Here is a 117,771-nt window from a genome sequence, read left to right on the forward strand (position 1 = left end):
TGATATTCTTTATTTTGTGAGTCAATCTTTTATTTTGCTACAAGGTGACCTCAGGGGCCCACGGGTTTCCCAGGCTGCAGTCTTTACACAAGCAGATCCCCAGGGTTTTCTCCTGCGGAGCTGCTGGGTGGATTCGAACCACCAACCTTCCGATTAGCAGCCGAGCACTTAACCGTTGTGCCACCAGGGCTCCTCATCACATGAAAAAAAAAATACTTTGACATCTAAACTAGTGCTTGACCCAACACCTGGACACCATGTCCTAACCAAGTGGTCACATAGAATTAACCATCAAAAAAGCAAATAAAGCGTTCCCTTTGGCTTGTGGCTACCCCATATGTTCCATGTGCCCCTCTGGGACCAAGACCGTCCTAAAGCTGACCTCGTCCTTCCCTCCCTGGTTAGGGGCTGTGTCATGAAGAATTCTACTCACCCAAAGAGAGGTCTCGCCTTGCCCTCAGCTACTGGACAGTGACCTCTGGGCTTCCGGAATGTTCTGTCTGGTGGGAGCATCTTTGTTGGCCTGGGGGCCTTGGCCCCCGGACAGTCTAAGGGTGAGATTTATGATGGCGGCTTTGGGTCACAAAGTATCGGTTCTGAGCCCCGAGAGGGGCTGGAGACTAAGGTCAGCCCCATGGGCAGTGTGAGATGGGGCCCCACAGAGACTCTGGACACCAGGGCTCAGGGTTGCATTCCTGGTTGGTGATACTCCATGCACGTGGTCACACATCGGACTGGCAGCTGGGAACCCTACTCACGGCTCCACGGGGAGAGGACATCAGACTCGGCCCCACGCGTCTCTCCCCTGAATAGATTTTAGTCTGTGTCTGTGATGGTTAGGGATTTCGGGTGGTGCAAATGTGCTCGGCTGCTAACAGAAAGGAGCCCTCGTGGTGCAATGGTTAAGAGTTCCAGGTGCTAACCAAAAGGTCAGCAGTTCGAGTCCACCAGCTGCTCCTTGGAAACCCTATGGGGCAGCTCTACTCTGTCCTATAAGGTCGCTATGAGTCAGAATCAACTCCACGGCAATGGTTTTTTTTTATGGATATTAAGTGAAAGGTTAGTGATTTGAACCCACCCGGAGGTGCCACGGAAGAAAGCCTTGACGATACGTTTCCGTAAAGATTATAGTCAAGAAAGCCCTATGGAGCTCAGCTCTATGACACACGGGGTCGCCATGAGTCAGAATTGAGTCCACAGCAACGGATTTGGTGTTTGAGGATTTTTGTTTGTCTGTTAGCAACATCTAGACCAATAGATAAAGCCCTCTTGGTGTAGTGGTTAAGAGTTCAGCTGTTACCAAAATGTCAACGGTTCAAATCCACCAGCTACTCCTTGGAGACTCCTTGGGGCAATTCCACTCTGTCCTAAAGGGTGGCTGAGTTGGAATCGACTCGGTGGCTGTGGGTTTTTACGGGTGGCGCAACAGTTAAGCACTCAGCTGTTAACCAAAGGTCCGCAGTCCAAACCCACCCAGCGGCTCCGTAGGAGAAAGACTTGGTGATCTGCTCCTGTAAAGATCACAGCCTAGGAAATCCTCTGGGGCAGTTCTACTGGGTCACCATGGGGTCGCCATGAATCGAAAACCTACTCCAAGGCACCCAACAAGAACACATACCTCCCTCGTCCCCCTACCCAGCACAGCCAACACCAAACTACCAAGTGGCTTAACAGCAGGTCACAAAGCTGCAGGAGGCTCCCCTGTTGGTCTCTGGTTTAAACAGCTCCATCTAGAAGCCCCTCTCGGATTGAGGAGGACTTCCTGCCTCCCCTGATGGTAGCTATGGTCAAGGCCGTTTCTACGAGCTTTGTTGGAGAAGAAGAATGTTCTGGGTGGCTGGGGAGGAAGGAAATTGTTCAGGAAGCCAGGGGTTCAAGGTTAGATTGGAGCAAACCTTGTCCACTTGAAGATGTGGGTCTCTGCCAGGCTTCCTGACAGTTCTAGGGGTTTTCCAGGCTCCTTCCTCTCTGCCCCTTCCTATCTGCCCCAGGAGGAAGAGTTAGCCCAGGAGTGTTGTAGCAGAAAAAACATCACAAAGTTTAGCAAAGTGAAAGGGAAGTTTTATTCTGCATATATTCAGAAAGGCAAAAGTGCGAAGCGGACGAGCATGTTGCTAAGAGCCATGCCTGCCCGAGTCTGAGGAAATATTACACAATAAACAAGAACGGGAAAACGGACAAGCACGCTGCCACAGCCATGTCTGTCCGAGTCCAGAGAATATTACAGTCATCGGTGTATATTAACACTACAAAACGGGCAAAACCATTGAAAGTTTCACTGTCACACAGATTGGCTAGAAACTGTGATCTTACGTTCTGAATTGTCCCTCTCAACAATCGCTGGTACGGGTGTCAGTAAGGACAGTCAGGAGGGTCTTCACTGGTCCAACAAATTCCTATTTGCTAAATGTTAATAGAAAAAGATAAGACTGGAAAGTCTCCTGTGTTCTGGCTTAAATGAAAAGAAAAAAAAAGGTTCCCTAAAAGATGGTTTCTAAGATTATCTTAGCTATTGTTTTTTTTTTTTTTTTTTTTTTATTGTCTTTATACCTCAGGGCCCAGTGGATGTGTCCTTGTGAGTCCCTGAGTCCTGCTCCAGCTGGGTCACATTCTCTATGCTCAAGGACAGGGGATAATGACTCCAATATTATTTCCTAAATCAGTAGGGAGAGATCATTTGTGCGACCTCCTGTCTTCATTCTGCTTATTTCTGCTGTAACAGAAATACCATAAGCAGATGGCTTTAAAGAAGAGAAATTTATTCTGTCACAGTTCACGAGGCTGGAAGTCTGAATTCGGGGCAGGCTCTAGGGAAGTTTCTCTCTCTGTCGGCACTAGGGGAAGGTCCCTCTCTCCTTTCAGCTTCCGTTCCTGGGTTCCTTGGCGGGTGATCTCCACGTGGCATCCATCTTCCCCATCGGTGCTGGCTTATCTCTGTGCCCGATCTGTTCTGTCTAAAACTGAGAAGCGATTAGGTTTCAGGCACACCGTATATTGCTATGACCTCATTAACATAACAGAGAAAACCCTATTCCCAAATGGGATGAGGATGACTTCCTCAGGTACATATGTAGTTGTGTTCCCTCAAGTAGATTCCAACCTATAATTACCGTCGAGGACAGAGTAGAATTGCCCCATAGGGTTTCCTAGGCTGTAATCTTCTGGGAGCAGATCGACAGGTCTTTGTTCTTCAGAGCCTCGACTGGGTTCAAACCTCCAACCTTTCGGCTAGTAAGCAAATGCTTAACTGATGTGTAACCAGGGTTCCAACCACAGGTATCCCAAAACCAAACCAAAACCACAGCCATCGAGTCAATTCCGACTCATAGCGACCCTATAGGACAGAGTAGAACTGCTCCATAGAGTTTCCAGGGAGCACCTGGTGGATTCGAACTGCCGATCTCTTGGTTAGCAGCCATAGCACTTAACCACTACACCGTTAGGGTTTCCTCCACAGGTATAGGGGTGAGGATTTACAACACATATTTTGGGGGACACAATTCCATCCGTAACACCTCTCCTTAATTCCCCTTACATGTTACCCCTGAGCTTTCCTGGTGCCTGAAACCCCATCTCCAGAGATCCTGCCTTCGGGCTGAGACTTGTCCACTATAAGCAAACGCCTCTGAATAGCCCGAAGGCTGCCCTGCCATCCACCACAACCACCCCCCTGCCCCAAGGGGGCCGGAGTGGAAGGCAGAACCTGGGTGCGGTCGGGGGAGGGAATAGGTACCAGTGTCAGGGGCACAGGCGGGGTGAGAGGGAAAAGAAGACCTGAAAAGTACCAAAGGCAGCTTCTCCTACTTTGAAATTTGCCGTGGAATAGCCCAGAAAGGAATAAACATTCTAAGAGTTAAAAAATAACATTTTTTGTGCACAGTTATCCATCAGCAACTAGTAGGAACAAGACGATCCGAATAAAATTGTGAAATACAAACATTGTATTCATAGGCTTCCCACTTTCTGTTCCCCTTCCCACCTCGCATGTCTCCCTCCCCTCTGACTTTCAACGTCTACTAAATACTGACTTCCTAAACCCTGGTGTGTAGTGGTTAAGTGTTATGGCTGTTAACCAAGAGGTTGGCAGTTTGGATCCACCAGGTGCTCCTCAGAAACACTGTGGGGCAGTTCTACTCTGTCCTATAGGGTCACTATGAGTCAGAATCCTCTCAACTACAACAGGTTTGGGTTTTTTGGTTTTTTTCCTTTATTTAGGGGAGTCATTATCACTTTAGTATGAATTAGAGACAATCCTTTCAGAGTATTATGTACTTTATTCTCAGGCATAAGTGTTAACATAAGGTTCGTTCCCTGCTAAAGAAATTTAAGCCCATGGGGAGGAGATGTTAGAGAGAATTTTTGGTTGAAGACATTCCCAGTTGGAATAACCCCATAGAAAGACTTACTGCTGAGATGTCCGTCTAGATCAGGGACCTAGGGGACCTGTTCTCTCCACCTGTTCATTTAATCTTTGCAGATTTAATGCTACCCTGATTATTACAGGGACACCCCGTGACTGTACATGTGGTCCTAGGGCCCAGCCTGCCTCAGCCCCACTCAAGAGCAAAGTTTCCCTCCTCAGCCCCTCCAGACCCAAACCACCACCTTCCACAGTCGTAAATGTTGTGTGAGAAGTTATCGAACCCATAAAACACAACCAGAGTTCTTCCTCAAGGGCTCATCTTTTGATTGAAACGGCTGTTTTTAAGCAGAGTTCAGAGTTGCCATCCATGGGGAGGGGGGTTGGAGGTGAGTCTCTGGGCCCCTCCCCTCTCCCCAGAACACAGCATTTTTCTCTGTTCTGGACACCCAGGGCGTTAGCCATGGAAACAAGGAACTGGAAGCTGGGCCTTGCTGGTGTAAGACTATGGGGGAGACGGAGACGCTGGGGGGACCAGAAAATGAAAGAAGGGCGCCTGCACAGGGCATCTCGGACTTTGGAGGGCGAGGAAGCTCTATGGTTGGCCGCAGAAGTGCAGCAGAGCCCTGAAAGTTCAGGAAATGGTGTCCGTGGGTGGATTCCAGGACAAATGGGTCACCCCAACTCACAGGCGTTACACCCCAGCTGGCGAGGTTCTCTGTCGCCCCCATCTCCCACCTCCCTCCCTCTCTGTACTTCCCCCTTCCCTCCCTCCCTCTGTCCCTCTCCTCTCTTTGTCCCCTCCCCCTCCCTCCTTCCCTTCCTCTTCCCGATCCTTTCTCTTCCCCATCTCCCCTTCCCTTCCTCTCACTCCGTCCGTCCTTTATCCTTCTCTCCCTCTCTCCCTTCATCTTCCGCCTTCCCCTATGTCCCTCCCCCACTCTCTCCATATCTGTCCCCCCATATTTCTGCCTCCCTCTCCCTCCCACCTCCCCATCTCTCCCCTCCCTCCCTGTCCCCCTCCCTATACCATCTCCCCCATCTCTCCCCTCCCGCATCTCTGTACTGCCCTCCTCCCTCCCCTCCCACTCCACCCCTCCATCCCTCTCTCCCCCAGAAGGCAGTCAGGCGGAGGATCCCAGAATGAGCCAGCTTCCCGCAGGAGCCCAAACCACCTCCTCCAGGTGTTAAAACTGTGAGCAGATCTGCCGGACCGTTGGCCCTGCCCGGCTCTGGGTGCCTCTCCCCCACACTGGGGACCCTTGCATCCCTCTAGGGGAGCCCTTCACCACCTGCCTTCCTGGGGTCCTCAGAACCCTGGGCCTCTGTGGGTGCTTAGCGGGTTCAAATGAAGAAGCAGGAAGTGGGTTAGCCCACAGGATGGAAACGCTGACTCACTGTCCAGTGTCTCAACGGCTATCTTCTAAGTTCACTCTCCACCCCCTGCCCCTGAAGTCAGGACTCCCAAACCCTGCCTGAAGGGCCTGCCTTTCCCCTGTCACCTGCCCAGCTCAGCCTGGATGAGCCCTCGGCCCCTCCCTCCCCTGAGCACCTGGACCCCCTTTTATGAGGAGGAAAACAAGAGCCAAAAGGGAAAAAAAACAAGGGAGACGTTGGGTCAGGAGAACAGAAAAAGCCCAACAACCCAGGGCAAAGGAAGTCGTGTGGTTGGGAAGGCCAGAAAGCCTGTTCACCGTTAGTGTTTCTTGCTGTCCTTTTGTACCAAAAATGTTCCCTTATTCTAAAACTCTTGCTCCCAGGTGTCCAAAGGGTAAGTCAATACAATCACTTCAATGCTTGGATTTTAAGCAATATTTTCAAACCAAGCGCATTAACTGCACCACCTAGGGGCTGGAAGAAGACGCTAAACCCCCTCCCCAAAATCACATATACCTGCAACAGTAGTGTTTTCATAAATTACATCACAAATCTACTCTGGATTACACTCCTTCTAGATCTTCTGTGAATCTACCAAATGGATAAGATTTCGTGTGATTACTAAGGGGTTTGTTTGTTTGTTTTAATTGTTTTATAGAGAAATAATTGGCATGCAATTAATTGCACATGGTTAATATTTTTGGAAACCCTGGTGGGTTAATATTTTACTCCCATAAAGTACTCCGTCAACCAAACCAATGAATGCTGCTATCTGACCAGGAGAGAGGCACTCACTCTGTTCAATGAAAAGAGAACAAAATCAATTGGACTTTCCCATACGTGACATGAAATTGGACGATGTGACTCTCAGTGAAAGCGGGAAGGTTAAACCCCTTATTTTTTAATAGCAACCAGGGTGAGCACGTGGGGAAAGATAATAAAAGCCAAACTACCCTCAACCCAGAAAACCTCCCTACAAAACAGAAGAGAAAGAAAAAAAAAAGGTTTTATGATTGAATCAACACGAAGCCAGACTCTGATGCATTGCGGGCAATCCACTACAGAGACGGCGAAGACAGAGGGAAATCTCACCCTTCGTACAGCTGGGTGGACCCGAACTCACGGCCGCCCCACTTGTGTCAGAGGAGAACTACACTCCACAGGGTTTTCAGTGTTTGACTTTTCAGAAGCAGATCACCACGGCTTTTTTCCAAGACAACTCTGGGTGAACCCGAACCTCCAACCTTTCAGTTACCAGCTGAGCAATTAGCCGGTTGCACCACCTAGGGGCTGGAACAAGACCCTAAACCCCCTCCCCAAAATCACCTGGCCACATATACCTGCAACAGCAGTGTTTTCATAAATTACATCACAAATCTATTCCGGATTACACTCCTTCTAAATCGACTCGACGGCAGTGGGTTTTTGTTTTTAGATCCTTTATGAATGTACCAGTTGGATAAGATTTCGTGTCATTCCTAAGGGGTTTGGTTTTTTAATAGCTTTACAGAGAGCTAACTGGTATGTAATTCATTGTACAATTTGACTTCTGTATAGGGTCCTTATGAGTCGAAATTGACTCGACGGCAATGGGTTTTTTTTTTTATTATACCCCTGTGAAGGAACCCTAGTGGCACACTGGTTGAAGCGCTCGGCTGCCAAGCAAAAGGTTGGCAATTCGAACCCACCAGCCACCCCTCGGGAGAGAGATGTAGCAATCTGCCTCCTGTAAAACCATTCCCACAAGACGAATGTACCCATTGCCCCAAAAGTTTCCTCCTCCTCGTCAGCCCTTTGCAGTCTCCCCCAAGCCTCCCTGACCCATCTCCCATTCCCGGACAACCACTTCTCATTTTTAAAGACGAGTCCATGTATCAAAAATCGTATGTACCACATTCCCAATCGACAAAAGGATCCTTTTCTTTGTGTGTAGTTAAACCAAAACACAAACCCACTGTCATCCAGTCGGTGACCCCGAAGCTGTACTCTTTCTGGAAGCAGACCGCCTCATCTTTCTCCCACAGAGCGGATGGTGGATTCAAACCGCTGACCTTTTGGCTAGCAGCCGAGCACTTAAGTACTGTGTCACCAGGGCTCCTCTTTTCGCAGTTGCATGAGTTATTTTCTTTTGCTCCCCATGTGGTGAAACTACTCAGAAGATACAGAGATTTTTTTCTCTGTACAATGACTAAGAATTCTGCTGATAACGTTGCAGGACTTTTTCCGTTTTTGACACAAATCATGCAATGTTTCTAGGTATCCTTTTTTTTTTTTTTTTCTTAAAGTACGCTTTATTTTTTAGAACAGTTGTAAGTTTACAGAGAAACTGAGTAGAAAGTACAGAGTGTTCTCATATACTCACTCTCCCCCTGGACTCGGTTTCTCCCATTAGTAACATCTTACATTCCTGGGCTACATTTGTTACAGTGAACGAACACTGATACATTGGTACCATGAGCTAGACCCCACAGCTTGCAGGAGGGTTCGTTCTTCCGCCAGGTTTTTTGTTTTTAACTTCGAAGGTAAAAGTTCTCACTTGCAAGAAAGTGATCACATGACGGTTGAACAATGCAATGAACGTAATTAAACCACCGAACTGCACCTACAACTATTGTAGAAATGGCAAATATTCTGTTAAACCTGTATAAAACTGAAAAACCAAACCCACTGCCATCGAGCTGCATCCGACTCACAGCGACCCTGTAGGACAGAGGAGAACTGCTCCATAAGGTTTCCAAGGCTGTAAATTTCTACCAAGCAGATTGCCACATCTGTCTCCCACAGAGCTGCTGGAGGTTTTGAACCACCAGCCTTTGGGTTAGCAGTCGATAGCTTTAACGGCTGTGCCTCCAGGGTTCCTCTGTTACCTATATTCTGTTAACCTATATGCCGGATACAGCGCTGGAGGTGCTCAGTCGTCTATGCCAAGAAATCTGGAAGACAGCTACCTGGCCAGCCGACTGGAAGAGGTCCATATTTGTACCCATTCCAAAGAAAGGCGACCTAACGGAATGCAGAAATTATTTGAACAGTATCGTTAATATCACACGCACGTAAATTTTGCTGAAGATCATTCAAAAATGGCTGCAGCAGTATATCGACTGCCAGAAATTCAGAAGAGGATGTGGAATGAGGCATATCATTGCTGATGTTAAATGGATAGTACATGAAAGCAGAGAATACCAGAAAGATGTTTACCTCTGTTTTATTGGCTATGCAAAGGCATTCGACTGTGTGGATAACACTGAGAAGAATAGAAATTCCAGAACACTTAATTGTGCTTATGTAGAACCTGTACACAAAGCGTCAGTCATTCAAACAGAACAAGAGGATACTGTGTGGTTTTAAATCAGGAAAGACGTCCATCAGGGTTGTATCCAAAAAGCTGGACTATATGAAGAAGAACTGGGCATGAGGATTGGAGGAAGACTCATTAACAACCTGCGTTATGCAGATGACACAGCCTTGCTTGCTGAAAGTGAAGAGGACTTGAAGCACTTACTGATGAAGATCAAAGACCACAGCCTTCAGTATGGATTACACCTCAATGTAAAGAAAACAAAAATCCTCACAACTGGACCAATGAGCAACATCATGATAAACGGAGAAAAGATTGAAGTTGTGGAGGATTTTATTTTACTTGGATCCACAATCAACAGCCATGGAAGCAGCAGTCAAGAAATCAAAAGATGCGTTTCATAGGGCAAATCTGCTGCAAAGAACCTCTTTAAAGTGCTGAAGAGCAAAGATGTCACCCTGAAGACTAAGGTGCACCTGACCTGAGCCGTGGTATTTTCAATCGCATCATATGCATGTGAAAGCTGGACAGTGAATAAGTAAGACCGAAGAAGAGTTGACGCCTTTGAATTGTGGTGTTGGCGAAGAATATTGAATATACCGTGGACTGCCAAAAGAACAAATTTGTCTTGGAAGAAGTGCGGCCAGAATGCTCCTTAGAGGCAAGAATGGCGAGACTGCGTCTTACACACTTTGGATATGTTGTCAGGAGGAATCAGTCCCCGGAGAAGGACATCATGCTTGGCAGAGTACAGGGTCAGCGGAAAAGAGGAAGACCATCAACAAGGTGGATTGACGCAGTGGCTGCGACAATGAGCTCAAGCATAACAACAATTGTAAGGATGGCTCAGGACCGGGCAGTGTTTCGTTCTGCTGTGCACGGGGTCGCTATGAGTCGGAACTGACTTCCTGGCACTTAACAACAACAATATACCTTCCCATCAATCAATCAAAAATTTATTATCACAAATAACACAGCAAGACATGCCATTCATTTGCATGGGGTCTCGGGCATCGATAACTCATCTTTTAAACAGTCTCCATCATAAAGTCTTGCACTTTTTCCATTCTTTTTAGAAAGCAGATCAAAACACATTTAAAGCTGGCAGATTTAAATTTTATTAAACATTTTTCTTCTCTGTCATTCTTGGAGCCTCTGTAATTTTCTATGTCATCATTTTTTCTAATAATGTCACAAGTATCGTGAATTCCCAAAATATCACATTCATGACTGTCCTTTACAAAAAAAAAACCCAAAAACTGAAAGTCTCAACACTTTTGCTATCAACAGATAACACGGGTCGCTTTTTCAACTATCTGCAAACAGTGATACAAGAAAATCAGATCTCCAAGTCGACTGTCTTTTATACCAGGAAATTTAACGAGGTTGTGGGGAGCATTGGGAAAACCTGATGGCGCAGTGGTTAAAGGTCAGCAGTTCTAATCCACCAGGCACTCCTTGGAAACTCTATGGGGCAGTTCTACTTTGTCTTATAGGGTCGCCATGAGTTGGAATTGACCCTACAGCAATAGATTTGGTTTGGTTTAGGGAGCATTGGAACCCAATGGTGCTTTCTTTACAACCCCTCTATTGTCTCAACGCTTCCCTCACTTTTTCAAGATAAAGACTTAGCCTGTCCCAAAGGCTTTCTGTCCCTCTCCTTGTTGTTGGGTGCCATCGAGTCAATTCCAACTCATGGCGACCCCATGTGTTACAGAGTAAAACCGTGCCCCATGACGTTTTCTTGGCTGTAATCTTTTCCGGAGCAGATCTCTAGGCCTTTCTTTGGTAGCACCACTGGGTGCGTTCAAACCACCGACCTTTAAGTGAGGAGTCGAGCACAAACTGCTTGGCCACCCAGCCTCCCTGTCCCTCCTACTGCATCCAGCTAATTCATCAGCAAGTTTGTCAGAGAGGACCCTTCTGATGCCCACCACCAGTACCAACTCTGCCCAGCTGCCATCTTCTCTAGCTTAGCCAGCAATGATCGGTGTCAACTGTTCGTCCTCCCGTTTTTGCCTTTCTATGATCCTCCCACCAGGTGATTTTTTGAAGGGTAAAGTCAGGCCGGAAGTATTGGCGGCTCAGCGGTGGCATCCCCGCCTTCCACTCGGGAGACCCGGGCTGGATTCCCCACCAACGGACCCCATGCGCAGCCACCACCCGTCTGTCCGTGGAAAGTTGTACGCTGCTAGGATGTTGGGCAGGTTTCAACGGAGCTTCCAGACTAAGACGGACTAGTACTTTCTAGGGGACTGGGCGGAGCAATGGTTTGCACTCAACTACTAATCAAAACTTGGGTGGTTCAAACCACCCAGCAGCGCCAAGGAAAAAAGTCCTCTTACTGTGTACAACACGCAGGCCTGGTGGTGCAGTGGTTAAGAACTCCACTGCTAACCAAAAGGTTGGCAGTTCAAATACACCAGCCGCTCCTTGGAAACCTGGTGGGGTAGTTCTACTCTGTCCTATAGGGTTGCCATGAGTTGGAATCGACTCCATGGCAATGTTTTTTTGTTTGACTCTACCCAGAGGCACCTTGGAAGAAAGGCCTGGTGATCTACATCCAAAAAATCAGCCATTGAAAACCGTATAGAGCACGGTCCTACTCTCACACACATAGGGACACCATGAGTTGGGGTCAAGTCAAAGGCAACTGGTTTTCTGGTTGGTCTGAAGGTCTGTCTCCCCAACCCCAGGGGTCTCCCTACTTAGGATACTGTCTTGCATCCCAGCCATGACTAACTTCCCCTTCCTGGTCAAAGCAAAGAGGAAACTCCAGCGTCTCCGGTCCCCTAGAACGCCCTCCACCATATTGTTCTGGGTGTTGGAGAAAAAGGTTCACATAACTCAGCACTGTAGTTGTTGTTGTAGTTGCTGTTGGTTGGTCCCCGGCACCCCACACATAACAGAATGAAACGCTGCCCGGTCCTCCACCATCCCATGATTGGACTGTTGTGATCACAAGAAATTCTCTGGCTGATTTTCAGAAGTCAGTCACCACACCTTTCTTCCTAGTCTTAGTCTGGATGCTCCGTGGAAACCTGTTCAGCATCACAGTAACATACAAGTCTCCGCAGGCAGATGGGTGGTGACCGCATGAGGGGCAGTGGCTGGGAACTGAACTCGGGTCTCCCTCATGGGAGGTGAGAATTCTACCACGGAAGCATCACTGCCCCTCCGTGGGAGGAGAAACCCAGTGAGATGGTTGTCACCAGTGTGGAGAGACTTGGAATGTAATGACCCAGTTTTGATGTGGAACTATTTCCTGGGCTCTCCTGCTGGTCCCCTCTGTCCATGGGGAAACAGAACAACATGCTTTCCCTGAAAACCAAAAAAAAAAAAGAAAACACACATTGCCTTAGACTCAATTCCCACACATAGCAACTCTACAGGACAGAATAGAGCTGCCGTATAGGGTTTCCAAGGAGCGGCTGGTGAATTCAAACTGCCGACCTTTTGGTTAGCAGCCATAGCTCTCAACCACGACGCCACCAGGCTTTCCTCGCCCTGAAAAGGACCCTTTAAATTAAGGGTTTGTGAGCTCATCTTCAAAGTGAGCTGCGTCCCAGCTCGGATGAACCTGGAGAACCCGGACCAGAACCAGGCACCACCTCTAGGTGAGCCTAGATGGATAATGCGGTTGGTTGCTAAACGGAAAGTTGGAGGTTTGAGTCCACCCAAAAGGTCAGCGGTTTGAATCCACCAGCTGCTTCTTGGAATCCTATGGGGCAGTTCTACTCTGTTTTGTAGGCTGGCTATGAGTCAGAGCTGACTTGATGGCAATTGTTTTGGTGGGTTTTTTTTTTTTTTGTATGTGGTACAAACAGTTACTGTCCTTACCTGATCACCAAAAGGCTGGAGGTTTGAGTTCAACCAGCAGAGCCTAGGAAGAAAGATCTGACAACCTACTTCCAAAAAAATCTACCACTGAAAATCCTATGGAGCACAGTTCTACTCGGACACACGTGGGGTGGCCACGAGTGGGATCGACTAGATGGCAACCAGATTTGGTTTAGAGAGTAGGTGGGAGAGTGACAGAGACATCCTGCTGCTTAAAGAGGAAGTTGAGGATTTCGCCAGAAGATAGAGGAGCGACCAGCCGGAGAGGGACAGCTCGTGGGTGAAAACACTTCCTGTGAGCTGAGATGATAACGCTGTCTGGGCCACATGTGGAGAAGGAAGAGGCACTTGATAAAATTATGTTTCTGCAAGTGCTGACCCAGGGCAGGATGCTTTCAGAAAGGAGAAGACATTTTCAGTAAGACAATTTCCATTGCTCAGCCCCCACCAGTCAGCTGGACAGCGCCCTGGAGCAACACCAGTCCCTGGAGGTAAAGCGCCGCAGAAGTAGCCCCCAAGTAAGTCACGCTTCTAGGGATTGTGTTGTTGTGAGCTGTCATTGCGCTGGACCCCGGACTCAAGGCGACCCCATGCTTAACAGAACGAAACGCTGCCCAGCCCTTCACCAACCCCGTGATGGGTTATGGACCTGACCATTGTGGGTTTTCATTGGCTGAGTAGCTGACATAGATTGCCAGGCCTTTCTTCCTAGTCCCTCTCAGTCTGGAAACTCTGCTGAAACCTGTTCAGCGTCACGGCAACAGGCAAGCCTCCATGGACAGACAGGTGGTGGCTGTGCCTGACGTATATCGGCCGGGAATGGAACCCGGGTCTCCCGCGTGGGAGCTGAGAGTCCTACCGCGGTGGCCCGATTCCATTGTGGCCGTAACAAAGTAATGGAGGAAAAAACCGTGGCAGCTTCATCTGTTGCAGGAAGGAAGGGGAGCAAAAGGGTGGGCCTTTAACCGAAAAGCTGCAGTAGGGTCAGGGAAGAGAACAGAGGGGCTTTGGAGGGATCTGTGTCTCGTAGGTTTGTAGACTGAGAAGCCAATGTGGCGGGAGCAAGCGATGTTGAGCTGGGGGTCTGTCTCACCTTACCCACTCACCTGTGTCTGAAATATTTTTAAAGTTTGTCCTGTCTGCTTAGGCAAATGCTTTCAAAATACGAGCCCAGAGTCCTCAGGTGGGAAAAAAAAGCAGAGGGTCAAACCAGAAGGGGCAGTGAACGTCCCCCGGCAGCCAACTTCTGCTCAAGTGCTGCTGTTTGACACCTGTCCAGTGTATCTACCTTCTGCTCGTGTTGTGTTTTGCACCTGCCCAGGTGTATCCACCTGCTGTCAGGTGTTACCTTTTGCACCTGCCCAGCCCCTTCCTGTCCCTCCCTAGAGGGTTCAAGATAGGGCAGAGTGGCCATTCTCAGATGCCCCTCTGAGGTCTTGTTAAAAAGGGCAGATTGTGCTCCTGTAGGTCTGGGGTGAGGGACACACTGGTTTCCCACCAGCTCCCAGGTGAGGGCCTGGCAAGGTGGCACAGGAGACTGAAGATGGCTTAACTGGGGCAGGAGCGAGGAAGACAGAAAGATCTCCTGAGGAAACAGTCCCAGGGCAGGTGTTGGCCAGGGGCTGGGATGGAGCAGAACTTAACCTTACGGAACTCTGTCCTGAGCAGGGACCACCAAGTCTCCAGCCAGCAGGGTTGGGCAAGTCCTCAAAATAGCACCTGATTCTGATTGGCAGCTCAGGTGATTGCACCTGTGACCTCGAAGAGTTTAGCAGGAAGGCGAAGGTGAGCGCTAGGTCAAAGGCAAGGGGCACTGGCTCAGTGGTAGATTTCTCACCTTTCATGTAGGAGATCTACCCAGTGAATCACAGAAGACCTGATGATATGCTTCCAAAAAGATTACAGCCTAGAAAACCCTATGGGGTACTTCTATTTTATCATATGGGGGCACGAGTCGAAATCAACTCAACAACTTCCAGCAACAATGTGTTATATGTTACTTCCTCTACCCTCCACCCTCCATCTTGTCTCTATCCTCAGTCTTGTATCCACCCTCCATCTTGTCCCCACCATCCTTCTTAGATCCACCCTCCATCTTGTACCTACCCTCCATCCTCCCTTTTGTCTCCACCATCCATCTTGTATTCAAAATCCATCTTGTCTCCACCCTCCATCTTGTATTCAACATCCACCTTGTCTCCACTCTTCATCTTGTCTCCACCCTCCATCTTGTATTCAACATCCATCTTGTCTCCATCCTCCATCTTGTATCCACCCTCCATTTTGTCTCCACCCTCCGTCCTGTATCCTTTCTCCATCTTGTATCCACTCTCCACCCTGTATCCACCCTCCCTTTGTCTCCACCCTCCATCTTGTATTCACCCTCCATATTGTATCCACCTCCATCTGGTATCCATCCACCATCTTCTATTCATCCTCCATCTTGTATCCACCCACCATCTTGTACGCATACACCATGTTGTATCCAATCACCATCTTACATCTACCCTCCATCTTGCATCCACCCACCATCTTTTATCCACTCACCATCTTCTATCCATCTTCCATCTTGTCTCCACCCTCTATCTTGTCTCCACCCTCTATCTTGTCTCCACCCTCCATCTTGTCTCCATTCTCCATCTTGTCTGTACCCGCCATCTTTTCCCCACCATACTTCTTAGATCCACCCTCCATCTTGTACCTACCTTCCATCCTCCCTTTTGTCTCCACCCTCCAACTTGTCTCCATCCACCATCTTTTCTCCACCCTCCATATTGTATCCACTCTCCATCTTGTCTCTACCCTCCATATTGTTTTCATACTGCAGCTCACTGGGATGGAAAAATTCTATCCCACTACAAAATTACTGGAATCCCTGGGTGGTGACAAGATTAATGTGCTCAGGTGCTAACCAAAATGTTAGAAGTTCAAATCTACCCAGAGGTTCCTTGGAAGAAAATCCTGCTGAACTAAAAGATAAGCCACTGACAACCCTATGAAGCACAGTTCTACTCCGACGCACTTGGGGTTGCCATGAGTCAGAGATGGCTCTACCAGTTTTGTTTTATTTTGATGTTTGTACTCAATTTGGGATTTAAGAAAAGTAGTCTTTGTGCAAAGGGGCAGTGGTGGCTCAATGGTAGAATCCTCAACTTCCATGCCAGAGATGCAGGTTCGATTCCCGGCCAATGCACCTCATGTACGGCCCCCACCTGTCTGTCCATGGAAGCTTGTGTGTTGACGTGATGCTGAGCAGGTTTCAATGGAGCTTCCAGGCTAAGGTGGACTAGGCAGAAAAGCCTGGGAGTCTACTTCCAAAAGTAAGCCAGTGAAAGCCCTGTGGGTTGCAGCTGTCTGATCCACAACCAGTAATGCGGATGGTGTAGGACTGAGCAGCATTTTGTTCTGTTGTGCATGGGGTCACAATGAGTCAGGGCTGACTGTATGGCAGCTAACGACAACAAGGGCCCTTATGCGGCAGTGGTGATTCAGTGGTTGACTTAGTCACCTAGTGCTGCTATACCAGGGATACCACGTGTGGATGGTGTCCTAGTCACCTAGTGCTGCTATAACGGAAATACCACACGTGGATGGTGTCTTAGTCACCTACTGCTGCTATGACAGGGATAACACGTGGATGGTGTCCTAGTCACCTACTGCTGCTATAAGGAACACCACAGGTGGATGGTGTATCTTAGTCACCTAATACTGCTATAACACGGATACCATGTCTGGATGGTGTCTTAGTCACCTAGTGCTGCTGTAACAGAAATACCACAGTGGTGGTGTCTCAGTCACCTAGTGTTGCTGTAACAGAAATACCACAGTGGAGGGTGTCTCAGTCACCTAGTGCTGCTATAACAGAAATACCACAGTGGATGGTGTCTCAAGTCACCTAGTGCTGCTGTAACAGAAATACCACAGTGGAGGGTGCCTCAGTCACCTAGTGCTGCTATAACAGAAATACCACAGTGGATGGTGTCTCAGTCACCTAGTGCTGCTGTAACAGAAATACCACAGTGGATGGTGTCTTAGTCACCTAGTGCTGCTGTAAAAGAAATACCACAGTGGATGGTGTCTCAGTCACCTAGTGCTGCTGTAACAGAAATACCACAGTGCATGGTGTCTCAGTCACCTAGTGCTGCTGTAACAGAAATACCACAGTGGATGGTGTCTTAGTCACCTAGTGCTGCTGTAACAGAAATACCACAGTGGATGGTGTCTCAGTCACCTAGTGCTGCTGTAACAGAAATACCACAGTGGATGGTGTCTTAGTCACCTAGTGCTGCTGTAACAGAAATACCACAGTGGATGGTGTCTCACTCACCTAGTGCTGCCGTAACAGAAATACCACAGTGCATGGTGTCTCACTCACCTAGTGCTGCCGTAATAGAAATACCACAGTGGATGGTGTCTCACTCACCTAGTGCTGCCGTAACAGAAATACCACAGTGGATGGTGTCTCAGTCACCTAGTGCTGCTATAACAGAAATACCACAGCGGATGGTGTCTCAGTCACCTAGTGCTGCTGTAACAGAAATACCACAGCAGATGGTGTCTCACTCACCTAGTGCTGCCGTAACAGAAATACCACAGTGGAGGGTGTCTCAGTCACCTAGTGCTGCTGTAACAGAAATACCACAGTGGATGGTGTCTCAGTCACCTAGTGCTGCTGTAACAGAAATACCACAGCGGATGGTGTCTCAGTCACCTAGTGCTGCTGTAACAGAAATACCACAGCAGATGGTGTCTCAGTCACCTAGTGCTGCTGTAACAGAACTACCACAGCGGATGGTGTCTCACTCACCTAGCGCTGCTGTAACAGAAATACCACAGTGGATGGTGTCCCACTCACCTAGTGCTGCTGTAACAGAAATACCACAGTGGATGGTGTCTCAGTCACCTAGTGCTGCCGTAACAGAAATACCACAGTGGATGGTGTCTCAGTCACCTAGTGCTGCTATAACAGAAATACCACAGTGGTGGTGTCTCAGTCACCTAGTGCTGCTGTAACAGAAATACCACACTGGATGGTGTCTCAGTCACCTAGTGCTGCCGTAACAGAAATACCACAGTGCATGGTGTCATAGTCACCTAGTGCTGCTGTGACAGAAATACCACAGTGGATGGTGTCTCAGTCACCTAGTGCTGCTGTAACAGAAATACCACAGTGCATGGTGTCATAGTCACCTAGTGCTGCTGTGACAGAAATACCACAGTGCATGGTGTCATAGTCACCTAGTGCTGCTGTAACAGAAATACCACAGTGGATGGTGTCTCACTCACCTAGCGCTGCTGTAACAGAAATACCACAGTGGATGGTGTCCCACTCACCTAGTGCTGCTGTAACAGAAATACCACAGTGGATGGTGTCTTAGTCACCTAGTGCTGCTGTAACAGAAATACCACAGTGGATGGTGTCTCAGTCACCTCGTGCTGCTGTAATAGAAATACCACAGTGGATGGTGTCTCAGTCACCTAGTGCTGCTGTAATAGAAATACCACAGTGGATGGTGTCTCAGTCACCTAGTGCTGCCGTAACAGAAATACCACAGTGGATGGTGTCTCAGTCACCTAGTGCTGCTGTAACAGAAATACCACAGTGGATGGTGTCTCAGTCACCTCGTGCTGCTGTAATAGAAATACCACAGTGGATGGTGTCTCAGTCACCTAGTGCTGCCGTAACAGAAATACCACAGTGGATGGTGTCTCAGTCACCTAGTGCTGCTGTAACAGAAATACCACAGTGGATGGTGTCTCAGTCACCTAGTGCTGCTGTAACAGAAATACCACAGTGGATGGTGTCTCAGTCACCTAGTGCTGCTGTAACAGAAATACCACAGTGGATGGTGTCTCAGTCACCTAGTGCTGCTGTAACAGAAATACCACAGTGGATGGTGTCTCAGTCACCTAGTGCTGCCGTAACAGAAATACCACAGTGGATGGTGTCTCAGTTACCTAGTGCTGCTGTAACAGAAATACCAGAGTGGATGGTGTCTCAGTCACCTAGTGCTGCTGTAACAGAAATACCACAGTGGATGGTGTCTCAGTCACCTAGTGCTGCCTTAACAGAAATACCACAGTGGATGGTGTCTCAGTCACCTAGTGCTGCCGTAACAGAAATACCACAGTGGATGGTGTCTCAGTCACCTAGTGCTGCCATAACAGAAATACCACAGTGGATGGTGTCTCAGTCACCTAGTGCTGCCGTAACAGAAATACCACAGTGGATGGTGTCTCAGTCACCTAGTGCTGCTGTAACAGAAATACCACAGTGGATGGTGTCTCAGTCACCTAGTGCTGCCGTAACAGAAATACCACAGTGGATGGTGTCTCAGTCACCTCGTGCTGCTGTAATAGAAATACCACAGTGGATGGTGTCTCAGTCACCTAGTGCTGCCGTAACAGAAATACCACAGTGGATGGTGTCTCAGTCACCTCGTGCTGCTGTAACAGAAATACCACAGTGGATGGTGTCTCAGTCACCTCGTGCTGCTGTAATAGAAATACCACAGTGGATGGTGTCTCAGTCACCTAGTGCTGCCGTAACAGAAATACCACAGTGGATGGTGTCTCAGTCACCTCGTGCTGCTGTAATAGAAATACCACAGTGGATGGTGTCTCAGTCACCTAGTGCTGCTGTAATAGAAATACCACAGTGGATGGTGTCTCAGTCACCTAGTGCTGCCGTAACAGAAATACCACAGTGGATGGTGTCTCAGTCACCTAGTGCTGCTGTAACAGAAATACCACAGTGGATGGTGTCTCAGTCACCTCGTGCTGCTGTAATAGAAATACCACAGTGGATGGTGTCTCAGTCACCTAGTGCTGCCGTAACAGAAATACCACAGTGGATGGTGTCTCAGTCACCTAGTGCTGCTGTAACAGAAATACCACAGTGGATGGTGTCTCAGTCACCTAGTGCTGCTGTAACAGAAATACCACAGTGGATGGTGTCTCAGTCACCTAGTGCTGCTGTAACAGAAATACCACAGTGGATGGTGTCTCAGTCACCTAGTGCTGCTGTAACAGAAATACCACAGTGGATGGTGTCTCAGTCACCTAGTGCTGCTGTAACAGAAATACCACAGTGGATGGTGTCTCAGTCACCTAGTGCTGCTGTAACAGAAATACCACAGTGGATGGTGTCTCAGTCACCTAGTGCTGCTGTAACAGAAATACCACAGTGGATGGTGTCTCAGTCACCTAGTGCTGCCGTAACAGAAATACCACAGTGGATGGTGTCTCAGTCACCTAGTGCTGCCATAACAGAAATACCACAGTGGATGGTGTCTCAGTCACCTAGTGCTGCTGTAACAGAAATACCACAGTGGATGGTGTCTCAGTCACCTAGTGCTGCTGTAACAGAAATACCACAGTGGATGGTGTCTCAGTCACCTCGTGCTGCTGTAACAGAAATACCACAGTGGATGGTGTCTTAGTCACCTAGTGCTGCTATAACAGAAATACCACAGTACATGGTGTCTCAGTCACCTAGTGCTGCTGTAATAGAAATACCACAGTGGATGGTGTCTCAGTCACCTAGTGCTGCTATAACAGAAATACCACAGTGGATGGTGTCTTAGTCACCTAGTGCTGCTATAAGAGAAATACCACAGTGGATGGTGTCTTAGTCACCTAGTGCTGCTGTAACAGAAATACCACAGTGGATGGTGTCTTAGTCACCTGGTGCTGCTGTAACAGAAATACCACAGCGGATGGTGTCTCAGTCACCTAGTGCTGCTATAACAGAAATACCACAGTGGATGGTGTCTTAGTCACCTAGTGCTGCTATAACAGAAATACCACAGTGGATGGTGTCTTAGTCACCTAGTGCTGCCGTAACAGAAATACCACAGTGGATGGTGTCTCAGTCACCTAGTGCTGCTATAACAGAAATACCACAGTGGATGGTGTCTTAGTCACCTAGTGCTGCTGTAACAGAAATACCACAGTGGATGGTGTCTCAGTCACCTAGTGCTGCTATAACAGAAATACCACAGTGGATGGTGTCTCAGTCACCTAGTGCTGCCGTAACAGAAATACCACAGTGGATGGTGTCTCAGTCACCTAGTGCTGCTATAACAGAAATACCACAGTGGATGGTGTCTTAGTCACCTAGTGCTGCTGTAACAGAAATACCACAGCGGATGGTGTCTCAGTCACCTAGTGCTGCTATAACAGAAATACCACAGTGGATGGTGTCTTAGTCACCTAGTGCTGCCGTAACAGAAATACCACAGTGGATGGTGTCTCAGTCACCTAGTGCTGCTATAACAGAAATACCACAGTGGATGGTGTCTTAGTCACCTAGTGCTGCTGTAACAGAAATACCACAGTGGATGGTGTCTTAGTCACCTGGTGCTGCTGTAACAGAAATACCACAGCGGATGGTGTCTCAGTCACCTAGTGCTGCTGTAACAGAAATACCACAGTGGATGGTGTCTCAGTCACCTAGTGCTGCCATAACAGAAATACCACAGTGGATGGTGTCTCAGTCACCTAGTGCTGCTGTAACAGAAATACCACAGCGGATGGTGTCTCAGTCACCTAGTGCTGCTGTAACAGAAATACCACAGCGGATGGTGTCTCAGTCACCTAGTGCTGCTGTAACAGAAATACCACAGTGGATCGTGTCTCAGTCACCTAGTGCTGCTGTAACAGAAATACCACAGTGGATGGTGTCTTAGTCACCTAGTGCTGCTGTAACAGAAATACCACAGCGGATGGTGTCTTAGTCACCTGGTGCTGCTGTAACAGAAATACCACAGCGGATGGTGTCTTAGTCACCTGGTGCTGCTGTAACAGAAATACCACAGTGGATGGTGTCTTAGTCACCTGGTGCTGCTGTAACAGAAATACCACAGTGGATGGTGTCTTAGTCACCTGGTGTTGCTGTAACAGAAATACCACAGTGGATGGTGTCTTAGTCACCTGGTGCTGCTGTAACAGAAATACCACAGTGGATGGTGTCTTAGTCACCTGGTGCTGCTGTAACAGAAATACCACAGTGGATGGTGTCTTAGTCACCTGGTGCTGCTGTAACAGAAATACCACAGTGGATGGTGTCTCAGTCACCTGGTGCTGCTGTAACAGAAATACCACAGCGGATGGTGTCTCAGTCACCTAGTGCTGCTGTAACAGAAATACCACAACGGATGGTGTCTCAGTCACCTAGTGCTGCTGTAACAGAAATACCACAGTGGATGGTGTCTCAGTCACCTAGTGCTGCTGTAACAGAAATACCACAGTGGATCGTGTCTCAGTCACCTAGTGCTGCTATTACAGAAATACCACAGCGGATGGTGTCTCAGTCACCTAGTGCTGCTGTAACAGAAATACCACAGCGGATGGTGTCTCAGTCACCTAGTGCTGCTGTAACAGAAATACCACAGCGGATGGTGTCTCAGTCACCTAGTGCTGCTATAACAGAAATACCAGAGTGGATGGTGTCTCACTCACCTAGTGCTGCCGTAACAGAAATACCACAGTGGATGGTGTCTCAGTCACCTAGTGCTGCTGTAACAGAAATACCACAGTGGATCGTGTCTCAGTCACCTAGTGCTGCTATTACAGAAATACCACAGTGGATGGTGTCTCAGTCACCTAGTGCTGCTGTAACAGAAATACCACAGTGGATGGTGTCTCAGTCACCTAGTGCTGCCATAACAGAAATACCACAGTGGATGGTGTCTCAGTCACCTAGTGCTGCCGTAACAGAAATACCACAGTGGATGGTGTCTCAGTCACCTAGTGCTGCTGTAACAGAACTACCACAGTGGATGGTGTCTTAGTCACCTAGTGCTGCTGTAACAGAAATACCACAGTGGATGGTGTCTCAGTCACCTAGTGCTGCTGTAACAGAAATACCACAGTGGATGGTGTCTCAGTCACCTAGTGCTGCTATAACAGACATACCACAGTGGATGGTGTCTCACTCACCTAGTGCTGCTGTAACAGAAATACCACAGTGGATGGTGTCTCAGTCACCTAGTGCTGCCATAACAGAAATACCACAGTGGATGGTGTCTCAGTCACCTAGTGCTGCTATAACAGAAATACCACAGTGGATGGTGTCTCAGTCACCTAGTGCTGCTGTAACAGAAATACCACAGCGGATGGTGTCTCAGTCACCTAGTGCTGCTGTAACAGAAATACCACAGTGGATGGTGTCTCAGTCACCTAGTGCTGCTGTAACAGAAATACCACAGTGGATCGTGTCTCAGTCACCTAGTGCTGCTACTACAGAAATACCACAGTGGATGGTGTCTCAGTCACCTAGTGCTGCTGTAAGAGAAATACCACAGTGGATGGTGTCTCAGTCACCTAGTGCTGCTATAACAGAAATACCACAGTGGATGGTGTCTTAGTCACCTAGTGCTGCTATAACAGAAATACCACAGTGGATGGTGTCTCAGTCACCTAGTGCTTCCATAACAGAAATACCACAGTGGATGGTGTCTCAGTCACCTAGTGCTGCTGTAACAGAACTACCACAGTGGATGGTGTCTTAGTCACCTAGTGCTGCTGTAACAGAAATACCACAGTGGATGGTGTCTCAGTCACCTAGTGCTGCTGTAACAGAAATACCACAGTGGATGGTGTCTGAGTCACCTAGTGCTGCTATAACAGAAATACCACAGTGGATGGTGTCTCACTCACCTAGTGCTGCTGTAACAGAAATACCACAGTGGATGGTGTCTCAGTCACCTAGTGCTGCTGTAACAGAAATACCACAGCGGATGGTGTCTCAGTCACCTAGTGCTGCTGTAACAGAAATACCACAGTGGATGGTGTCTCAGTCACCTAGTGCTGCCATAACAGAAATACCACAGTGGATGGTGTCTCAGTCACCTAGTGCTGCTATAACAGAAATACCACAGTGGATGGTGTCTCAGTCACCTAGTGCTGCTGTAACAGAAATACCACAGTGGATCGTGTCTCAGTCACCTAGTGCTGCTGTAACAGAAATACCACAGCGGATGGTGTCTCAGTCACCTAGTGCTGCCGTAACAGAAATACCACAGTGGATGGTGTCTCAGTCACCTAGTGCTGCCATAACAGAAATACCACAGTGGATGGTGTCTCAGTCACCTAGTGCTGCTGTAACAGAAATACCACAGTGGATGGTGTCTCAGTCACCTAGTGCTGCTGTGACAGAAATACCACAGTGGATGGTGTCTCAGTCACCTAGTGCTGCTGTAACAGAAATACCACAGTGGATGGTGTCTCAGTCACCTAGTGCTGCTGTAACAGAAATACCACAGTGGATGGTGTCTCAGTCACCTAGTGCTGCTGTAACAGAAATACCACAGTGGATCGTGTCTCAGTCACCTAGTGCTGCTGTAACCGAAATACCACAGTGGATGGTGTCTCAGTCACCTAGTGCTGCTGTAACAGAAATACCACAGTGGATGGTGTCTTAGTCACCTAGTGCTGCTGTAACAGAAATACCACAGTGGATGGTGTCTCAGTCACCTGGTGCTGCTGTAACAGAAATACCACAGTGGATGGTGTCTCAGTCACCTAGTGCTGCTGTAACAGAAATACCACAGTGGATCGTGTCTCAGTCACCTAGTGCTGCTGTAACCGAAATACCACAGTGGATGGTGTCTCAGTCACCTAGTGCTGCTGTAACAGAAATACCACAGTGGATGGTGTCTTAGTCACCTAGTGCTGCCATAACAGAAATACCACAGTGGATGGTGTCTCAGTCACCTGGTGCTGCTGTAACAGAAATACCACAGTGGATGGTGTCTCAGTCACCTAGTGCTGCTGTAACAGAAATACCACAGTGGATGGTGTCTCAGTCACCTAGTGCTGCTGTAACAGAAATACCACAGTGGATGGTGTCTCAGTCACCTAGTGCTGCTGTAACAGAAATACCACAGTGGATGGTGTCTCAGTCACCTAGTGCTGCTGTAACAGAAATACCACAGTGGACGGTGTCTCAGTCACCTAGTGCTGCTGTAACAGAAATACCACAGTGGATGGTGTCTCAGTCACCTAGTGCTGCTGTAACAGAAATACCACAGCGGATGGTGTCTCAGTCACCTAGGCCTGCTATAACAGAAATACCAGAGTGGATGGTGTCTCACTCACCTAGTGCTGCCGTAACAGAAATACCACAGTGGATGGTGTCTCAGTCACCTAGTGCTGCCATAACAGAAATACCACAGTGGATGGTGTCTCAGTCACCTAGTGCTGCTGTAACAGAAATACCACAGTGGACGGTGTCTCAGTCACCTAGTGCTGCTGTAACAGAACTACCACAAGTGGACGGTGTCTCAGTCACCTAGTGCTGCTGTAACAGAAATACCACAGCGGATGGTGTCTCAGTCACCTAGTGCTGCCGTAACAGAAATACCACAGCGGATGGTGTCTCAGTCACCTAGTGCTGCCGTAACAGAAATACCACAGTGGATGGTGTCTCAGTCACCTAGTGCTGCTGTAACAGAAATACCACAGTGGATGGTGTCTCAGTCACCTAGTGCTGCTGTAACAGAAATACCACAGTGGATGGTGTCTCAGTCACCTAGTGCTGCCGTAACAGAAATACCACAGTGGATGGTGTCTCAGTCACCTAGTGCTGCTGTAACAGAAACACCACAGTGGATGGTGTCTTAGTCACCTAGTGCTGCCATAACAGAAATACCACAGTGGATGGTGTCTCAGTCACCTAGTGCTGCTGTAACAGAACTACCACAAGTGGATGGTGTCTCAGTCACCTAGTGCTGCTGTAACAGAAATACTACAGCGGATGGTGTCTCAGTCACCTAGTGCTGCTATAACAGAAATACCACAGTGGATGGTGTCTCAGTCACCTAGTGCTGCTGTAACAGAAATACCACAGTGGATGGTGTCTCAGTCACCTAGTGCTGCCGTAACAGAAATACCACAGTGGATGGTGTCTCAGTCACCTAGTGCTGCTGTAACAGAAACACCACAGTGGATGGTGTCTCAGTCACCTAGTGCTGCCGTAACAGAAATACCACAGTGGATGGTGTCTCAGTCACCTAGTGCTGCCGTAACAGAAATACCACAGTGGATGGTGTCTCAGTCACCTAGTGCTGCTGTAACAGAAATACCACAGTGGATGGTGTCTCAGTCACCTAGTGCTGCTGTAACAGAAATACCACAGTGGATGGTGTCTCAGTCACCTAGTGCTGCTGTAACAGAAATACCACAGTGGATGGTGTCTCAGTCACCTAGTGCTGCTGTAACAGAAATACCACAGTGGATGGTGTCTCAGTCACCTAGTGCTGCTGTAACAGAAATACCACAGTGGATGGTGTCTCAGTCACCTAGTGCTGCTGTAACAGAAATACCACAGCGGATGGTGTCTCAGTCACCTAGTGCTGCCGTAACAGAAATACCACAGTGGATGGTGTCTCAGTCACCTAGTGCTGCTGTAACAGAAATACCACAGCGGATCGTGTCTCAGTCACCTAGTGCTGCCGTAACAGAAATACCACAGTGGATGGTGTCTCAGTCACCTAGTGCTGCCGTAACAGAAATACCACAGTGGATGGTGTCTCAGTCACCTAGTGCTGCTGTAACAGAAATACCACAGTGGATGGTGTCTCAGTCACCTAGTGCTGCTGTAACAGAAATACCACAGTGGATGGTGTCTCAGTCACCTAGTGCTGGTGTAACAGAAATACCACAGTGGATGGTGTCTCAGTCACCTAGTGCTGCTGTAACAGAAATACCACAGTGGATGGTGTCTCAGTAACCTAGTGCTGCTGTAACAGAAATACCACAGTGGATGGTGTCTCAGTCACCTAGTGCTGCTGTAACAGAAATACCACAGTGGATGGTGTCTCAGTCACCTAGTGCTGCTGTGACAGAAATACCACAGTGGATGGTGTCTCAGTCACCTAGTGCTGCTGTAACAGAAATACCACAGTGGATGGTGTCTCAGTCACCTAGTGCTGCTGTAACAGAAATACCACAGTGGATGGTGTCTCAGTCACCTAGTGCTGCTGTAACAGAAATACCACAGTGGATCGTGTCTCAGTCACCTAGTGCTGCTGTAACAGAAATACCACAGTGGATGGTGTCTCAGTCACCTAGTGCTGCTGTAACAGAAATACCACAGTGGATGGTGTCTTAGTCACCTAGTGCTGCTGTAACAGAAATACCACAGTGGATGGTGTCTCAGTCACCTGATGCTGCTGTAACAGAAATACCACAGTGGATGGTGTCTCAGTCACCTAGTGCTGCTGTAACAGAAATACCACAGTGGATCGTGTCTCAGTCACCTAGTGCTGCTGTAACCGAAATACCACAGTGGATGGTGTCTCAGTCACCTAGTGCTGCTGTAACAGAAATACCACAGTGGATGGTGTCTTAGTCACCTAGTGCTGCCATAACAGAAATACCACAGTGGATGGTGTCTCAGTCACCTGGTGCTGCTGTAACAGAAATACCACAGTGGATGGTGTCTCAGTCACCTAGTGCTGCTGTAACAGAAATACCACAGCGGATGGTGTCTCAGTCACCTAGTGCTGCCGTAACAGAAATACCACAGTGGATGGTGTCTCAGTCACCTAGTGCTGCTGTAACAGAAATACCACAGTGGATGGTGTCTCAGTCACCTAGTGCTGCTGTAACAGAAATACCACAGTGGACGGTGTCTCAGTCACCTAGTGCTGCTGTAACAGAAATACCACAGTGGATGGTGTCTCAGTCACCTAGTGCTGCTGTAACAGAAATACCACAGCGGATGGTGTCTCAGTCACCTAGGCCTGCTATAAGAGAAATACCAGAGTGGATGGTGTCTCACTCACCTAGTGCTGCCGTAACAGAAATACCACAGTGGATGTTGTCTCAGTCACCTAGTGCTGCCATAACAGAAATACCACAGTGGATGGTGTCTCAGTCACCTAGTGCTGCTGTAACAGAAATACCACAGTGGACGGTGTCTCAGTCACCTAGTGCTGCTGTAACAGAACTACCACAAGTGGACGGTGTCTCAGTCACCTAGTGCTGCTGTAACAGAAATACCACAGCGGATGGTGTCTCAGTCACCTAGTGCTGCCGTAACAGAAATACCACAGTGGATGGTGTCTCAGTCACCTAGTGCTGCTGTAACAGAAATACCACAGTGGATGGTGTCTCAGTCACCTAGTGCTGCTGTAACAGAAATACCACAGTGGATGGTGTCTCAGTCACCTAGTGCTGCCGTAACAGAAATACCACAGTGGATGGTGTCTCAGTCACCTAGTGCTGCTGTAACAGAAACACCACAGTGGATGGTGTCTTAGTCACCTAGTGCTGCCATAACAGAAATACCACAGTGGATGGTGTCTCAGTCACCTAGTGCTGCTGTAACAGAACTACCACAAGTGGATGGTGTCTCAGTCACCTAGTGCTGCTGTAACAGAAATACCACAGCGGATGGTGTCTCAGTCACCTAGTGCTGCTGTAACAGAAATACCACAGTGGATGGTGTCTCAGTCACCTAGTGCTGCTGTAACAGAAATACCACAGTGGATCGTGTCTCAGTCACCTAGTGCTGCTACTACAGAAATACCACAGTGGATGGTGTCTCAGTCACCTAGTGCTGCTGTAAGAGAAATACCACAGTGGATGGTGTCTCAGTCACCTAGTGCTGCTGTAACAGAAATACCACAGTGGATGGTGTCTCAGTCACCTAGTGCTGCTATAACAGAAATACCACAGTGGATGGTGTCTTAGTCACCTAGTGCTGCTATAACAGAAATACCACAGTGGATGGTGTCTCAGTCACCTAGTGCTTCCATAACAGAAATACCACAGTGGATGGTGTCTCAGTCACCTAGTGCTGCTGTAACAGAACTACCACAGTGGATGGTGTCTTAGTCACCTAGTGCTGCTGTAACAGAAATACCACAGTGGATGGTGTCTCAGTCACCTAGTGCTGCTGTAACAGAAATACCACAGTGGATGGTGTCTGAGTCACCTAGTGCTGCTATAACAGAAATACCACAGTGGATGGTGTCTCACTCACCTAGTGCTGCTGTAACAGAAATACCACAGTGGATGGTGTCTCAGTCACCTAGTGCTGCTGTAACAGAAATACCACAGCGGATGGTGTCTCAGTCACCTAGTGCTGCTGTAACAGAAATACCACAGTGGATGGTGTCTCAGTCACCTAGTGCTGCCATAACAGAAATACCACAGTGGATGGTGTCTCAGTCACCTAGTGCTGCTATAACAGAAATACCACAGTGGATGGTGTCTCAGTCACCTAGTGCTGCTGTAACAGAAATACCACAGTGGATCGTGTCTCAGTCACCTAGTGCTGCTGTAACAGAAATACCACAGCGGATGGTGTCTCAGTCACCTAGTGCTGCTGTAACAGAAATACCACAGTGGATGGTGTCTCAGTCACCTAGTGCTGCCATAACAGAAATACCACAGTGGATGGTGTCTCAGTCACCTAGTGCTGCTGTAACAGAAATACCACAGTGGATGGTGTCTCAGTCACCTAGTGCTGCTGTGACAGAAATACCACAGTGGATGGTGTCTCAGTCACCTAGTGCTGCTGTAACAGAAATACCACAGTGGATGGTGTCTCAGTCACCTAGTGCTGCTGTAACAGAAATACCACAGTGGATGGTGTCTCAGTCACCTAGTGCTGCTGTAACAGAAATACCACAGTGGATCGTGTCTCAGTCACCTAGTGCTGCTGTAACCGAAATACCACAGTGGATGGTGTCTCAGTCACCTAGTGCTGCTGTAACAGAAATACCACAGTGGATGGTGTCTTAGTCACCTAGTGCTGCTGTAACAGAAATACCACAGTGGATGGTGTCTCAGTCACCTGGTGCTGCTGTAACAGAAATACCACAGTGGATGGTGTCTCAGTCACCTAGTGCTGCTGTAACAGAAATACCACAGTGGATCGTGTCTCAGTCACCTAGTGCTGCTGTAACCGAAATACCACAGTGGATGGTGTCTCAGTCACCTAGTGCTGCTGTAACAGAAATACCACAGTGGATGGTGTCTTAGTCACCTAGTGCTGCCATAACAGAAATACCACAGTGGATGGTGTCTCAGTCACCTGGTGCTGCTGTAACAGAAATACCACAGTGGATGGTGTCTCAGTCACCTAGTGCTGCTGTAACAGAAATACCACAGTGGATGGTGTCTCAGTCACCTAGTGCTGCTGTAACAGAAATACCACAGTGGATGGTGTCTCAGTCACCTAGTGCTGCTGTAACAGAAATACCACAGTGGATGGTGTCTCAGTCACCTAGTGCTGCTGTAACAGAAATACCACAGTGGACGGTGTCTCAGTCACCTAGTGCTGCTGTAACAGAAATACCACAGTGGATGGTGTCTCAGTCACCTAGTGCTGCTGTAACAGAAATACCACAGCGGATGGTGTCTCAGTCACCTAGGCCTGCTATAACAGAAATACCAGAGTGGATGGTGTCTCACTCACCTAGTGCTGCCGTAACAGAAATACCACAGTGGATGGTGTCTCAGTCACCTAGTGCTGCCATAACAGAAATACCACAGTGGATGGTGTCTCAGTCACCTAGTGCTGCTGTAACAGAAATACCACAGTGGACGGTGTCTCAGTCACCTAGTGCTGCTGTAACAGAACTACCACAAGTGGACGGTGTCTCAGTCACCTAGTGCTGCTGTAACAGAAATACCACAGCGGATGGTGTCTCAGTCACCTAGTGCTGCCGTAACAGAAATACCACAGCGGATGGTGTCTCAGTCACCTAGTGCTGCCGTAACAGAAATACCACAGTGGATGGTGTCTCAGTCACCTAGTGCTGCTGTAACAGAAATACCACAGTGGATGGTGTCTCAGTCACCTAGTGCTGCTGTAACAGAAATACCACAGTGGATGGTGTCTCAGTCACCTAGTGCTGCCGTAACAGAAATACCACAGTGGATGGTGTCTCAGTCACCTAGTGCTGCTGTAACAGAAACACCACAGTGGATGGTGTCTTAGTCACCTAGTGCTGCCATAACAGAAATACCACAGTGGATGGTGTCTCAGTCACCTAGTGCTGCTGTAACAGAACTACCACAAGTGGATGGTGTCTCAGTCACCTAGTGCTGCTGTAACAGAAATACTACAGCGGATGGTGTCTCAGTCACCTAGTGCTGCTATAACAGAAATACCACAGTGGATGGTGTCTCAGTCACCTAGTGCTGCTGTAACAGAAATACCACAGTGGATGGTGTCTCAGTCACCTAGTGCTGCCGTAACAGAAATACCACAGTGGATGGTGTCTCAGTCACCTAGTGCTGCTGTAACAGAAACACCACAGTGGATGGTGTCTCAGTCACCTAGTGCTGCCGTAACAGAAATACCACAGTGGATGGTGTCTCAGTCACCTAGTGCTGCCGTAACAGAAATACCACAGTGGATGGTGTCTCAGTCACCTAGTGCTGCTGTAACAGAAATACCACAGTGGATGGTGTCTCAGTGACCTAGTGCTGCTGTAACAGAAATACCACAGTGGATGGTGTCTCAGTCACCTAGTGCTGCTGTAACAGAAATACCACAGTGGATGGTGTCTCAGTCACCTAGTGCTGCTGTAACAGAAATACCACAGTGGATGGTGTCTCAGTCACCTAGTGCTGCTGTAACAGAAATACCACAGTGGATGGTGTCTCAGTCACCTAGTGCTGCTGTAACAGAAATACCACAGCGGATGGTGTCTCAGTCACCTAGTGCTGCCGTAACAGAAATACCACAGTGGATGGTGTCTCAGTCACCTAGTGCTGCTGTAACAGAAATACCACAGCGGATCGTGTCTCAGTCACCTAGTGCTGCCGTAACAGAAATACCACAGTGGATGGTGTCTCAGTCACCTAGTGCTGCCGTAACAGAAATACCACAGTGGATGGTGTCTCAGTCACCTAGTGCTGCTGTAACAGAAATACCACAGTGGATGGTGTCTCAGTCACCTAGTGCTGCTGTAACAGAAATACCACAGTGGATGGTGTCTCAGTCACCTAGTGCTGGTGTAACAGAAATACCACAGTGGATGGTGTCTCAGTCACCTAGTGCTGCTGTAACAGAAATACCACAGTGGATGGTGTCTCAGTCACCTAGTGCTGCTGTAACAGAAATACCACAGTGGATGGTGTCTCAGTCACCTAGTGCTGCTGTAACAGAAATACCACAGTGGATGGTGTCTCAGTCACCTAGTGCTGCTGTGACAGAAATACCACAGTGGATGGTGTCTCAGTCACCTAGTGCTGCTGTAACAGAAATACCACAGTGGATGGTGTCTCAGTCACCTAGTGCTGCTGTAACAGAAATACCACAGTGGATGGTGTCTCAGTCACCTAGTGCTGCTGTAACAGAAATACCACAGTGGATCGTGTCTCAGTCACCTAGTGCTGCTGTAACAGAAATACCACAGTGGATGGTGTCTCAGTCACCTAGTGCTGCTGTAACAGAAATACCACAGTGGATGGTGTCTTAGTCACCTAGTGCTGCTGTAACAGAAATACCACAGTGGATGGTGTCTCAGTCACCTGGTGCTGCTGTAACAGAAATACCACAGTGGATGGTGTCTCAGTCACCTAGTGCTGCTGTAACAGAAATACCACAGTGGATCGTGTCTCAGTCACCTAGTGCTGCTGTAACCGAAATACCACAGTGGATGGTGTCTCAGTCACCTAGTGCTGCTGTAACAGAAATACCACAGTGGATGGTGTCTTAGTCACCTAGTGCTGCCATAACAGAAATACCACAGTGGATGGTGTCTCAGTCACCTGGTGCTGCTGTAACAGAAATACCACAGTGGATGGTGTCTCAGTCACCTAGTGCTGCTGTAACAGAAATACCACAGCGGATGGTGTCTCAGTCACCTAGTGCTGCCGTAACAGAAATACCACAGTGGATGGTGTCTCAGTCACCTAGTGCTGCTGTAACAGAAATACCACAGTGGATGGTGTCTCAGTCACCTAGTGCTGCTGTAACAGAAATACCACAGTGGACGGTGTCTCAGTCACCTAGTGCTGCTGTAACAGAAATACCACAGTGGATGGTGTCTCAGTCACCTAGTGCTGCTGTAACAGAAATACCACAGCGGATGGTGTCTCAGTCACCTAGGCCTGCTATAAGGGAAATACCAGAGTGGATGGTGTCTCACTCACCTAGTGCTGCCGTAACAGAAATACCACAGTGGATGTTGTCTCAGTCACCTAGTGCTGCCATAACAGAAATACCACAGTGGATGGTGTCTCAGTCACCTAGTGCTGCTGTAACAGAAATACCACAGTGGACGGTGTCTCAGTCACCTAGTGCTGCTGTAACAGAACTACCACAAGTGGACGGTGTCTCAGTCACCTAGTGCTGCTGTAACAGAAATACCACAGCGGATGGTGTCTCAGTCACCTAGTGCTGCCGTAACAGAAATACCACAGTGGATGGTGTCTCAGTCACCTAGTGCTGCTGTAACAGAAATACCACAGTGGATGGTGTCTCAGTCACCTAGTGCTGCTGTAACAGAAATACCACAGTGGATGGTGTCTCAGTCACCTAGTGCTGCCGTAACAGAAATACCACAGTGGATGGTGTCTCAGTCACCTAGTGCTGCTGTAACAGAAACACCACAGTGGATGGTGTCTTAGTCACCTAGTGCTGCCATAACAGAAATACCACAGTGGATGGTGTCTCAGTCACCTAGTGCTGCTGTAACAGAACTACCACAAGTGGATGGTGTCTCAGTCACCTAGTGCTGCTGTAACAGAAATACTACAGCGGATGGTGTCTCAGTCACCTAGTGCTGCTATAACAGAAATACCACAGTGGATGGTGTCTCAGTCACCTAGTGCTGCTGTAACAGAAATACCACAGTGGATGGTGTCTCAGTCACCTAGTGCTGCTGTAACAGAAATACCACAGTGGATGGTGTCTCAGTCACCTAGTGCTGCTGTAACAGAAATACCACAGTGGATGGTGTCTCAGTCACCTAGTGCTGCTGTAACAGAAATACCACAGTGGATGGTGTCTCAGTCACCTAGTGCTGCTGTGACAGAAATACCACAGTGGATGGTGTCTCAGTCACCTAGTGCTGCTGTAACAGAAATACCACAGTGGATGGTGTCTCAGTCACCTAGTGCTGCTGTAACAGAAATACCACAGTGGATGGTGTCTCAGTCACCTAGTGCTGCTGTAACAGAAATACCACAGTGGATCGTGTCTCAGTCACCTAGTGCTGCTGTAACAGAAATACCACAGTGGATGGTGTCTCAGTCACCTAGTGCTGCTGTAACAGAAATACCACAGCGGATGGTGTCTCAGTCACCTAGTGCTGCTGTAACAGAAATACCACAGTGGATGGTGTCTCAGTCACCTAGTGCTGCTGTAACAGAAATACCACAGTGGATGGTGTCTCAGTCACCTAGTGCTGCTGTAACAGAAATACCACAGTGGATCGTGTCTCAGTCACCTAGTGCTGCTGTAACCGAAATACCACAGTGGATGGTGTCTCAGTCACCTAGTGCTGCTGTAACAGAAATACCACAGTGGATGGTGTCTTAGTCACGTAGTGCTGCTGTAACAGAAATACCACAGTGGATGGTGTCTCAGTCACCTAGTGCTGCTGTAACAGAAATACCACAGTGGATGGTGTCTCAGTCACCTAGTGCTGCTGTAACAGAAATACCACAGTGGATGTTGTCTCAGTCACCTAGTGCTGCTGTGACAGAAATACCACAGTGGATGGTGTCTCAGTCACCTAGTGCTGCTGTAACAGAAATACCACAGTGGATGGTGTCTCAGTCACCTAGTGCTGCTGTAACAGAAATACCACAGTGGATGGTGTCTCAGTCACCTAGTGCTGCTGTAACAGAAATACCACAGTGGATCGTGTCTCAGTCACCTAGTGCTGCTGTAACCGAAATACCACAGTGGATGGTGTCTCAGTCACCTAGTGCTGCCGTAACAGAAATACCACAGTGGATGGTGTCTCAGTCACCTAGTGCTGCTGTAACAGAAATACCACAGTGGATGGTGTCTCAGTCACCTGGTGCTGCTGTAACAGAAATACCACAGTGGATGGTGTCTCAGTCACCTAGTGCTGCTGTAACAGAAATACCACAGTGGATCGTGTCTAAGTCACCTAGTGCTGCTGTAACCGAAATACCACAGTGGATGGTGTCTCAGTCACCTAGTGCTGCTGTAACAGAAATACCACAGTGGATGGTGTCTTAGTCACCTAGTGCTGCCATAACAGAAATACCACAGTGGATGGTGTCTCAGTCACCTGGTGCTGCTGTAACAGAAATACCACAGTGGATGGTGTCTCAGTCACCTAGTGCTGCTGTAACAGAAATACCACAGCGGATGGTGTCTCAGTCACCTAGTGCTGCCGTAACAGAAATACCACAGTGGATGGTGTCTCAGTCACCTAGTGCTGCTGTAACAGAAATACCACAGTGGATGGTGTCTCAGTCACCTAGTGCTGCTGTAACAGAAATACCACAGTGGACGGTGTCTCAGTCACCTAGTGCTGCTGTAACAGAAATACCACAGTGGATGGTGTCTCAGTCACCTAGTGCTGCTGTAACAGAAATACCACAGCGGATGGTGTCTCAGTCACCTAGGCCTGCTATAACAGAAATACCAGAGTGGATGGTGTCTCACTCACCTAGTGCTGCCGTAACAGAAATACCACAGTGGATGGTGTCTCAGTCACCTAGTGCTGCCATAACAGAAATACCACAGTGGATGGTGTCTCAGTCACCTAGTGCTGCTGTAACAGAAATACCACAGTGGACGGTGTCTCAGTCACCTAGTGCTGCTGTAACAGAACTACCACAAGTGGACGGTGTCTCAGTCACCTAGTGCTGCTGTAACAGAAATACCACAGCGGATGGTGTCTCAGTCACCTAGTGCTGCCGTAACAGAAATACCACAGTGGATGGTGTCTCAGTCACCTAGTGCTGCCGTAACAGAAATACCACAGTGGATGGTGTCTCAGTCACCTAGTGCTGCTGTAACAGAAATACCACAGTGGATGGTGTCTCAGTCACCTAGTGCTGCTGTAACAGAAATACCACAGTGGATGGTGTCTCAGTCACCTAGTGCTGCCGTAACAGAAATACCACAGTGGATGGTGTCTCAGTCACCTAGTGCTGCTGTAACAGAAACACCACAGTGGATGGTGTCTTAGTCACCTAGTGCTGCCATAACAGAAATACCACAGTGGATGGTGTCTCAGTCACCTAGTGCTGCTGTAACAGAACTACCACAAGTGGATGGTGTCTCAGTCACCTAGTGCTGCTGTAACAGAAATACTACAGCGGATGGTGTCTCAGTCACCTAGTGCTGCTATAACAGAAATACCACAGTGGATGGTGTCTCAGTCACCTAGTGCTGCTGTAACAGAAATACCACAGTGGATGGTGTCTCAGTCACCTAGTGCTGCCGTAACAGAAATACCACAGTGGATGGTGTCTCAGTCACCTAGTGCTGCTGTAACAGAAACACCACAGTGGATGGTGTCTTAGTCACCTAGTGCTGCCATAACAGAAATACCACAGTGGATGGTGTCTCAGTCACCTAGTGCTGCTGTAACAGAACTACCAGAAGTGGATGGTGTCTCAGTCACCTAGTGCTGCTGTAACAGAAATACCACAGTGGACGGTGTCTCAGTCACCTAGTGCTGCTGTAACAGAAATACCACAGTGGATGGTGTCTCAGTCACCTAGTGCTGCTATAACAGAAATACCACAGCGGATGGTGTCTCAGTCACCTAGTGCTGCTGTAACAGAAATACCACAGTGGATGGTGTCTCAGTCACCTAGTGCTGCCGTAACAGAAATACCACAGTGGATGGTGTCTCAGTCACCTAGTGCTGCCGTAACAGAAATACCACAGTGGATGGTGTCTCAGTCACCTAGTGCTGCTGTAACAGAAATACCACAGTGGATGGTGTCTCAGTCACCTAGTGCTGCTGTAACAGAAATACCACAGTGGATGGTGTCTCAGTCACCTAGTGCTGCTGTAACAGAAATACCACAGTGGATGGTGTCTCAGTCACCTAGTGCTGCTGTAACAGAAATACCACAGTGGATGGTGTCTCAGTCACCTAGTGCTGGTGTAACAGAAATACCACAGTGGATGGTGTCTCAGTCACCTAGTGCTGCTGTAACAGAAATACCACAGTGGATGGTGTCTCAGTCACCTAGTGCTGCTATAACAGAAATACCACAGTGGATGGTGTCTCAGTCACCTAGTGCTGCTGTAACAGAAATACCACAGTGGATGGTGTCTCAGTCACCTAGTGCTGCTATAACAGAAATACCACAGCGGATGGTGTCTCAGTCACCTAGTGCTGCCGTAACAGAAATACCACAGTGGATGGTGTCTCAGTCACCTAGTGCTGCCGTAACAGAAATACCACAGCGGATGGTGTCTCAGTCACCTAGTGCTGCCGTAACAGAAATACCACAGTGGATGGTGTCTCAGTCACCTAGTGCTGCCGTAACAGAAATACCACAGTGGATGGTGTCTCAGTCACCTAGTGCTGCCGTAACAGAAATACCACAGTGGATGGTGTCTCACTCACCTAGTGCTGCTGTAACAGAAATACCACAGTGCATGGTGTCTCAGTCACCTAGTGCTGCCGTAACAGAAATACCACAGTGGATGGTGTCTCAGTCACCTAGTGCTGCCGTAACAGAAATACCACAGTGGATGGTGTCTCAGTCACCTAGTGCTGCTGTAACAGAAATACCACAGTGCATGGTGTCTCAGTCACCTAGTGCTGCTGTAACAGAAATACCACAGTGGATGGTGTCTCAGTCACCTAGTGCTGCTGTAACAGAAATACCACAGTGGATGCTGTCTCAGTCACCTAGTGCTGCTGTAACAGAAATACCACAGTGGATGGTGTCTCAGTCACCTAGTGCTGCTATAACAGAAATACCACAGTGGATGGTGTCTCAGTCACCTAGTGCTGCTGTAACAGAAATACCACAGTGGATGGTGTCTCAGTCACCTAGTGCTGCTGTAACAGAAATACCACAGTGGATGGTGTCTTAGTCACCTAGTGCTGCTGTAACAGAAATACCACAAGTGGATGGTGTCTCAGTCACCTAGTGCTGCTGTAACAGAAATAGCACAGTGGATGGTGTCCTAGTCAGCTAGTGCTGCTGTAACAGAAATACCACAGTGGATGGTGTCTCAGTCACCTAGTGCTGCCGTAACAGAAATACCACAGTGAATGGTGTCTCAGTCACCTAGTGCTGCCGTAACAGAAATACCACAGTGGATGGTGTCCTAGTCAGCTAGTGCTGCCGTAACAGAAATACCACAGTGGATGGTGTCTCAGTCACCTAGTGCTGCCGTAACAGAAATACCACAGTGGATGGTGTCTCAGTCACCTAGTGCTGCCGTAACAGAAATACCACAGTGGATGTTGTCTCAGTCACCTAGTGCTGCTGTAACAGAAATACCACAGTGGATGATGTCTCAGTCACCTAGTGCTGCTGTAACAGAAATACCACAGTGGATGGTGTCTCAGTCACCTAGTGCTGCCGTAACAGAAATACCACGGGTGGATGGTGTCTCAGTCACCTAGTGCTGCCGTAACAGAAATACCACAGTGGATGGTGTCTCAGTCACCTAGTGCTGCCGTAACAGAAATACCACAGCGGATGGTGTCTCAGTCACCTAGTGCTGCCGTAACAGAAATACCACAGTGGATGGTGTCTCAGTCACCTAGTGCTGCCGTAACAGAAATACCACAGTGGATGGTGTCTCAGTCACCTAGTGCTGCCGTAACAGAAATACCACAGTGGATGGTGTCTCACTCACCTAGTGCTGCTGTAACAGAAATACCACAGTGCATGGTGTCTCAGTCACCTAGTGCTGCCGTAACAGAAATACCACAGTGGATGGTGTCTCAGTCACCTAGTGCTGCCGTAACAGAAATACCACAGTGGATGGTGTCTCAGTCACCTAGTGCTGCCGTAACAGAAATACCACAGTGCATGGTGTCTCAGTCACCTAGTGCTGCTGTAACAGAAATACCACAGTGGATGGTGTCTCAGTCACCTAGTGCTGCTGTAACAGAAATACCACAGTGGATGCTGTCTCAGTCACCTAGTGCTGCTGTAACAGAAATACCACAGTGGATGGTGTCTCAGTCACCTAGTGCTGCTATAACAGAAATACCACAGTGGATGGTGTCTCAGTCACCTAGTGCTGCTGTAACAGAAATACCACAGTGGATGGTGTCTCAGTCACCTAGTGCTGCTGTAACAGAAATACCACAGTGGATGGTGTCTTAGTCACCTAGTGCTGCTGTAACAGAAATACCACAAGTGGATGGTGTCTCAGTCACCTAGTGCTGCTGTAACAGAAATAGCACAGTGGATGGTGTCCTAGTCAGCTAGTGCTGCTGTAACAGAAATACCACAGTGGATGGTGTCTCAGTCACCTAGTGCTGCCGTAACAGAAATACCACAGTGAATGGTGTCTCAGTCACCTAGTGCTGCCGTAACAGAAATACCACAGTGGATGGTGTCCTAGTCAGCTAGTGCTGCCGTAACAGAAATACCACAGTGGATGGTGTCTCAGTCACCTAGTGCTGCCGTAACAGAAATACCACAGTGGATGGTGTCTCAGTCACCTAGTGCTGCCGTAACAGAAATACCACAGTGGATGTTGTCTCAGTCACCTAGTGCTGCTGTAACAGAAATACCACAGTGGATGATGTCTCAGTCACCTAGTGCTGCTGTAACAGAAATACCACAGTGGATGGTGTCTCAGTCACCTAGTGCTGCCGTAACAGAAATACCACGGGTGGATGGTGTCTCAGTCACCTAGTGCTGCTGTAACAGAAATACCACAGTGGATGGTGTCTCAGTCACCTAGTGCTGCTGTAACAGAAATACCACAGTGGATGCTGTCTCAGTCACCTAGTGCTGCTGTAACAGAAATACCACAGTGGATGGTGTCTCAGTCACCGAGTGCTGCTATAACAGAAATACCACAGTGGATGGTGTCTCAGTCACCTAGTGCTGCTGTAACAGAAATACCACAGTGGATGGTGTCTCAGTCACCTAGTGCTGCTGTAACAGAAATACCACAGTGGATGGTGTCTCAGTCACCTAGTGCTGCTGTAACAGAAATACCACAGCGGATGGTGTCTCAGTCACCTAGTGCTGCCGTAACAGAAATACCACAGTGGATGGTGTCTCAGTCACCTAGTGCTGCCGTAACAGAAATACCACAGCGGATCGTGTCTCAGTCACCTAGTGCTGCCGTAACAGAAATACCACAGTGGATGGTGTCTCAGTCACCTAGTGCTGCTGTAACAGAAATACCACAGTGGATGCTGTCTCAGTCACCTAGTGCTGCTGTAACAGAAATACCACAGTGGATGGTGTCTCAGTCACCTAGTGCTGCTATAACAGAAATACCACAGTGGATGGTGTCTCAGTCACCTAGTGCTGCTGTAACAGAAATACCACAGTGGATGGTGTCTCAGTCACCTAGTGCTGCTGTAACAGAAATACCACAGTGGATGGTGTCTCAGTCACCTAGTGCTGCTGTAACAGAAATACCACAGCGGATGGTGTCTCAGTCACCTAGTGCTGCCGTAACAGAAATACCACAGTGGATGGTGTCTCAGTCACCTAGTGCTGCCGTAACAGAAATACCACAGCGGATCGTGTCTCAGTCACCTAGTGCTGCCGTAACAGAAATACCACAGTGGATGGTGTCTCAGTCACCTAGTGCTGCTGTAACAGAAATACCACAGTGGATGGTGTCTCAGTCACCTAGTGCTGCTGTAACAGAAATACCACAGTGGATGGTGTCTCAGTCACCTAGTGCTGCTGTAACAGAAATACCACAGTGGATGGTGTCTCAGTCACCTAGTGCTGCTGTAACAGAAATACCACAGTGGATGGTGTCTCAGTCACCTAGTGCTGCTGTAACAGAAATACCACAGTGGATGGTGTCTCAGTCACCTAGTGCTGCTGTAACAGAAATACCACAGTGGATGGTGTCTCAGTCACCTAGTGCTGCTATAACAGAAATACCACAGTGGATGGTGTCTCAGTCACCTAGTGCTGCTGTAACAGAAATACCACAGTGGATGGTGTCTCAGTCACCTAGTGCTGCTATAACAGAAATACCACAGCGGATGGTGTCTCAGTCACCTAGTGCTGCCGTAACAGAAATACCACAGCGGATGGTGTCTCAGTCACCTAGTGCTGCCGTAACAGAAATACCACAGCGGATGGTGTCTCAGTCACCTAGTGCTGCCGTAACAGAAATACCACAGTGGATGGTGTCTCAGTCACCTAGTGCTGCCGTAACAGAAATACCACAGTGGATGGTGTCTCAGTCACCTAGTGCTGCCGTAACAGAAATACCACAGTGGATGGTGTCTCACTCACCTAGTGCTGCTGTAACAGAAATACCACAGTGCATGGTGTCTCAGTCACCTAGTGCTGCCGTAACAGAAATACCACAGTGGATGGTGTCTCAGTCACCTAGTGCTGCCGTAACAGAAATACCACAGTGGATGGTGTCTCAGTCACCTAGTCCTGCTGTAACAGAAATACCACAGTGCATGGTGTCTCAGTCACCTAGTGCTGCTGTAACAGAAATACCACAGTGGATGGTGTCTCAGTCACCTAGTGCTGCTGTAACAGAAATACCACAGTGGATGCTGTCTCAGTCACCTAGTGCTGCTGTAACAGAAATACCACAGTGGATGGTGTCTCAGTCACCTAGTGCTGCTATAACAGAAATACCACAGTGGATGGTGTCTCAGTCACCTAGTGCTGCTGTAACAGAAATACCACAGTGGATGGTGTCTCAGTCACCTAGTGCTGCTGTAACAGAAATACCACAGTGGATGGTGTCTTAGTCACCTAGTGCTGCTGTAACAGAAATACCACAAGTGGATGGTGTCTCAGTCACCTAGTGCTGCTGTAACAGAAATAGCACAGTGGATGGTGTCCTAGTCAGCTAGTGCTGCTGTAACAGAAATACCACAGTGGATGGTGTCTCAGTCACCTAGTGCTGCCGTAACAGAAATACCACAGTGAATGGTGTCTCAGTCACCTAGTGCTGCCGTAACAGAAATACCACAGTGGATGGTGTCCTAGTCAGCTAGTGCTGCCGTAACAGAAATACCACAGTGGATGGTGTCTCAGTCACCTAGTGCTGCCGTAACAGAAATACCACAGTGGATGGTGTCTCAGTCACCTAGTGCTGCTGTAACAGAAATACCACAGTGGATGGTGTCTTAGTCACCTAGTGCTGCTGTAACAGAAATAGCACAGTGGATGGTGTCTCAGTCACCTAGTGCTGCTATAACAGAAATACCACAGTGGATGGTGTCTCAGTCACCTAGTGCTGCTGTAACAGAAATACCACAGTGGATGGTGTCTCAGTCACCTAGTGCTGCTGTAACAGAAATACCACAGTGGATGGTGTCTCAGACACCTAGTGCTGCTGTAACAGAAATACCACGGGTGGATGGTGTCTCAGTCACCTAGTGCTGCTGTAACAGAAATACCACAGTGGATGGTGTCTCAGTCACCTAGTGCTGCTGTAACAGAAATACCACAGTGGATGGTGTCTCAGTCACCTAGTGCTGCTGTAACAGAAATACCACAGTGGATGGTGTCTCAGTCACCTAGTGCTGCTGTAACAGAAATACCACAGTGGATGGTGTCTCAGTCACCTAGTGCTGCTGTAACAGAAATACCACAGTGGATGGTGTCTCAGTCACCTAGTGCTGCTGTAACAGAAATACCACAGTGGATGGTGTCTTAGTCACCTAGTGCTGCTGTAACAGAAATAGCACAGTGGATGGTGTCTCAGTCACCTAGTGCTGCTGTAACAGAAATACCACAGTGGATGGTGTCTCAGTCACCTAGTGCTGCTGTAACAGAAATACCACAGTGGATGGTGTCTCAGACACCTAGTGCTGCTGTAACAGAAATACCACAGTGGATGGTGTCTCAGTCACCTAGTGCTGCTGTAACAGAAATACCACAGTGGATATTGTCTCAGTCACCTAGTGCTGCTGTAACAGAAATACCACAGTGGATATTGTCTCAGTCACCTAGTGCTGCTGTAACAGAAATACCACAGTGGATGGTGTCTCAGTCACCTAGTGCTGCTGTAACAGAAATAGCACAGTGGATGGTGTCCTAGTCAGCTAGTGCTGCTGTAACAGAAATACCACAGTGGATGGTGTCTCAGTCACCTAGTGCTGCCGTAACAGAAATACCACAGTGAATGGTGTCTCAGTCACCTAGTGCTGCCGTAACAGAAATACCACAGTGGATGGTGTCCTAGTCAGCTAGTGCTGCCGTAACAGAAATACCACAGTGGATGGTGTCTCAGTCACCTAGTGCTGCCGTAACAGAAATACCACAGTGGATGGTGTCTCAGTCACCTAGTGCTGCCGTAACAGAAATACCACAGTGGATGTTGTCTCAGTCACCTAGTGCTGCTGTAACAGAAATACCACAGTGGATGGTGTCTCAGTCACCTAGTGCTGCTGTAACAGAAATACCACAGTGGATGCTGTCTCAGTCACCTAGTGCTGCTGTAACAGAAATACCACAGTGGATGGTGTCTCAGTCACCTAGTGCTGCCGTAACAGAAATACCACAGTGGATGGTGTCTCAGTCACCTAGTGCTGCCGTAACAGAAATACCACAGTGGATGTTGTCTCAGTCACCTAGTGCTGCTGTAACAGAAATACCACAGTGGATGGTGTCTCAGTCACCTAGTGCTGCTGTAACAGAAATACCACAGTGGATGCTGTCTCAGTCACCTAGTGCTGCTGTAACAGAAATACCACAGTGGATGGTGTCTCAGTCACCTAGTGCTGCTATAACAGAAATACCACAGTGGATGGTGTCTTAGTCACCTAGTGCTGCTGTAACAGAAATACCACAAGTGGATGGTGTCTCAGTCACCTAGTGCTGCTGTAACAGAAATAGCACAGTGGATGGTGTCCTAGTCAGCTAGTGCTGCTGTAACAGAAATACCACAGTGGATGGTGTCTCAGTCACCTAGTGCTGCCGTAACAGAAATACCACAGTGAATGGTGTCTCAGTCACCTAGTGCTGCCGTAACAGAAATACCACAGTGGATGGTGTCCTAGTCAGCTAGTGCTGCCGTAACAGAAATACCACAGTGGATGGTGTCTCAGTCACCTAGTGCTGCCGTAACAGAAATACCACAGTGGATGGTGTCTCAGTCACCTAGTGCTGCTGTAACAGAAATACCACAGTGGATGGTGTCTTAGTCACCTAGTGCTGCTGTAACAGAAATAGCACAGTGGATGGTGTCTCAGTCACCTAGTGCTGCTATAACAGAAATACCACAGTGGATGGTGTCTCAGTCACCTAGTGCTGCTGTAACAGAAATACCACAGTGGATGGTGTCTCAGTCACCTAGTGCTGCTGTAACAGAAATACCACAGTGGATGGTGTCTCAGACACCTAGTGCTGCTGTAACAGAAATACCACGGGTGGATGGTGTCTCAGTCACCTAGTGCTGCTGTAACAGAAATACCACAGTGGATGGTGTCTCAGTCACCTAGTGCTGCTGTAACAGAAATACCACAGTGGATGGTGTCTCAGTCACCTAGTGCTGCTGTAACAGAAATACCACAGTGGATGGTGTCTCAGTCACCTAGTGCTGCTGTAACAGAAATACCACAGTGGATGGTGTCTCAGTCACCTAGTGCTGCTGTAACAGAAATACCACAGTGGATGGTGTCTCAGTCACCTAGTGCTGCTGTAACAGAAATACCACAGTGGATGGTGTCTTAGTCACCTAGTGCTGCTGTAACAGAAATAGCACAGTGGATGGTGTCTCAGTCACCTAGTGCTGCTGTAACAGAAATACCACAGTGGATGGTGTCTCAGTCACCTAGTGCTGCTGTAACAGAAATACCACAGTGGATGGTGTCTCAGACACCTAGTGCTGCTGTAACAGAAATACCACAGTGGATGGTGTCTCAGTCACCTAGTGCTGCTGTAACAGAAATACCACAGTGGATATTGTCTCAGTCACCTAGTGCTGCTGTAACAGAAATACCACAGTGGATATTGTCTCAGTCACCTAGTGCTGCTGTAACAGAAATACCACAGTGGATGGTGTCTCAGTCACCTAGTGCTGCTGTAACAGAAATAGCACAGTGGATGGTGTCCTAGTCAGCTAGTGCTGCTGTAACAGAAATACCACAGTGGATGGTGTCTCAGTCACCTAGTGCTGCCGTAACAGAAATACCACAGTGAATGGTGTCTCAGTCACCTAGTGCTGCCGTAACAGAAATACCACAGTGGATGGTGTCCTAGTCAGCTAGTGCTGCCGTAACAGAAATACCACAGTGGATGGTGTCTCAGTCACCTAGTGCTGCCGTAACAGAAATACCACAGTGGATGGTGTCTCAGTCACCTAGTGCTGCCGTAACAGAAATACCACAGTGGATGTTGTCTCAGTCACCTAGTGCTGCTGTAACAGAAATACCACAGTGGATGGTGTCTCAGTCACCTAGTGCTGCTGTAACAGAAATACCACAGTGGATGCTGTCTCAGTCACCTAGTGCTGCTGTAACAGAAATACCACAGTGGATGGTGTCTCAGTCACCTAGTGCTGCTATAACAGAAATACCACAGTGGATGGTGTCTCAGTCACCTAGTGCTGCTGTAACAGAAATACCACAGTGGATGGTGTCTCAGTCACCTAGTGCTGCTGTAACAGAAATACCACAGTGGATGGTGTCTCAGTCACCTAGTGCTGCTGTAACAGAAATACCACAGCGGATGGTGTCTCAGTCACCTAGTGCTGCCGTAACAGAAATACCACAGTGGATGGTGTCTCAGTCACCTAGTGCTGCCGTAACAGAAATACCACAGCGGATCGTGTCTCAGTCACCTAGTGCTGCCGTAACAGAAATACCACAGTGGATGGTGTCTCAGTCACCTAGTGCTGCTGTAACAGAAATACCACAGTGGATGGTGTCTCAGTCACCTAGTGCTGCTGTAACAGAAATACCACAGTGGATGGTGTCTCAGTCACCTAGTGCTGCTGTAACAGAAATACCACAGTGGATGGTGTCTCAGTCACCTAGTGCTGCTGTAACAGAAATACCACAGTGGATGGTGTCTCAGTCACCTAGTGCTGCTGTAACAGAAATACCACAGTGGATGGTGTCTCAGTCACCTAGTGCTGCTATAACAGAAATACCACAGTGGATGGTGTCTCAGTCACCTAGTGCTGCTGTAACAGAAATACCACAGTGGATGGTGTCTCAGTCACCTAGTGCTGCTATAACAGAAATACCACAGCGGATGGTGTCTCAGTCACCTAGTGCTGCCGTAACAGAAATACCACAGTGGATGGTGTCTCAGTCACCTAGTGCTGCCGTAACAGAAATACCACAGCGGATGGTGTCTCAGTCACCTAGTGCTGCCGTAACAGAAATACCACAGTGGATGGTGTCTCAGTCACCTAGTGCTGCCGTAACAGAAATACCACAGTGGATGGTGTCTCAGTCACCTAGTGCTGCCGTAACAGAAATACCACAGTGGATGGTGTCTCACTCACCTAGTGCTGCTGTAACAGAAATACCACAGTGCATGGTGTCTCAGTCACCTAGTGCTGCCGTAACAGAAATACCACAGTGGATGGTGTCTCAGTCACCTAGTGCTGCCGTAACAGAAATACCACAGTGGATGGTGTCTCAGTTACCTAGTCCTGCTGTAACAGAAATACCACAGTGCATGGTGTCTCAGTCACCTAGTGCTGCTGTAACAGAAATACCACAGTGGATGGTGTCTCAGACACCTAGTGCTGCTGTAACAGAAATACCACGGGTGGATGGTGTCTCAGTCACCTAGTGCTGCTGTAACAGAAATACCACAGTGGATGGTGTCTCAGTCACCTAGTGCTGCTGTAACAGAAATACCACAGTGGATGGTGTCTCAGTCACCTAGTGCTGCTGTAACAGAAATACCACAGTGGATGGTGTCTCAGTCACCTAGTGCTGCTGTAACAGAAATACCACAGTGGATGGTGTCTCAGTCACCTAGTGCTGCTGTAACAGAAATACCACAGTGGATGGTGTCTCAGTCACCTAGTGCTGCTGTAACAGAAATACCACAGTGGATGGTGTCTTAGTCACCTAGTGCTGCTGTAACAGAAATAGCACAGTGGATGGTGTCTCAGTCACCTAGTGCTGCTGTAACAGAAATACCACAGTGGATGGTGTCTCAGTCACCTAGTGCTGCTGTAACAGAAATACCACAGTGGATGGTGTCTCAGACACCTAGTGCTGCTGTAACAGAAATACCACAGTGGATGGTGTCTCAGACACCTAGTGCTGCTGTAACAGAAATACCACAGTGGATGGTGTCTTAGTCACCTAGTGCTGCTGTAACAGAAATAGCACAGTGGATGGTGTCTCAGTCACCTAGTGCTGCCGTAACAGAAATACCACAGTGAATGGTGTCTCAGTCACCTAGTGCTGCCGTAACAGAAATACCACAGTGGATGGTGTCCTAGTCAGCTAGTGCTGCCGTAACAGAAATACCACAGTGGATGGTGTCTCAGTCACCTAGTGCTGCCGTAACAGAAATACCACAGTGGATGGTGTCTCAGTCACCTAGTGCTGCTGTAACAGAAATACCACAGTGGATGGTGTCTTAGTCACCTAGTGCTGCTGTAACAGAAATAGCACAGTGGATGGTGTCTCAGTCACCTAGTGCTGCTATAACAGAAATACCACAGTGGATGGTGTCTCAGTCACCTAGTGCTGCTGTAACAGAAATACCACAGTGAATGGTGTCTCAGTCACCTAGTGCTGCTGTAACAGAAATACCACAGTGGATGGTGTCTCAGACACCTAGTGCTGCTGTAACAGAAATACCACGGGTGGATGGTGTCTCAGTCACCTAGTGCTGCTGTAACAGAAATACCACAGTGGATGGTGTCTCAGTCACCTAGTGCTGCTGTAACAGAAATACCACAGTGGATGGTGTCTCAGTCACCTAGTGCTGCTGTAACAGAAATACCACAGTGGATGGTGTCTCAGTCACCTAGTGCTGCTGTAACAGAAATACCACAGTGGATGGTGTCTCAGTCACCTAGTGCTGCTGTAACAGAAATACCACAGTGGATGGTGTCTCAGTCACCTAGTGCTGCTGTAACAGAAATACCACAGTGGATTGTGTCTTAGTCACCTAGTGCTGCTGTAACAGAAATAGCACAGTGGATGGTGTCTCAGTCACCTAGTGCTGCTGTAACAGAAATACCACAGTGGATGGTGTCTCAGTCACCTAGTGCTGCTGTAACAGAAATACCACAGTGGATGGTGTCTCAGACACCTAGTGCTGCTGTAACAGAAATACCACAGTGGATGGTGTCTCAGTCACCTAGTGCTGCTGTAACAGAAATACCACAGTGGATATTGTCTCAGTCACCTAGTGCTGCTGTAACAGAAATACCACAGTGGATGGTGTCTCAGTCACCTAGTGCTGCTGTAACAGAAATACCACAGTGGATGGTGTCTTAGTCACCTAGTGCTGCTGTAACAGAAATAGCACAGTGGATGGTGTCTCAGTCACCTAGTGCTGCTATAACAGAAATACCACAGTGGATGGTGTCTCAGTCACCTAGTGCTGCTGTAACAGAAATACCACAGTGGATGGTGTCTCAGTCACCTAGTGCTGCTGTAACAGAAATACCACAGTGGATGGTGTCTCAGACACCTAGTGCTGCTGTAACAGAAATACCACAGTGGATGGTGTCTCAGTCACCTAGTGCTGCTGTAACAGAAATACCACAGTGGATGGTGTCTCAGTCACCTAGTGCTGCTGTAACAGAAATAGCACAGTGGATGGTGTCTCAGTCACCTAGTGCTGCTGTAACAGAAGTACCACAGTGGATGGTGTCTCAGTCACCTAGTGCTGCTGTAACAGAAATACCACAGTGGATGGTGTCTCAGTCACCTAGTGCTGCTGTAACAGAAATAGCACAGTGGATGGCTTCGACAAAGAGAAGTTTATTCTCTCACAGTCTAGTAGGTTACAAGTCTGGAATCAGGGCGCCAGCTCCAGGGGAACGCTTTCTCTCCCTGTCAGCTGTGTTGGAATGTCCTTGTCACCAATCTTCTTGCAGAAATCCCGGGTCCAAAGAACGCACTCTGCTCCTGATGCTGCTTTCTTAGTGGTATGAGGTCCCCCGCATCTCTCTGTTCGCTTCTCTCTTTTATATCTCAAAAGAGATTGGCTTAAAACACAGCCTAATTTTATAGACTGAGTCCTGCCTCGTTACCATAACGGCCGCTAATCCCATCTCATTAACATCATAGAGATAGGATTGACAACACATGGGAAAATCACATCAGATGTCAAAATGGTGGCCACTCACACAGTACTGGGGATCATGGTCTAGCCAAGTTGGCACACATTTTGGGGGACACACTTCCATCCATGACAGTGGTAGAATTCTCATCTCCGACACAGGAGACCTGGGTTCGATTCCCAGCCACGGCTCCTCATGTGCAGCCACTTCCCCTCTGACAACGGAGGCTTGCGTGTTGCTCTGAACAGATTCCAGCAGAGTAGGAAGAAAAGCCTGGTGACTTATAGGGCCAGCCAGCATCCTAATCTTTGTTATAGTCCCTGGAGGGCACAGAGTCCTCTCAGATCAGTCTGCAGTCACTGTAATTAGGGCTCAGTGTAGCCTCCATACCTATAACCATTAATCTCAAAGACCAGCTCCTTGGTAACTAATGATGGTGTTGGGCATTTACGCAGGGCTTCCTCCTCGCTCTCGAGGCTTGAGCTCACCTGGCAAGGAGTGTCCATCGGGAACTACTTCTGGGATTCTAGGGAGGGAGCCCAGCAGGAGGGAGACAGCATCTGAGAGACCAGAACCCACCCTCGGCATCCACACTTGGTCGTTGTCGTTAGTTACCGTCCGGTGGGCTCCGAATCAGGGCAACCCCATGCACGACAGACGGAGACACTCCCAGTCCTGCAGCACCCTCACAATTGTTGGTGTGTTTGAGTCCATTGCTGCAACCACTGTGAATTCGGAGTGCCTTCCCTCCTAGGAGGCTCATCTTCCAGCACTATATCCGGCAATGATCTGTTGTGACCCATAGGGTTTTCACTGGCTGATTTTCAGAAGTAGATGGCCAGGCCTTTCTTCCTAGTCTGTCTCAGTCCAGAAGCTTTGCTGAAAGCTGTCTACCATGGGTGACCCTGCTGATGTTTGAAATACTGGTGGCCTAGCTTCCAGCGTCACAGTGACAGACAAGTCACCCCACTACGATGTACAGACAGGGGATGGGAGGGCACAACAGTGAAGGTGAAATGAAAGGATCTTTGTCTGGTCACCCAGGGGGAGCCAGACCCCAATCACATGCCAAGCTCTGATGTAGTCTTGTAAACCAAAGAGGGGCACTCGGAACATACGGGAGCCTTTTAGCGCTCGTGGTGGTGGTGGTGGTCAGCTGCATCAGGGTCAGCTCTGACCCCCGGCGACGTTATGGATAACTGAACTACACGCTGCCCGGTCCTGTGCCGCTTTCGTGATTGTCACTGCTGCATCAGGGTCAGCTCTGACCCCCGGCGACGTTATGGATAACTGAACTACACGCTGCCCAGTCCTGTTAATTGAACTACACACTGCCCGGTCCTGTGCCGTCTTCGTGATTGTCACTGCTGCATCAGGGTCAGCTCTGACCCCCGGCGACGTTATGGATAACTGAACTACACACTGCCCGGTCCTGTGCCGTCTTTGTGATTGTCACTGCTGTTAGTTGCCACTGAGTGGATCCTGACTCAGGACAATCCCACGTGTGCCGAGTAGACCTGCACTCCACGGGGTTTTCAGGGCTGTGACCTTCCAGAAGCAGATAGCGAGGACATTCTTCCAAGGCACCTTTGGGTGGGTTCAAACCACCAACCTCTTGGCTAGTCATCGAGTGCTTAACCATTTGCATAGCCGTGTTAGAGGCTGACTAAAGGTGACCCCATAGAGCCATCTGGGGACTCCCCCAGCAGGCAGCAAGTCAAGAAATGTGGTCTCCTACCTTGGCATTTGACCTCTGACTCGATGTTTCCTCTTTACATGTTTCAGGTCCCCGGTTTGGGCTGCAGCATGGTGACCCCCCTGGACCTCGTGTGGTTCTGGGTGTTTCTAACCCGAGCGTGCTGCCAACCAGAGCGCTACCAGGGTAAGTATGGGTGCCTGTCCCCATGTCAGGGGCTGGCATGGCGTGAAACCACACCTGTAGTGTTTGAACGGGACCAAACCAAAATCCAAACCCACTGCTGTCGAGTCAATTCCGACTCATAGCGACCCTATAGGACAGAGTACAACTGCCCCACAGAGTTTCCAAGGAGCCCAGTGGATCTGAACTGCCAACCTCTTGGTTAGCAGCTGCAGCACTTAACCACTACGCCACCAGGGTTTCCATTTGAAGGGGACTAGGGGTCCAAATAAAAACAAAAACAAATCCTGACTTAGATAGGGAGAGGCTATATTCAGAAAGAAAAGAATATTTGAAGGGTATGATAAGGGACTGTTAACAAGCCCCAGTGGTGCAGTGGTTAAGCACTTGGCTGCTAACCAAAAGGTTGGCAGTTCAAACCCACCCAGAGGCTCCACAGGAGGAAACGCCTTGCTGTCAGCTTCCGTAAAGATTCAACTCTTTGCCGTCAAGTCAATTCCAGCTCACAGTGACCCCACACGGCAGAGCAGAACTGCCCCACAGGGCTTTCTAGGCTATAATCTTTACGGGGGAGCCCTGGTGCTGCAGCGGTTAAGCGCTCAGCTGCGAATCAAAAGATTGGTAGATGGAACCCGCCAGCTGCTTCATGGGAGAAAGATGTGACAAAAATTACAGCCTTGGAAGCCCTGTGGGGCAGTTCTACTTTGTCCTATAGGGTCGCTGCGAGTCAGAGTCAGCTCTCCGGCAATAGGTTTGGCTTTTTGCTTTGTTTTTGTTCATCTTTATAGGAGTAGATTGTCAGCTCTTTCTCCTGAGGAGGCTGCGGGTGGGTTTGTACAGCCAACTTTTCGGTTAACAGCCAAGTGCTTAACCGCTGCAGCACCAGGGCTCCCCCGTAAAGATTACAGCCTTGGAAACTCAACGGGGCAGTTCTGCTCTGTCCTATAGGGTCGCTGTGAGTTGGAATCAGCTGGATGACAACTAACAACCAGCATAGCATGGGGAGGGGGTCCTTTGCCATAAGACGTCTGCCTGAACACAGAAGGTGGGGGGGTTATTTTAACCATCAGGTAAATTCAACTCTGTCTCTTGACCTGGCCCACAACCACAATCAACCCCACATCACCTCCTCACCCTAGAGCAAACCAGGTGAACTTAACACCTTGGAGGGGACACACTGGGGGAGAAGACCAACCACATGCCCCCCCAATCCTGAATGCCTGGAAGGAAAAGTTACTCAAAGCACTCAAAACAGTGACCAAGGAGCCCTGGTGGCGCAATGCTTAAGCACTCAGTTGCTAACTGAAAGGTTGGCAGTTCAAACCCACCCAGCAGCTCTGGGGGAGAAAACCTGGCCATCTGTTCCTGTAAAGGTTACAGCCTAGGAAACCCCATGGGGCTGTCTACTCTGTCACAGGGGTCACAGTGAGTCGGAATTGACTTGAGAGCACATAAGACAAATACCTGAAGATGTCCCTGTGATACTTGCAGAACATCTCTTGTCGGCTATACCTGTAACATCACCTGGGGGCCCGGCTCTCACTCAACGTCCGTTTTTGAACATCTCGGCAGAGAAAACCGTCTCTCCTATCATAAACGTGGACCTAGATCCAAGGAAGAAAATGTTGAGGTGGAACTGCAGGGGAAATGTGACTGAGGAGAGGTGCGAAATAAAAACCCCTCTGGAAAGTTTCCTCATCCCGAGTGCGCAGGTGGGTGCTGGTGGCAGGGTCCATCACTGGCTCTCCGCACACCTTGGGATTTCCTGTGATGCTCCCGTGAGTCCCCTCCCTCGTCTCTCTTCCCACTGTTCTTGCCGTTGAGTCCACTCGTGGCACCTCCATGTGTGTCAGCGTAGAACAGGGTTTTCAGGGGCTGCTTTTTTGGAAGTAGGTCACCAGGCCCTTCTTCTGAGGCATCTCTGGGTGTACTCAAACCTCTAACCTTTCGATTAGCAGCCGAGCACGTTCACTGTTTTCACTACCCGGTAACTCCTGCTTCTTCGTAGTGGGGTGTGATGGTTCAGGTTGTGTGTCAGCTTGGCTGAGCCATGATTCTGCGTGGTTTGGCAGTTATGACGTAGTTTGGCAGTTGTGTAATGATGTAATCACCTCCATAATAAGACCTGATATAATGTGATCACCTCCATGACGGGATCTGCCGTGAGTAGCCAATCAGTTGAAAGGGAGTTTCCCTTGGAGTGTGGCCTGCATCCAATATAGGTGGACTTTCTGGCAAAACTACAAGGCTTTTTCTGGTTCTGGATCCTGCAGCTGGGTCCTCTTCATCTGACCTCCGGCTCTCGGGACTTGAGCTGGCAGCTTACCTGCAATCTTGAGATTCATGAGCCTCTGAGGTCTGTGAGCCATCAGCCTACCGTCTTACCTGCTGACCTTGGAATTTGTCAGCCTCCGCAGCCTGTGAGCCAGAGGCCTGCTGTCTGACCTTCCAATCTTGGCTTCATCAGCCCCTGCAGCTACGTGAGTCAGGAGAAGCCTCCATCCTGACCCACAGACTTGGGACTTTCCAGGCTTCACAACCGCGTGAGCCATTTCCTTGGTATAAATCTCTCTCTCTCTACATATGCATAGATGCCTCACTGGTTTTGCTTCTCTAGAACCCAGCCTGAGACATGGGGGTAAATTTTACACACTAAATTTCACGTATGGGAAAGAATGTAACTGTTAAGTTTTTCTGTATCTGCCTTTATTTTGACGTCCCCCCTTCCACAGGGGAAGGAGGTGGACTTGTCATTTGAATATATTTCCATCTTTCTTCAGAAGCTCTGGGCTAATGTTCTCTCTTTGGGCTTTGTTCATTCATTTGTCACATCCCTCATGAGCCAAAAAACCCATTGCCATCGAGTCAACTCCCACTCACTGTGATCCCATGTGTGTCAGAGTAAAACTGTGTTCCGTGGGGTTTCCAGTGGCTGATTTTTCAGAAGCAAAAAAAAAAAAAGGGGGGACTCCTCTGTTGATCTAACAGGTGTGTTTCACAGTTGTTTTCACAAAGGCTCCCCTCAAAAATAAAAGACTACCTTTGGAATTTTTCTTAGAAATATCTTAATACCTGTAAATCGATTGGAAAACAATTAAAATTTGATAGTCTTCAGTCTTCACATACATATATATATATAACCAAACCCATTTGTATTTATATATATGTATAAAGCCAAACCCATTGCCGTCGAGTCGATTCTGACTCGTAGCGACCCTATAGGAAAGCCTGGTGGCGGAGTGGTTAAGACCTACGGCTGCTAACCATAAAGGTTGGCGGTTTGAATCTACCAGGTGCTCCTCGGAAACTCTATGGGGCCAGTTCTACTACTTGATATATATAGTATATAAATATATTTACCACAATTAAAAAAAAAGCAGGTCTGGGAGTTGTCACTGGACTGAGTTGGGTCAAAGGCAGGATAAACTCTAGGTTAGAAATTTGCCTTTTCTTGTCTTTTTATATAAGCGAGGTCATACAATATTTGTCCTTTTGTGATTGGCTTATTTCACTTAGCATAACGTCTTCAAACTCCATCCATGTTGTTGCATGTATCAAGACTTCATTTCTCCCACCGGCTGGGTAGTATTCCATTGTACGTATGTGCCATATTTTGTTTATCCATTCAGCTGTTGAGGGGCATTGTGGGTTGTTTCCACCTTTTGGCTATTGTGAACAGTGCTGCCATGAACACTGGTGTACACGTCTCTTTTTGAGTCTCTGCTTTCAAGACTTTGGGGCATACACCTAGGAGCGGAATTGCCGAGTCACATTTGCTCTTGACTGGTTTCTCTTCCAGGTCCAGGAAGATGGCACTCACTATTGCATGTTTCCAAACGCGGTGTTGCATCAAGGCGCCCTCCTGAGCGTGGCTGTCACTTCTGACGGGGACACATTTCAGGAGGTCCTGACCTTCAATAACTCAGGTGAACACACGTTATCTGCCGCTAACAGTGGGTTGGAGTCCCTGGTTGGTGCAAACAGTTAAGCGCTCCACTACCACCCAAAAGGTTGGAAGTTCGAGTCCACGCAGAGGTGCCTAGGAAGAAAGGCCTGGCAACCTACATCTGAAAAATAAGCCATTGGAAACCCCATGGAGCACAGTTCTACTCTGACACACGTGGGGTTGCCATGAGTCAGAGCTGACTTGGCAATTAACAGCAGCATCAAACAGTGGGTCGTCCTCAACGTTCCCATCAAGGTGCGGTGGGGGGATGTCAGAGAAAAAAATCAGAGGACAACGTTAAAACAGCAAGGACGACTTTGTCCAAAGGGAGAGACGGTGCATTCGGGAAGGAGGGAAGGAGCTGGACTGCAGAAGGAGACCCACCCAGTGCGGAGAGAGAGACCAGGCTGCCTGAGTTCCCATCCACGGGCTGGGGGCTCCTTCAGAGAAAGCTAAGGGGACTGGTGGGTGAGGTACTCCGATCGCAGTTAGGGCCAGCTTACTGGAGATGTTTCCTTTTTTATAAAAGCCACCGGGTCCTGGGAGCCTGAGAGAAGGACGGGGGAGATGAGGATGGGGAATCTAAAGTTATCCAAACAAAGTGCATCAAGAAGTCTTTAGAGGAGGCCTGGTGGTGCAGTGGTTAAGTGCCCAGCTGGAAACCGAAAGGTCAGCGGTTCAAACCCACCAGCAGCTGCTTCTTGGGAGAAAGATGTGGCAATCTGCTCCTGCAAAGATTTACAGCCTTGGAAACCCTATGGGGCAGTTCCACTCTGTCCTATAGGATCACTGTGAGTGGGACTGACTCAATGGCAATGGGTTTTTTCTGGAGGTTGAGGTGACCCAGCCAAGCTATCGCTCTGATATGATCTTTGAACCTTGAGCCATAAAGAAGCTGGTTTTCTGAAAGTCACTTTTAAGTCAAACCATACGACACCTGTTGCCGTGGACTTGATTCTGACTCATAGTGACAGAGTAAAACTGCCTCACAGGGTTTCCTAGACTGTAACCTTTAGGGGAGCTGATCGCCAAGTCTTTCTCCCGAGGAGCCCCTGGGGGGTTCACCCCACTGACCTTTCAGTCAGCAGCCGAGCGCGTAACCCCTTCAACACCAGGGCTGCCTAGTCAAACAATAACCCGCTGCTGTGGGGTTGACCGTGACTCACAGTGACCGAGTAGAACCGCCCTGAAGGGTTTCCAAGGCTGTAAATCTTCACGGAAGCAGACTGCCATGTCTTTCTCCCGTGGAGCGGCTGGCGGTGGGTTTGAACTACAGACCTTTTTGTTAGCAGCCCAGCACTTAACCACTGTGCAACCAGGGCTCCTGTAAAAACAAACAAAAAAAGCCCTTGCTTTCAAGTCGATTCCAACTCATAGCGACTTTATAGGATAGAGTAGAACTGCCCCATAGGGTTTCCAAGGAGCAGCTGCTGGATTCCAACTGCTGACCTGTTGGTTAACATACCACCAAAGAGCCAAGCCCACTGCTGTCAAGTCGATTCCGACTCATTGCAACCCTACGGGACAGAGTAGAACTGCCCTATAGAGTTTCCAAGGAGCGCCTGTGGGATTTGAACTGCCAGCCTCTTGATTACCAGCCATAGCACTTAACTGCTTCGCCACCAGGGTTTCCTTGGTTAACATGGTCTAGATTAACTTGTAAAGAATGTTTGCCTTGGGCTCTTTTGAAGAATTATCCACGTACAAGTCAGGTTCAAGGAACAGGGACTCCAAAGTCAGACTAGAAGCTGTGTTCTAGGGTCAATTGTTAGTATATAAACAGTGTTTTGGCCCCGTTACTATGGTGATGTCGATACGATGGGGTGTAAGAATTTTGGGGAGTTCTTCCCTCTTTGGAACATTTTTGACTCCCTAGTTGAAATGTGGAGCCCTGGTGATGCGGTGGTTAAGCCTTTGGCTGCTAACTGAAAGGTCAGCAGTTCAAGCCCACCAGCCACTCTGTGGAAGAAAAGACCTGGCGATCTGCTCCCGTAAAGATTGCAGCCTTGGGAACCCTATGGGGCAGTTCAACTCTGTCCTATAGGGTCGCTATGAGTTCAGAATGGATTCAACGGCAACAGGTTTGGTTTGTTTTCTGGAGTTGAAATGTTACCCCAATTTGGAAGTCGTATATTAAATGACCTTCAATCAATTTCTATTATTGGTTTCATAGGTTTCAAAAACATAAAAGGGTGGAGGGGTTTCTCTAACAAAGGGCTCAGGGGAAACCCAAGTTCTTTCAGGGGTGATGGTGTTGGTCAGTGAAGGTGTTGGGGTCCTGTTTTCCCAGGCAAGGACGGCTCCGGCGCCGTAAACTTCTCCTGTGTCATCTACAACATCCGCTTCATGAACTGCAGCTGGGCGCCCGGCCCCGCAGCGCCCGCCGACGTCCAGTACCGCCTGGAAGTCTGGACCTCTTTGTAAGTGTGGCGCCTCCGGGTGGGTCCGGGGTGATGTCCCCCTGGCCTTTCACTGAGTCTTCATGTTACAGGTTGGAGGACGGGGCCGAATGTCCCCAGTACATCAGGGACTTGGCCGGCACACACGTGGGCTGTCATTTCAACATACTCCCTGAGCCCAAGCACCCACAGTACATCTTCTTACTGAACGGAACCAGCAAGGAGACGGCAATCCCGTTCTTGGATTTCGATCCCTTTGAAGCCTTTAAGATGGGTGAGAAAAGGGAGTCCCTGGGCAGTACCATCAGTTAATGTGCTTGGTTGCTAACTGAAAGGTTGGAGGTTCAAGCTACCCAGAGATGCCTTGGAACAAAGGCTTGGTAACCTACTTTAAAAAATTCAGCCATTGAAAACCCTAAGGAGCACAGTTCTACTCTGACACACATGGGGTCACCATGGGTCAGCATCGACTCGATGGCAACTGATTAGGAATCCCTGGGTGGTGCAAAAAGTTAACACACTCGGCTGCTAACAGAAAGGCTGGTGGTTTGAGTTTGAGTCCACCCAGAGGCACCTCAGAAGAAAGGCCAGGCGCTCGACTTCTGAAAATCCAGCCATCGAAAACTCTACGGAGCAGGGTTCTGCTCTGACACACGTGGGGTTGCCATGAGTTGGAGCTGACCCAACGGAAGGTGGTTTGGTTTCATGGCATATATTAAGATTTCCCGGATGGTGCATACAGTTAACACACTGGGCTGTAACTGAAATTTGGGAGTCTGAGTCCGCCCAGAAGCTCTTTGGAAGGAAACCCTTTGGAGCAATGGTCTACTCTGACACACATGGGGTTGCCATGGGTTGGGGTTGACTCAACGACACCTGGAAATCATCACCGAGGGGTGTTCTCTGCATCTCTCATTTAATTTACTCCTCCGCCTTGTAGACTTGTAACTCGTTGCATTTTCACGTTTTTATTCTAGAAAAGTATAACCCACCATCAAACATCACGAGTCACTACAACGGATCGAATTATATTATTCAGTGGGAAAACCCGCAGAGGAGATTTGAGTTTGCAAGTCATATCTTAGATTATCAACTCGACATCCAAAAAAAGGTAAGGACCCCACACCTTTGCCAGGACCCCAACCCATGTTCTCTCCTGTCTCCCTTTTAGAGTCTAATTCATCAAGGAACATGTGACTCCTTGTGCGTTCTTGAATATTCTTCTATGCTTGCTCCTTTATGCTCTCTTTCTTACATGTAGGTCCATGATCCATTTAGACTTGATTTCTGTATATGGAGTGAGGTAGGGGTCCAGCTACATTCTTTTGCATGTGGAGATCTGGTTGTTCCAGCATCATTTGTTGAAAGGAATGTTCTTTACCCATTGAATTGACTTGGCACCCTTGTCGAAAATCAGTTGACCATAGATGTATGGGTTTACTTATGGACTCTGAGCTGTATTCCATTTGTCTATGTGTCTACCATTAGAACGATACCACACTGTTTTGTTTACTGTAGCTTTGTACTATGCTTTGAAATCAGGAAGTGTTAGTCCTCCTCCTTTGTTTTTCCTTGTCAATATTCTTTGCATTTCCACGTGAATTCAGAACCAGCTTGTCCAATTCTGTGTTTGGTGTTGGCTCCAATAACCAGCATTTTCTGACCCCACCCACTGGGCAGCCTCCTCTCCAGCCCTCGCACAGGTGACTTCACACAGATGGCCTCACTGCACTCACACAGGTGGTCTCACACAGGTGACCTCAACCACTCACAGAGGTGACCTCATGCAAGTGACCTCACACAGGTGACCTCATAGCACTCACACAGGTGATATCACACAGGTGACCTCACACAGGTGGCCTCATACAGGTGGCCTCACAGCACTCACACAAGTGACCTCACACAGGTGACCTCACACAGGTGACCTCACACAGGTGACCTCACACAGGTGAACTCACAGCAATCACAGAGGTGACCTCACAGAGGCGGCCTCACAGCACTCACAGAGGTGACCTCACACAGGTGACCTCACACAGGTGAGCTCACAGCAATCACAGAGGTGACCTCACACAGGTGGCCTCACAGCACTCACAGACAAGACCTCACACAGGTGACCTCACACAGGTGGCCTCACACAGGTGGCCTCACACAGGTGGCCTCACAGCAGTCATAGCAGTGACCTCACACAGGTGGCCTCACAGCAGTGACATTACTCAGGTGACCTCCCACAGGGCCTCGGTCAGCTCCTCAGCCAGCCTCCCTGATTCCGCCCCATGTTGTTGCCCACACTGGTGCTCCCCAGCTTTCCTGGGTGTCTCCATCTCATCTCTAACATCTCCTTTAGGGGACCCTGGCCCCTAGCACCCCCTCTCCTCTATAGCCAGGGCTGTAACCCAACAGACAGATGTGTTTAATCCTAATCCCCCAGCTCTACTCATGCTCCTGGGTGCAAAGTCTGACCATCCAGGGCACAGCCGAGCCCCAGGCCCAGGGGCATCTCTGTCCTCCTCCACAGTCAGCCACCAACCGTTAGCTGAGCCCACCTGTCTCCATGCAGTTCACATATGCTTCCAATAGACACACCTGGACAAGGACTGGGTGTCACTATTGAGCCATCCTCCTTCCTAAGCATTTGGGAATTCACTGGAATGGAACCAATGCCCCCATCAATACCCCCAATCACCCATCAGTCTCCCCAATCCCTCATCCCTACCCGCAATCCCTCATCAGCACCCCCAATCCCTCGCCAACACCCCCAAAGCAGCCTCACCCACCTGAGGAAGACTCTGCACGCCACGCTGAAAACGCAGGTCACTCACCTGGTCTCCTTTGCTCTTTCTTCTAGGGCAGCTCCCGGGACCCCGTAAGTATTTTCTCCTTTCTCCGCGACACCCCTTTACCACCATGTAGGCTTGCTCAGCAGCGAGGTCCTAACTGTGAGCTGTCATCGGGCGCCTTGCTGAGAACACGTCTACCTGGCACCGTCCCCGACCCAACGCACCTTGTTGGTTCTGGTCTTAGTCTCCTACTGTTGCTCTAACAGAAATACCACAAGGGCTGGGGGGGCTTTAACCAACAGAAATTAATTTTCTCATGATTCTGGAGGCTAGAAGTCTGAATTCAGGGCATGGGCTCTAGGGGAAGTCTCTCTCTCCTTGTCGGCTCTGGGGAAGGTCCTTGCCTCCTTTCAGCTTTGGCCACTTTGCGTTCTTCCTGTGGCTTCTCTCCCTGCCATCTTGCTTCTTTTATATCTCAAACATGTTTGGCTTAAGACAAACCCTGACCTGATAGTGCCTCATTAACACAACAAAGAAAATCCTCTTCCCCAATGGGATTACATCCAAGGGTTTAGAAATGAGGATTTACAACACATATTTGGGGGGCGGGGGCCGGGGGGCGGGACACAATTCAGTCCCTAACAGCCTGGGTGCAAAGTCCTTCCAAGCCCAGCTCCCTGGACTGGCGTTCAGCCCGAGAGGAGCCCTTTTAGCCACTAGAGGGCAACTATGCCTGCGCTGTCTCAAGTGTGGGTTGGCAGATCACCGGGGAGGTGACCCCAGGTGTGGGGGAGGTGACCCCCAGGTGTGGGGGAGGTGACCCCAGGTGTGGGGGAGGTGACCCCCAGGTGTGGGGGAGGTGACCCCAGGTGTGGGGGAGGTGACCCCCAGGTGCGGGGGAGGTGACCCCGAGGTGCGGGGGAGGTGACCCCAGGTGCGGGGGAGGTGACCCCAGGTGCGGGGGAGGTGACCCCCAGGTGCGGGGGAGGTGACCCCGAGGTGTGGGGGAGGTGACCCCGAGGTGTGGGGGAGGTGACCCCCAGGTGTGGGGGAGGTGACCCCAGGTGTGGGGGAGGTGACCCCCAGGTGTGGGGGAGGTGACCCCAGGTGTGGGGGAGGTGACCCCAGGTGCGGGGGAGGTGACCCTCAGGTGTGGGGGAGGTGACCCCAGGTGTGGGGGAGGTGACCCCCAGGTGTGGGGGAGGTGACCCTCAGGTGTGGGGGAGGTGACCCCAGGTGTGGGGGAGGTGACCCCCAGGTGTGGGGGAGGTGACCCCGAGGTGTGGGGGGAGGTGACCCCAGGTGCGGGGGAGGTGACCCCCAGGTGTGGGGGAGGTGACCCCCAGGTGTGGAGGAGGTGACCCCAGGTGTGGGGGAGGTGACCCCAGGTGTGGGGGAGGTGACCCCGAGGTGTGGGGGAGGTGACCCCAGGTGTGGGGGAGGTGACCCCCAGGTGTGGGGGAGGTGACCCCAGGTGTGGGGGAGGTGACCCCAGGTGTGGGGGAGGCCAGGGTCTGCAGGTCTCCCGGCTCCAGGCGGTGCCAATGCTGCGATTTCACGCATCCCACGCTGAGTGGCAGGCACACGGGGAAAGAGGACTCCAGGCTGTCTGAAGACCCTGTGGGGAGAGATGTTTCCTCTCTGGGTCGTGCCTGCTGCCCAGGTCATGTTGGCGATCCACCCAGAGCCCCTGACTTTTTTAACCAACACGTGTGGCCTTCCACTGCCCACAGGGACGCCCGTGCACCACCTGGCCCAGGGGGAGGCAGGGGGGCCGCTCCCTGGGTGCCGTCAGCATCTTTGGTGTCTCTTCAGCCTTTGTGTTGGTGTCTGGCCCGGCCCCTCCCCAGGCCCACACCTGTCCCTTAAGGAGCTGTTACCAGGCAGTGTCTGGGGGAGAAGCAGGGGGGTGTCTCAGTCTCCTGGGACCTCCATAACAAAGAACCACAAAGTGGATGGCTTTAAAGAACAGAGACCCGTTCTGTCACAACTCTGGAGGCTGGGAGCCTGGTTCAGGGTGTGAGCAGAGCCATGTTCTCTGTGGGTTCTAGGGGAGGATCTATCCTTCTGTCTTCCAGCTTCTGTGGCCTGGGGTATTTCTTGGAGTGTATGTGTGTCTGTGTCTGTGTCTTTGTGTGTCTGTGTGTGTCTGTGTGGTTCTGTCTGCCTGCCTGTTCTCTCCTTTTGTAAGACACCACTCAGAAGGGATTAGGCTTAGGATCCCTCCTATTCCAGAATGACCTCATTCGTTTAAGTGATAACACCTCCAAAGAAAAACCCTATTTCTCCAAACAGGGTCAGGTTCACTGGTTTAGGGGTGTCTTAGCTCTCAAGTGCTGCTGTAAGAGAAATTCCACAGGTGGGCGGCTTTAACAGAGACTTACTCCCTCACAGTTAGGAGGCTGGACATCTGAATTCAGGGCACCAGATCCGGGGGAAGACTTTCTCTCTCTGTCGGCTCTGGAGGAAGGTCCTTGTCATCATTCTGTCCCTGGTCTGGGAGCCTCTCTGCTCAGGGATGCTGGGTTCAAAGTATGCCCTGTGCTCCTGGTGCTGCGTCCCTGGTGATAGGAGGTCCATCTCCTGTCTGCTTGCTTCTCTCTTTTCTATCTCAAAAGAGATTGACTTAACCCACAACCGAATCCTGAAGATTGAGCCCTGCCTCGTTAACTTCACAGAGGTTAGAATTCACAACACACAGGGCCACCATAAAACACTGGGAATCCTGGTCTGGCCAAGTCGACGCGCCTTTTGGGGGAACACAGTACATTCTATAACGTCGCTCCCAGCAGACCCCATCTTCTGTGGCAGATTGTCCGAGAAGGACAGGACAGAAACGTGTACCTGCTGCCAAGCTCTGAGGCCTACGGAGAGCGCAGCCTGCGGATCAGGGTGCGTCACAGGCGAAGTGACATTTGGAGTGATTGGAGCGAGACTCTGCATTTCAGTGAGTGCCCGGGGATGACTGTAGATGCTGCCCCAGCTGAGACCCTTGACCTCCATCCTGCCCCCTGGACTCAGTCACTGTGGGGAACGCCACCGAGGGTCTGTCACGGACAAACATGGCAGCTGTTCTGGATTCTAGTTCTGGTTCCCCAGGAAGGAGGCTGGGAGGATGGGGTAGGGTGGGATGGAGGGTGGGGTTAGGGTGGGGTGGAGGGTGGGGTTAGGGTGGGGTGGAGGGTGGGGTTAGGGTGGGGTGGAGGGTGGGGTTAGGGTGGGGTGGAGGATGGGGTTAGGGTGGGATGGAAGGGGGTTAGGGTGGGATGGAGGGGGGTTAGGGTGGGGTGGAGGGTGGGGTTAGGGTGGGGTGGAGGGTGGGGTTAGGGTGGGATGGAGGATGGGGTTAGGGTGGGATGGAGGATGGGGTTAGGGTGGGATGGAGGGTGGGGTTAGGGTGGGATGGAAGGTGGGGTTAGGGTGGGATGGAGGGTGGGGGTTAGGGTGGGGGTGGAGGGTGGGGGTTAGGGTGGGGTGGAGGGTGGGGTTAGGGTGGGATGGAGGATGGGGTTAGGGTGGGGTGGAGGATGGGGTGGAGGGTGGGGTTAGGGTGGGATGGAGGGTGGAGTTAGGGTGGGATGGAGGGTGGGGTTAGGGTGGGATGGAGGGTGGGGTTAGGGTGGGATGGAGGGTGGGGTTAGGGTGGGATGGAGGGTGGGGTGGAGGGTGGGGTTAGGGTGGGGTGGAGGGTGGGGTTAGGGTGGGTTTAGGGTGGGATGGAGGATGGGGTTAGGTTGGGATGGAGGATGGAGTTAGGGCAGGATGGGAGGTGGGGTTAGGGTGGGATGGAGGGTGGGGTTAGGGTGGGATGGGAGGATGGGGTTAGGGTGGGGTGGAGGGTGGGGTTAGGGTGGGGTGGAGGGTGGGATGGAGGGTGGGGTTAGGGCGGGATGGGAGGGTGGGGTTAGGGCGGGATGGAGGATGGGGTTAGGGCGGGGTTGGAGGATGGAGTTAGGGCGGGATGGAGGATGGGGTTAGGGCGGGATGGGAGGGTGGGGTTAGGGTGGGATGGGAGGGTGGGGTTAGGGTGGGATGGGAGGGTGGGGTTAGGGTGGGATGGGAGGGTGGGGTTAGGGTGGGATGGAGGGTGGGGTTAGGGTGGGGTGGAGGGTGGGGTGGAGGGTGGGGTTAGGGTGGGGTGGAGGGTGGGGTTAGGGTGGGGTGGCGGGTGGGGTTAGGGTGGGGTGGAGGGTGGGGTTAGGGTGGGGTTAGGGTGGGATGGTGGGTGGGGTTAGGGTGGGTTGGAGGGTGGAGTTAGGGCGGGATGGGAGGGTGGGGTTGGGGGGGATGGAGAATGGGGTTGGGGGGGATGGGAGGATGGGGTTGGGGGGGATGGGAGCATGGGTTAGGGTGGGGTTAGGGTGGGATGGAGGGTGGGGTTAGGGTGGGATGGAGGATGGGGTTAGGGTGGGATGGGAGGATGGGGTTAGAGTGGGATGGAGGGTGGGGTTAGGGTGGGGTGGGATGGGAGGTGGGGTTAGGGTGGGATGGAGGATGGGGTTAGGGCGGGATGGAGGGTGGGGTTAGGGTGGGATGGGAGCATGGGTTAGGGTGGGGTTAGGGCGGGATGGAGGATGGGGTTAGGGTGGGATGGGAGGATGGGGTTAGGGTGGGATGGGAGCATGGGTTAGGGTGGGGTTAGGGTGGGATGGAGGGTGGGGTTAGGGTGGGATGGAGGATGGGGTTAGGGTGGGATGGAGGGTGGGGTTAGGGTGGGGTGGGATGGGATGGGAGGTGGGGTTAGGGTGGGATGGAGGATGGGGTTAGGGTGGGATGGAGGATGGGCTTAGGGTGGGATGGAGGATGGGCTTAGGGTGAAAGGATGGAGTTGGGTGGAGCTGGAAATCCTGGGCTTAGGGTGGGAATTGGAGGATGTGGTTGGGGTGGGAGGGTGGAGTTGGTTGGAGCTGGAAATCCTGGGCTTAGGGTGGGAATTGGAGGATGTGGTTGGGGTGGGAGGATGGAGTTGGGTGGAGCTGGGAAGCCTGGGAAGCCAGTGTCATCATCCAGATCAGGAAGGCTTGGGGGTGTAACAAAGTCATGTTCTCTAAATGGGACAATGGACGTCACCCAGGCTGGATTCATCTTCAGGAAATGTTGAGGCGCCTCCACATGTCATGTGGCAATTACGGGGCTCCAAGAGTCCTGACACAGTGACCCCATGTGGCCAGTAGATCTGGCAGGAAATGCACAAGGCGAGATTTCCCTCCCTCCAAGGTCCCTGTACAATTATATTTAGACTGTTAAGACCAGAGGTGGCACCTGCTGGGTGCCTAAAACATGCAGGTGGCCCACTCCCTGGAAACGAGTGGCTGAAACCACACACAAGTTCTCTTTACTCTCAGGATGTGGGCTCGCAGCTCTCAGAAGCAGCCCAGCTGCACCAGTCAACTCCCAGTCCATAGAGGAAACCTCTCTCCCACCCTTCACATTTCACAGTTGCTTATTCATTCCTTTGGCTACAACCTTAGGGAGTTGTTTACAGTAACTATCCTTTGTGCAGTATTAGTTGTACCTTTGTGGAGATTAGCTGGATCTGGTGGCACAGTGGTTAAAGCGCTTGGCTGCTAACTAAAAAGTCTGAGGTTCGAACCCACCAGCCGCTCCGCGGGAGAAAGATGTGGCCGTCTGCTTCTGTAAAGGTTACAGCCTTGGAAACCCTATGGGGCAGTTCTACTCTGTCCTCTGGGGTGCCTATGAGTCAGAATTGACTCGACAGCAGTGGGTTTGCGTTTTTGTTGTTGTTGCGGAGATTGTTAGGCAGATCCTCTCCTGCAAGCAGGGATGTACGGAAGAGGTGGGGTCCACAGGGGCACAGAAGCAGAAGGAATTGCCCCTCCTCCCTTGGGTTCCTTGCCTGGAGGTTCCGTCCCCACAGACCTGCCTCCCCTCCCCACCTCCACTTCGCCTTCTGATAACCAGGGGCTGATGTGTGTGTCACTGACCCCTAGGCCCCTGGGACTCTCTGATCCTCTTTCCCCCCAGGCCTCCAGAAGCAAAGCTGTGGCAATGTGGCCGTGATCCTGCCGGTGGTAGGGGTGGCCGCCGCCACACTCACCGTGCTACTGATGGTAATCTTCAGAAGGTAACCTTCCCAACCTGAAAACGTCGCTCAGAGGGAAGGCGGGCACCAAAGGATACGGATTTACAAGTCTATTTACAGGAAATGTCCAGGGGAGCAAGGCCATAGAGACAAGGAACAGATAGGTGGTTACCAGGGGCTGGTGGAGGCGGGGACGGGGAATTGTTGCTAATGGATAAGAGTTTCTGTTTGGGGGTTACCAGGGGCTGGTGGAGGCGGGGACGGGGAATTGTTGCTAATGGATAAGAGTTTCTGTTTGGGGGTGCTTGGAGAGTGCTGGCGCTGCCTGGAAGATGTGGGGTGCTTGGAGAGTTCTGGGGTGCTTGGATAGACTTGGGGGGCCTGGAGAGCCCTGGGGGTGCCTGGAGATTCCTGAGGTTACTTGGACAGACTTGGGGGTTCCTGGAGAGCTCTGGGGGGTGCTTGGAGAGACATGGGGATGCCTGGAGAGTCCTGAGGTGCTTGGAGGAACTTGGGGTGCTTGGAGAGTTCTAGGGTGGTTGCAGAGATTTGGGAGCCTGGAGAGACTTGGGGGTGCCTGGAGAGTCCTGGGGGTTCCTGAAGAGTCCTGAGACATGTGGGGGGTCCTGATGACCCCACCAACCCTCTCCCTGTGTGCCCCACCCAGGCCTCTAAGAACATCTTGCCCAAGAGGTGGTGTGCCCAGTGAGAAGGAGGACCAGAGTGAGGCAGAGTGGAAGGGGGATCTGTGTCTCTGTGCTCTGCCTCACTGCCTGTAGTAGGGAGGGTCTGGTCTGGGGTGGTGTGGACAGGGTGCCCACCGGCCTCAGCTCTTCCTCCATGGAGCCCAGCTGCCTCCAGCTCCTCAGGGCTGAGTGCCAACCACCAGCTTCCTCAGGAGGGCGGCCACCCCAGAACCTGCAGTCACCTCCTTCCCCTGGGGGTGGGCTCCCCAGCGCCTCCCTGACCAGCAGCCTGAAGAAGGAGCCTGTACCACCACTGGGCACCGGGTTCTCCCCAGAGACAGAGGCCAGCACCTCTGTCCCCTCCACACAGGAGAAGGTCCCCAACGCACCCACTGTTGGCCCGACAAGCGTGGCCAGTGGTTTCAGATGTGACAGCGTGGGGCTAGTGGCCCCGGTTCTCCAGACGGAGAGCAAAGTTTCCAGAGTCTGGGATGAAGTCCCAAAACAAAGCACCCCTTCTCAAGTTCAGGGCCCACCAGGACGAGCTTGTGTTGGGATTCTCAACTTGAAAAAACACCTGCCATTGAGCCGACTCCAACTCACTGAGAGCCCACGTGTGTCAGAGTACGACGGTGCCCCGTAGGGTTTTCAGTGGCTGATTTTTTAGAAGTGGATTGCCAGGCCTTTCTTCCGAGGTGCCTTCCAAGCACGTGAACCATTTTCACCACCTGGGGTCCCTCTGGATGCACAGTGACTTCCCATTAATACCAAAATACAGTGAAACCTGTGAGAGCTGGAACTCCACAAGACTGCCTTGTTTTTCTAGGTCTCAAAAGTTTTAGCCTTTGACAGGGTGCTGTCTCGGTAGACAATAATTGAGTTTTCCTTCTCTGACAGATTTCTACCTCACACAGGTTCTGGCTTTTGCAGGTTTAATAGGGTTGCTGGGAACCCTGGTAGCGTAGTGGTTAAGTGCTATGTCTGCTAACCAAGAGGTTGGCAGTTCAAATCCGCCAGGTGATCCTTGGAAACTCTATAGGGCAGTTCTACTCTGTCCTATAGGGTTGCTATGAGTTTTTGGATAGGGTTGCTGTGAGTCAGAACTGACTCGACGGCAATGGGTTTTTTATATAAATATGGGAGCCCTGGTGGCGCAGTGGTTAAGCACTGAGCTCCTAACCGAAAAGGTGGTTCAGACCCACCAGTCACTTCTCGGGAGAAAATTGTGGCAGCCTGCTTCCATAAAGATTTTCACCCACTGTTGTCAAGTCAATTCCGACTCCTAGCAACCCCATAGGGCTTCCAAGGCTGTAAATCTCTATGGAAGCAGACTGCCACATCTTTCTCCCACGGAGCCCCTGCTGGTTTCGAACTGCTGACCTTTCAGTTAGCAGTTGATTCCTTTAACCACGGCGCCACCAGGGCTCAAAAAGATTATAGCCTTGGAAACCCTATGGAGCATTTTTCTACTCTGTCCTATAAAAAAAAAAATAGGATTGCTATAAGTTGGAATTGACTCAGCGACCACGGGTTTAGTTGGTTTAAATATAAACAGTTGCTATCGAGTTGATCCTGACTCATGGCGACCCCGTGTGTGTCAGAGTAGAACTGCGCTCCGTAGAGTTTTCGATGGCTGATAGTTTTGGAGGTAGATCACCAGGGCTTTGGATGGACTCAAACCTCCACCTCTTAGTTTAGCAGCTGAGTGCTAACCGTTTGCAGCACCCAGGGGCTCCTCCTTAGTTTAATCACATCTGCAAAGACCCTCCTCTTTCCCCTTCGTGCCAGGTCCTCCCTGAGGCAAAAGCTATTCCTGCCCATCCCACAGGTGAAGAGCTTCCTCACTCCAAACGCTGAGGTGAGTTGGTTCCACCTTTGGGAGCCCCCAGCACCGAGAAGCCGGAGCTGGGGGTGTCTGGTGTGGGGGCAGGGTCCCCTCCTCCCTGCGCAGACCCCACTGTCCAGGGCTGGCTGCTGTGTTGGAGGTGAGGGGCAAGGGGGGAAGGAGAGAGGGGTTGTGTCCAGCTGCCTTCCACAGAGCCCTCCACCCTCCTCTTTGTCTAAGTGCTTCCTGGCACTCCATCACGAGGTCACAGACAAAGGCGAGATGGGTCCGGGTTGGAAACCCTTTGGCTGGGGCTTCTGTTTCAGTTCTTTCTCTCTCTCTCTACCTCTCCTTCTGTCTTAGTCAGCTAGTGCTGCTATAACAGAAATGCCACAAGTGGATGGCTTCAACAAAGAGAACTTTATTCTCTCACAGTCTGGACGTAGGCTAGAAGTCTGAATTCAGAGTGCCAGCTCCAGGGGAAGGCTTTCTGTCTCTGTTGGCTCTGGGGGAAGGTCCTTGTCATCAATCTTCCCCTCGTCTAAGAGCTTCTCAGCACAGGGACCCCAGGTCCAAAAGACACACTCTGTCCCGGCACTGCTTTCTTGGTTGTATGAGGTCCCCAACTCTCTGCTCGCTTCCCTTTCCTTTTATATCTTGAGAGATAAAAGGTGGTGCGGGCCACACCCCAGGGAAGCTCCCTTTACATTGGATGAGGGATGTGGCCTGAGCAAGGGTGTTCCATCCCACCCTAATCCTCTTTAACCATAGGCAGAGACTATGATTTATAACAAATAGGAAAATCACAAAATAGAGGACAACCACACAGGGCCTAACCAAGTTGACACATATTTTGGGGGGACACAATTCAGTCCGCTACACCTTCCCTCACTTCCTCGTCCTCCTCTTTCTCCTTCACCTCTCTCCGCCTCTATCTGTGTCTCTATCTCTCCCTCCCTGTTGTCCCCCCGTCTTCTCTGTCTCCATCTCTCTGTCTCTCTGTCCAGTCGAACCCCATACCCCCGTCCTCACCAGGTCTGCTCACCTTTCATGCTGCTCTTCTCTGACACTTTCTTGACTGGAGAACCAAGCACACAGCTGTCCATCTTCTCCACGGCTCCTCTCTTCTCTGTCTCAGATCACCTGGGAAGGGGACCACCTGCCTCCAGACACCGAGGAGCCCGAATTCCTCATCGTGGAAGAGATGGAATAATTTGCAAACGAACAAGTAGAATGTGTGGGGCCAGCACCACGCCACTGCCCAAAATCTCATTCTACGTGCTGTCTACTTGGTCGACTTTCAAAGCTGGGCTGTTTGTGACGTTTTCTGACTCGTCTGGCAACACCACCATCAAAACCTCCCCAACTGTGCGTTCGTCTGCATGGTCAACCCATTGCCGTCCAGTCGATTCCGACTCATGATGACCCCATGTGTTAGGGAGTAGAGCTTAGCTTCATAGGGTTTTCTTGGCTGTAATCTTTATCAAAGGAACCCTGGTGATGCAGCGGCTAAGTGCTGAGCTGCTAACAAAAAGGTCAGCGGTTCAAACCCCCCAGCAGCTCTGCAGGAGAAAGACCAGGCGATCTGCTCCTGTAAAGATTACGGCCTAAGAAATCCTACGCGGCAGTTCTGCTCCATCACATGGGATCACTAGGAGTCAGAATCGACTCGCTATCACCCAACAAGAACAATTTTTATCAAAACAGATTGCCAGGCCTTTCTTTCATGGTGCTGCTGGTTGGGTTCAAACTGCCATCCATTAGTAGCTGACTGCAAACCTTGCAGATGCCACAAAACTAAACCAGTACTGTCTTTCAAGTGCAAAGTCCCCTGTGTTCCCCCACTCAGAGAAACACAGTCTTTAACTCCCAAGGCCGCAGTGTACAGCAGGCAAGCGGATCCTGGAATGAGCCCCATCCACTGTACCTGGGTGGACATGGCTAGTCTCTTGGACCAAGAAACTCACCCAGTGAGATGGACCAAAGCATTCACAACAGACCACACTGACCCGGCATCTCACTCCTATACTCAGAAAATAATCACAAATGGGGGTGAGTTTACCTCCTGGGGCCACCCATAGCACAGTACCACAAACCAAAAACCCCCTCCAAAAAAAGACAAACACTCCCATGGAGTCGATTTTGACTCATAGCGACCCTATAGTGGATTTTGACTCCTAGCGACCCTACAGGACAGAGTAGAATTGCCCCAAAGGGTTCCCAAGGAATGGCTGGTGGATTCAAACCGCTGACCTTTTTGGTTAGCGTCCAAGCTCCTAACCACTGTGCCGCCAGGACTCCATACCAGAAACCGGGGGCGTAAAATAGCAGAAATACATTCTTGCACAGCTCTAGGGGTCAGAAGTCTGACTGGAGGCTCCAGGGGAGGATACTTCCTCATCTCTCCCAGCTTCTGGTGGCCCCAGGCGCTCCTGGGTCTGTGGCCGCATCACTCCAATCTCTGCCGCCACCTTCACGTGGCCGTCTCCCCTCTGTCTCCCTGTCTCTGTGTCTCCTTTAGAAGGAGTCACTCATATCGGGTCACTGTGTGTAAGAATCGACTCTACTGGTTCCGGTTTTCATGTAAGGTTAGGACTCGCTCTACCCTGTGTGACCCCCTGTTACCTTAGCTAGTTACATCTGCAAAAACTATTACCAAAGAAGGTCGTCTTCACAGGTACAGGGGTTAGGACTTCAACACATCTTTTTGAGGGACACATCTCAACCCATAACAGGGGACGAGGGTGTTACTAGAATGATTTGCGCTGCTTTACCTAAAACGGCACAGATTGGTAAAGAACCTAGATCTCAGGCTAGCAGGAAATGATCAAAAAAAAAAAAAAAGTTGCCGCTGAGTTAACCCCGACTCATTGGCGCCCCTATGCATGTCAGAGCAGAGCTGTGCTCCACCATGTTCTCAGTGGCTGGTTTTTCGGAAGTAGGTCACCAGGCCTTTCTTTCGACGCACCTCAGGGTGATCTTGAACCTCCAGCCTTTCAGCCTAGCAGCCGAGCGTGTTAACCGTGTGTGCCACCCAGGGACTCCAAGTAGATGACAGTCCATCCCAACAGTGTACTACTATGCAGGTACCAAGTATCAACATAATTGAATATTCAATCAATTAGTTCTAGAGCAGCCCGGATGTGGATCCCTCTTGCTGAACACGTGTGCATTAGAAGTTCTTGAAGGGTGCACCCCAAACCATGAACAAGGCAATCGCCAGTGGGTGGGTACAGAAGAAACGAACAGTGTTTCCTAACGAGTACGTTTCGGCATTATTGAAGTCTATTACTTTATTCCTTTTGTAACTACCGTTTATTTTTTAAGTTGTTATTATATCCAACAAAAACATTCGACTCTTGAACACTGTCCCCAAGTACAATTCGGTGGCGCCGTGGTCCTCATGAGTTCAACCATCACCGTTACCCATTCCCAAAGTTTCCCGTCACCCTTAACAGAAGGTCAGTGTCCCCTGAGCAACGACATCTTTTTCCCTGGCCCGCCCCCCGCCTGTCCATAGAAACCACTAATAAACTTTGTTCTCCTACGTAAACTTGCCTCTTCTAGATATTTCTTTATAATGACTTTTGCACGTGCCCTGGTGGCACAACGGTGAAGCACTCGGCTGCTAACCGTAAGGTCAGCGTTTCGCAACCACCAGAGGCTCTGCAGGAGAGAAGACCTGGCGACCTGCTCCCGTAAAGGTTACAGCGTAGAGAACCCCATGGGGCAGTTCTACTCTGTCACATGGGGGCGCTGTGAGTCAGACTCGCCTCCGCGGCACCCGGCAACAACAACAACGATGTAGCATGTGAAACTGAAGTAGCGCGTGTCAGGACTTCACTTCTCTTTATGGCTGCGTAGTATTCCATCGTGGGGATGGACCACGTTGTGTTTATCCACTCACCTGCTGATGGACATTTCCATTATCTCCATTTCTCTCCCTCTTTAAGGTAGAGCTTCTGAGGTGGGGCCAAGACGGCGGAATGGACAGCCGCTTCAGGTGAGCCCTCTTTACAACAAAGACCCGAAAAACAAGTGAAATGAGTATATTTGTGACCAGCTGGGAGCCCTGAGCGCCAAAGGCAAGCTCAGACAATGAACTGAGGGGCAGGGGGAGGAAGAGGCCGTTCAGAAGCGGAGAGGAGTTGCCGGACCTGAATCGCAGGGAGCCCTCAGGCCCCATTCCTGGAGTGGCAGCAGCAGGCTGGTCCTAGCGCTGGGCTGCAGATTCCTCAGGGAGAAGCAGCAGCCCCACAGCCTGCTCACACCTCCGGAACCTGAGGAGAAGGGCGCTCTCGGCAAAAGCTAAGTAACTGCATATATTTTACCACGCCCCCCCCACCCCCAAGCCAGCTTCAGCAGCTGAATCCCCTGGCCTGAGATAGACCCTGGTGAGCACCTGGAGCCGTCCTCCCGGCCTTGGGGAAGAAAAAAATTTCCAACGGGGGGGAAAAGATAATTTGCCAGCTCCATTAACTGGGGGAGCTCAGGACAGAAGCAGCCCCTGTCTAGGCATAAACCGTCTGTGGACCTTGAGCACCTTTCCCTTCTGCATGGACCTGTGTGGGCCTATTTCGGGAGAATAGGCCCTTGTTGGCAAACTCCAGCCATTTCAGCCGTGCAGTGGAGAGGTGGGTGTTTGACGTTTGACATTGCCTTGCCTATTAAACAAGGTCCTCGCCTACCCACAACAGGGACCTAAGGACTGGTGGCTCCACTTGGGTCACCCAGCCACCCGCGACGGGGTCCAAAGATAACTGGTACCTCCCAGTCCTTACAACCAAAAACTTTGGGTGCTCATGGTCCCTCTTGCAGAACCCACCCCCCAGCACAGTCTAGGGAACAGAGAGGCGTTTTCCTCAGGGACACTTTGGGGTCAGTTCTCAGCCCCCTGCCTTGTTCTACTGTGATTTTTAAAAGCATTTATTAAATGTTTGGGTTAGATTCCGAGCATTTAGAAAGGAAATCGATTTCCCCAAGCCATGCCTCATTTCTAGATATCCTGAAAGAAAGCAAAAACAGCGGGAGGCAGTAAGACAGATACTGGCAAGGAGGTCTCAGCTCGGATTAGAGCTGCCAGCTCCTCCGAGGACAAGAACGGGTTGGAACGGTGAAGAGACACGGATTTCACAAGAAGCAGCAGCTGCTGATCAGGGGTTTTCCTTTGAAGCTGGCATCTGGTTGGGGCAGGGTGATAAAGAGAAGCCCCGGCCACATCTTTCAAAGTGCTGCCCTTGGGCCAAGGAGGCTTGTCAAACACGACGACATTCCCGAAGTGCGGGAGCCCTTGATACTGCTGAGGCTGTGACCCCAGATACATCGTGTCGCAAGGCTGAAGGCCAGCCGGCCAGGCACTGCCTGTGATAAGGGGAAGTGGCAGAGATGAGATGACAGGGTGCCCGCGGCGAGGTTTCACAATCCTCCCTCTGAGAGCAAAGGATACGTGTCTTTTTGCAACACCAGCTCCGGCTCCGTGGACAAGCATAGACCCGGGAGCCTCTGGTTTACTCGAGTGAACATAATCCAAGGCCATGGCGGTTGTTGGAAGTTTCCGAATGGAGGGCTCGTTGGTGTGCAGGGTGGGTTGGGGACCCTCATGATAGCCGAGTCCCTGATTTTAGGAACTGGGATAAGGGTCCCAGGGAAGGTCCCTAAAGGGCAGAACGAGAGCACAAGGGGCTGAGTGAGGATCAGAGAAGGAAAAGGAAGCATAGTGATTTTGTGGGTGTCCTGGGTCAGCAGTAACAAAGTGTTGCACACCGGGGGGCTGAAGGCCACAAGAATTTGTTGTGTCCTCTCAATTCTGGAGACCCGAAGTCCGCAATCAAGGGCTACGCTCCCTCCGGAGGCTCTAGGAGAGAATTCTTCCTTGCCTCTTCCAGCGTCTGGTCGCTCCAAGGGCTCTTGGCTTGTGGCCACATCTCTCCAATCTCTGCTCCGCCTTCACACAGGTGTTTTCCTCTGTGTCTCCGTGTGTGTCTCCTCTCTCTTATAAGGACTCTCATCACTGGATAAAGGCCCACCCTCATACAGGAAGATCTCATTCCAAGACCCCTATCTCTATTCCAACAGCAATGACCCTGTTTGCAGATAAGCTTGCATTCTTAGGTTCCCAGTGGACGTGAATTTGGGAGGGCACCATCCAATCCACTAAAAACACAACAAAACCAGCTACCATTGAATCAAGTGCTATTCACGGTTATCCATGTGTGTCAGAGGAGAATGGGGCTCCAGAGGAGAACGGGGCTCCACAGGGGTTTCAGTAGCTAGTTCTTCAGGAGCAGATTGCCAGACCTTTCTTTCAAGGCACTTCCGGGTGGACTTGAACCTCTAACCTTTCTGTTAGCAGCTGAGCCGTTAACCACTTGCACCACCCAGGAGCTCCTGTGGGTTGAGTGGAGTCGAAGTCCTAAAAGACATGTTGAAGTCCTAACCCCTGGAACCTGTGAATGTGACCTCATTTGGAAATGGGGTCTTTGATGGTGTCATCAGTTAGCATGAGATCATACTGGAGCAGGGTGGGTCCTGATCCCATCTGAGTGGTATTGTTACAAAAGAGAAGAGACGCAGAGCGGAGACGGCCGTGTGAAGACGGAGCAGAGATTGGAGTGAGGTGGCCACAAGCCCAGGAATGCCTGGGGCCACCAGAAGCTGGAAGAGATGAGGGAGGTCCTCCCCTAGAGCCTCTGGAGGGGACATGGATCTCCTCACACCTTGATTTCAGATTTCTGATCTCCAGAACTATGGGAGAGTAAATGTCTGTTGTTTTAAGCCACCTAGCATGTGGTCTTTTATTCTAGCCATCCCAGAACACTTGCATGCTGTGCGTTTTTAGATTCCCTGATTGTTAATCAAATGAAGAGCTATGGTGAGCTACAGCTGCTAACCCAAAGGCCGGCAGTTTGAATCCACCAGGCACTCCTTGGAAACTCTATGGAGCAGTTCTAATCCATCCTGTGTGGTCGCCATGAGTCAGAATTGACTCAATGTCAACAGTTCTGTTTTTTTTTTTTTTTTTAATCCTGTGGGAATAGAAGCCCTGGTTGGACAGTGGTTAATTAATTGCTCGGCTGCTAACCGGAAAGTCAGGCATTCAAACCCACCAGCTGTTCACACAGGAGAAAACCCTGACATTCTGCCTCCATAAAGATCACAGCCTAGGAAACCCGATGGGGCAGTTCTACTCTGCCCCACAGGGTCGCTGTTGCTGTTGTTGTTAGGTGCCATCAAGTCAGCTCCAACTCATGGGGATCTCACAGAAAACAGAAGGAAACCCCGCCTGGTCCCGTGCCATCCTCATAGTCGTCGTTATGCTGGAGCCCATTGTTGCAGCCACTGTGTAAGTCCATCTCATTGAGGGTCTCCCTCTTTTCTACTGATCTTGTACCAGGAGTTGGAATTGATTAGACAGCAAAAACTTGGATCCTGGAGGAGGATCTAAGGGCGCAGAGGACGGACCCATCCCCTAGGGGTCTTTCATCTCAGGAGGGGGCAGGTCAGCCAGGGTAGATGCTGATGGTGTCAGGTGTGGTATCAGGTGCTGGCCTGCGTGGAGAAGGCAGCAGGGAGGGGATGAGACTGGGCTGGAACTGGGGGATGACGACAAGAATGAGGCAAAGGTGGGGGAACTACTGAATGTGGGCAAGGGTGTCAGGGGAAGGCTTCGTCTCAGCAAAGGGTACAGGAAATAACAGGTGTCAGTCTGTCAGTCTGTCTTACTGTGCTGGCTTGTGTGTTGCCGTGATGCTGGAAGCTAGGCCACTGGTATTCCAAATACCAGCAGGGTCACCCATGGTGGACAGGTTTCAGCTGAGCTTCCAGACTAAGACAGACTAGGAAGAAAGGCCTGGCAATCTACTTACGAAAATCACCCAATGAAAACCCCATGGATCCCAACAGAACACGTCCGATATAGTGTTGGAAGATGAACCCCCTAGGTTGGAAGGCACTCAAAACACACAGTGGCTGCAATAATGGACTCAAGCACGGCAACGGGCGTGCACATGGTGCAGGAAAAGCAGCGTTTTGTTCTGTTGTGCATGGGGGTCCCATGACTTGGAGTCGATCCAACAGCAACTAGTAACAGCCAACAATGCCAGAAAGGAAAGGCAACGTGGGTTCTTGGACACCACGTTAAGGGTTGAACTTTATCAGTAAGCCGAGGGCAGCCACCTCATCCAGGATACACGGGCCCCTCAGTGTCCCAGAGCCTGGGAGGGGGCCTTCCTATGGGATAGGCAAGGAAGACGGCTGGAAGTCTTTCATCAAGACCACTCATACTTGTGGGCTGACTTTACTATGGCAGGAAATTGCCCAAGCTGGTTTGAATTATAAGCTGTCATTTTAACAAAGAGGAACCCTCACCAAGAAATGAGAACAGGAAAATAACACAATAAAAAGAAAGAGCGTTGCTTCCAGGGAGCTTGGGCAGCTGGTCACCATGTCGCCAACTCCAGAGTTCAGGGCTCCGAGCCAGACTGGGGATCCTTGACCAGGTCCCTGGCCATCTGGACCCTCATTGGATGGGAATTTTAGGGGTGGACCCCACCCAGATGCTATAAGAAAGCCTGAATGGCGTAACAAGCTCCAGTTTCTCTTTGGGGAGGCTGCCTTCGGAGCAGCGAAGGGAACAGCACCAGTGGTAGCTCGGGTCCCGTCGCCTGGGTGGGGACCCCCAGACCAGCCTGACTCACTGCTGCCTGTGACGCTGGACTTTGTTACACATTCAAGGTGAGAGTCTGATTTCTGTGCAGGAGGAGGGGGCAAAGGCAGGCAGAGGCCCCTGTGTCTGCTGTCCTTGTAGCCCCGTGCTGCCCAGTACAGGCACCGCAGGCCACATAGGGCCACAGAGTCCGCTACTTCAACCTGGGGTGCTGCCGGCCAGCTGCACACACCCACCCCATTCTAAGCGGCACGCCAAATAGCTCATAAATTGCCTTTGTATGGACTATGTGTCAACACGGTCACATCTTGGATGCGTGGGGTTAGGTGGAAGGTGGGGCAAATGGTTTGCACTCGACTAACCTAAATGTTGGCAGTGCACAGCTGGTGGTGCTGCGGAAGAGAGGCCTGGCGATCTGCTTCCGTAAAGATGACAGCCAAGGAAACCCTAGGGAGCACCGTTCTATTCTGACACACAGAGTTGACTTGATGGCAACCTGTGGTTTTAATGTGGAGTCCCTGGGTGGTGCAAAGGGTTAACGTACTTGGCTGCTGACCAAAAGGTTGGAGGTTGGCGTGCACCCATAGGTGCCTCAAAAGAAAGGCCTGTCAGTCTACTTCCAAAAAATCAGCCATTGGAAACCCTGTGGAGTGCAGTTCTACTCTGACCGCACTTGGGGTCACCATGAGCCAGGATCCCCATTCACAAACTTGGCTGCTAACCAGAAGGCTAGAGGTTCAGGTTCACCCAGAGGCACCTTGGAAGAAAGGTCTGGCCATCTACTTCCAAAAAAATCAGGCAGTGCTGACCCCTGGAACATGGTTCTCCTCTGACGCTCACAAGGGTGCCATGAGTTGGGGTCGACTGCACGGTGACTGGCTTTTTCGTACGTACAATGGAATGTTATTCAGCATAAAAAGAAATGAAGTCCTGATGCATGCTACCACATGCGTGAACCTTGAAAACATGCTGCTGAGTGAAAGCAGCCAGACACAGAAAGACACATATTGTCTGACTCCATTGATACGAAATACCCAGGACAGGCAAATCCGCAGAGACAGAAAGTAAATTACCAGTTGTTAGAGGCTGGGACGGAAACCCTGGTGGCGTAGCGGTTAAGTGTTGCACCTGTTAACCCAAAGGTGAGCAGTTTGAATCCACCAGGTAGGTGCTCCTTGGAAACTCTGTGGGGCAGTTCTCTGTTCGATAGGGTCGCTGTGAGTTGGAATTGACTTGACGGCAAAGGGTTTGGTTTTTCTTAGGGGCTGGGAGGAGGTGGGAAGGGGGTGACTGGTAAACTGGGACAGGGGCTTCCTTTGGGGGCAATGAGGAAGAACATTCTGAGGTATGGACGTGGTGGTTACACAATGTTATGGGTGTACTAAACGCCACCAGACGGGATGCTCTAAAACACAGGTCGTCCCCGACTCACTTCGCGTTCTGCTCCGAAGCCTCCGTCGTAAATCTGTTCTGACGTTAAGTCGAATGCTGGCTTTTTGTTTGTTTTAGTTTTCATTATTATTGCCATAGCCTGCTATACGGTAGGGTTCTGAACAGTAAATCGTAACATTGAACATCTTGAACTGAACACCTGAGAATGATAACATCAATAAATGACACACTGCAACATCGTATGTAGTGCCTATCACCAACGGGAAGATGTAGCAAAAAGAAAAGACAGACAGACAGCCGTGAGAGGGGTTCGTGGTAACTTGAAAGCATCCTAAGTTGGTGTGTTTTTATCCTGTGTGCAGTAAAAACGGTGACTTTCATCCTATGTACATTCAACTTTAATAAACCAGGGGCTGAGGAGTTGACCCTGACCCACGGCGACCCTATGTGAGGCAGAGTAGAACTGTGCCCCTGGTTCCCGTGGCCCCAGATTCCCGTTCTGTGGGTCCAGCTGGGACGGGACCCCTCCAGGCATTGATGCTGACAGCGAGGACCTCATCTGGGCAGCCTGCTGTAGGTGCTCCCCTCCCTGGCCATCTGCCCTGGCTGCTCAACGCCTCCCCCTACGTCTGACACCCCAGGGTGTGAGTGCCCCGGTGCCCCTTTTGATCTTCTTCCTGTAGTTTTATCCACCTTTGAGACCTGTGCGGGGTCTTACCTGTCGGCCGACTGATTGGACCACGACTCAGCCATTGGACGCCCCTTCCAGCCTTCAGGGCTCCATCCCAGGCCTGGGAACACCTGCCTGCTCTACCACAGCTTCCCTGTGCTGGTCCAGGGCTGCAAAGGGGCCTGAGCCTCACCCCCCTCGGCCCGCGTCCTCCGCTGCCACCCCCGCACCATCGCCGCAATGATGACGCTGTTCAGGCGATCTGGTTATCTGGCTCGTGGGAGGATGCTAACTTCTTTCTGCAAGGAAAGACCCCTCACTGTGTAATCCTCGCTGTGTTTGAAGGGTCTGTGTATATGGGGGCCTGGCACACTCAGGGAACCCCTGGGTGGTACAAATGGTGAATGGTCTGCTGTGGGGTCCAGGAGCTGGGACCCTGTAGGAGGACCCCACATTGTTGGTATGCTGTGTGTGGTTTCAGCTCCCCCTCCCAGGGCGATCACGTAGTGGGAGAACTAGGGAGACTGGAGCTGGCCCTCAGAGACCCTGCAGGAGGACCCCACATTGTTGATATGCTATGTGGGGTTTCGGGACCCTCCCCCAGGGTGGTCGTGGGATGGGGGAACTAGGGAGACCAGGGCTGCACCACAGGTACCCCGCAGGAGGACCCCATAATGTTAGTATGCTGTGCAGGGTTTCAGGACCCTCCACCAGGGTTGTCATGGGATGGGGGAACTAGGGAGACCGGGGCTACACCACAGGGACCCCGCAGAAGGACCCCACATTGTTGATAAGCTGAATTTGGTCTCAGGGGCCCCCAGGGTAATCACAGGGTGGGGGAACTAAGAAGATCAGGACTGTACCCCAGGGCTGCAGATGGCCGGCCATGGGGTGAGGGGCCAGAAGAGTGGCTGCCGAGGGCTCCATGGCACTTGGGGAAGCTCCTCGCAGGCAAGCCTTACCGTAACAAGTCCGTCCAGGAAATTTAGTCTGCGTGGATTTCATGGTTTTAATTAAAGTTCCTTCCGCCACGTTATTGCCCATTTCCTGGCTCAGTGGGGGTGTCTTCTGGTGTCCGGATCTGGGTCAAGCCAAGAATGTGCCACGCTGGGGGGGTTCTTCTACCACAGTGCACACACGTACCACGTATAACACACACAGACACATACGTGCCACACACAGACACATACATACCACACACAGACACATACGTGCCACACCAGACATATATGTGCCTCACACAGACACATACGTGCCACACACAGACACCACAGACAGAAACTGCAGACAAACGTACCACGCAGATACATAAATGCTACACAGTCACATACATACCACACATAGACACCACATGCCACACACAGACACTTACATGCCACACATAGTCACATACATACCACACACACAGACGCATACATACCACACACAGACACACAAACATACCACATAGACACACAAACATAGCACACAAAGACACACAAACATACCACACACAGACACACAAACATACCACACACAGACACACAAACATACCACACACAGACATCACAAACATACCACACACTGATACCACATACCACACACAGACACACAGACATCGCAGACACACATACCATACACAGACACGCATACCACACACAGACACCACATACCACACACAGACACATATATGCCACACATAGTCACATACATACCACACACACAGGCGCATACATACCACACACAGACACACACATGCCCCACACAGACACACATACCACACACAGACACCACAGAAAAACATACCACACAGAGACATCACAAACATACCACACACAGACACACAAATATACCACACACAGACACACATACCACACACAGACACATAGACATCACAGACACACATACCACACACAGACACCACAAACATACCACACACAGACAACAAACATACCACACACAGACACACAAACATACCACAGACACACAAACATACCACGCACAGACACACAAACATACCACGCACAGACATCACAAACATACCACACACAGACATACAAACATACCACACACAGACACCACAGACACACATACCACACACAGACACAGAGACACCACAAACATAGCATACACAGACACACAAACATACCACACACAGACACACAAACATACCACACACAGACACACATACCATACACAGACACCACAGAAAAACATACCACACACAGACGTGCAAATATACCACACACAGGCACACAGACACCACAGACACAGATACCACACACAGACACACATACCACACACAGACACACAGACACACAGACACACATACCACATACAGACACAGAGACACACAGACACACATACCACATTCATTACGAGCTCAGCATCTTCCCAGCCCTCGTCCCACCTGCCCCGGCAGCCCCACTCCACACGGTGACCCTCTCTTCTCTTTCAGCCCCCCTCTCCCCGAGGGACTGGCCTCCACCATGTCCTTTGTCTGGCTCGCGGTGTTTCTGACGCCCGTCGGCAGCCTGCTGGAAAGGGACCCCGGTAGGTACCCGCGCGGAAAACCGCGTGATGTCCGTCATCTGTCAGGAGTTTTGTTCTTAAGTTAAACTGTTTGTGCTGCAATTGTGGTAGATGTGTGTGAACGTGTAAGAAATATACGAAGACTTCTGTGCATCTTGACTCAGCTTCCCCGATGGCTAACGTTCAGGTTATCGGCAGGATTCAGTTCGTTGAGGTTGTAGGACTGAGGTTCCTGTTGTCTTTCTGGCTGTCGGCATGGAGCGCTCTCAGCTCCACGGCAGTTTGCCTCTCCAACGCCAGCAGGAGAACCCTCCCTGGTGCTCCGAGTCTCTTTGAAACGTTCACCTGATCGGACCAGGCTCACCCAGGAAGATTTCCCTTTGGATTAGGCCAAAGTCAAATAATTTGCGTCCTTAATTTCATCTGCAAAGTCCCTTCACGGGATCGTCCTGTGCCAGACGGAGATGACAAAAACTCACCACTTTGTCCTAGTTTGCACTTCCTGGACACCCAAAATGGTGGCCGCTGGTTCTGCCTGCTGCGGAGAACCATCCGTGTCCTGCGCCATCTTCATGATCGGTTATGGGTCAGGCCGTTGCGATCTCTAGGGTTTCTGTTGGCTGATATTTGGAAGGAGATCTCCGGGCCTTTCTTCCTAGTCTTAGTCTACAAGCTCCCTCGAAACCTGTTCAGCATCACAGCAACACGTGAGTCTGCACTCACAGACCGGTGCTAGCTGTGTATAAGGTACATTGGCTGGGAATTGAACCCGGGTCTCCCGTGTGGAAGGCGAGAACTCCACCACCTAGCTACCACTGCCTTTTTGTCCTCTGCAGACATTTTGGGTGCATTCTACTTCCTGAGGGCTGAACTACCGCAGCTCTGGGGTCAGCAGAATTTGGACATCTCCGGATGGCCTTAGATGTTGGGCAATACTGGTTTCCTGGTCAGGTGTGGGGTTTCCTTTCAGACACCCTTCAAACCCTACTAGCTGGCACCCGTCTGGCTCTTAGATAAGACTGAAGTCTGGTACAGCTGTGGCCCTGGGATCCAGGCTGGGTCCTGTGCAGGTGTCTTGGTTACCTAGCGGTGCTTTAACACACAGACATTAATTTTCTCACAGTTCAGGAGGCTAGAAGTCTGAATTCAGGGTGCCAGCTTTAGGGGAGGGCTCTGTCTCTCTGTCGGCTCTGGGGGAAGGTCCCTGTCTCACTGTCTCTAGCCATTTGAACTTGGAGTTCCTGGGCTTGTAGACTGCCCGGCTCCCCCGTCTTCAGATAGTGGGGGTCTTCCCCTCGTGTCTGCTTTCTTCTGTGCCTGTTGTTGTTAGATGCTGTTTAATCAGTGCCGACTCACAGCGACCCCATGTACAACAGAACGAAACACTGCCCAGTCCTTCACCAGCTCCACAACTGTTACGTTTGAGCCCACTTTTGCAGCCACTGTGTCACTCCATCTTGTTGAGGGTCTTCCTCTTTTTCACTGACCCTCTACTTTACCAAGCATGATGTCCTTCTCCAGGGACTGATCCCTCCTGACAACATGTCCAAAGCATGTAAGACACAGTCTCGCCATCCTTGCCTGGCTGTACTTCTTCCAAGACAGATTTGTTCGTTCTTTTGGCAGTTCATGGTATATTCAATATTCTTTGCCAACACCAAAATTCAGAGGCGTCAATTCTTTGTTCTTCCTTAATCATTGTCCAGCTTTCACATCCATATGAGGTATGAGAGTTAAGGCTGCTAAGCAAAAGCTGAACAGTAGGAATCCACCAGCGCCCCTTGGGAACCCTAGGGGGCAGTTCTACTTTGTCCTATAGGGTTGCTATGAGTTGGAATCGATTCTATGGCAACCTTTATTTCTTTATTTTTATACTTATTACTATTCCTGGATAGTGCAAATGGCGAATGTGATTGGCTGCTCACCAAAAGGTTGGAGCTTCAAGGCTACCCAGGGGTACCCTGGAAGAAAGGCCTGGTGATCTACTTCCGAAAACTCAGCCATCGAACACCCTGTGGAGCAGAGTTCTACTCTGCCACACACGGGGCCGCTGTGAGTTGGTGTCAACTCCACGGCAGCGGGTTATTAGGTAACTCAGGAGAAAGAAGTTCCCGTCAAGATGTCACCCCGAAGCCGCTGTACATGGTGGTTTGTCCTTAACTAACCTGTCAACGTTTCAGATCCAGGCGCACCAATTAGCAACATCAGGGTGGATCCAAGACGAGGAAGAGTGGTCTGGGACCTCAACGGAAGTGTCGCCGAAGTTACCTGCTCCACAGGCTCAGTGTATCTCAGCAAGGTAAACCACATTCCTGACTTAGCACTCTAGATGTCTCCGTCCTCCTTGGTGACTTGAGTACCAGTAGAGCCAACCTTAGTCATCTAGTGCTGCCATAACACAAATACCACAAGTGGGCGGCTTAAACGAAGAGAAATTTATTCTCTTACAGGTCAGGAGGCTAGAAGTCCTAATTCGCGGTGCCGGCTCTAGGGGAAGGCTGTCTGTCTGTTGGCTCTGGGGGAAGGTCCTTGTCTCAGCTTCTGTAGCTGGCCAAGCTTGGAGTTCCTGGCTTAGACTGGTCTGCCTCCCTTGTCTTCAGATGGTGTGGGTCTTCCCCCTGTGTCTGCTTCTGTGCCTAACCTTCTCTTTTTATGTCTCAAAAGTGAGCAGGAACCATTATTTCAAATACCAGCAGGGTCCCTCGTGGTGGACAGGTTTCAGCAGAGCTTCCGGACTGAGGCAGGCCAGGAAGAAAGGCCTGGCAATCTGACCTGTTATGATTCTGCTCACAGTGACCCTATAAGACAGAGTAGAACTGCCCCCATAGGTTTTCCAAGGCTGCCACATCTTTGTCCCGTGGAGCGGCTGGTGCGTTTGAATAGCTGGCCTTTCGGTTAGCACCCGACGGATTAATCACTGTGCCACCAGGCCTGCTTCGTGGCCATCTACTTCCGAAAATTGGTATTGCTGTTGTTAGGAGCGGCCGAGTCAGTTCTGACTCATCGTGACCCTAGGTACAACAGAACAAAACACCGCCTGGTCCTGCGCCATCCTTACTATCATGCTTGAGCCCATTGTTGCAGCCACTGTGTCAGTCTATCTCATTGACTGAAAACCCTGTGGATCACAACATAACATTGTCTGATATACTGTTGGAAGATGAGTCCCCAGGTTGGGGCTCCCCCTTCTGAGCGATGCCTTACAAGAAGAGGGAACAGGTACAGAAACTCACAGAGGCAATCAGAAGCCGGTGAAGATGTGTCTACAGCCAAGGAACACCCAGGGCTGTCAGAAGCTGGAGGAGACGAGGAGGGATCTTCCCCTGGAGCAGACAGAAAGGGCACAGCCCTGACGGTGTCCTGAATGCAAACTTCTAGTCTCTAGAACCGTGAGACAATAAATTCCAGTTTTTCAAAGGCACCCACTTTGTGGTATCTTGTTATGGCAGCCTGTTTTAGGCCGGGTTCTCTAGAGAAGCCAGACCAGTAAAGCATATGAATATATATAGAAAGAGATTTACGTCAAGGAAGGGGCTCAAGAAGTTGTAGAGACCTGAACATCTCAAGTCCGTGGGTCAAGGATAGCGGCTTTTCCTGATTCTCGTAGCCTCAGGGGCTAGTGAACCCAAGATCGGCAGGTCAGACAGCAGGGCTCTTGCTCACAGGCTGTGAAGATCAACCAAACCCAAGATCAGCTGGAGAGGCGGCAGGTAAGCTGCTAGCTGAAGTCCCAAGAACCGGAGTTCAGATGAACAGGGGCCAGCTGAAGAGTCCAGAGCAGGTGAAAGCCAGAAAGTCCACCTGTACTGGACACAGCCACACCCCCAAGGGAACCCCCTTTCAACTGATTGGCTGCTCATGGCAGATCCCATCATGGAGGTGATCACATTATATCAAATCTCGTCACGGAAGTGATCACATCATCATACCACAGCCAAACTACATCCTAACTGCCAAACCACTGAGAATCACGGCCCCGCCAAGTTGACACCTTAAGGAGCACACAGCCCTAGGAGGCTAAGACATCACGAGAAAGGGTTGCTGTGAAAATAGGTTGAACCTGAACCCAGTGAAAAATCACGTCAGAAAGCATCAGCCCCGACCCGCCGCTCCGAACCCCAAACCCAACTGTCTCATTGATCCCTATTGCAATTTCCCTTCTTGCTTTAAAAAATTATCATCTCTCTGTACTTATTCTTGGACCCCTGGTGGCGCAGTGGTTAAGAGCTCAGCTGCACACCAAAATGTCAGCAGTTGGAATCCACCAGCCACTCACTGGAAACCCTATGGGGCAGCTCTGCTCTGTCCTGTAGGGTTGCTGAGTTGGAATCGACTCGGTGGTAACAAGTTTGATGTTTGTTTATACTTATTCTTAAAATGGAGTTATTTTCATACAAAATTTTCTATTGTTTTATTTAAAAATCTAAACATTATTAATATCCCACTAAGTGTGTTCTCTAAACAATTGCCAAATCATTATGTCCTTCTCAGGCAGACAATACCACCACCTACTGCCAGTTTTACGCATTTCTTCTGTGCAAAACGACCAACTATACCATAACAGTGACCAGTGGCCCGCCGTTTTCAACTGTGATTCAGTATCCTAAGCCAGGTGAGGAAGAATTCGATTTTTGTTTGCTTGTAATTCAGTCTTCTCAATGCCAGCATGATTACAAACAAAAAATAAAATTGAATCAAACCTGTTGCCATCAAGTCGATTCCTACTCACGACGACCCCGTGTGTTACCGAGTAGAACAGAGCTCCGTAAGGTTTTCTCAGCTGTAATCTTTTTTTTTTTTTGTAATCTTTATGAGAGGAGCCCTGGTAGCGCAGCGGTTAAGAGCTTGACTGCTAACTGAAAGGTCAGTGGTTCAAACCCGCCAGCCATCCCGCAGGAGAAAGATGTGGCAGCGTGCTTCCATCAAGATTACGGCCTTGGAAACCCTACGGGGCAGTTCTCTGTCTGATAAGCTTCCTAGGAGTCAGAATTGACTTGAGAGCAACGGGTTTGTTCTGTTGTGTTTTTTTTGTTAATCTTTACTGAAGCAGATTGCCAGGTCTTTCTCCCGTGAAACCACTCCGTGGGTTCAAACCGCCAAACTTTCGGTTAGCAGCCAAGCACACAGGAAACCATTCGTACCACCCAGGGATCTGCAGAAGAGTATTAGGCTGAGCTGAAAAAAAAAAACAGAAAGTTACATACGGTATGATTTTATTCATATGACATTTTTTAAAATTATTGTCGTAAAAATATAGGTAACAGAACGTTTACCAATTGAATATTTTCCACTTGCGCGTGTCAGTGAGACCGATTATACCAGTCGTGTTGGGCAGCCATCACCAACATCCACTGCCGCCGTGTTTTCTGTCCCCATGAACAGACAGCTCCTGCTAGCTAAACCCAGATGTCCTCTGTCCCCTTCTCTCCCACCCCTGGTGACCACTGTTAAACCCTGATCTCTGTATGTCTGGCTACTCCAAGTGTTTCCTTCTAGTGAGGTCGTACAATATTTGTATACGACATTCTCGAAGTGACAAAATTATAGAAACAGCGTGCGGAGGGGGCAGCATCTGACCTCCTCTAACTTCGCAAGGGAAAGGAGAATCAAGACCAACAGCCGAAGGCTGATTCCTATGAGGCGGAGGTCAGACATGCCTCCTCTCTCCTCCGTCTTTACCAATTCTGACACCAGCCGTCCCTCCCATGGCACTCTCCACTTCTCTGCTGGGTTCGTTCGTTCATTCCAATGGCCACACAGGACTCACAGACCATACTGACGATGACGGGGATTATTAGGAAAGGAACAGGTTGCAATTCAGGCTAAGGAACACACAGGATACTGTTCGTCCATCAGGACAGCCTATTCTCAGCCGTGCTTGCAGGCACACCTCTCTCTGGCCCTAGGCCTCTGGCCTGCTCGGGGAAGTGTTACAAAACTCTTTTAGCTCTGCCAGTAAGTTCCCAGAGGCACCCCAGGCACTCAGCTTTCTCGCTCCGTAGGCCGGGAAGCCCACTGCACAATCTTGTGCTGTCATTTCTCTGCTACTGCTTTTTAAGCTCTATCTCCTGGTTCTAGAAGCTTCTCAGTGCAGGGATCCCGGGTCAGGGGTGTCCTTTCCGATCCTGGCTGTGTTCTTCCTTGGTGGCGGTGAGATCTCTCTCCCACCTCTGAGGGGGCTCATTTCAAGCCCAGCGGGCTGGCAGAACTGGCCAATCCCTCTGGTGGGCCACGATGACCCTATCACGCACTCCCGCCCAATCACCTGGGTGGGAGTTACAAGACTTTGGTTAGAAAGGTCACACAAAGCGATCCATCACACTGCGCGGAGAACAGGTTAGCAGTGGCCAGGGGTTAAGACAGAGGTGGGGTAGGGAGAAGTGGAGGTGGCTATAGAAAGGCAACGCGAGGGGTCCTGCTGGTGATGCAAGGTTCCCTGGTTTTGCAAGATGCTACCATTTGGGGAAACTGGGCGAAGGGTATGTGGGTTTCTCTGCACTGTGTCTTTATTTGTTGTCTCTTAGGGTTTTGTGTGTATGCGTGTGTGTGTGTATTAAGTGAAAGTTTACACAGCAAATTCGTTTCCCATTTGATAGTTTGTAGATGAAGTATTCCATGACATGGGTTTTCTGTTTTTTTTTTTTATTGTTGCTGTTTGTTGTTTTTTCTTGTACTTTAGATGAAAGTTTACAGAGCAAACTAGCTTCTCATTAAACACTTAGTACACGTATTGCTTTATGACATTGTGAACAACCCCATGACATGTCAACACTCTCCCTTCTCGACCTTGGGTTCCCCGTTACCAGCTTTCCTGCCCCCTCCTGCCTTCTCATCCTCGCCCCTGGGCTGCTGTGCCCCTTTAGTCTTGTTTTGTTCCATGGGCCTGTCTACTCTTTGGCTGAAGGGTGAACCTCAGGAGTGACTTCATTACTGAGCTAAAAGGGTGTCCAGGGGCCATACTCCAGGGGTTTCTCCAGTCTCTGTCAGGCCAGTAAGTCTGGTCTTTTTTTGTGAGTTAGGATTTTCTTCTACATTTTTCTCCATCTTTCTCCAGGACCCTCTATTGTGATCCCTGTCAGAGCAGTCAGAGGTGGTAGCCGGACACCATCTAGTTGTACTGGACTCAGTCTGCTGGAGGCCGTGGTAGATGTGGTCCATTGTTATTTGTTGATTTTTTTCTTTTATTGCGGTGAATATATACAACAAAACATTCTCCGCTTCAACAATTTCGACACCCACAATTCAGTGACACTGATTACACTCTTCACGTTGTGCAGCCAACCCCTGCCTCTGTCTTTTCCCTAATCATTCCATCACCGTTCACATAAACTCTGTGCCATCTAAGCAGAAACTTCCCCTTCCCCCTCCCTCCCTCCCCTCGTTGTTGTTGTTGTTAGGTGCTGTCTAATCGGTTCCGACTCATAGTGACCCTGTGCACAACAGAATAAAACACTGCCCAGTCCTGCGCCATCCTTACAATCATAGTTATGCTTGAGCCCATTGTTACAGCCACTGTGTCAATCCACCTTCTTGAGCGTCTTCCTCTTCTCCGCTGACGCTGTACTCTGCCAAGCATGATGTCCTTCTCCAGGGACTGATCCCTCCTGACAACATGTCCAGAGTATGTAAGATGCAGTCTCACCATCCTTGCTTCTAAGGGGCACTCTGGTTGTACTTCTTCCAAGACAGATTTGTTCGTCCTTTTGGCAGGCCATGGTATATTCAATATTCTTCGCCAACACCACAATTCAAAGGCGTCAGCTCTTCTTTGGTCTTCCTTACTCATTGTCCAGCTTTCACATGCATATGATGCGACTGAAAATACCATGGCTTGGATCAGATGCACCTTAGTCCTCAGGGTGACATCTTTGCTCTCAACACTTTGAAGAGGTCCTTTGCAGCAGGTTTGCCCAATGCAATGCATCTTTTGATTTCTTGACTGCTGCTTCCATGGCTGTTGATAGTGGATCCAAGTAAAATGAAATCCCTGACAACTTCAATCTTTTCTCCATTCATCATGATGTTGCTCATTGGTCCAGTTGTGAGGATTTCTGTTTTCTTTATGTTGAGGTGTAATCCATACCGAAGGCTGTAGTCTTTGATCTTCATCAGTAAGTGCTTCAAGTCCTCTTCACTTTCAGCAAGCAAGGTTGTGTCATCTGTACATCACAGGTTGTTAATGAGCCTTCCTGCGATCCTGACGCCCGTTCTTCTTTATGTAGTCCAGTTACTTAGTCCTCAAGGTGACATCTTTGCTTTTTAACACTTCAAGGAGCTCTCTTGCAGCCAATTTGCTCAATGCAATGCATCTTTCGATTTCTTGACTACTGCTTCCATGGCTGTTGATTGTGGATCCAAGTAAAATGAAGTGGACAATGTTTTGTTGTGTATATTTTCACCACACAAAAACAACAATAACCTCCCGCAGTAACTACTAACAAGCTTTGATTTCTGTATATTTGCTTATTTCATGTGAGACCATACGGTGTTTGTCCTTTGATGTCTGACTTATTTAGCTCAGCGTGATGTTTTCAGGGTTTATACATGTGCTGGGATGCGTCAGGTCTTCTTCTCTTTCTCTCTCTGGCTGAGTATGCCCTCTTGTATGGACGGACCAACCAAAAATCAATCAAATCTATCCCGACTCATAGCAACCCTCTTGTTTTCCCATTCATCCGTTGATGGACACCTGGGTTGTTTACACCTTTTGGCTACTGTGAATAGTCCTGGTATGAACGCTGGTGTACAAATATCTGCCTGAACACCTGTTCTAGTTTTCTCAGGTATACATCCAGGAGTGGAGTTGCTATGTTAACTCTATGTTTAACTTTTTTAGGAATCTGCAGATAGTTCACATTTTACATAACGTTGTCATAAGTTGCAGCTGACTTAACGGCGTCTAACAAGGTTTGGGTTTGAATAACAAGTATTCCATTGCATGGACAGGCCACATTTTGTTGATGTGTTTGTCCAGTAACGGACCTTTTGGTCATTTCCACCTTTTGGCTACGGTGAACAGTGCTGCAAAGAGCATCAGTGTACAAGTGCCTGTATTATTTCTCACACCTGCATGTGAACCCACAATGATCTTAGAGGTCACGTTACTGTAAAATATAGGTCGTTTCTGATGACACAAGAAATGAATTGTAAATGTGGAAGCCATTGTGCCGGCAAACGTTTTAGCGTGTGTATTTTCACCACTTTTTTTTTTAACAGCTCGTTTTTCTTTGCAGGAGCACTGGTGGCACAGTGGTGAAGAGCTTGGCTGCTCGCCAAAAAGTCGGCAGTTTGAATCCACCAGGCGCTCCTTGGAAACCCTACGGGGCAGTTCTACTCTGTCCTAGAGGGTCGCTATGAGTCAGAATCGACTTGACAGCAATGAGTTTGGCATGGGCAATGGTTAAATGCTCGGCTGCTAACTGAAAGGTCAGCGGTTCAAACCCACCCAGTGGCTCCGCGGGAGAAAGACGTGGCAGTCTGTTTCCGTAAAGATTTAGAGCCTAGGAAGCCCTATGGGGCCGTTCTACTCTGTCACACGGGGTCACTATGAGTCAGAATCGACTCGACAGCACCAAAGAACATCAACGACAGTTTTTATTTTCTCTTCTTTGCGAGCCCAGATGGGAAGCCGGGGGCAGCTGCGGAGAACCTGACCTGCTGGATCCATGATGTGGACTTCCTAGAGTGCAGCTGGGCTGTGGGCAAGGCAGCCCCCTGGGACGTCCAGTACCACCTGTACCTTATTGAAACCCCGTAGGTGTGGTCTTGAGCACAGCTTCGCTGTCGGGGGAGGGGAGGCCTCGGGTCCCTTACTGACACGCTCTGTTTGCAGCAACTACGAAGAGTGGGCATGTGGGCATTACACTACGGATATGCGGGGAATACATACCGGCTGTCATTTCGACAACATCTCTAAGCTAAAAAATCACCACCACCACTTTGTGGTGAATGGGACCAGTGAGGGATTCATAATCCCGTGCACCGAGATCTTTGCCACGTTGTCAGAGATTGGTGAGTAAGGACCCCCACGGAGACCTCGGACCATATGGGTGCTGCTGTGTGTCTGTAAGGAGCCCTGGTGGCGCAGTGGTTAAGTGCTTGTCTGCTAACCGAAAGGTTGGTGGTTCAAACCCTCCAGCCGCTCCGCAGGAGAAAGATGTGGCAGTCTGCTTCTGTAAAGATTACAGCCTTGGAAACCCTGTAAAAAACCAAACCAAATCTGCTGGTGTTGAGTCAGTTCTGACTCATAGCAACCCTGTGGGTCGCAGTAGAATTAATTGGCTCATAGGGTTTCCAAGGAGCACCTGGTGGATTTGAACTGCCGATCTTTTGGTAAGTAGCCCTAGCTCTTAATCACTACGCCACCAGGGTTTCCAACGGGGCAGTTGTGCTCTGTCCTACAGAGTCGCTGTTAATTGGAATCGACTCAACAGCAGTGGCTTGGTTTTTTTGGTTTTTGTGTGTCTGCTGGAGTCCCTCGGTGGTGAAAATGGTGAACACGCTCAGCCGCTAAGCAAAAGGTACCTCGGAAGAAAGGCCTGGCAACTTACGTTAAAAAAATCAGCCACTGAAAACCCCGTGGAGCACAGCTCTACTCTGAAGCACACGGGGTCGCCATGAACTGGGGTCAATTAAACAGCAACTGCTCAGTTCCTGATGGGTTACCATGACTCAAGTCACCGAGCTGCTTGCTGTTGGGATGTTTCGTAACAGCCATGACAGAGAAGGGCTCAGCAGCCGCACGCGGAGGCAGATCCACCCTGCAGCTGAGGGGCTGAACCTTCACAAGACCCCTTTCAAAGCCCTGTGTTCACGTGGCCACAGGTTGTTGTAACACAGACCCATCTTGGCAAAGCGCACATCGTTCTCCATTCTTTTCCTTAAAGTCCCCCAAAACGCAAACCAACTCATTGCCGTCGAGTGGATTCCAACTCGTAGTGACCGTACGGGACAGAGTAGAACTGCCCCATAGGGTTTCCAAGGCTGTAATCGTTATGGAAACAGACCGCTGCATCTTTCTCCCACCAAGGGCTGGTGGACTCTAACCGCTCACTTTTCAGTTAGCAACCAAGCGCTTAACCACTGCACCATCAGGCTCCTTCCGTAAAGGTTACAGCCTAGAAAACCCTAAAAGGCAGACCTGCTCTGTCACGTGGGGGCACTATGAGTCAGAATTGACTTGACGGCACCCAACTGCAACAACATGGCCGTGATATATTTATAACGTATTTTGTCGTGTGTCTCTGGCTTCTGATGTTTCCACCCATTCTTCAACTTTTACTTGGATTTTTCTCTTCTTTCCCTGAAATTTTAGGAGGTGTCTATTAAAGAATCTTCAGAGGAAAAAAAAAAGTTAATTTGCTTTACTCATAAAAGAGCCCTTGTGACACAGTGGTGAAGTGCTAACCAAAAGGTCAGCAGTTCAAATCCACCAGCCGCTCCTTGAAAACACCACAGGGGAGTCTACTCTGTCTTGCAGGGTCACTATGAGTGGGCAATGGGTATGGTTTTTTGGTTACTCATAAAAGTGTTTGTTTTCCCTCCCCCAGAGATACTGGCTCCTCCTAGCCTCAGTGGGAGGTGCAATAAGTCATATTCCCTCATGGAGTGGAATATGTCAAGTCATTTCATCTGGGACTTTATCTATGAGCTTCAGATACAAAAGGTAAAAGGCTGACGCTGACACCCACCCACCTCACCCCCGTGTCCTCTGCAACCCGTCCTTTGTGGCTTTGTCAAGGGCAAAGTCTTCTTCAAGCAGGTACAAAAAGGAGCAGCCATTAAAATATATATACATATGGATAAACTGGATTTTAGGACAAAAAAAAGTCTGCTCTTTGAAAGACATAGTTAAGAAATTAAAAAGGCAGGCCACAGAATGGAGAGGCATGCTTGCAATTCAAAAGAGTTATACTGAAAATATTTAAAACCAGACACCCACTGCCATCGAGTGGATTCCAACTCATAGGGACACTAGAGGACAGAGTAGAAGTGCTCCATAGGGTTTCCAAGACTGTAAATCTGTACAGAAGCAGGCCGTCACATCTTTCTCCAACAGAATGGCTGATGGGTTCAACCCGCCGACCTTCTGGCTACCAGCTGAGCACTTTAACCACTGCACCACCAGGGCGTCTTTAAAAACCAAACCAAACCTGTTGCCATTGAGTCATTTTGACTCATGGTGACCCTAGAGGACAGGGTAGAACTGCCCCATAGGGTTTCCAAGGAGCACCTGGTGGATTAGAACTGCCAACATTTTGGTTAGCAGCTGAGCTCTTAAAGGAACCCTTAAAATTCAATACTAAGTTACCCTGAGACCAGAAGAACTAGATGGTGCCCAGCCACCACTACTGACCGTTCGGATCAGGGTCACAGTAGGTGGACCCTGATAGAATAGAAGAAAAACGTGCAACAGAACTCAAATTCTTAAATACTCCAGACTTACTGGACTGGTTGAGACTAGAGGATTCCCTGAGACTTTAGCCCTAAGATAGTCCTTAAACCTTGAACCAAAAACTACCCCCGAGGTCACCTATTAGCTAAAAGACGAGAAGATAAGGGGGCAGGGAAACTAGAGTACTGGAAATAGAATAACCAGAACGGAATTAAAGAGAATGTTGACACATTGTGAAAAACGTAACTTATGTCACTGAACAATTTGTGTAGAAATTGTTAAATGGGAACTTAATTTGCTATGTAAACTTTCACAGAAAACACAAAATAGTAAAAAAAAAAAAAAAAAAAAAGCCTCAATACAGCAGCTCCTGTCCAAAAGCAAGACAAGACGGCAGGAAGGGACAGGAGCCAGACGAATGGACACAAGGAACCCCAGGATGGAAAGGGGGAGCATGCTGTCACATTGTGGGAATTACAACCAATGTCATAAAATTGTATATGTGTAAATTTCTGAGAAATCAATTTGAGCTGTGAGCTTTCGCTGAAAGCGTTAAAAAAAAAAAAACCCTCAATACTAAGAAGACAAACAGCCCTATAAACCTGAAATGGATAGACTTTCTCAGAGGAGGACCTGGGTACTCACCTACTTGTCTGCTCTTGTCTTACAGGGCACGGATCCCACCCACCTAAACACGGTGAGTGTTCCCCTACTGTTGTGGGTTGAGTTGTGTTCCACAAAAGATATGTTGAAGTCCTAACCCTAGTACCTGTGAAGGTGATCTTGTTTGGACATAGTCTTTGCAGATGTTATCAGGTAAGTGAACATGAGGTCACACTGCAGCAGGGCATGTCCTAATCCCATCTGAGGGGTGTCCTTATAAAAGAGAAGAAGAGACACAGAGGGGAGACAGCCATGTGAAGATGGAGCAGAGATTGGAGTGCTGCACCCACAAGCCAAGGAATGCCTGGAGCCACCAAATATGGGAAGACACGAGGAAGTATCCTCCCCTAGAGCCTCCAGAGGGAGCATGGCCCTGCCCACGCCTCGATGTCACACTTCTGTCCCCTAGAACTGTGAGAGAATAAATTTCTGTGGTATTAAGTCACCCAGTTGCTGATACTTTGTTATGGCAGCCCTATTGGAATGGTGTGTTTATAAAAGCAGAGAGGAGACACAGAGACACAGAGGGGAGACGTCATGTGAAGACCGAGGCAGAGATTGGAGTCATACAGCCACAAGCCAAGGAACACCAAGGATTGCTGGCTGTCACCAGAGGCTGGGAAAGAGGCCGGGAACAGATTCTCCCTCAGAGCCTCAGAGGAATCAAGACGGCTGATACCCTGGTCTCAGACTCCCAGCCCCCAGAACTGATAGAGAATAAATTTTTATTCTCATAAGTCATTTTGATGCCTAAGGGGTGCCTGACCCAGGCCATGGTCTTTTCGATCGCTTCATACGCATGTGAAAGCTGGACGATGAATAAGGAAGATGGAAGGAGTGTTGACGAATTTGAAATGTGATGCTGACGAAGAACACTGAATATACCGTGGACTGCCGGAAGAATGAACGAATCTCCCCTGGAGGAAGTACAACTGGAATGCTCCTTAGAAGCGAGGATGGAAAGACTCCCCCCTCACTTACTTTGGACACTTCATCAGGAAAAGATCAATCGCTAGAAAGGGATATCACATTTGCTAAAGAAAGTGGAGGGTCGGCGAAAGTGAGGGAAACATTCCATGAGATGGACTGATGACACAAGAACCAAACAGTGAACTCCAACGTCCCAAGATGGAGCAGGACCGGGAAACATTTTGTTCTGTTAGGTCGCCATGAGCCAGAATCAACTTGAAGGGAACTAGCAGCAACACAAGTGACCAAGTCCAGGGTCCTTTGAGAGCTCCAGGACTCATTCGCTCCCCTCCTTCAGTAGCACACACCCAAATTTGCCGGCACACAGTACTTACGATTCTTCCTTTTCAGCAATTCCCGTGAGCCAGGCTCCTGGTGTGGGCACCACTCAGCCTTCCGCAATCTTGCAGCGTCGGTGTTTTTATCTCCAAATTTGGAGAAAAGGAAATCAAAACTCTGATGATCCCTCCAAGTCAATAGGGTCAGGGTGCTATTGCTTGTCTGGCGCTGTTGGAAAAGGATGACGCATTTGCCCACAGATCACATCCACCAGACATTCCCCGCACGCTTGGGGCTGTGCCGGGCACCTGGATCGAGCAAGTCAACAAACTGTGCACTCCACCTGGCCAGGTAAATGCGCTCAGATAGGTGGGTGTCTTAGGTTGGGTTCTCTAGAGAAGCAAAAGTAGTAAAGCATATAAATATATATAAGGGAGGGATTTATATCAAGGAAATAGCTCATGCCATTCCAGAGGCTGGAACGTCCCAAGTCCGTGAGTCAGGATCACAGCTTCTCCTGATTCACGTAGCTGCAGGGGCTGGCGAACCCAAGATCAGCAGGTCAGAGAGCAGGGCTCCTGCTCACAGGCTGCAAAGATCGATGAATCCCCAGATCAGCTGGCAAGATGGCAGGTAAACTGCTAGCTCAAGTCCTAAGAACCAGATGTCAGATGAACAGGAGCCAGCTTCAGGATCCGGAGTGAGCAAAAAGCCCCCTAGCCTTGCCAGAATGTCCACTTATATTCGGCACAGGCCACACACCCAAAGAAACTTCCTTTCAGCTGATTGGCTACTCACAGCAGAGCCCACTATGGGGGTGATCACGTACCAGATTTCAACAGGGGAGTGATCACAATGTTATACAACTGCTAAACTACTGAGAGTCATGGCCCAGCCAAGCTGACATACAATCTTAACCATCATAATGGTCCATACACCCAACGTGCGTCCATACTGTCAGAAATGACGCCTCGGCCGGCTCCAGCCAGCTCACTGTGGACTGTTCTGAATGAATGGGAGGCTCCCTCCAGAGGCTCTAGGGGAGTGTCTTAGTCATCTAGTGCTGCTATAACAGAAATACCCCAAGTAGATGGCTTTAACAAAGAGAAATCTATTCTCTCACAATCTAGGAAGCTAGAAGTCTAAATTCAAGGAGAGGGCTCTAGAGGAAGGCTTTCTCTCTGTGTCAGCTCTGGTGGAAGGTCCCTGTCATCAAACTTTCCCTGGTCTAGAAGCTTCTCAGCACAGGGACCCTGGGTCCAGAGGACGCTCTTTGCTGCTGGCTCTTCTGTCTTCTTGGAATGAGGTCTCCCTGTCTCTCTGCTTGCTTCTCTCTTTTATGTTTCCAAAGTGATTGACATAAAACACAACCTAATCTTGTAGATTGACTCCTGCCTCAAAACATAACTGCCTCGAATCCAGCCTTATTAACATCATAGAGTTAGGATTCACAACACACAGGGAAAACATACCAGGTGACAAAATGGCGGACAAACACTGGGAATCATGGCCTAGCCGAGTGGACATACATCTTGGGGGGACACAGTTAATCCATAACAGGGAGGATACTTCCTTGTCTCTTCCAGCTTCTGGTGGCTCCAGGCAGACATTCCTTGACTTATGGCCACATCACTCCCATCTTTACCTCCATCTTCACATGGTCTCCTGTGTGTGTGTCTAACCTCCCAGTATCACCCTTATATAAAGATGCTTGTGATTGTATGTAGGCCCTTGGGTGGAGCCCACAGTTTATGGTCAATTACAACTAAAGGTGGGCGGTTTGAAGTCACCGAGCAGCTCTGCAGAGGGAAGGCCTGACGATTTGCTTCCGTAAAGATGGCAGCCAAGAAAACCCTATGGAGCATTTCTGCTCTGTCATATGGGATCACTATGAGTTGAAATTGATTCAGTGGCACCGGACAACAACATGATACCCTTTATTTTCCTATAGAGTTATAGCATCTGTGTGAGTCCCCTGGGGCTGCCCTACCAAAATGCCACACACTGGGGGGCATGGAACAATAGGAATTTAGTCTCTCACAGTTCTGGAGGCCACACGTCCAAAATCAAGGTGTGGGCAGGGCCGAGCTCCCTCCAGAGGCTCTAGGGGAGGGTCCTTCCTCATCTCTTCCAGCTTCTGGTGGCCCCAGGTGGTTCTGGGCTTGTGGCTGGATCACTCCAATCTTTGCTCCGTCTTCACATGGCCATCTCCCCCATGTCTGTGTCTTCTCCTCTGTCTAAGGGACACCACTCGCTAGATTTAGAGCCAATTCTGTCTTGGTTATCTAGTGCTGCTATAACAGAAATACCACAAGTGGATGGCTTTAACAAAGAGAAATCTATTCTCTCACAGTCTAGAGGCCTACAAGTCCAAATTCAGGGCGTCAGCTTCAGGGGAAGCTTTCCCTGTCTCTTGGCTCTGGGGGAAGGTCCTTGTCATCAATCTTCCCCTGGTCTAGTAACTTCTCAGAGTAGGGACCCCAAATTCAAAGGATGGGCTATTCTCCTGGCTCTTATTTCTTGATGGTATGAGGTTCCCGTGTCTCTCTGCTTCCTTCTCTCTTTTTTATCTCAAAAGAGATTGACTCAAGATACAACCTAATCTTGTAGATTGAGTCCTGTCTCATTAACATAACTGCCACTAATCCTGCCTCGTTAACATCATAGAGACAGGGTTTACAACACATAGGGAAATCACATCAGATGACAAAATGGTGGACGATCACACAATACCAGGAATCATGGCCCAGCCAAACTGATATGTTTTTGGGGGCACAATTCAGTCCATGACACACCCTAAGTCCAGGTTGATCTCATCTCGAGTCCTTTCACTGAATCAAATCTGCAAATAGCCTACATCCAAATAAGTACAAATTCACAGGTTCTGGGTGGACTGGGGTTGGGGGTCCCTCCTTCCACGCTTCGGGGCTCCCTACACTGCTCATCACCTACCAGATAAGCAGCCCTGTTCTTAGACACACCAAGGTGGCCATGGACTGTTTACCTCCTGGTTTTTATACAAAACAATTTACTGTTTGGTCACTCGGGGAGCCCAGGCTGAGAGGGACAGGGGCTTTTCTCCTTTCGGGGCCCCACCCCCCTCTTCCCACCAGCTGAGAATGAGCTTCTCTTAAATATTTGCTTGTAAGCCTATCGTGACGGACAAAAACTCCCATGAGCTCGTGAACCCCGGAACGTACGTGGCGAGGATCAGAGCCAGGAACAACTTTGGGAACACATGGAGCGGGTGGAGTCCGCCCCGGAGTTTTGGTGAGCATGGCCCTGTTTTGTTCTGCTTCTGTCCTGCGTCACAGTTGTGCACCATCCCTTGTCCCAGAAATACATCCCCACTTGCCTGCGAGCCCACCGAGAGCTGACTTTTCATTGCTTCCTTTATGTTCCGCTGACAACAGTGCAGCGGGGAGAAGGCAACCACACTCCCCCGCTCTGAGTCCCCAAATAACACGCTGAACCCACTGGTGGTCCTGCCACACCTTACCCTGTCTTAGTCTGCTAGCGCTGCTGTCACAAAATACTACACCTGGGTGGCTTTAAGGCAACACTGGTGGCTCAGTGGTTAAGAGCTACGGCTGCTAACCAAAAGGTTGGCAGTTCGAATCTATCAGGCGCTCCTTGGAAACTCTATGGGGCAGTTTACCCTGTCCTATACGGTCACTATGAGTCAGAACTGACTTAACAGCAATGGCTATAGGTTGGGTGGCTTTAAAGAACGGAAACGTATTGTCTTCTGGCAGCTGCCGACACTCCTTGTAGGCACATATGCCTCTGTGTCAAATAGCATCTGTCTTCCCTCTGCCTGTGTGTCTGTGTTTAATCTGGTCTTTTTAGAACTCAGACGTGATTAGCTTTAGGATCCACCCTTACACCCATATGTTTGATTACATTATGTTATGGAAGATGATTACATTATATTTTATTGAATTGCATTACGGAATGTGATTACATGATATTATGGAAGGTTAGTACATTATATTACAGAAGATGATTACATTACATTATGGAAAGCGATCCCATTATGAAAGATGATCACATTATTACATTAAGGAACGTGATTACATTACATTACATTACATTACATTACATTACATTACATTACATTACATTACATTACATTACATTACATTACATTACGGGACGTGATTACATTATGGGAAGCGATCACATTACATCACATTATGGAACATGATTACATTATGGGACGTGATTACGTTACATCACATTACATTATGGGAAGTCATTACATTAAGGGACATGATTACATTGCGTTATGGAAAGTAATTGCATTATGGAAAGTGATTACGTCACATTACATGTGAGGTGGTCATATTACATTAGATTATGTTATGGAAGGCGATCATATTACATAATGGAAAGTGATTACATTACATCAAGTGTGAGGTGATCACGTTACATTACTTTACAGAATGGCAAACCACTTTTTGGCCAGACGATTGATAACCATCGCCTGCCAAGGTGATGATAAAATTAACCATCCCAATCAACCCACGAAAATTCAGGGTCGTGGCCATCTAACACTCATGTGGGAGAGAGGGCAGAGAAGAGCGAGGGTGTTGCTCCCCTGCACAAACAGGGCGACCCTCCCTGCTGGGTCTGAGCTGCCTCAGCCTAGTGGCTGCATACCCAGAGGTGAGAGGGTCAGAGGAGAGGCTGAGGAGCTTTGCTCTTCCAAAGCCCTCGAGCTGCCCTGTGGCCCTGCATGGCACCCAGGGTGAGGCTGATCCCACAGTCCATCTGTGGTCAGTCCTCCCTCCACCAGACATGTCTGGGCATCAGCCTGCTGATCTGTAGGGGGGATTCCTGCAGCCCCCCACCGTTTCCTTTGGATTCAGCTGATTCCTGGGCAGCGGTAGCGCTCCCAGTTGTCCCACTGGGAAGCCAGCCACCCCGCATGCGACCGGCCACCTCCAAGGCCCCTCCCAGTCTGCTGGGGAAAGGCTGCTGGTTCCATCAAGCTGCCAGCCTGGTGCCAGCCCTAGGCACCCCAGGGCAGGCCTTGATGCACCCCCTTCCACCCTTTCCTTGCAGAGTGTGACAAGGACGGGAGCCTCGGGATCTGGCCGGCGACTCTGTCCATAGCTCTGGGGACACTGCTCACCATCCTGCTCGTGGTGCTGCTCTGCAGGAGGTAAGAGCGCCGCCCGCTTCCGGTCTTCCTTTTGTGAAATAATAGATCCAGGCTTAGCAGGCAGAGACTTTCCTCAAATGGATTACCGCAATAGAGGGGGCTATTGGAGCCCTGGTGGTGCAGCAGTTAAGCGTTCAGCTGCTAAGCCAAAGGTTGGCAATTCAAACCCGACATCAGCTCCTTGGACACTCTGTGGGGCAGCTGCGTTCTTTCCTATAGGGTTACTACGAGTCAAAATTGACTCCATGCCAAGGGGCTTGGGGTTTTTTTGGTTTATTGCAATAGGGAGAAGGGGCTATTGCAACAAGTGGAGGGGTCTATTGCAACAGAGGGAGGGACTATTGTAATATTGGGAAGGGGCTGTGGAAATGGGGGGGCTGTTGCAATGGAGGAGGGAGGCAATTACAAAAGGAGGTGGGGCCATTGTGGGGGAGGGGCTATTAGAGTGGGGGAGGGGCTATTGCCATAGGAAGAATGGGATACTGAAATAGGGAAAAGGGGGCTATTGCAATGGGGAGGGGTTATTGCAGCAGGGGAGGGGCTACTGCAAGGGGGAGGGGCTATTGTAATAGGGAGCATATTGCAATGGGGGCTAATGCAGTAGGAAGGGGGCATTGCCATATGTGAGGACTACTGCAACAGGGAGGGGGACTGCAATAGGGGAGGGGGCTATTGCAAAGGGAGGCACTGTTGCAATGGGGGAGAACTCTCAGGCTGTGATATCTGTAAGCATCTCAGGGGTTAGGCAAAACAGGTTTTCTTTATAGGGAGGAATGAGCAGGGTGAGAAGGAAGCAGGTGTGGTTGGCGGGATTGGGCAGAGATGTGAGAATCTCTCTCCTTTGGGATCAGGGGATTCTCAGAGGGCCCTTAAGGAAGGGCTATGTGCCGGCTCAGGCTAAGCAGCCAGAGTTCAGGGTTCTGGGGAAAAAATGGAACTCAACGGCAGCGGGCGGGGCGGGGGGGAACCAGAGTGTGGTTAACAGGCATCTATTCCCATTGGTCAGTGGGAACGCGAGCTGGTCATGCACAAGGCCAAAAGGGGGTACCTGGGGGTCTGTGTCTGATCTTGTCCTGGGTCAGCCAGGGGCCTCCACAAGCCTCTTCTGAGCCATAGGGAGAGGGGGGTCCTTTGTGATAAGCCAAGTCCCAGGCGCACAGAGGTGGGGGGTTCCTTAACCTTCACTGTTTCATGGGAGCACAGTGCTCCGTAGAATTTAACATTGTCAGTGTGCGGTAGGATCAGCTGAAAAATGCACCCCACAAAGCTGTCCACGCCCTAATCGCCCAAAACTTGTGAATATGGTACTTTACATCGTACAAGGGGCTTTGCAGATATAATTCAGTCTTAACTTTTATTCAAAATATTTCTTATTTCTATTAAATCTTATACATAGGGACATTATCCTGGATTCGAGTTCCCAGGTGTTGCGAATGGCTCAAATGGTTAGCTTGCCTGCTCACTCAAAGGTTGAAAGTCCGGGTCCACCCACAGGCACCTCGGAAGAAAGGCCTGGCAACCTACTTCCAAAACATCAGCCATGAAAACCCCATGGAGCACAGTTCTGCTCTGGTACATGGGGGGTCACCATGAGTCGGAGTCCACTCATTGGCAATGGGTTGATTTAGGGTCCTGGGGGGCTGGTAATTGTATTTACAGAACAAAATGGGGGCAGTGTAGCCCCCTACTCCTCCCTGGCCAGCAGTGGGACCCCCTGCTCTGCCTGGTTGGTTCACACACGGTGGGTGTTCTCCCCTCCCCTCTTTCCCTCACCCCGTCTCTTCTCTCTAGGACACTTCCCACCCCTAAGCCCCAGACTGCAGGCTCCAGCCCCAGACTCCCTCCCAAGAGCACCCCAATGAATACCTCAACTTTCTTTGTGCATCGTGGTCCCAGTTAACGTCTCCTGTTCCTGATGCCACCGGGTCCCAGATGAAACCCCAACACCGGAGGTTCTTCCTGACATGGCTCAGGGACCTTCCTTCCACAGGGTGGTGGCAGGCTTACAGATGGCTCCCCACCTGGTCCCAGACCCCTGTTGCCTCCACAGAGCCATCCCCAAGCCCAAGTGACCCACTGGCTCCTGCCTGGCGTCAGGATCACTCTCCAGGGGCGCCCCAGCCCCAGCTCTGGGTCTGTCCCTGTCTCCCACCTGGCTTCAGAGCCCCCAACCCACCCCATCAGGCTGGTCCCTTTAAGCTGTGGGGCTGTTTGAGATGGCCATGGAGCACCGGCCCCAAGTGGGGAACACCTGCAGGGGGTGTGGCCATGGTAGGGGCTGCAGTCCTTGGTGGGCACCGGCTGGGGTCAGGTGGACACAGGTTAGAGAGAGCAGGTGCGAGCTGCGCACACGCAGGCTTTGATTGCTCACACCTGGGGATTAGAGCCCACCTACCATCTGTGGACAACAGGTGAAGGGCCCTGGATTGGGACTGGGAGTGCTCCCCACACGGATGGAAGGGGTGGCAGACGAGATCCCTGGAGACGAAGCCCAGAGACACAGGGCTCTCTCTAGACCCCAGGCCTGAGCCTGTCCAAATGTGGGCATCCTGGTTGAGGACAGGCTGGGGGACCCAGGTCAGGGCACAGCCCAGCAGGCTGAGAGACCAGCTGGCAACACCGGTGGGGTGACCTCATGTGGGTACTCACCCTGCTGGCCTCTGTGTTACCAAAGAAAAACCAAACCATTGCCTCAGAGTCGATTCTGACTCATAAAGACCTGTCCCATAGGGTTTCTAAGGCTATAGGGTCGCTGAGTCGGAATCGACTCGACGGCACTGGGTTTGGTTTTGCTTTTTGGTTAACCTTTAGAGATGAGTGCTTACCCACTGTGCAACCAGGGTTCCTTGTGGTGGGTCTACAAAAACAAAAACAAACCAAACCCACTGCCACCGAGTTGACCCTATAGGACAGAGTAAAACCACCCCACATGGCTTCCAAGGAGGAGCTGGTGGATTGGAACTGCAGACCTTTGGGTTGGCAGTTGAATGCTTAAACACTGTGCCACCAGGGCTCCTTGCTGGGTTTTGTTGTTGTTAGGTGTGGTCGAGTCGGTTCCGACTCACAGCGACCCTACATACTACAGAACGAAAACACTGCCCGGTCCTGCACCGTCCTCACAATTGTTGTTATGCTTGAGCCCATTTCTGCAGCCACTGTGTCAATCCCTCTCGTTGAGGGTCTTCCTCTCTTTCCCTGACCCTCTACTTTACCAACCATGACGTCCTTCTCCAGGGACTGGTCCCTCCTGATAACATGTCCAAAGCACGTGAGACAGTCCCCCCATCCTCACTTCTAAGGAGCACCCTGGCTGTACTTGTCCCGCGCTGGGTTTAGAGCGTGTGAATTCCTCTCCCCCCAGGTTCTCTGTGATCCAGAAAATCTTCCCTCCAATCCCTCAGATGAAAGACCCCGTCAAAGACTTCTTCCAGAATGACAGGCTGGTGCGTGGCCTCTTGTCTTCTGCTCTGGGTGTTTCCGGGGACTGGGGGTGGTGTCTCCCTGCCCAGGGAAGACTCTGGCGAGGGGTCAGCGGAGGAGGCTGTCCTGTTTGGATGCCAGGAGGTGATCCAGGGTGGCCCTGCCCCAGGCTGGCAAAGCCTGGAGCCCAGTGAGCCCCTTGCCTGGGTCTGGGAGCTCTGGGACGGGGCAGCCTGCACACTGCTGTCCTGAGTGGGGAAACTTCCTGACTCACCCCTCCTCCCCGCAGGCTGTCTGGGATGTAGTCCAAGAGAGCTGGGAAGAGTGCCCGGTGGAAGAAGTGCAGGCTGTGGGGGAGACATGAGCCCAGGGCAGCCGTGCCCGATGGACGCTTAGAGGGGTGGCAGGGGTGGATCACACCACCACTCATTCTGGAAGGGCTGCCCTGGGAAGATGCGACTGTTAGGATTGAACTGTGTCCCCCAAAACGTGTTGGAATCCTAACCCCTATACCTGTGGATGTGGTCCCATTTGGGAACAGGAATTTGTCATGTTAATGAGTCATATCAATGTAGGGTGTGTCTTAAATCAATCTCTTTTGAGATGAAAGAGGCAGATTAAGCAAGCACACATGGGGAGGATAGATACCCCAGATCTCCAAGGAACAGAAGCTGAAGAGACAAGCACTTTCTTTCCCCTAGAGCCAGTACCCTAAAATTCGGACTTCTATCTTCCTGAACTGTGAGAAAATAAATGTTTGTTAAAACTGCCTAATTGTGGTATTTTTCTTTTTTAAACACTGCCGACTTCCCACGATATGTTGCCTTTCCTTCCACCAATACTTAATTCGTAATTTTCCCTCATCCCTGACAACCATTTTGTTTTTTTCCTGCATGTAAATCTGTTGTAACACTGGCTTCACACAATATTTGTACTTTTGTGATTAGCTTCTTTCACTCAGCCGTCCAGATTCATTCATGCCGTGAGATGTTTCAAAGGTTCATCGATACTCTTTATTGATGCGTACTATTCCATTGTATGTACCATAGCTCGTTTATCCATTCATCTGCTCATGGGCACCTAGGTTGTTTCCATTTTTTGGGCTATTGTGAACAATGCTGAAATGAACATGGGTGTGCATGTCTATCCGTGTGACAGCCCTTATTTCTCTAGGATATATTCCCAGGAGTGCCATTTCTCTCAAAGCACCACTAAGAGACTAAGAGGGGCTCAACCCGTGTGACATCTCACATCTCCTAATAAAGTGCTCTTTTCTCTACTGCAAGTCCACCCTGAGCCCCACACCCTCCCTCATCCCAGCTGGTATCCCACTGACCAGCCCATGGTTTGCTCCTTCCTGACTCCTCACCCGGCCCCACCTGGTCCCCAACTTTAATACAGCGACACCTGTGAGAACCGGAACTCGACGGGGCAGCCTGGCTTTTCCCAGTCTCATAAGTTTCCCACCACTGACAGCGTGCCATCTCTCCACTTTTCTATTGCTCGTTTTAGTGAAAAATAATCACGTTTTCCTCTTCCGTCTTTTACAGGTTTTACTGCCATGTCTTCTCACCGTATTTTCAGTCTTTGGGAGCACTTGAGATGGTTTATGTAACAAGGCAGGGTCCAGCTTCCCTTAACCAGCTGTGTGTGTGCAAAAACAAAAAACACCTGTTGCTGTCGAGTTGCTTCCAACTCATGGTGCCCCCAGGTGTGTTGGAGTGAGCTCCACAGGCCTTCCCTTCGAGGTGCCTGAGTGAACTGGAACCTCCAACCTTTCAGTTAGCACCTGCGTGAGTAGTCACTGTGTTATGTACCGAGATACCACCGTCATTTCAAGTACCAGCAGGGACCCCATGGTGGACAGGTTTCAGCAGACCTTCCAGATTCAGACTAGGAAGAAAGGCCTGGAGATCTACGTCCCAAAATTAGCCAACAAAAACCTCAGGGATCACGGCAGGACACTGTCTGACTCGCTTTGGACGCATCGTCGTCAGAAAACCATGCTCCATAAGGTTTTCATTGGCTGATTTTTCGGAAGGAGACTGACAGGCCTTTCTCCTGAGGACTCGAGCCTCCAATTTTCAGTTAGCAGTCAAGCACTTAACTGTTTGTACCACGTGATAACTTCCAGTAGGAATGGAGACTCCAAAACACCTGGTTTTCTGTAATGAATGTGGTATGTGTGCAAAGGAAGCTGAGGGACAAAGGGGGCTGTTGTCTAGAGGCGGCCCGCACACCTGGGCACATCTGCACCACCTTTGCAGTGGGGTTCTTGGAGGTGAGCACAGGGCAAAGGCAGGTTCTGGATGCAAACCTGCAACCTGGCTCTTCGGGATCCCTCCTTATGACATGGGAACCTCTAGGAGTGGCCCTGAGGGGGTGCTACCAACTGGAAAGGTGGAGGGGCACAGAAGGGAGAGAAAACCCCAGATGGGAAGCTCGCTTGCCTGTCTGGCACTCACCTGTGCTCATCCACAGACCAGGAGCAGCTTCTCGGACAAGCTGAGCTGCACACAGGCATCAATCTGGGCTCTGTCCCTCATCCTGTGTAGGCCACAGACCCCTAGCTGGTCTACGAGGTCCTGCTGTCCTTTGTACCCCTGCAAGACCATCAGGAGCCCAGGCTCTGGCCTTCATCAGTGTGAGTTGCGACCTCCCTGGCTGGCCGCTAAGGCCCCACTGTGCCCCCGGGAGGTGTTATAAGGACCCCAGACCACAATACCCGTGGAGGGCCTGCCTCGGGCAGAGAAGACCCCATTGCTGACCGTTTCTGGCCCCGTGAGAACTCCCGACCCGGCACAGAACCAGAGTTCTGAGTCCTGTTTTTATTGTTCTGCAGCAGAATGCCCAACGTAAAACATCATCGCAGGATTCCAGCTGTGCAAAGAGGAGCTAATGCTGACAGACACATGGGAGACATGATTCTGTAAATAAATACTCGACACGACGGGGGGCGGAGGAGGGGAATGACAGGCGTAGTCTGGATTTGGGGGTCCTCGGGTACCCCACTGTGGACCCATGATATTGGTCGTGATCCCCCTACCCCGAGATAATCAATACACGAATCGGCGGTGCCAATGGTCAGATGTGGTCACGATGAGCCCCTTGTTCCCTAGCCCTCTAAGGACATGATCTGGACTGGACAGGGACAAGAGGAGTTTCCTGAAGGTCAGTGGTCCGTATCGGTTGGGTCTGGGTTCTGTGTGGTGGTCTGGCCCCTCTTCTTCCCAGGCGGCAGTGGTGGCTAGATGACCTTCTTGAGCTCGTCATAGATGACCAGCACGAAGGCCCCACCCATGCCCCTCAGGACGTTGGACCAGGCACCCTTGAAGAAGGCCTTGCCACCCTCGTCCTTGAAGATCTTCCGCCAGCAGTCAATGGTCCCGGTGTACATGATGTCAGCTGGGGGGGGGGGGTGTCAGGATGTCATTGAGGGACCCGTCAGAGGGCCCACCCAGACCACGTGTGAACCCCCAACGCCACCACCTGGTCCGCTCATGGGGACTGAGGGTCCCTCCAAGCAGGGTGGGGAGGAGCCCTCTGCTGTCAGGACAGCTCAGGCCTCCGTGGTCTCTCGCTCCACGGACACCCTGTGCATACGCTCTAGACAGAGCCGGTGAACGGAGGGGACAGGGACCCAGACTGGGGGTGGGCACAGGTCTGGAAATGGGGTTCAGAGAGCATGATCTCAAGAAAGGGACCTGTGAAAAACCCTTTAAGGACTTCCTCCCTGCACCCGAGGAGAACTGCCCACAGCCAATGGGGACTTCCTCCCTGCACCCGAGGAGAACTGCCCACAGCCAATGGGGACTTCCTCCCTGCACCCGAGGAGAATTTCCCACAGCCAAAGACGACTTCCTTCCTGCACTCGAGGAGGCCAAGTTCCTCCCTGTGGCCACCTTACTCTGATGAAGGCCTCTCTCCAACCTCTTCAGGAAAGCACCACCTTGTCTAACTGTCACAGGCCCCCACGGGCCGGGGCAGACAGCCATCCAAGGAGCTCCCAGCCCCTCCAGCCCCCACAAGCGCCCTCCGCCCCACAGATACCTCCTTTGCGCCCCGACTGCATCATCATACGCCGCCGCACGGTGTCGAAGGGGTAGGAGACGACGCCGGCCACAGCCGTCACAGTCTGGGCAATCATCCAGCTGATGACAATGTGTGTGTTCTTGGGGTCGGGGAGCATGCCTGTGGGGGACCGTCTGCGTTAGACCCCTCGGCAGGCATGGCCACCGGTCCTGTCCCTCAAGACGCGACCGTTCCAGAGGCCTGAGCTGCTGACACCCCCGCCCCATTTAACACGAAGCCCCCAGCACCAGGCGACGTCCACCCCGAGATCCAGGGGTCAGGACTGCTGATAGCAGGAACTCCTTAGACATAGACAGACATACACACAAGTAAATGATAAACATCACACAGGGTCTCTTGTGCCAATACAGGGTTTGCCCTGAGGCCTGGGAGTCAGAACCGCACAGACCAGGAGGAGCTCCTTAGGTACGGACAGGCATGGAGACACGTTAAGATGGATCATGTATTGACAGCTGATAGATGACACGGACGAACACGATCAACAGATACCTAAACATTGGATATGCAAGCAGATGATACCTAAGTAAATAACAGACAGGTACACAGCACACAGGTTCTCTTGAGCTAATACAGTCTGCCCTGAGACTGAGGATCAGGACTGCAGAACAGCGACTCCTTAGGTACTAACGGGAAAGATAAAAACAGATGACAGACGACAGACAGACAGACAAATAAACAGTGGGGGCGGGGGAAGCCTGCACAGCATAGTCCTGGCTTGCAAGCTTACTGCCTGGCCCGGGGTGCTCCTCCTGGAGCAGAGAAAGGGACAACGAACAGCCCACAGCCTCTGGGTGACCTGTGCACAAACAGCCCAGCCGGCAGGGCCCAGGAAGCCCATGTGGTCCGTGCCTGTCTTACAGCCCCGGCCTCCCCCCTACGGGCCCTGTGGTCCGCGCCCATCTCCCTGCCACGCCCTCACCTTTGGCCGTATCATAGATGCCGAAGTAGGCGGCCCGGTAGATGATTATCCCCTGGACAGAGACGTTGAAGCCCTGGTACAGGCCACGGACACCGTCCGACTTGGTGATCTTCACCAGACAGTCTCCCAGGCCCTTGAACTCGCGCTCCGCGCCAGACTTGCCAACATCGGCCGCCAGGCGGGTCCTGGCGAAATCCAGCGGGTAGACGAAGCAGAGGGAGGTGGCGCCGGCTGCCCCTCCGGAGGCCAGGTTGCCAGCGAAGTACCGCCAGAACTGCGTGTGCTTGTCCACCCCGCCCAGGAAGACCTGCTTGTACTTGTCCTTGAAGGCGAAGTTGAGGGCCTGGGTGGGGAAGTAGCGGATGACGTTGGCCAGGTTGCCCCGCCAGAAGGACAGCACGCCTTGCTCCTTGGGGATGCGCACGATGCAGTCCACGATGCCCTTGTACTGCTTGTCGGCCGCGATCTGCTTGCTGGCGTGCTGCACCTGAGGGACAGAGCACAGGGCACCGTGAGCCCTCGGTCCGCACACAGACACCGCACGCATCACAAAGGAGCGTTCTTACAAAACTAATGTCGCTGACCTGACTGCTCACTGTCCTGACAGTTTACAGAGGCTACACCTGAGGGCCAGAGCACAGGACGCCGTGAGGCCTCAGTCTGTCCAGAAACACCCATGGCAGCACTAACGGCTTGTACTCGGCTAACTAAATGGCTGGCAACTTTAAGTCACCCAGGGGTGCTGTGGGAGAAAAGCCTGGTGCTCTGCTCCTATAAATACTACAGCCTAGAAAGCCCTACAGAGCAATTCTACCATTTACATGTAGGGTTGCCGTGAGTCAAAATCGGCTGATGAGAATTTTCTTTTGGGGGGGGGCGGGATTTATTCAAAGAACAAGCACTTTTTATAAATGTAGTGTCACTGGCATGTCTGTTCCCTGCCTGCAGGATTTGGAGGTCTTGTACTCGAGATGGCGCAGGACTGGTCAGTGTTCCGTTCAGTTGTGCTTAGGGTCGCAACCGACTCGATGGCACCTAACAACAACAACACTTGAGAGCCAGAGGACAGAATGGTGAGGGCACTGCAGACCAAGGCCTGAATCTAAACCCAGAAATGCCCTTATAAATCAACAAGTGTTTTTATAAAACCAGTGTCGCAGACGTGACAGTTCAAACTCCCCTGATCAAGCGGGAATCTCTAGGTCCCTCCTGCATCATGGGAGCCTCTGAGTGCCACAAATGGTGAAAGGTTCGTCTGTTCACCAAAAGGCTGGCATTTCATATCCACCCAGACGTGCCTCAGAAGAAAGGCCTGGTGACCGACTTCTGAAAAATCAGCCACTGAAAACCCTATGGAAGGAGGTATTTCCACCGATATACATGCGGTTGTCCTGAGTTGGAATCAAGGGCAACTAGTTTATTCAACCATAAGTTTGGAGGCCCAATCTTTATAAGCAGTTACTGTAACTTTAGAAATTCTGTCCTAACAACCGTCTTGTAAGTAGCTTGTTACTTTTGATAACAACATCAACCCAAGGCCACCACTTCCTACTCACACAGACCATATAGCATGTAACAGAACCACCCCGCAGGGTTTCCAAGGCTGTCACCTTTACGGAAGCAGACCAGCACAAAAGTAAAGATAAAGGAGGTTACAAGTCCACTGCGGACCAACGGCTGCATAAAGACAGTAATGAAAACAGAATCCCCCCCGCCCCCCCCCCCCGCCACAGGTGTGCTTGGGACTAGAAACTGCTGAGTTTCTAGAACAGAAATCTGTGCTTAGAGAGTTAATTTTTGAGTGAATTCCATTTGGATGGAGATGAATTCCTAGACAGACAGCTTTTGCCAGCTCCCACATACGATGTGCTGTTCAAGTCTGAAATCACAGATACAGTAACTCCTGTGAACAAATGCTGCTGCACCCATTTCAACCCACGTTGTGTCAGAGTAGAACTGCACTCCACAGGGTTTCCAGTGATTGGTTTTTTAGAAGCAGGTTACCAGGCCTTTCTTCCAAGAGACCTCGGGGGCAGGGATGCAAACCTCCAACTTTTTGTTTAGCAGCTGAGCCCAGTAACCCTTTTCACCACCTCAGACCAGACCAAATCTGCTGCCATCGAAGACGATTCCCACTCACAGCAACCCGGTAAGGACAGAGCAGAACTGCTCCATAGGGTTTCCAAGGCTGTACATCTTTACCAAAGCAGACCCCATCCTCCTCCTGTGGAAGTTGGTAGGTTTGAACCCCCAACCCTTTGGGTAGCGCAGTGCCACCAGGGTTCCTCTTTTCCGGCCCGGGGACTCCTGGAAATCAATTGTCGTGGAGCTGACCACGACTCAGGGACACCTCGTGTTGTGTCAGAGTAGAACCGTGGGCTGCACGGTTTCCAATAATTGACCTTTTGGAAGCCGATCGCCAGGCATTTCTTCCGAGGCGCCTCGGGGTGGACTAGAACCTCCAACCGGATGGCTAAGAGTCTAGCGCTTCACCGTTTGCATCGCCCAGAACGAGTTCACTGTTGTCAAAGAGACTGACCCAGAAACTGGCTTTCTGAGCTCAAATTTCGGTTCTAGGAACTGTCAAGATCATCTACGCCCACGTACACCTGTCAAAATCCACAGCCGATGTGAATAACCCACAGGAGCCCCTTCCAGACACTGTCTGTGCGTCCCTCCTTGCTCGGGAAGGACGTGTGCACACGTGGGGTTTCTCTGGGCTCCCCAACCCACGATTCAAGTTCAAGGAGAAAAATGCACTTTAAAGGACCCCCTGCCCCGGAACACAGGGCACAAGGGTGGGCACTGGGGGCGGAGGTGGCCCCAGCTGGGGGTCAAAGCTCCCCGTGGACGGTCACCCTCCCAAGGTCACGACATGCCCGCTCCAGAGTCGCTCTGCCCTTCCCGACCCGGGCGCCAGAGCGCATGCGCGCCCGGCCCGGAGCCCGTCCCCGCCCCCACGCCTGCGGCGACGCCCCACGTGACCCGCCATCGCCCCGCCCCGGAAGCCGCCGGCGCGCGGACAAAGCGGTCGCGGCCTTGCACTTCCGGTGCCGGTCCCGGTGCTCGCCGCCGGCCCGACCCGGTCCCCCGCGCCCTGTCCGCGCGGCTCCCTCCGGGCCCGGGGTCCTGCCCACCCGCCGCCCACCTGCAGCAGCAGCTTGACCCGCTCGATGGGGGCCACGGCCGTCTTGGAGATGGCGGCGGCGATGCCGCCCGCCAGGAAGTCCTTGGCGAAGGAGATGGCCTGTTCCGTCATGGTGGCAGAGCGCGCTGCGGAGCGGGCGGAGAACTGGAGTGGACGCGCGAGGGCAGGGAAGGTGGGCGCCGCTGGCTCTGCCGCCGCCGCCGGGACCGAAAGGACGGGCCGCCTAGCGCGCAGCCGCTAAGGCGCCCAGGCCCCGCCCCCGCCCCCGCCCGCAGCGCCTATTGGCCGCCGCGCCCACCGGCGCCCCGCCCCTCGCCGCGTGCCGCGCCCCCGGGGGATGCCGGGAGTCGCCGCGCGCCCCGCCCCGCGCCCCCGCGCGTCCTGCCCATTGGCCGCGCGGCCGCCACGCCCCGCCTTTTCCTGCGCTCGGTGGCCCCGAGGCATGCCGGGAGCCGGGTCCCGCCCATGCGCCTTGCGGGCGGGGGGCTCGGCTGCAGTGACCTTTTCAAGGTCACTGGGAGCGGGGAGGTTTTGGGGGGCTGCCCCCGGGGCGCGCTGTCCGCGGCCTTCCACCAGGCCCGGGTGCCCGCGCGCATCACCGGGAAGGGAGACAAGGCCAAGGACCGGAAGCTGCGGTGCTCCCGACCCCCGCTTTTCCCCCAGGATGGAGCCTTTTAATGGGGGGCGGACGCGTCGTCCAGTGAAACCCTCAGACCCTGCTAAAGGGAAACACGTTTCTGGGGGGCGGCCTGATGCCCCTTCCTCGCGCTAGGGCGCCCCGACCCCGAGCGAGGCTCCCCCTGTCGCCCCTCCAGGCTCACCTGGGGGCCCTCTGCCCTCGCCCCTGACCCCTTAACTCCCGGCACCAGCCGGTGGCGTTTATGGGGCCTGGGGTCCTTTGCTGCACCCCCGCGGGGCTCCCCCTCCACCTGCACTGGCTCCCACCTCCCCCAGGCCACCGAGGGGCTTCTTCCCCACCTTACTCCTGTAAGGCCCAGGGCTGACCTTTGGGGACTTGGAGACGAGCAGGAGGTCATAAGCTGCCCATATTACACACACTGACATATAGCCCTTACCCCCACCCAGAAAGTAAGGTTGTGAGGGCAAGATGTTTTAAGATGCTTTTAACTTTTTTTTTGATGTATAAAAAGAAAACTACCCCATTGCCATCCCTTGGATTCCAACTCATAGCGACCTTATAGGACAGAGTAGAACGCCCCTATAGGGTTTTGAAGGCTGTAAATCTTTACAAACTGACATATCTTTCTTGTGCAGACCACCTGGTGGGTTCGAATCACCGACCTTTCGGTTCTCAGCCAAAGGCTTTAACCATGGGGCCACGATCACCCAATGAGTTTTCACAAACTGAACACAGTCCGGTAAAAAAAGACCCTTACCAGCAACCCAGAATGGTTCCTGGGTGGTGTAAATGGTCAACACACTCAGCTGCTAACTGAAAGGTTGGAAGTTCAATTCCATTCAGACGTGCCTCAGAAGAAAGGCCTGGCAACCTACTTCCAGAAAAATCAGCCACTGAAAACCCTGTGGAGCCGCGTTCTGTTCTGACACGTCGGGGGGTCACCATGAGTCAAGTTTGATTCAATGGTAGCAACTCAGAAGCAGGGTCCTTCTTTCTTTTTTTCTTTTCTCCCTCCCTTTCTTCCTTTCTCTCTCCTTCCCTTCTTTTCCTCTCTCCTTCCTTCCCTCCCTGTCAGTCCCTGGCACTGAATGAATGGGCAGATGGAATGGAGCCACACAGAAGAGCTCAGGGCATGCCACCCTGCCAATTTCACGGTCCAGTGTGTTATGAGGAGCCCTGGAGGCAGAGTTGGTGCAGTGGTTAAGTATTTCATTGCTAATCAAAAGGCCGGCTGTTTTAAATCCATCAGCTGCTCCTTCGAAATCCTATGGGGCAGTTCTCCTCTGTCCTGTAGGGTTGCTATGAGTCAGAATCGACTCGACGGCAACAAATTTTTGGTTTTGGATGTGTTTTGAACTTTTTATTGATCTGTAACATACAGAAAATTGCACAAGCACTCGAATTTTCACGAAGAGAACATAGTCCTCTCAGAAAGACCCTTAGTAGCAAACCAGAAGTGTCCCTGGATGGTGCAAACAGTGGACATTCTCAGCTGCTCACCAAAAGGGGCACAGTCCAAGGCCCTGAAGCAGTGGGTGAGGGGAGGGAACCAGACACAAGAGCTCAGGCACCCTGAGCCTATCCACTTCCCAGGCAGCAGTGTCCTTTAAATGCCTTTCTTAGTCCTCTCTTGACCTCTGCTGTGAGGCAGGTAGGGGGCAGGGCTTGAGGCCTCCACATTCCACAGGCTTCAGCTGGCTTGGAGGCAGAGGCTGTACCTGGAGGGTGTGCCCGGCTGTGGGCAGGGACAGGGTGTCTGCTCAGGGACCTTGTCTGGGCACTGGTTTCCACCAGATGTTTCTCGTCTTTGCAGACTCAGCCTGTCTGGGCTGGAACAGACCCAGGAGACGGTTATCACTGCCCTCGCCTGAGCCTACAGGGCCATGGAGCTGGAGTGTGAGGTCCAGCTGGGACTCCCAGGCCCTAGAATGTGGTGTATCAACTTCAGTGCTACAGACTGTGTGGTACAGAAGAGAGCGTTTGTAATATTTACGGGAGTCCAGCGGCACAGTGGTTAAGAGCTATGGCTGCTAAACAAAAGGTCGGCAGTTCAGATCCAATAGTCACTCTTTGGAAACCCTGTGCGGCAGTTCTGCACATCCTACAGGATCGCTGTGAGTCCGACTCGAATCCACAGCAATAGGTTTTAATGTTTATGGAAGCAGGTTCCCTCGGAGCCACTGAGTGGATTTGAATCACTAACCAGGACTCTTTCCCATAAATAGACACATTAAAAGATTTTGGGTTTTAGCTGATGGCTTGGAATGAGTAGTGCAGTGATGTGGCTGGCAGTTTTTTCTTTTTTCGGGGAGGGGGATAGGTACCAGGAACTGTGAAATTCTTGGGAATCAGCGTTCCATCAGGTGCTGCCTTCAAAGGTCTCTAGTGACAACGGGGAGGAGGCTGGACAGGGCAGGGCTGAGGGGAAGGGCCAAGCTCCATTTACTTAGGTGTGACAGGAAAACCTGTCAAGGCCAGAACCTGTGTAAGGCAGAAACCTGTCCGAGAATGGAAACTCAAATATTTCCCACTAATAAAAAGTGATAGAAAAGTGGTAAGACTGCACCCTGTCGAAGGCAGAAAACTTAGGAGACCCAGAAAAAGAAAGTAGTCCTGTCAGAGTTCCCCCTTGCACGGATTTCACTATAGTATATGACTTATGGTTGGAGCCCTGGTGGTGCAGTGGTTAAAAGCTTGGCTGGTAACCCAAAGGTCAGCAGTTCGAATCTGCCAGGCGCTCCTTGGAAACCCTGTGGGGCAGTTCTCCTCTGTCTTGTATGGTTGCTAGGAGTAAGAATCGACTCCACGGCAGTGGGTTACATAACTTATGGTTTGTGCCGCTGCCTCCGCAGAACCCCAGAATAAGTCCAGAGGGCAGTTTTTACTAAGTGCTGTGTTGCAAACAGAACAGTCCCCAAAACCCCGGGGTTGTGGGTAGCAGTCAGCAGGGACAGCTGCTTCGTGTTGTCCTTGGCCGGCAGGAGTCAGGGTTGCTGTTGGGTCACCTTGGGCCCCAATCTCCACTTCCTTCCAGCCAGGCATCTCAGCCAGGGCCCTTCTTGTTCCCTCAGCTGCGTTGTGCAAAGTGAAAGAGTCTAGGAATAATGCCTTCCTGGGCTGTGCTCCAGGAACCCTGGTGGCGTAGTGGTTAAGTGCTACGGCTGCTAACCAAAGGGTCGGCAGTTTGTATCTGCCAGGCGCTCCTTGGAAACTATGGGGCAGTTCTACTAGGATCACTATGAGTCGGAATCGACTCCATGGCACTGGATTTGGTTTTTTTTTGGTTGGACTGCGCTCCGCGCTGGTACCCATTCTCTGCCCCTAGGTATCCTGGGCCATCCCATAGGCGCTGGGTTGATCAGGAGATCCTGGGTTTGAGGCTAGTCGCCCAGAAGAGCGGCTCCCTCCTGGGCTTAGTTCACTCAGCAGGCTGGGACATAGTGGCTGGCAGAGACTGCCCCGGCCTCAAGGGCTTTTCACAGTCCAGGGCACATCACCCACGTGGGAAGGCCCTTAACCCAGATCATCCCTGGGGAGGATGATAGAGGACTTCTAGAAGGACCAGCTGCCCCACTGAGCCAAGGAATGGGCCCCCAGGAGGAGGATGGGAGACCCTGGTGGCTACAGGGACTGCCCCAGGGGGCAGGAAGACCCCAGTCCCCTGGAGGCAGGGCACTAACCAGAGGACCCCAGGAGTGGCGAGGTCTCAAGTTTCCACACCCACCGCTGTGCCCTTCAGCAAATGACCTGCTTGAGGGCACCCCACATGTTAGAGAGTAACCTCCCCGCAAGATACCACTTGCGGAAGCTGTGCAAAATAATATCAGGGGAGGGTGGGGTGTGTGTTTGTGTCCTTGAAGGGTTCTTAAGTTACTATTTAAGGTGCCCTGGTGGTTTTAGTGGTTAAGAGCTTGGCTGCTAACCAAAAGGTCAGCAGTTCAAATCCACCAGGTGCTCCTCGGCAACCCCATGGGGCAGTCCTACTCTGTCCTGTAGGGTCGTTATTAGTTGGAATTGACTGGATGGCAACGGGTTTGGTTTTTTGGGGGGGTTGGTGGCACAGTAATTAGGGTCACTA

At 50.5% G+C, this 117,771-nt stretch overlaps 3 protein-coding genes across 9 annotated transcripts; 2 read left to right on the forward strand and 1 right to left on the reverse strand.

Annotated features, from left to right (window-relative positions):
* The first annotated feature begins 12,864 nt into the window (after positions 1–12,864).
* LOC111749385 (granulocyte-macrophage colony-stimulating factor receptor subunit alpha-like) lies at positions 12,865–73,113 on the forward strand. 5 transcript variants are annotated; one of them, XM_064277871.1, is made up of 12 exons: positions 12,865–13,366; positions 50,995–51,091; positions 52,580–52,800; positions 54,888–55,014; positions 57,325–57,454; positions 57,526–57,707; positions 58,411–58,544; positions 60,279–60,437; positions 63,022–63,157; positions 66,196–66,295; positions 68,728–68,797; positions 69,903–73,113. In XM_064277871.1, the coding sequence occupies exons 2-12, from the start codon at positions 51,016–51,018 to the stop codon at positions 69,975–69,977; spliced, it is 1,410 nt and encodes a 469-aa protein (XP_064133941.1). In that variant the 5' UTR covers positions 12,865–13,366; positions 50,995–51,015; the 3' UTR covers positions 69,978–73,113. The 5 variants fall into 5 exon arrangements, with proteins under 5 accessions (XP_064133941.1, XP_064133940.1, XP_064133942.1 ...); XM_064277870.1 differs by having other exon boundaries at positions 12,866–13,393; positions 69,903–73,112; XM_064277872.1 differs by having other exon boundaries at positions 12,868–13,393; positions 60,279–60,296; positions 69,903–73,112.
* Positions 73,114–76,876: 3,763 nt separating this feature from the next.
* LOC135227243 (interleukin-3 receptor subunit alpha-like) lies at positions 76,877–106,313 on the forward strand. Of its 3 annotated transcripts, XM_064277877.1 has the most exons (12): positions 76,975–77,497; positions 81,929–82,023; positions 84,183–84,301; positions 86,494–86,614; positions 91,623–91,755; positions 91,835–92,013; positions 93,552–93,667; positions 95,067–95,093; positions 99,457–99,577; positions 101,375–101,474; positions 104,836–104,917; positions 105,184–106,303. In XM_064277877.1, the coding sequence occupies exons 2-12, from the start codon at positions 81,960–81,962 to the stop codon at positions 105,256–105,258; spliced, it is 1,137 nt and encodes a 378-aa protein (XP_064133947.1). In that variant the 5' UTR covers positions 76,975–77,497; positions 81,929–81,959; the 3' UTR covers positions 105,259–106,303. The 3 variants fall into 3 exon arrangements, with proteins under 3 accessions (XP_064133948.1, XP_064133946.1, XP_064133947.1); XM_064277876.1 differs by having other exon boundaries at positions 76,882–77,497; positions 104,836–106,310; XM_064277878.1 differs by lacking the exons at positions 91,623–91,755; positions 91,835–92,013 and having other exon boundaries at positions 76,877–77,497; positions 104,836–106,313.
* Positions 106,314–107,702: 1,389 nt separating this feature from the next.
* Positions 107,703–113,259, reverse strand: LOC135228831 (ADP/ATP translocase 3). The gene is made up of 4 exons (XM_064277879.1): positions 113,054–113,259; positions 109,906–110,392; positions 108,945–109,085; positions 107,703–108,299 (listed from the first exon to the last, which is right to left on the reverse strand). The coding sequence occupies exons 1-4, from the start codon at positions 113,162–113,164 to the stop codon at positions 108,142–108,144; spliced, it is 897 nt and encodes a 298-aa protein (XP_064133949.1). The 5' UTR covers positions 113,165–113,259; the 3' UTR covers positions 107,703–108,141.
* Positions 113,260–117,771: the final 4,512 nt, after the last annotated feature.

The sequence above is a fragment of the Loxodonta africana genome, chromosome X (assembly GCF_030014295.1).
Source record: "Loxodonta africana isolate mLoxAfr1 chromosome X, mLoxAfr1.hap2, whole genome shotgun sequence".
Classification (NCBI taxonomy): Eukaryota; Metazoa; Chordata; class Mammalia; order Proboscidea; family Elephantidae; genus Loxodonta; species Loxodonta africana.

Excerpts from the sequence above, each read along its gene's own strand:
- LOC111749385 (XM_064277871.1), top strand. The coding sequence starts at position 51,016 with ATGGTGACCCCCCTGGACCTCGTGTGGTTCTGGGTGTTTCTAACCCGA. Across the intron at positions 57,455-57,525 it reads CTGGAAGTCTGGACCTCTTT|GTTGGAGGACGGGGCCGAAT; the intron begins GTAAGTGTGGCG and ends TTCATGTTACAG. Across the intron at positions 60,438-63,021 it reads TCCCCGACCCAACGCACCTT|ATTGTCCGAGAAGGACAGGA; the intron begins GTTGGTTCTGGT and ends CTTCTGTGGCAG.
- LOC135227243 (XM_064277876.1), top strand. The coding sequence starts at position 81,960 with ATGTCCTTTGTCTGGCTCGCGGTGTTTCTGACGCCCGTCGGCAGCCTG. Across the intron at positions 92,014-93,551 it reads TGCCACGTTGTCAGAGATTG|AGATACTGGCTCCTCCTAGC; the intron begins GTGAGTAAGGAC and ends TCCCTCCCCCAG. Across the intron at positions 99,578-101,374 it reads GAGTCCGCCCCGGAGTTTTG|AGTGTGACAAGGACGGGAGC; the intron begins GTGAGCATGGCC and ends CTTTCCTTGCAG.
- LOC135228831 (XM_064277879.1), bottom strand. The coding sequence starts at position 113,164 with ATGACGGAACAGGCCATCTCCTTCGCCAAGGACTTCCTGGCGGGCGGC. Across the intron at positions 110,393-113,053 it reads GGGTCAAGCTGCTGCTGCAG|GTGCAGCACGCCAGCAAGCA; the intron begins GTGGGCGGCGGG and ends TCTGTCCCTCAG. Across the intron at positions 109,086-109,905 it reads CATCTATGATACGGCCAAAG|GCATGCTCCCCGACCCCAAG; the intron begins GTGAGGGCGTGG and ends GGTCCCCCACAG.